The sequence below is a fragment of the Mesoplodon mirus genome, assembly GCF_964341445.2.
Source record: "Mesoplodon mirus genome assembly, chromosome: 5".
Taxonomy (NCBI): Eukaryota; Metazoa; Chordata; class Mammalia; order Artiodactyla; family Ziphiidae; genus Mesoplodon; species Mesoplodon mirus.
In genome coordinates this window covers 78,549,494-78,671,389 of record NC_138980.1, presented here as the reverse complement: position 1 = coordinate 78,671,389, position 121,896 = coordinate 78,549,494, and the positions used below count along the sequence as shown (strand labels likewise).

General features: G+C 40.0%; 1 protein-coding gene and 1 long non-coding RNA gene across 6 annotated transcripts; one reads left to right on the top strand and one right to left on the bottom strand.

The window, feature by feature from the left end:
- The first annotated feature begins 4,948 nt into the window (after positions 1–4,948).
- PRRC1 (proline rich coiled-coil 1) lies at positions 4,949–52,546 on the top strand. Of its 5 annotated transcripts, none has more exons than XM_082623765.1 (9): positions 4,949–5,006; positions 12,526–12,661; positions 13,763–14,152; positions 16,419–16,579; positions 19,144–19,246; positions 21,748–21,911; positions 28,756–28,859; positions 35,973–36,075; positions 48,985–52,546. In XM_082623765.1, exons 2-9 carry the CDS (start codon positions 12,547–12,549, stop codon positions 49,192–49,194), a joined length of 1,350 nt encoding a protein of 449 aa, XP_082479891.1. In that variant the 5' UTR covers positions 4,949–5,006; positions 12,526–12,546; the 3' UTR covers positions 49,195–52,546. The 5 variants fall into 5 exon arrangements, with proteins under 5 accessions (XP_082479891.1, XP_082479893.1, XP_082479890.1 ...); XM_082623767.1 differs by having other exon boundaries at positions 4,969–4,988; XM_082623764.1 differs by lacking the exon at positions 4,949–5,006 and adding an exon at positions 5,234–5,299.
- LOC309805662 lies at positions 36,196–42,183 on the bottom strand. Its single transcript, XR_014294280.1, has 3 exons — positions 41,441–42,183; positions 40,181–40,220; positions 36,196–36,492 (listed from the first exon to the last, which is right to left on the bottom strand). It is a non-coding gene; the product is annotated as an uncharacterized lncRNA (long non-coding RNA).
- Positions 52,547–121,896: the final 69,350 nt, after the last annotated feature.

Sequence of the window (121,896 nt, the reverse complement as noted above, 5' to 3'; positions counted from 1 at the left end):
AGAAAAAGTTTTTGACAAACTTTAACAACCATTTATGATAAAAACTCTCCAGAAAGTGGACATAGAGGGAACATACCTCAACATAGTAAAGGCCATATATGACAAACCCACAGCAAACATTATTTTCAATGGTGAAAAACTGAAAGCATTTCCTCTAAGGTCAGGAACAAGATAAGGATGTCCAGTCTCTCCACTTTTATTCAACATAGTTTTGGAAGTCCTAGCCATGGCAATCAGAGAAGAAAAAGAAATAAAAGGAATCCAGAAGAAGTAAAATGTCACTGTGTGCAGATAACATGTCACTCTATGTAAACATTTGAATATATTGGGATTTTTTTTTTTTGAGGTACGCGGGCCTCTCACTGTTGTGGCCTCTCCCGTTGCGGAGCACAGGCTCCGGACGCGCAGGCTCAGCAGCCATGGCTCACGGGCCCAGCCGCTCCACGGCATGTGGGATCTTCCCGGACTGGGGCACGAACCTGTGTCCCCTGCATCGGCAGGCGGATCTCAACCACTGTGCCACCAGGGAAGCCCAATATATTGGGATTTTAAAGACAAAGTTGTTGCCATCAAGGAGCTTATAAATGAACAGTGAATATAGACAAAATCAACAAAAATGCAATGCACGAAGGTTTATAATGGAAGAAAACTTTGAGCTGGTCCTTGAAAAATGAGGATTCCTCATTTGGTGGAAAGGGAAAAGGCATTTCAGGCAGAGGGACTGATCAGAGCAAAGGCACATGGTTTCAGGAGGGGGCATATCCTTGAGGCTGGTGCCTGGAGAATATGGAGGAAGATGCAGGAAGAGGAGAAGAGTCTAGAAAATAAGGATAAGTTGAGTTTTTAAGATTTTACCATGCAGGCAATGAGGAGTCAGAGTGTTTTTATAAATGCATATTTTAGAAAGATAAGTTAGTTTTTTGAAGCAAACTGCAGTGGACTCTGGTAATGATGATTACGTGTGTTCAGGTAAGGAGCAGGTACTGACATTTCCACACTATAACTCACATGTGCAAAGAGAGTAACTTCTTAATATCTCTGTAACTAGGATTAGCACAGCGTTTATTGTCCAAATTGGAACACTTTTGAGAGTAAAAGGTGGGTGCTTTTAATAATTATGCTGAGAATATGGCAGTAAATTGGGAGTGTCCTGGGCAAATCAAGAGGTTGAGTCACTCCGTTTAAAACTAAACTAAATTTTCTGTCGTTGAAAACAAACAAAGAAGCATATAAAAACTTTATTTGGAAATTGCAACTCAGACTCACCTAAATAAAAATCTTTTTGGTTTAAAACAGTCATTGTCAGGTGAATATTTAGGCAATTTAAAAGTCAAAGAATATATAGAGACTATTACCTCTAACACTTATCTAGAGAATACTGTGATTTAGGCACTGTTCTAAGCACTCCCCACATATTAAGTTATTCAGTCCACAAGTAAAAAAACTATGAGGTAAGGGGCTTCCCTAGTGGTGCAGTGGTTAAGAATCCGCCTGCCAATACAGGAGACATGGGTTCGATCTCTGGTCTGGGAAGATCCCACATGCCGCAGAGCAACTAAGCCCGTGTGCCACAACTACTGAGCCTGCGCTCTACAGCCCGCAAGCCACAACTACAGAGACCACATGCCACAACTACTGAAGCCCAGGCACCTAGAGCCCGTGCTCCACAACAAGAGAAGCCACCACAATAAGAAGCTCACACACCACAACGAAGAGTAGCCCTGCGCGCCACAACTAGAGAAAGCCCGTGTGCAGCAACGAAGACCTACACAGCCAACAATAAAATAAATTTTAAAAAACCAAAAACCAATAACAACAAAACTATGAGGTAAGTATTAGTATAATTCTCATTCTATAGGTGAAAAAATCAAGACACAGTGAGTTTAAGTGACATGCCCAAGGCTAGCTGTTGACTTAGCAGGTGTAGAGTCAGGATTCAAATCCAGGGCATCTGGTACCAATATTTGTGTCCTAATCTACACTACATTGCCTCTCAGACTCTCAGTCATGGCTTGCTTTCCTCCTAAAGTTGAATTCCAGATAAACAATGAATAATTTCTTAGTACAAGTATGTCCCATGCAGTGTTTGGGACAACCATCCTCCTCCTTCCTAGGTGCCAAAGGAACTTACATCTCCTCTTTGCAGGAGTTGGATGTGGGTATGAGCCCCTGATCTCTATGCATGAGCCGGTACCCTTGACACATCTGCTGATGTGTCCTTCCTGGTTGTATAACTCACTGACTGTTCTCTCAGCAGAGCCCACGGTCTCTCAAACAGATTCAGCTCTGCCTCTAGTCCCGGTTATGCTGCAGATGCTCAGAGCCTCAGCCTGGTCTCCTCTCCACCTGGAGGTAAACACATCAATATTCTTATGAATAGTACAAACTTTATGGACTGTTTTAAGACTATTTAAGAATAGATCTATTAACTACAAATTGAGCTGAAAAAAGCCTCAAGTGGGAAATAATTTTGTTTGCCTCTGGTTTTGAGCAATAAAAGCAAAATTCCACTATAGCACTGTAGCTCAGAAATGAACTCTATTATGTGTTAGAAACTTCCTGTACAAAAAAATTTGATGAGTTCTGCTAGCTAAAACCAAAAAACCTAAGTAGGTCTGTCATTAAGCTATAATCTTCCATTGACTCCCCTCAGTGCCCTCCATCTAAGAACATATCTTCTTACCCCACCACCCCAAAAGCAGGCAAGAATCTGGGGTATAGCTGAAGAATTCTGGGTTCTAATTCCAGGCCTACACACAATTCTCAGACCCTTAGTTTTCTTATTTCTTATATTGGAATAATAATAATACCTGCCACACAAAGTTGTTTTGAAGTTTAAATGAGACATGATGCGTAAAACAATTTATAAATGCAATTCAGGGTTAACTTCAAAACCTATTTTATAATCCTGCTTATTTGGTTGACTCCTGTTTCTCATGACCCATGTAAGTGGGTAGAACAGCGTTCTTCACAAAAAAGATGTGTCCACCTGGAACTTGTGAATAGGACCTTATTTAGAAATAAGGTCTAGATCCTCAGGGATCTTGAGATGAGATTATTGTGGATTTAGGGTGGGCCCTAAATGCAGTGACAGGCATGTTTATAAAAGAAAGGCAGAGGGAGATTTGAGACACAGAGACACAGGAGAGGAGGCCATGTGGAAATAAAGGCAGAAATTGGAGTTAGGCTGGCACAAGCCAAAGAACATCTGGCTCCCCTGAAGCTAGAAGAGGCAAGGAAGGATGCTGTCCTAGAGCCTTTAGAGAGGCCCTGCTGACCCTTGAGTTTGGACTTCTGGTGTCTAGAACTGTGTGAGAATAAATTTCTGTTGCTTTTAGCCAATCATTTGTGGTAATTTTTTTTGGCAGTCTTAGGAAACTAATACAGCCACATCCAATAGATCAGTAAATCATGACAGCTTAACCTTCAAAATATGTCCACACCATGTACCCGCTCTGCCCTCATCCCATTAGTTCCTCTAAGGCACCATCACCTCATTATGATCACTCTGCTTTAGTCTTTGCACCTGCCTACAGTCCACACAGCAATCAGAATATGATTTAAAACTGAAGTCAAGTCTTGTCTCTCCTTTGCTCAATACCTTCCACCTGCTTCTCATTTCTCTCAGAATATAACCCAAAGGCCTTAAGATGGCCTACAAGGCTGGCTATGATTTGGCCCGTCTATCTCTCTGACCTCATTTCTTACCACCCTCTCAGTCCCGATTTCCTTCTTGTTCTGCAAATTTGCCAGTCACCCTCCCTCAGAGCCTTTGCATGCTCTTCCTTCTGTTCAGAGAACCACGGGGCTGCTTCCTTATGATCTGTACTCAAATCGCACCTCCTCAGAGAAGCCTTGCACGTCTGTCCTATCCAAAGTGGCCTACCCCAATTACGGTCAATAATAATTACCTTATTGACTTTCCTCAAAGTGCCCATCACAAACAGTACTTAGTTCTTTTATTTTCCTGCTCATAGCCTGCCTCTCCCTTGGTGTAAGGATCTTGTCTGTCTTGTTCATTGCTACATTTCCAGTACTGATGCTCAGAACATTGCAGCCACTAATAAATATTTGTTGAATGAATGAAGAAAGGAACAGTTCTTATGGCTATTAAGGGTGTAGACCAAAGAGGATAGAGATGGTAACTATTTTCAAAACCAACCCAAACAGCACTTTCTGGAGAATAACCTAGATAGCCATCTACACACATTCTCAGTGGGTGGGATAAGAGTCACTGCCAAAGGGAACAACCCACTGCAGCTGCAAATCATTTTGTCTGAAGTTAGGGCATAGTTAAATAGTATTAACAGTTCAGTGAGGTATTGGTATTTTTAAATGCTTTCAGCTGTCAAGTCCGGGATATTATATTAATGCTAAATCTACAAATGAGTTCCTGAAGGAATTTGGGAATAACAAAAACAAGTTTTTCATGTGTTTACCGCTCAGTTTAAAAAGTGCTTTCCTATGTCTTATTTTAACTCTGTTACCTGCTTGATTAGAGATGGCAAACAATATTATTCCTATCTTACAGATGGAATATGGAGACTTAGGGAGAATAAGTGACCTATACAAGGTCCCATGACTGCTCAAGTGGCATTAGGGCACTCCTGGACCTAAACAGGACTTCTGATTGCAAATTCTTTATATTCCTCCATTGCACTCTATTCATTGATTTATTTAGTGTACATTATTGAGCACCGACTTTCAGGAACTGTTTTAAGTGCAGCACGTAAGGTTAAGAAAGTGGATAATCTTTGGTTTTCCATTTAAAAAAAAAGAATGTGTAATACATGAACTTTGGGGGGGAAATCAGTATGGTAGCTGCCACCCTGCTCTCTTTCTTGATGCAACCGCTATTATCTGGAAATCTTTGAAAATACATAGGATAAGTCTCCTGTTTCCGGAGCGAGGTCCTTCCTGGAGGCGGGGACTGGACTGGAAGACCCGGGCTGGTTCATCGTCATCCCCGCGGGCGGCCACGGGACAGAGTGAGCGAGCTACACCCGGTAACAAGGGTTCCGTTCTCGCGTACGGAGGTTGCGGCGTGAAAAGTTGGGCAGTCCTGCTGGAGAATGCTCCTAGAGCTGGGCAGCACCCAGCCCTGCGGGCAGGAGGATCTTTAGCCCCACGTACTCCAGCAGGTTTAATTTGCGGCCACGGGTCGGGGCTCAGGGCAAGCGAGACGGGGCGGGGCGCAGGGCGGGGCGCAGGGCGGGGCGGGGCGGGGCGGCGCGCAGCATACGTGGCAGCGCAGGGACGTGCACCTACGGTGGCCATCTTGGAGGCGGGGGCGTGCGCGGTGAGTGCTTCTCTGCGTCTTGCTCGTTTTCTCGTAGTCGTAGTCCTTCAGCTCAGCTTCCCTAGTCCCCACTTTTCACTGCCACGCAGACACTCTCTCCGGCCCGCAGGTGAGCGTCAGTCTGGCAGTAACGCGGGTGCATGCGGGCGGCTGGGCTCCCAAACCGGCGCCCAGGGGCGCCGTAGTGCGAGGTGGGCGGGCCGGCAGGCGCCCCGAGAACGAGGGTAGTTTGGGAGTTCCGTCGTCGTGCAGTCCGGGCGCGGGCCGTGGGTGCATGCAGGGTTCAGGGTGCGCTTCGAGAGGCAAGCCGTTCCCGCCGCGGTTTACACGGTGGGTGCGGCCCGGGGGTCTTATCCAGCACTTTGCTCCAGTTCCGGGACCGACGCCGGCGCCCCGGGCTGTTTGGCTCCACCTTCCGCCGCGCTGGCCGGAGGGGAGATAACGAGGCAGGAGCCCATTGACCTTAGCTCGGCCCAGCCCGGCCTGGAGACGTGGCAGAGCTTGGGGGGAGGCTGCTACCGCCTGGGAGACTCCTAGGTCAACAAATGGGGGCGGGCAGTGGGATGTAGCTTCCTTTCCCGTGGGTTCCCCCATCGGTGCCTAGCGCCGCTCCAGAGGGCTTTTGCACTCTGCTGTCTCTTTGTTCGTTCCTGGGAACTGCTTCGGGCAAGTTTACCGGATAGCCTGTTCTCTAGATTGGCAGAATTTGTCCAATCCAAGAGAGTTTTTGTCATTCCAAGTAGTTATTTTAAGAGACAACATGTACATTTCTGCGAACGTGACACATTTTGGCATTCCAGTCTTTTCCCTGTACAGCTGCTATTTTGTCAGTGAACATTTATGGAAGTTATTTTGGGATAAGAAGTGGGAATGCAGAGACAAAACTCAGACCTTCCTGTAGCAGTGCTCACTAAAGGGTAGTAGAGGTTATCTTTTGAACCGGTAATCAACAATAATAACCGCTTTTAACGAGCTTTTACGTTTATCAAACCTTTCCTTGTATTTTTATAAGTAGCCACCTACTTTTTAACTGAAGAACCAAGACACAAGCAAATTGGAAGATCAGGGTCGGTCCAGAGACTGAGGACTCAATTTTCCAAGCCATTTCCATCACTTTTTCTTTAATGCTGATACATTAATATCCTTTTTGTGTCGAGAATGAGCACTAGAACCTTTACCAACTCTGACACTTTGCTGTTACTTTTATCACAGGAGCTTTTCTTTAGTAGAAGGTATTATGTTTATGCATCCAAAACTTACCCAATATTGTCATTAAGCCAATTCTCAAATAGTATGGCTTTTAAAGACAGAAAGAAATTGACCAATTATTCCATTTTACGGGTTGTATTCATTGTATAGGTTCTTTTGCAAATGCATTCATTAATATTTATCTTTAAATATGATTTCTACTAATTACTATGAGAATTGATAGCATCTGTAGGAGGAAGATGAATAACCAGTGGAAAAATGAGATGAAGAAAAGAGGTAGCTTTGTCAGGGAGTGATAAAGTCCCCAGAAGGCCATTCTGTCCCTGATTATCTTCGTCTGTAGGTATTGAATGAAAGGATTTTGCTTCCCTGGATACCTGTTTTCTACTTACTGCCATAGATCTTTCCTCTACATTCACAACAGAACTTTTTGAAAGTGTTGTACATATTTGCTTCACCTCACACCTCAGTCCGGTTGAAATTGGCTTCTATCCCCACTCCTTTTTTTTTTTTTTTTTTTTACATCTTTATTGGAGTATAATTGCTTAACTATGGTGTGTTAGTTTCTGCTTTATAACAAAGTGAATCAGTTATACATTGTTCCCATATCCCCTCCCTCTTGCGTCTCCCTCCCACCCTCCCTATCCCACCCCTCCAGGCGGTCACAAAGCACCGAGTTGATCTCCCTGTGCTATGCGGCTGCTTCCCTCTATCTATCTACCTTACGTTTGGTAGTGTATGTATGTCCATGCCTCTCTTGCGCTTTGTCACAGCTTACCCTTCCCCCCCCATATCCTCAAGTCCATTCTCTAGTAGGTCTGTGTCTTTATTCCTGTCTTACCCCTAGGTTCTTTTTTTTTTTTTTTTTACAGCAAGAAAAATGGGGGTTTTATCCAGATGAAAACATTAATTCATTCATCCAAGGTTCTTATTATCAGTTTCTCACCTTCCCAAACTCAAGACCTCTAAGCAAAGTTTCTAGAATTATACCAAATAATCAAATGCTCCTTCTAGATTCTGTAAGCATTTTTTTTTAAGAAAGAATTTGTATTTCACTTCTATGAAGTGGAAGGAACTCTATGTATTTTTTTTCTTTATTTTTTTTATTAGTTTCTGCTTTATAAGAAAGTGAATCAGTCATACATATATATCTGTTCCCCCATCCCTTCCCTCTTGCGTCTCCCTCCCTCCCACCCTCCCTATCCCACCCCTCCAGGCGGTCACAAAGCTCCGAGCTGATCTCCCTGTGCTATGGGGCTGCTTCCCACTACCTATCTACCTTACGTTTGGTAGTGTATATATGTCCATGCCTCTCTTTCGCTTTGTCACAGCTTACCCTTCTCCCTCCCCATATCCTCAAGTCCATTCTCAAGTAGGTCTGTGTCTTTATTCCTGTTTTACCCCTAGGTTCTTCATGACATTTTTTTCTTCTTAAATTCCATACATACGTGTTAGCATACGGTATTTGTCTTTCTCTTTCTGACTTACTTCACTCTGTATGACAGACTCTAGGTGTATCCACCTCATTACAAATAGCTCAATTTCGTTTCTTTTTATGGCTGAGTAATATTCCATTGTATATATGTGCCACATCTTCTTTATCCATTCATCCGATGATGGACACTTCGGTTGTTTCCATCTCTGGGCTATTGTAAATAGGGCTTCAATGAACATTTTGGTACGTGACTCTTTTTTTTAATGTATTTATTTATTTATTTTTGGGTGTGTTGGATCTTTGTTTCTGTGCGAGGGCTTTCTCTAGTTGCAGGGAGCGGGGGCTACTCTTCATCGCAGTGCGCGGGCCTCTCACTGTCGCGGCCTCTCGTTGCGGAGCACAGGCTCCAGATGCGCAGGCTCAGTAGTTGTGACTCACGGGCCTAGTCGCTCCGCGGCATGTGGGGTCTTCCCAGACCAGGGCTCGAACCCATGTCCCCTGCACTGGCAGGCAGACTCTCAACCACTGCGCCACCAGGGAAGCCCGCATGACTCTTTGAATTATGGTTTTCTCAGGGTATAGCCCAGTAGTGGGATTGCTGGGTCATATGGTAGTTCTATTTGTAGTTTTTTAAGGAACCTCCATACTGTTCTCCATAGTGGCTGTACCAATTCACATTCCCACCAACAGTGCAAGAGTGTTCCCTTTTTTCCACACCCTCTCCAGCATTTATTGTTTCTAGATTTCTTGATGATGGCCATTCTGACTGGTGTGAGATGATATCTCATTGTAGTTTTGATTTGCATTTCTCTAATGATTAGTGATGTTGAGCATTCTTTCATGTGTTTGTTGGCAATATGTATATCTTCTTTGGAGAAGTGTCTATTTAGGTCTTCTGCCCATTTTTGGATTGGGTTGTTTGGTTTTTTGTTATTGAGCTGCACGAGCTGCTTATATATTTTGGAGATTAATCCTTTGTCAGTTGCTTCATTTGCAAATATTTTCTCCCATTCTGAGGCTTGTCTTTTGTTCTTGTTTATGGTTTCCTTTGCTGTGCAAAAGCTTTTAAGTTTCATTAGGTCCCATTTGTTTATTTTTGTCTTTATTTCCATTTCTCTAGGAGGTGGGTCAACAAGGATCTTGCTGTGATTTATGTCATAGAGTGTTCTGCCTATGTTTTCCTCTAAGAGTTTGATAGTTTCTGGCCTTACATTTAGGTCTTTAATCCATTTTGAGCTTATTTTTGTGTATGGTGTTAGGGAATGATCTGAGCTCATAATTTTACATGTCCCTGTCCAGTTTTCCCCGCACCACTTATTGAAGAGGCTGTCCTTTCTCCACTGTACATTCCTGCCTCCTTTATCAAAGATAAGGTGACCATATGTGCGTGGGTTTATCTCTGGGCTTTCTATCCTGTTCCATTGATCTATCTTTCTGTTTTTGTGCCAGTACCATATTGTCTTGATTACTGTAGCTTTATAGTATAGTCTGAAGTCAGGGAGCCTGATTCCTCCAGCTCCATTTTTCGTTCTCAAGATTGCTTTGGCTATTCGGGGTCTTTTGTGTTTCCATACAAATTGTGAAATTTTTTGTTCTAGTTCTGTGAAAAATGCCAGTGGTAGTTTGATAGGGATTGCATTGAATCTGTAGATTGCTTTGGGTAGTAGAGTCATTTTCACAATGTTGATTCTTCCAATCCAAGAACATGGTATATCTCTCCACCTATTTGTATCATCTCTAATTTCTTTCATCAGTGTCTTATTATCCCCACTCCTTCTATGGAAACGGCTCTCACTAAGTTTTATCTCCAGTTTGGCAAATCTATTGAGTTTTTCATATATCATCCTATTTGTCTTTTCTGTAGCATTTGATACTGTTGCCCATTCCTACTTTGAAACCCTCTTCTCTGGCTTTTGGACACCACAGCCTCCTGGTTTTCTTCCTGTCTTTCTGGTCTTTCATTCTTCTCTTCAGGCTTTTTTTTTTTCCTCCTGGGCTCTTCTTCAAGGGTTCGTTGGGCCATCTTCTTTTTTCTCTTGGTCTTCTCAGGTAATCTCTTTCCAGCACATGACTTTAGAGACTATCAGTAAGCTGATGAAGCCCACATTTATGTGGTTGCTGAGCTGCATACCAAGTCACCGGTACTTGGACGTTTCAAGGAGCTTGAACTTAGCATGTCCAGTATTAAATACTGCATAATCCCTCCTTTCCCAAGATGTCAGACATACACCTTGACCTCCTCCAGTGTTCCCTGTCTTACTGAATGGCACCACCATCTCTCCAGTTGTGCAAGTCATGCCTCTCCCCCTCCTGGACCCCATATCCAGTCTATCACTGAGTGTTAACCACCTAAACATTTCTTGAGCCTGTCCACTCTCTCCATCTCCACTATCATCACCTTAGTCTGGGGCCAGATAACTCTTTCTTGTGGGGGCCATCCTGTGCATTGTAGGATTTTTAGCAGTATCCCCAGCCTTTACCTACTAGATGCCAGTAATACCCCCTAGTTCTGACAACCAAATATGTCTCCAGACATTGCCAAATGACCCTTGCAGGGGAGAGGGGCAGAATCACCCTCCTCCACTCCCCATTTGAGAATCACTAACCTAGGATGTTATTTGAACTACTTCTATAGCCTTCTTAATGGTCTCTCTGCATCTACTCTGACTGCCCTATGGCACAAACTGCATACTGTGGTCAGAGGAATTTTTCCAGAACACAAATATGAATTGCTAAAAGCTGGAACCAGCCTAAATGTCCTTCAACAAATAAATGGATAAGCAAACAGTGGTACAACTATAAAATGGAATACTCTTCAGCAATAAAGAACCAACCATTGATATATCCAACAATTTGGATGGATCTTAAGAGCATTCTGTTGAGTGAAAAAAACCAATCTCAAAAAGTTGTGTGCTGTATGATTCTATTTACGTAACATTCATGAAATGAGAAAATGGTAGAGAACAGTTGGTTGCCAGAGCTTATGGTTGATGAGAGGGTGTGACCAAGGAGCAGCATGTGGGAGTTTCTTTGAGGGGGTGATGGAACAGTTCTGTGTCCTGATTGTGGTGGTAGCTACACGAGTCAGTGCATATGATGAAACTTCATAGAACTACACACACACACACACACATGTGAATGTAAAAACAGGTGAAATCCAAATAAGGTCTGTAGTTCAGTTACTTGCATTGTACCAATGTTAATTTCCTGGGTTTTATCACTGTAGTCTAGTTACGTAGGATGCCATCGTTGGCAGAAACTGGGTTTAAGGTACTCATGAAGTCGGCTCTATTTTGGCATCTTCTTGTGAATCTGAAATTTCTTCAAAAAAGTGAGAAGACCCAATATGTCATTCCCAGTTTGAATGCCCCACAGTGACTTTCTGTTCTCAAAAGAGCCATCTCTTTAATTTGGCTTATACGTGTCAGCATGGTCTGAGCTCCTCTCCATGTCTCCAGTCCTCATTATTCCTTTCTGCTGCATGCGTTTTCTTGAATGTGTCAATGTCCCTCAACCTTCCAGGGCCTTTATACCTTCTCTATATTCACTTTTTCTGGCATGTGCCCTCTTTAGCTCCTTTCCCTTGCCTAATTAAATTCTGATCGTCCCTCAGATCTCAGCTTATATGTGACTTCCTTGGGGAACCCTTTTCTGTTCACAAGTCAAAACCGTATTCCCAGCGAGCAGAATTGTTCTTGCTCTCAGAGCACATCATTCAGTCTGTGGTTCATTGTTATGTTGCTGTTATTGTTTGACTGTCTCCCGAACTGGACTTTAAGTATCCCATTTGTTTTGCTTACACTGTATTTCTAGAGGCACCAGTACAGTGCTTGGCAAGTGGTTGACCGTCACTGAATGTTTGTTAAATGAGTAAAAACTTCAAAAACTTATTTGGTAGGTTTAGAAGTTTTGATTTTATACTTGAGGCAGGCTTGAAAATTTATAATTTTTAAGGAAGTTTTCCCACATTTTGTAACCCATTTTTGACTGTTAGGTCGAAATGCTGTCTAGTGGCATTTTTGCTACAGCTAACTTTTCTAAAACCTGATACATATTATTTAGCCATTATGGGGCACATTTTAGAATGTAAACTAAGAAAACCTGGGAATCGAGCACAGTAAAAATTTTTTTTTTACTGTTAACAGGAGTAGCCCTCGTACACTGCTTAATGAGAGAGGAAGTGTTTCAAGAATACTTTAAATAATTTATTTTTATTTTAAAAGTAATAGTGACTGGAATCTAGATATAAATCTACCATGCATTCATGTGGCAGAAATTAAATTAGTAATTTACTATTTGAAATATATTGGGTAATTAATTACTTAGTTAATGTAAAATTATTTCTCAGTAATGGAGTAGGTGTATGAAAATGTCTCAGATTGTTTGCACATTAAATATTCTCACAGACTATTTTCTTAGGAATTTTGACAAACCCTTCACCTGGAGATAAGTGGCATTATAAACAGTAAAGACAGACATCTGTCTGTTGATTATTTTAAAAAACTATTCTCTAACTATACAAGGTTTAAAAATATACTTTTTATTACTGTGTAATATTTATTACATTTTAATATTTTTACAGTTTTACCGTAATTGAAGAAAAATGATGGAAGAGAGTGGAATCGAGACAACACCACCTGGGACTCCTCCACCAAGTTCAGCGGAACTGGCTGTCGCTGCCACAGCGGCACAGCCGTCTTCCCCCCCAGCCCCTTTAGGTACGTGCAGTTGTCTAGCATCAGTATGTTTTGAGGATAGTCAAGATACTGTTATCTTTTCTCAGAGTCATTTAAAAAAAGCATAGAGGCATACCTCAGAGATACTGAGAGTTCAGTTCTAGACCACTACAGTAAAGTGAATATTGCAATAAAGTGAGTCACATGAATTTTTTTGTTTCCCAGTGCATATAAAAATTATGGTTACACTATACTGTAGTCTGTTAAGTTTGCAATGTATTATGTCTAAAAAAAGAATGTACGTACCTTAAGTAAAAACTTTGCTAAAGTATTTCTTAAAAATGCTGATCATCATCTGAGCTTTTAGCGAGTTGTCATCTTTTTGCATTAGTAACATCAAAGATCACGGATCACCATAACAAATATAATAATAATGAAAAAGTTTGAAATGTTGTGAGAGTTACCAAAATGTCACACAGAGACACGAAGAACAAATGCTGTTGGGAAAAATGGTGCTGATAGACTTGCTTGACACAAGGGTTGCCACAACCCTTCAATTTGTAAAGCGGAGCAAAATAAAATGAGGTGTTCCTGTATATTAAAAATTCTGTAATCTTTGCCGGGATGAAGGGAGATAGCCTTTTTTAATTTAAGCCTGAAGACAGAAAACATCTATGTTTTGCTTTATCTTAACTTTCGTTCTTTATGTTCATACTGACTAGAAATCATCTTTGTTATGACAGAGATATCCTAAAAAGTATGTGTTAGCTTTGTCTAATGTTCTGTGACTGTGGTGATTAACGTTCTGACCTTCTGACTTTGAGCCTTAAATTGTGAGGTTTTATGCTCATATCAGCAGGGATGAAAAACGGCTTTATTTTATTAAAAGCACATCAAAACAAAAACACAAAGGTCGGCAATACCATAACTTAATTTTACATAGCTGCTGCTTTTACTGACGGGAGTTGAAAGTCATTTGCACTCAGTCATAGTCGTATAGTTCAAATCACACATTTAAAAATAACTCCTGGGATAGGGTCTGTTAAATTTTAAAATTTTCCAAGAAGACAGTAATGAGACACTTTGAAAACTAAGTGAAAAACATTTGACTGATGCATTTTTTTCGTGCCCTCCTTTTTCTAGCTGCAGCCAGCACTTTCTCTTCTCCAAGCGTGTCCTCTGTGCAGCCCCTGCCGCCACACACCTACTCCACCCCTCAGCAGTCCCTGCCTCCTGTGAGGCCTTCGCCACCCTTGCCCTTTGTGCCTCCTTCACCGGTTCCTTCTGGTCCTGCACTCATTACGTCTTTACCACCTCATGTTTCTCCACCAACTGCTGCTGCCTTCAGTAACCCTCCTTCATCCCACTTCCCACCTTCCACTTCTGCCCCAAACACTCTCTTATCTGCCCCTGCTTCGGGTCCTCCCACATCAGGATTCTCTGTCGGCTCAGCCTATGACATTACACGAGGACATGCAGGAAGAGCTCCCCAGACACCCCTGATGCCGTCTTTTTCTGCACCTCCGGTGACAGGTAATTCTGTCTCTCACTGATACTTTGAAACAAGTGGTTATGGTGAATGTTTTATTTATTTTTAAAGCAGCTTTATTGAGGTATAATTCACATACAATTCAACCCTTTCATGTGTACAGTTTAATAGTTATTACTGTATCAAGTTGTGCAGCCATCACCAAAATCAATTTTAGAACCTTTTAATCACCCCAAAAGAAACCCCATACCTATTAGCTGTCACTCCCTACTTCCTCCCAATCCTCATGGCCCTCAGAACCACTAATCTACTTTCTGTTTCTATGAATTTGCTTATTTTGAACAGTTCATATAAATGGACTCATAATATGTGTCTTCTGTGACTTAGTGTAATATTTTCAAGATTCATCCATGTTGTAGAATGCGTCAGAACTTCCTTTTTAAGACTGAATAATGTTCCATTGTATGGATATACCACGTTTTGTTTATTTATTTCATCAGTTGATAAACTGTTGGGTTGTTTGCACTTTTTGCCTATTGTGAATACTGATTTTATGAACCTTTGTGTGCAAGGTTTTATGTGAACATGTTTTCGTTTCTCTTGGGTTTATACCTAGGTGCAGAATTGCTGACTTTTTTTTTCCTGGAGGGTTTTTTTTTTTTAATTGAAGTATAGCTGCTTTATAATATTGTGTTAGTTTCAGGTGTACAGCGTAGTTATTCAGTTATACATATATCTATATCTATTCTTTTTCAGATTCTTTTCCATTATAGGTTATTACAAGATATTGAGTAGAGTTCATGTGCTATACAGTAGGTCCTTGTTGTTTATCTGTTTTATATATAGTAGTGTGTATCTGTTAATCCCAAACTCCTAATTTATCCCCTCCTTCTCCTTTGATAACCATAAGGTTTTTTTGTATGTCTGTGAGTCTATTTCTGTTTTGTAAATAAGTTCATTTGCACCATTTTTTAGATTCCACATATAAGTGATATCATATGATACTTGTCTTTGATTTACTTCACTTAGTATGATCATCTCTGGGTACATCCATGTTGCTGCAAATGGCATTATTTCATTCTTTTTTATGGCTGAGTAACGTTCCATTGTATATGTGTGTGTATATATATATATATATATCCATTCATTTGTCGATGGACATTTAGGTTGCTTCCATGTCTTTGCTGTTGTAAATAGTGCTGTGCTGTGAACACTGGGGTGCATGTCAGAATTGCTGACTTTTGAACAACTACCAGACTATTTTCCAAAGCAGCTGCACCATTTTACTTTCTCACCAGCAGTGTATGAGGGGTCCGGTTACTGTGCATGAATGTTTCATTCCCTTTTCCTTGATCTCCAGAGCTTCCTATTTTCATTTAAATTATTAAAATAAAGCTGATGTTACTTAATATATGATTTTTATATGATATAAAACTTAGTACATGATTAGTATGTGGAATGTCAGCCAGAATTAGAAAATTTTGTCCTAACATTTTGTGCAGTTATAGAGAAACATCAAGGTGAAGTCTGAGAGTTTTTTTTAAGGCTTTACTTAAAAAATTATCAGGACTGAATGGTCCAAGGAGTAGTTTTATTTAGCCAGGTAGAAGTTCAAAAACAAATAAGTGTATGTGCCATAAGATGGTGGAATTGGACTATTTTATTTTCTAGGTCAGTTACACCTACTTTTTCGACTTCCCTGGAATGGTTATTGGATATCAATATCAAAACTTCATCCTGTCATATTCTGCCTATTGTTTCTCATTTTAGGAAAAGAAACAATTTTGTTGTGATTTTATAATCCAACTTGGCTTGTCTACCTTAACAAATAAAATTTTTTCAAGAGTACAAGTATGACACCCATGTGTATGTATATGTGAATTTTTTTTTGAGTTAAAATAGGGTATATGGATATGTTTACTAATTTTTATATGTTTTTTGTATGATGGGCTTGAGTGCTCGTATCAGTTATTTTTATGCTTTAAAGAGATTCAAACTATAGCTGTCTGCATCCAAGTGCTCATAGGGCAAACATGAAGTACTTTTGGATGTATATTTTCTGTCCATTCTCAGGGCACTTGGTTGGTGTAAGCTTATGAAGAGGGAAAGAAATTTCTTCTTTGGAATTTTGTATATTTTATAAAGGTTTAGGTGATTCTTTGAGCTCATATCTCAGTGTTGAAATGCCTGAGTATATAGTTACATTATTAAAGCTGTTTTGAACTACTCATCTCATATGTTGTATCTTCTTTTTATAGGAAATAGTTTATGGAATAAATTACATATATTAACATTTTTGCCATTAACTAGGTATTTTGCCAACTCCCATTACTCAGCAAGCTGGTTTGACATCTCTGGCACAGGGAACTGGAACCACATCAGCCATAACTTTTCCAGAGGAGCAAGAAGATCCTAGAATTGTTAGAGGGCAGGATGAAGCATCTGCTGGTGGACTCTGGGGTTTTATTAAGGTAAGGGGTGTTTACTTTAAAAATCACGTTTAATTTTTTTAGTTATAAAACTAACAGATATTCATTAGAGAGAATTTTGAAAATAGAAAGAGGTGTAAGGAAAAATTAAAATACCTTTTATTCTTATTACACTTTTTCTATAGTTCCTCTGTCTTTTGGATGCACATATCTGTGTAAATGTATCTCTTTTTTAGTGAAAAGCAAACTGGAGTAGTGACACATGGGCACAATTTTGTGTCTTCTGTTTGTCTTTACCTAGCGTGTATCATGAACATCTTCCCAGCTATAATTCTTCAGGCTACTTTGCCCAACCTGTCATTGTATTTATTTCCCATGTTTTATTTCACTTACCTGTTATTGGCATTTTCTAATTGTAATTCTTATTAATTAAATTATTATGAGCACTCTTGTATGCCAATCTTTATGTGCATCTCTGTTTTATCAGAGTTAATTCTTGGTAAATGTCAGTGTGGACATTTTAAAAATTACTGATACATATTGCTCTCCAAGAAGGTTACATACCAAGATCACTGTCATAACATCATTCATTTGCCAGCAGTGATTTTATTAATTGAAATATAGTATTTTCTAATTTGATAGGCAAAAAAATAATACCTTGTTTAAATTTGCATTTCTTTGTTACTCAATTTGAACTTTTTTTAATGTGATTTTTGGCCATTTGTATTTTTATTTTGTTAAGTCTATATTCATGTTCTTTGCTCAGTTTTGAATTGGGATGATTTTCTTTTTTAATGAATTGATAAAAACTCTTAATGTAAGAAGAATATTATATGCTATCATATGCTGCAGTAGCCTCCATTTTTATCTTACATTTCAATTTTATTATGCTTTATTGACACAAAGCCTTCTAAATTTTGGGGAGTCATTTCTATCAATTTTTTTTTCAATTTTTTTAAATGTTAAAAATGACATTTACCTACTGTATTATATGATAATTTTTTTTTTTATGATTTCTTCTGATTTTCTTGTGGTTTCATTTTTTTTACTTCCCAAGTTGATATAGCTGATACTTACTTTACTATATTATATGAGGTAGAAGTCAAATTTAATTTTTTTCCAACCACTTAATCAACTGTTCCAAAATCATATCCCAGTGATTTGATATGTTACCTTTACCTTAGTTACTAAATTGTGTGTTAACCTCAGTTTCTGCGCTCTGTATTTTATTTCACTGCTTTGCCTGTCCTTGCAACAGTACCACACTATTTTAATTATTATAACTTTATTACACTAATATTTATTGAAAGCCTACTCTGTGCTGAGGTGCGGATGAAGAGTATTCATAGATGAGTCAGATAGAAAAGTCAGTTCTGAGTCTCTGCATTCATAAAGGCAGATCAGCATTTGGTTGTGTAAGTTTGCTGTTTTCTCTTCAAAATTTTTCTTTGCTGGTCTTTTCTATTTATTTTTCTTAATGAATTTTAGAATCGCTTTGTCAAGTTCCCCTCAATATTCTGAGGGTTTGGCTGCAATTTAATTACATATTAAATGCATTTTTAAATTGGTAGCTGGTTAAACTGATTTACAGCGTTTGAGTTTTATGTATCAGAAAGATGGCATTTTTCTAAGCCTGCTTCTTTATATCACTTTGTGCTGTTTAAAGGTCTTCTTTATGTAGAGACTCACTTCTTTTCCTCCTTAAGAGCATGTGTCAGCATGTCAGTTACCAGTTGTAATACTCAGTTCAACCCTACAGATCTTGTAAATAACTCTTCTAATATTCAGCATAAGATGGGTGGACAGTCTTAAATATCAGTGTTATGAACTCATCTGTTTTTCTGAATCACCTTAGTTTAATGGTAGGTTGGGACAGGTGGAATCATGGCCTGTTAGCCAGATGCCATCTCTAAGTTTCTTCGACTGTGGGAGAAGCATAGATGGAAGGAAATACTCAGATCTGGTTCCTTCTGTCTAATAGTGTGGTTTTAGGAATTCAGAGGACTAGGTCTGGCTTTATTACAAGGGAGAATTTGGGAACAAAACAAATAGGAAGTAGGAAAAAAGAAACTTTCATAGAACAGAGTATTATATATTAAGGTAATAAGTAACTGTTCTGGGAAATAAAGATAAAAATTTTTTAACTTTTTATTTTTAGGGAACAAAATGTGAGTCTTCAGAGTCATCCAATTACAGTCTTTATTTGGGACCTTGATGGACAAGTTTTGCCTAGTCTTTTTTATAGATAAATAAATAGTAATGAAATGAAATAAAAATATAGGTATACATAGAAATGAAATAAACATATATACATACACACATACATATATATACAATAAACATACTTCCCAGGCCAGTGTTGCTCGAAGTGGGGTCAGTAGATTGCTGTCAATCTATGATGAGATGAGAAGAGAAATTGAGAGGAAGCATTTTGAAATTTCATAGCAATTTGACATTGCCATAATCTTAGTTTTCTTATATTTTACAAGAGTATAGGTCTGCAATGCATTGGAAACTTAAAAACAATTTTTTTTTTCCTCACCATCCGGTAATCATGGTGTTCTTTGCTTAGAATGAGTATTTACATGTGAATTTGTTCTGTGCAGGGTGTGGCTGGGAACCCTATGGTGAAATCTGTGCTTGATAAAACAAAACATTCAGTAGAAAGCATGATTACAACGCTGGACCCTGGCATGGCTCCATATATCAGTATGTACTTAAAATAGAGCAGCATCTGCCATATAAAGTATGTGCTCGTGTCAGCCACTGAGTGTAATCCCACAGGTCTTGTAATTAGTGAAAATCCTCCTGTATTCTTACATTGATTGTCAGTCTTGGTTTTGATACTTTTAATTCATCTTTTTCTTAGTCACCATTAAATAAATTTTGAAAACTTCCCAGATTGAACTTTGGAGGAGTAAAAATGATTTGAATTATTAGTATACTTACTGATTTTAATTATGAATATGGTTAGTGTTGCTTTATATGAATTTTACCATTCATTGTTGACATTTGAAGTGTTGCTTTGTTCATATTTGATTTTGACATTTCTCCAGTTATCTATTTTAATTAAATGTGTTTATGTGTAACTCAGGAATAAAATTTTTTTTGGGGGGGGGGGCGCGTACGCGGGCCTCTCACTGTTTTAGCCTCTCCTGCTGCGGAGCACAGGCTCCGGACGTGCAGGCTCAGCGGCCATGGCTCACGGGCCCAGCCGCTCCGCGGCATGTGGGATCTTCCTGGACCGGGGCACGAACCCATGTCCCCTCCATCGGCAGGCGGACTCTCAACCACTGCGCCACCAGGGAAGCCCAGAAATAAAATTTTTATAGGCTGTTAATCTGTTTACTAATAATACATCATTACTAGATTTGTTGGGAAAGCTATTTTAATCACCTTTGAACCCTCATTACCAAGAATCCTCCAGACAGTTAACTGGAGGATTAATTTTTTATGTACATAGCCAGTAAGTGAAATAACATAATCTCTTAGCAGGATTTGTGACCAATTATTGGTAATTCTGTTAAAGATAACAATTTAGCGGCCATAGCTATGCACCAGGTACTTGAACAGATTTTCAGTAGCAATAAAAAGTCAGTAGCTTTCATAAGTCTTGAGTCTGTTGGTAATTGTCTAGTAAATGTCAAAGGGCAAGACCTAATAATGATAATAAGTACCATTTATTAAATGCTTGATCTGCCAGATACTAATTCCCATAAGAGCTCTGCAAGCTAGGTGTTATTTTCCTCAGGTTTTAGATGAGGAACTTGTGTTCAGAGAGCTTTATTATTATCCTAGGTTACACAACTTGATGGAGCTAACACTTAGCTACTTTGCTTCCCTTTAAGTGCAAAATTGAATCAAAGAATTAACTCAGCTGAATTGTTCTCTGTGTTTGTAATTGCCAGGGTTTAGAAATTGGGCCCTACCATATATACTGATTTCATATATTCATAATAATCAAGTTTGACATAATGAATGCAGTATATATGTTCTTCTCTTCACAAGCTCTTATTTTTAGTGAGAAAAAGAAAGGAATTAGTATTTTTGGAGCTGTTGTTGTTTTAATGGATACTGTGTTAGATGGTGAAATCAATTACCTTATTTAATCCTTAGAGCCAGCCCTGTGAGGTGGCAGGAATTTTTCTGTGAGGAAACAAGCTCAGTGACTTCCCCAAGGTAATGAAGCTAGTAAATGATAAAATCAGGATTCAAACCAAAGACTTGTCTCAGGCCAGTACTCTGCATGACATCCAGATAAAGGAAAATAAAACGGGGAGAGAAAGGTACAAAATGAAATTTCTATTATTAGAAGATATAATAACATATAATCTTAATCACCTATAAAAAGCAATAATAGTGTGAAAAAGCTATTGACAGGCAGCAAAAATGAGACCATTTGGATCTAACAAAACTCTAGTAAAACTTACCATGTTTTTATATAAATATTTTAGAAATCACCATAACAATTTCAAATGTATCAAGAAAGCACAAGAACTATTAGAAATGGACTTTAACACAGTTTCAACATTTTTTTGATTAGCTCTCCCTTTATAATCATTAAAAGTGGCCTGAGTCATCACAAAAAACTGAAAAGCTTTTTGAGCTGAAGCCTAATGGAACAGTACTTAGCTAGTTAGGGTTAAGAGATATGTCCCACATGGAGGAAAAAAAAAAAGAAAAACATATAGTCTTCCTCCTCTTTCCTATGGTAACCCTTGCTTTTAGGTTTTAATAATTTAAGAAATTCCAGTAAAGATGGGATCTGTGGAACATTGTTTCAATCAGGAAAAAAGAAATCCATAATAAAAAGCCTAAATATTTGGAAAATATTTTCAGCTGTTCCAAAAGATACTTAGGAAAAGCATTGTTTCTAGGGCAGAATATTTCACAGTACAAACAGCTCTCTTGAGAAATCTCAGAGTAAGATGCCATTAGATGACAGGGTGAAATGTGTCTGCTTGCATCAGGCAGTGTAGCGAAAAGATGCAGACCTAGATTTGAGTCCTGACATCATCGCTAAGTAGCTGTGTTACCTTGGGTGAGACCTTATCAGCCTCAGTTTCCTCAGCCAGTAAAAAGGTAATCTATAGCTTGCATTGTTTTGCCAGGTTAAGAGTAATTATGTAATAAAATGTTAGTGCATGGTAGTAATTATGATAATTTCATTATTTTAATTTGGAATTGAAATTTTCTTCTGGTCTTTGTAGAATCTGGAGGTGAACTGGACATTGTAGTGACGTCAAATAAAGAAGTAAAAGTTGCCGCTGTCCGAGATGCCTTCCAGGAGGTTTTTGGCTTAGCTGTGGTGATAGGGGAAGCTGGGCAGTCCAGCATTGCCCCACAACCAGTGGGCTATGCAGCTGGATTAAAAGTGAGTAATAGAGCATCTTTTTCAGGATATAGTAGCTGGCAGTTCATTTTTTTAAATTTCTGATGATAATCCTATGGTCTATATGGAGCTTTTGGGTTTTTACATACTGAAATATTGATTTGGTTTTTAATTAGACAATTCTGTAGTGTTAGGAAGATACAGTGGAGTTTTAATTTAAAGAAACCTAAAGTAGGTTTTGATTTTCGGGGGAAGGGAGGAACCACATGCCAAGAGCACAGAAAGAAAGCAGTTTTAGTCCTGAAAGAGATCTTCTTAACCCAGTATTAACGTTTAAATCCATTACTGAAATTATAATATCCCTTGAATCCTGTAAGCTTTTTATTACTATCACTATTAATAATACTTTACACTTTATGTATTTCTTCGTGGTTTATGGGATTCTCATATATTTGGAAGTTTCCAGAGTAGTAATGGGGTTCTAGTAAGCAGGTTGTAAACACACCTGGCAAAGTTCCCCTCTTCCCTTGTATTTTCCGTTACGGAAAAACCCGAACAAACTTTGGCTAACCCAGTACTTGGTGAGGGGACTTGGCACTCATCCAGAAAGTTTTCTTAACTTACTTTCTTTGAGTATTCCCTTTCCCTGTCCTTTTAACTACCTTGCCTTAGAGACCCGACTAGCTGGCATGTTATAGGCACAAAGCCTGTATATAACCAGAGTGTGCCAAGGTCTCATCAGCATATAGAGACCTATTAAATTACATTACCAGTAGTAATGCACTTACCAAAGGAAGACACTGCCATAGTTTTTGGTGGTGAGGGAAGAAGAATTTGTGATTAAGTCTATAGATACCTATATAATCCCTATGTAATAGTGGCAGATAATAGAATGGCTTATTTTGAAAACAAATTTCACACACTTGCATACTCACACCACCACTTGAATATCGTATACTTTGTCTTCTGGACTGTTACCGTTAAAAAATTTGTCACATACTCAAGCCAATCCCATTACCATAGTAGACCTGGCCCCCTCTTGCGTGCTAAGTGGTAAAGTTCCAAGAGTTCTGCCCTTCCTGTCATACACTTTTTACCATCAGTATACAAACACGCAAAAACAAATGAACAGTTCATCGGCGTGTAAACACTGCTCCCACCTTAAAAAACAAAAATAAACCAAAGAAAACCTTAACAAGTTTTTTTACCTTACTTTCCCCATCACCTCCAACCCTAGGTTTTCACTTCGTTTTGCAGCAAAACTTGCAAAGAGTTGCCAACACTTTTATCTCTAGTTCTTCTCTTCAGTCTCTTAAACCCACCCCAGCCAGGCTCTCACCCTCACCCCTCCACCGAGAATGCTTTCAAGGTCGCCAGTGTTGTGCATCTTGTTTGACCTACCACTGGCTTTGAGACTCCTCTGTAATGTCTTTTATGCTTGCCTTTGGGGATGCCACACTTGGTTTCTTCCCTGCCTCACTAATTCCTCTGTGCTTCCTTTGCTGGCTCCTCCTTTTCCCCCAACCTCCTGATGGTCTCCTTCCCTTCATCTAACCTTCACTCTCTTGGTGATCTCAACCAGTCCCACGGCTTTGAGTACCAGCTGTGTGCTGACAGTTCTAGTTTGTATTTTCAGCAGAGACCTCTCACGTAAACTAGGTTAATACAAAAGTTGCCTTTTTTTTTTTTTTTTTTTTTTTTTGGTGGTACGCGGGCCTCTCACTGTTGTGGCCTCTCCCGTCGCGGAGCATAGGCTCCGGACGCGCAGGCTCTGCGGCATGTGGGATCTTCCCGGACCGGGGCACGAACCCGCGTCCCCTGCATCGGCCGGTGGACTCTCAACCACTGCGCCACCAGGGAAGCCCTAAAAGTTGCCTTTTTAATACCTTTACTTGAATGTCTCAAACTTATCATGTCTAGTATTCAAGTGCTTTTCTTTCCTTCCAACCTGTCCCCCGCCGCAGCTTTCTCCATCTCAATTGATGACGGCTCTGTCCTTCCATTTTCTCAGATGAGAAACCTTGGAGTCATCCTTGACTTCTCTCGTTATCCATGTCCAGTTCATCAAGAAATCTTGCTCACTGTACCTTCAGAATACATCCAGCATCTGACTGCTTGTCACTGTCTCCATTGCTCCCACCCTGGGTGAAGCCACCACAAAGCCTTGCTGGAATCTTGGGTTCACCTCCTAATAGGTCATCTCATTTCTACCCTTGTGGCCCTATATGTTATCCTCAACAGAGTAGCCAGGGTAATTCTTTCAACATACAAGATCAAACCATTTCACTGTTCTTCTCAGAACTTTATATTTCACTGAGTGTAAAATCCAAATTCCTTACCAAGGCTTCCACAGCCCCACATGGCCTGGCTGAACTGGCCTTCTATTTTTTTTTTTTTTTTTAATTGGAGTATAGTTGATTTTCATTGTTTCAGGTATACAGCAGAGTGATTCAGTTATACCATATATATATACATATATGTGTATATATATATCCTTTCTCAGATTCTTTTGCTTTATAGGTTATTACAGGATACTGAGTGTAGTTCCTTGTGCTATACAGTATGTCCTTGTTGTTTATCTTTTATATGTAGTAGTGTGTATCTGTTAATCTCAGATTCCTAATTTATCCCCCCACCCTTTTTCCTTTGGTAACTATAAGTTTTCTATGTCTGTGAGTCTGTTTCTGTTTTGTAAATAAGTTCATTTGTACTATCTTTTTAGATCCCACATATAAGTAATATCATATAATATTTGTCTTTCTCTGATTTACTTCACTTAGTGTGATAATCTTTAGGTCCATCCATGTTGCTGCAAATGGCATGATTTCATTCTTTTTTATGGCTGAGTAATACTCCATCGTATATACACACCACATCTTCTTTACCCATTCATCTGTTGATGGACACTTAGGTTGCTTCCATGAGCTGACTATTGTAAATAGTGCTGCTGTGAACAGTGGGGTGCATGTATCTTTTCGGACTAGGGTTTTCATCTTTTCCAGGTATGTGCCCAGGAGTGGGACTGCTGGATCATATGGCAGCTCTATTTTTGGTTTTTAGGAAACCTCCATGCTGTTCTCAACAGTGGCTGCACCAGCGGCCTTCTGCTTTTCTCTGGTCTTCCCCCTTGCTCACTCCACGCCAGCCACATTGGCCTCCTTGCAGGTCTTTGCACTTGTCTGACAGGCTGCTCTCTTCTCACAGCCTTTTCACAGCTCTCTCTGAGCCACTCTTTCCTCAGATATCTACTTGGTTGACTCTCTGACCTCCTTCAAGTCTTCACTGAAATCTTCCCTCCACAGTGGGGCCTGTCCTGACCGCCCTGTTCAATACTGCAGTCTGCACCTACCTGCCCTGCACTCCTGATCCCTCTAGCCCTCCTCTGATCTTTCTCCTATAGCAGCCAGCATCTTTTGATTTACCATATAATTTACATTTATGTTATTTTTATTTTTTAATGCTTTTTTCCCACTAGAATTAAGTTCTACAAGAGCAGAGATCTTTGTTTCGTTTACAGATATAAACCTTTAGAATAGTGCTTCATGTTCTTTAAAATGAATATCTAGCAGTCCTATTGAGATATCATGGTATAAAACCCCAAACAATAGAATTTAAAGTGCTAGGGTAAACTTTTTAAATTAATAATTTATTTCCTCAAGTAAGCAGTCTAATTCAGAAGATGTTTTCACCCTGGGATCTGTTTTGAATTTTGGTTTAACAACATGTCAGCCATATGAGAATAGAGATTTTTCCCTTACCAGAGCTCTAGCTGCCCACCTGTTGCTATACTTTGATAGTACCTTTACCATCAAACAGTGGTCTTCAGACTTGTGTATAAGTACCTCTGGTGACATGCAAAGATTTTACAAGGTCCAGGTAGACCCAGATAGTTTTCAGGAACTCAGCTGCTTCTTCCTCAACTTCCATATGTATTCTTTCCTAAAATTTTCTGCCTGAATACATACTTGTAATGGAGGCAACGTGCCATCTCCTTTCTCATCTCCTCTTCATAAGCTCTGACCTCTCCCATTAGAAAATAAAGATATACTGCTCACCCACTGATTGCCTCGGAACCTAAAATCCTCCTGAGTGTCATATGAAGGGACAATTCAAAATAATGTTTTAGATGTTAAGAATGCAAATGATGTAATGACTTGGTAAAATCTTCTTGCAAGTCCTGTGGTTTCTAATTGTTCTCAAAAAAACTGATAAAAAAACTGATAGAGTTGTCATTCATAATTTCTGATGATAGATCACCACATTTTTGGAACATAACTCAGAATTTCATGGTTTTTAAAACATGAGTCTTAAATATTTTATGTTAAATATCATTGCATAAAAGATACTTCAGATCGGTATAAACTGAACTTGAAAGGCTGATGGAGATTTTTTTCTGTAAGAAAAATCTTATTTTCTGAATATTAATAGTTCAGCTTATATTGTGATTTTATTAGTATTTGACAGATTTGTTTTAGTATTGGTTTTTGCCCTTCAAATTTAGAAAAGTGTTCCTTTTCCACAATCTTTAATACAAGCTTAAAATTAAAATTCATTGAAATTGATATATATAGGAAAGTGATTTGTAATTTTCCCAGCTGTTTGTTTTTTTTTCAGAAACAGTAGAGGGAACTAACAAAAAGAAAATAATGTAGAATATTAAATTTTCAACCCAGATTTTTTTCTCCCCATCAGATTTTATTTGAAGTGAATGTCTTTTTTGACTAAACTTAAGTTTTCCTTTAAACATATAAAATTGTTTAAGGAAATAAATCAGCTGTAGTTAAAGTTAGGAAGCTTCTGAAACTTCTCCAATGCCAAGTATTAATTTTACTGAAAAGCCGATTATATTTATGACCATCGTTTTATAGCTTATAGTCAAGAAAAATGTAGTTAATAGCTGTAAGAATTTATGAAGAAGCATGGAATTTTGATTATCTGAACCAAGTTGCTTAGTATAAGCTCTCAGTACAGTATAAGCTCTAGAGGCATTTCTGCATCTTACTTCAGTTCTGAGACAGTTACTTCAGTGTGGCCTCTAAACTACCTAATTTTTGATCCCCTACACTGCTGAAAAATAAAGTTAAAATTCCCTTCTCAAAACATTGGTAGTGACTAATGTCAAAGTGTCTCTGTGACGCCAAAAGATGCCACATTTAAGTAATGTTGTGGTCAGAGGAGCAAAGAGGCTGATTTACCCCCTCTTCATTTTCTCTTCTGGATTCCATAAAAACAAGCATTACACTTGTCTACCTAACTCATTATCCTATCTTTTATAGGTGCTAATTAATTTCAGTTCAATATTTTGTGAACCCTATGAAGTATCAAGCCCTGTGCTGTAGGATAGTAAAAAATGAACCAACTTAGTTTCTGTTTCCTGGGAGCATAAAATCTAGGAATATTTTGTTGTAGTGTGTAGCTGAGATAGCACCTTTGAAGAGTTGCGGATGAATCTCTAAACATCCCACTAATCCCCTAATAGTTTTTTACTGAATTAACATTTATTTAAACTTCTTTATAGTAAAAATTAGACATAACTACCTTTTGGGAGGAGGGAATTTTACTCCTCCCAAATTTCAGAGCAGATTTACATTATCCAGTACAAAGAATTAAGTTCATCTTAGCTATTGTATTTTCTTTCAGATTCAACAGTGACCTCCTCATTCACTATTAGATTTGGTGATGCCATATTTACACTCTTTAGATTCCTAATATTAGCCATATAGGCCTTCAGAAGCCCTTAGTTTTTCCCTTGTTCACTTTTTCGTGTAGTAAGTTCTCACTGGCTGCCTATTAGGTTAGACACTACTCTAGGTACCAGAGATACAAGAGTAAGCAAAAATACAGCTTGATTTTATTGTAGTTTAACTCATATCTTCTTTCATCTTTCATGTTTCTAAGCTAATGACAAATTGGCCTACATGTTCTCATACAGTTGTCACTTCTTTATTTTACTTGTCTCTGAAATAAATTCAGTTGTCTCTAGAAGTATCCTAGCTTTCTTAATTTTCATTTGAAGAAGAATTGATCCCTTAATCTCATTCACTGCTTAGCTCTGCTGTTCGTAATAAAAATAGGGGTATTATCCATGACTAGTTTTATTCAGAAATAGTTTTATCTTGCTTTTTGAACACATTCTTATCATATCATTCATGATCACTTTTATGAAGTGATTCAAATAAAAGTAGTAAACAACAACCTTGTCCTCATTAATCCAGCTTTTAGTTTTCTGCCATAAGTATATATTTAATTCATGATTTTGAGTTATCTATATAGTGTTCTCAGCCCCTCAATTTTGTTTCATAAATGGTAAGCTTTGATGTAATGCATACATTTGAAGTTAAAATAATGTCATTTTGGTGTAAACTTTAAAGGCTATATATATAAAAGGAATCAGAAGAAAGAGAAAAAACATATTTGCTATTGATATGATTGCCTGCCTAGAAAAATTCGAGAGAATCAACTAAAAAACTACTAGAATTGATAAATGATTTTTATTTAGTAAGATGGCCTCTTGCCAGATCAACATTAAAAAGCACATAGTTTCCTTATATTAGTAATAACCAATTAGAACATGTAATATAAAAATTATCCATTTCATGATAGCAACCAAAATAATAATGCATATAGGAATAATTTGGAAGATGCACTGCAGACTCTTAATACTGAGGGGAATACAGTGGGGCTTTTTCACTTTTTACTCTCTGTGCTTCTGTATTGTTTTCATGTTTACAATGAGTATATATGTGTGCTTCTGTATTGTTTTCATGTTTACAGTGAGTATATATGTGTTTGTGTATAAATGTATATGCATATTACTTATACAGTCATAAGTTAGTATGTTTAAAACCGAATAATTTAAAATAGTTTATAATGTACACTGTTTCAGGGTGCCCAGGAACGGATAGATAGCTTACGTCGAACTGGAGTGATCCATGAAAAACAGACTGCTGTATCAGTAGAAAACTTCATTGCAGAATTGCTTCCTGACAAGTAAGAGGATTTTTTTTTAACATAGTTATAATTTTTTTAGAGAACTTACAAGACAAGATCTATTCTCTTAGCAACTTTTCAAATGTACAAAAAGTATTATTAACTATAGTCACCATGCTGTACCATTATATTCTCATGACTTACTTATTTTATAACTGGAAGTTTGTACCTTTTAATCCCCTTTATCCATTTTACTCCCCCTCCCACCCCTGCCTCTGCATCCACCAATCTGTCTTTTGTATCTGTGAGTTTGCTTTTCCCCCCACATGTGAGATCATACAGTATTTGTCTTTCTCTATTTGATGTACTTAGCTTAGCTTAATGACTTCAGTGTCCACACACGTTGCTGCAAATGGCAAGGTTTTCCTTCCTTTTCAATGGAATAATATTTCATTGTATATATACATACATATATATGTGTGAGTGTGTGTATAAATCACATTTTCTTTATCATCAGCAGACATTTAAGTTGCTTCCATGCCTCGGTTGTTGGAAATAATGCTGTAGTGAACAGGGGGATGCATATGTCTTGTTGAGTTAGTAGTTTCGTTTCCTTTGGATAAATACCCAGAAGTGAAATTTATGGATTATTTGGTAGTTCAGTTTGTGAGGAACCTCCATACTGTTTTCCATAGTGGTTGTACCAATTTACAGCCCCACCAACAGTGCACAAGGGTTCCCTTTTCTCCACCTCTTCGTCAACACTTGTTATTTCTTGTTTTTTGATAATAGCCGTTCTAACAGTGTGAGGTGCTATCTTATTGTGGTTTTGATTAGCATTTCCCTGGAGGATTAGTGATGTTGAGCACCTTTTCACATATGGCCATCTATATGTCATCTTTGGAAAAGGAGGCTAATCAGATCTTCTCCCCATTTTTTTATTGAATTGTTTGGTTTTTGCTGTTGATTAGTATGAGTTCTTTATATATTTTGGATATTAGCCCCATATCAGATATATGATTTGCAGGTATTGTCTGACATTTGGTAGGTTTCCTTTTCATTTTGTTGATAGTTTCCTTTGCTGTGCAGAAACTTTTTAGTTTGATGTAGTCCCACTTGTTTTTGATTTTGTTGCGTTTGCTTTCGGTGTCAAATCCAAAAAACATGATTGCCACAACAGATATCAAGGAGCTTACTGCTTATGTTTTCTTCTAGGAGTTTTTTATGGTTTCAGATGCTATGCTCAAGTATTTAATCCATTTTGATTAATTTTTATGTCTGGTGTAAAATTGTGGTCCAGTTTTCCCAACACCTTTTATTGAAGAGACTGTCCTTTCCCCATTGCATATTCCTGGCTGTTTTGTCATAAATTAATTGGCCATAAATGCATGGGTTTATTTCTGGGCTCTATTGCATTGATCTATATTTTTGTTTTTTATGCAAGTACCATACTGTTTTGATTACTGTTGCTGTGTATTATAATTTGACATCAGGGAGCATGTTGCCTCCAGCTTTGCTCTGCTTTCTCAAGATTGCTTTGGCTATTCAGGGTCTTGTGGTTGCATACAAATTTTAGGATTGTTTGTTCTATTTCTGTGGAAAATATCATTGGAATTTTGATAGGGATTGCATTGAGTCTGTAGCTTCCTTTGGGTAATAGGAACATTTTAACAATGTTCATTCTGCTCGTCCATGGGTATGGAATATATTTCCATTTATTTGTGTCTTCTTTAGTTTCTTTCATCAATGTCTTACAGTTTTCAGAGTAGACATCTTTCACCTGCTTGGTTAAATATATTCCTAACTATTTTATTCTTTTTGATGTAATTGTAAATGGTATTTAAAATTTTTTTCTTCTGATAGTTTGCTGTTAGTGTATAGAAATACAACAAATTTTGGGGTATTGAATTTGTATCTTGCAACTTCACTGAATTTACTAGTTTTAACAGTTTTTTGGTGGTAGCTTTAGGTTTTTCTATATATAATATGTCATGTGCAAATAGTGACAGTTTTACTTCTTCCTTTCTGATTTGGATGCATTTTTTTTCTTGCCTAATTACTCTGACTAGGACTTCCAATACCATGCTGAATAAAAGTGGGAAGAGTGGACATTCTTGTCTTGATCTTAGAGGTAAAGCTTTTTAGCTTTTCACTGTTGAGTATATTAGCTATGGGCTTGCCATATATGACTTTGATTATGTTGAGGTATGTTCCTTCTGTATCCACTCTGTTGAGAGTTTTTGTCATTAATGGGTGTTGAATTTTGTCCAATACTTTTTATAGCTCTGTTGACATGATCATATGATTTTATCTTTCATTTTGTTAATGTGGTGTATCACATTGATTGATTGGCACATTTTGAACCATCCTTGCATCCCTGGAGTAAATCCCACTTGATTATGGTATAGATCCTTTTAATGCATTGTAGAATTCGGTTTCCTAGTATTTCATTGAGGATTTTTACATCTCTGTTTTTCAGGGATATTGGGCCTTTAATTTTCTTCTGTGTAGTGTCCTTTTCTGGGCTTGGTATCAGGGTAATGCTGGCCTTGTAAAATGAGTTTGGAAGTGTGTCTCATCTTCTATTTTTTGGAAGTGTTTGAGAAAGATTGGTATTAATTCTTCTCTAAATCTTTGGTAGAATTCACCAGTGACACCATCTGGTTCTGGACTTCTGTGTGTTGGGAGGTTTTTGATTACTGAGTTGGTCTCCTTACAAGTAATCCATTTGTTTAGATTTTCTGTTTTTTTTGATTCAGTCTTAGTAGGTTGTATGTTGTTAGGAATTTATGCATTTCTTCTAGGTTGTCCCGTTTGTTGGCGTATAATGGTTCAGTAAGAGGCTTATTATGTTTCTCTTAGGAGCAAAATATGATTGCTTACACTGAATATCTAGTAAAAAAAATGTATCCTATTTTAGAACCAGAGAGAAAATTACGTTCTGGTCTAGCTCTGTCATCTAGCTATGTGACCTGTGTAGCTCAGCTCACATTTCTACTCTTATTTCTCCTTTTTAATTATAAAATGGACATTGTATTCCCTGCATGCTAAGATTGTATTAATAATCAATTACATATGATACAGTGGTTTAGTTATTGGCTTGGATATTGACCTCCAGTAACAATCATTTACACAGTCATTCAGAGTAATGGAAGGTATGGCAAGAGGGCCTGGAGGCAGTCACTAGGTTTGAGTTCTGTTGAACACTACCTCTCATCTATTTAGTTTGGAAAAAAGCTCCAGCAACATAATTCATCATTTTTTTAAAAATATCTTTTCACACTGATAGGTATCACCAAACACCTGTCAATAGAGGAACATATTTTTTTTTATTTTTTAAATTCTTGGCTGCATTGGGTCTTCGTTGCTGCACGTGGGCTGTACATAAAATGCTATGTGCATTTTCAGTGGAATTAACTTTATGTGGAGATAGTGTCAGATAAGAGTCGTGAATGATTGGGACTTGAGCTGAATTTTGAAGAGTAGGTAAAATTTGGTTAAGTAGAAAAGAATAGGTAGGACATTCTGCATGGAGGAAAAGTGTGAAGATGATTAAGATGTATTCTGGGGTCAGTGATTTTATCAGCTTGGCTGAACACTGTTGGATAGGAAATCAAAAAGTAGTTTGGGGACAGACTGAAGAGCTTTGATTGCTAGGTTGGGAAGTTTGAACTTTCTGTGTAAGTACCAAGCAACCATCCAGTGATGATGAATATTAAAAGGTTAACAGAGGGGAAAAATGAAATATTCATTTAAGGGCTACCTTAGAGATTCCATTGTGCCTTTTTCCATGTATTATGTTTTAATAAAAACTATGACTTTTGATAATACTGAACTACTTTCAATACCATTTACCACCATCTTTTGCAGTATTGTTAAGTATCTTAATTGTGTATATATTTTAAACTCCTAAGATATTAGTATAGTTCTGTACACTCCATTCACTTATATTTATTCTCTGAATTCTTTCCTGCATTTTTGGTTTTTCTGTCTGGGATCATTTTCATTCTGCCTAAAGAGCATCCTTTGGTACTATATACATTGTGATGGAAGACTTTAGCCAGGAGTTCTCTCAGCTTTTGTCTGAAAGTGCCTTGAAGCACCTTTATTTTCACAGGGTGTTTTTTTCTGGATGTAGAAGTCTGGATCGGCAGATCTTTTCTTTCAGTACTTTAAAGATGCTGTTGTACTGTTTTCTGGCTTCCATCATTTCTGTTACATCAGCTATCCAGCTTGTTTCTGTGAAGAGAATGTATTGTTTAGCTGCATTTAGGATTTTTTCTGTCATTTTATTTTTGCAGTTTTATGGTATGTACAGGGGTATGTGCTTGCTTAGGTATTGAATTTTTGTGGATTCCCTGAGCTTGATTCTTTCTTTCATTGGATTTATGTCTTTCATCAGTTTTGGAAAGTTCTTGGCCATTCTATCTTCAGAATTGGCTTCTGGCCCATTTTTTCTCTTTCTAGGACTATAATTACATGCTTGTTCACCTTCTGACTGTGCCTCAGAGTTCTCATTTGGTCAGTCCCCTCTTTCCCCTACCTTCCTCTGATTTTTCTCTCTGTTCTTTAGTTCGAGTATCTTCTGTTTACCTGTCTTCTGCTGTGTAGCCCATACATTGATTTTTTTTTAAAAAGTAGATTTAATTTACTATTGAATACCTATATTTTCTATTTCAACTATCTTTCTTTACCTCTCTCTTTCCTTGAATATGAGTCATATTTATTTTAAGATCTTTGTCTACTGAATCCAGTGTGTGGGCCTCTTTTAGCCTCCTTTTGGTGTGATGATAAGGTGCTGTCTTTGTGGATGCCTCATAATCTTTGAAAGCCAGGCATTGTTTATAAGAAACTCGAGAGTCTTGAGGTAATTTTGAGAAGGTTCACTCTTCCCTCTAATAAACAGAGTAGTGAGGTGTGTGGAAGGGGTAGTTTGGTGCACTTTAGATAGACTGACCTGAGTCCAGGTTGGGTTGTGCTCAGGGTCAGCTGAAAGTCTTCAGCATACCTTTGAAAGGTTGTCCCTGTCCAGAATGTTACTCCATTTTGTCTTCCTTGCTTCTACAGCTCTTGGATACCATTAGATATGACTTGTATACTCATCCAGCTTTTCATTGGGAGCATTGGTCTGCCATCAACTGCTCCATCATACCTAGATGTGGTATTTTTCCTACCTTTTTTTGAGCAGAAGACTAGCAAATAAGGAAGATTAGGAATAGTAAATGGTATTAGGAAAGTCTGTGGATGGTTTCCAGTACGGTTTGAGGAGAGAGGATGAAAAGGCTGTAATATTAAGATACAGAAGGGGATTAGAGGAAGGACATGAGAACAAATAGCAAACCCATGACCCAAAACACTTGATAGTTTGCTTTGGCTACTTCTCTCTGTGGTGTTCCCATGAGAAATGCACAGAAGATAAAGTCAGGGAAATACATGCTTATAACTGAGTCAAGAAAAGACCATTGGTGTTTGGCTCCTAATAGTAAAGCCAGACCTAGCTATTTGTGATAAACTTTGTATCAGTTCATGCTACATGAGGAAAATTAGCATGTTTTATACCAAAATGGAAAAATAACCTGTGTAAGCATGAACTGTCCTTATTCTGAGATTAACCTATCAAGTTCTAAAACCAAGGGTTATGTGTGAAATGGGTTAAAATGTCCTTCTGTGAAGGGACCTGGTGGTAGTGGATGGTCTTTCTTTGATAAAATACAAATTGGCATACCTGTGTCAGCTCCTCAGGTGCTATTTTGATTTTTTTCTGCTACATGAAATCTAAATGTCTTGGAACCACCATTCTTAAGCCTTTTTTAAGTCCAAGTAGCTTCCATATAGGATTGGTCAAGTCTATCTTATTTCACCAACTGCATGGAGAGGGTGAGGAGGAGAGCATTCCTTAGCAATTGTCCTTGAGTGTGAACAGTGGAGACCAACACTCTTCCTCCTGATGGGTGGGGAGTGAGAGTGGGGTGGAAGGACAGGAGGAAGGAGGGAGAAGACGTTTCCTCAGCCAATAGCACTAGTTAGGGAAATGGAGGAGGTCTCGGTGGGCATGACAGTGACAGCAGTTGAGATGTGAGTTGAGAAGAACGGGACGTCCAGGTTGACACGCTCGGGAGCGTGACAGTGGTTTGGAGAGGAAGGGGAGTTTTTCTCGTGTGTTCACCGGCAGTGTAGGGGAGACTGCTCGTACCTTCAGGGTTGCTGCTTTTCAGGACGTCCGTGCTGTGCCTGGAAGCTTAGTCACTACAAGTATTCTCTGCCGTCTGCATAATACACAAATCATGTAAAATAAAATACTGATTCATCATATACCAAATAAATTATTTAAAATAATGATTCATATAATAAATAAAATAAGGTTCTTAATTTAAAGCAAAGTTTTAGGATGTGCATACTACAGACATTATAAACTGCCATTTTAACACTCAAAGTTATTCTACATATTGTTTTGTTGTTTCTTTGAATATGTAAATAAGTTTCCTAATCATATAGTCATTGCACTTTAATCTGTATATTTTAAAATTTTATTGCTCTGCATCTTGTCATTTAAACTCATGATTTCCTGATTCTGGCTAGTTAAAATGCTAGTGATGTTACAGATGGCCTCACCTAAGTCAGTTTTTAACTGTATCACTTTTTACGTGTATCTTTAAATTGAAGAAAGTTTTCTTGATTTCATGAGGCTGTTTTCAAAGACTGATTCGTTGTGAACAATTCAGAAATATTTTTATAGTAACTTTGCAACTTGGCTATATATTAATTATAGAGTTGGTAATATAAAATTTCCCATATTTTAGCAAGTGACATTTTAAATTATGATGTTATTTGCATTTTCAAATGAGTAGATTTATCTGTTGCATATTTGAACACCCTTACTTGCCATTCTTTTCTCCAAATCTTAGCAAGAAAAGGAACTTTCCATGATGAGAAATTTTCAATTATTTTTTCTTTGTTGTTGTTTTTCCTTCTCTGAATTAAGCCAACAGGGTAATTTTATATGTTGTTTTATAGATTATCCTGTTGAAAATTTCAAGGAAATATTTTTGTAATCAATCTGGTAATGTTTTATCTGAATGTTAGTACTTTATCTATTCTATCTATCTATTTATCTATGAGTACCATAACTCATTTAGCACATACACAACGTGAAACTCATACATTCTGTTGCAGATGGTTTGATATTGGCTGTCTGATAGTTGAAGACCCTGTGCATGGTATTCATCTAGAAGCATTTACACAAGCCACACCAGTACCCTTGGAATTTGTACAACAGGTTAGTTTTATCCTTTTCTTTTTCATTATGCTTCAGAGAAACCTGAAATACTGTTTTCAAAATAAGATTTTTCATTGGAAATATGGTATATTCTTGATTTTGCTTCACTCTTTTTCCTTTTAGCCTTTTCTCTTTGCCTTTCAATTTTCTATTCCTTCCATGTTGTTTCAGTACCTCCCTACTTTTGTTTTCCAGTGGTCTTTGTCAAGGTAAGCCATTACATGGTTAATGCTCTTTTTCTCATTGTTTCTCATTGCTCTTTTTATGATTGTGTTCACTACCTTGGGATCAGAAAAAAATTTACCTATTTTATGTTCACCTTTCATTAACTGTCTCCTTTATCTCACATTTTATTTTCCGCTGTTACTCTAGTTCTTTTTTCTTTGTCCTCATCTTCCTCTTTAGTTGTTTGTTCATCTGTAAAAACATGTAGAAACACATTTAGAAGTTTACAAACCTTGGATGAAAGTCACATGTCTTTTCGGTTTGTTGAAAAATGTTTACCTAGCCACATAGTTAGCAGAAGAATGTTAGCATTAATATAAAATGGTTTTCATTCCTTCTATATTTTTATGTACTTTTAATTCTTTCTTAAATGAAATAGAATGTAAGTTTATTTACCTTGGAATCTTTGTACTCTGAAATGGTATTTTTCCTGTCTTCCATTTAATAGAATTTCCATCACATTTTTATGTATGTACCTTGTTAAATGTCATTTCAAAACTCTCTAAAGTTATTTGGGACTTTAGGTATTTGAGAATTTGCTAAAGCTACTGGGTTCTCCCCCAAGAGCATGCATGTATGCTGTATGCACTCGCATATAAATTTGGCTCACATGTTTACAGAGCCCCTGAAAGCAACCTGTGGCCTTCTTAGGGGTTTACAGGTTAGATGGGGAATAAGAATTTATGCTTGGAATTTTTAAGTTTATTGAACCTTTACTTACTTATACCATAATTTTACCAAAATTTCTCTTCAGAAGTTGAAGAAAACAATTTTATACATGGTACTGTTAAACTCACTCCAATGTGAAGGTGATTAGAAGATTGTACGCTGTTATACAATAATTTAGAAAAATTACAGAAAACGGTTGATTTTCTAGGAAAATATTCTTGAATCAACAATGGCAGTTTATAACCATTAGGTTGAACCATACAGAATTGCTCATTGAAGTCAAAACCAGTCAAATTTTGGCAGTTTCATAAGATTTAACCTAATTATCTTAGTGAAGCCTTTTGATGCAAGAGTTTCATCTAGCTCCAAAAACATCACTGTTTTAATGGTGGTATGAGGTCTACAAGGTATTCAAAGAATACATGATTCTCATGCATAGAGGTAGAAAGTTTTCCATTTTATTCTGTGAGACTAGCTTGTAACCTAACCAAAAAATAAATTATAATACAGTCAGTATCACTTAAGAAGTAAATGGTAAAACTAATAAAAGTTTGAAATGTATTTATTAGAACATTAAAAAGGGTTCTGAAATGAATTCCAGTGTGTGTGTGGATAGTTTCCCCCATGCCACCTAGCAGTTCTCCTATCAACTCAATTCTGACACCTTTCTGCCTAGAAATAGTGTCAGATCCCACAGGTTAAGGGCTCAGTCCTACAAGACTGCCTGCACCCCTCCTTTCCAGACACCTATCAATCACAAGTCCAGGTTGTTACCTGAACTTCTGACTGACTGGCTGTATATATCAGAGGAAATCAGAGATTCTCATAACCTGCTCTTTGGGTTTGATTAATTTGCTAGAGTAGCTCACAGAATGCAGGAAACCCACTTCACCCTAGATCACAGGTTTATTATAAAAGGATATAAGTCCACAGCAGCCAGATGGAAGAGATGCATAGGGCAAGCTATGGAGAAAGGAGGTGGAGCTTCCATACCCTCTCCTAGTGCTCCACTCTCTCCAAATCTCCACACCTTCACCAACCAAGAAACTGTCTAAACCCTATCCTTTTTAGGTTTTTATGGAGGCCTCATTAGATGGGCATGATGATTAAATCATTGGCTATTGGTGATTGATTCAAACCTCCAGTCCCCTCTTCAGAGGTGCAGGGGGCCTGCGGGGGAGGAATAAATAGGACTGAAATTTCCAACCCTCTTCCCTTGGCAACCAGCCAAGTTCCTAGGAGCTCTGTGCCAGAAACCAATGTTGAAGACCAGATAAATATTTTATAAATCAAAATATCACAATCCACTCCCTGGTCTTTGAACATGGATCCCTTATAGTAAAACATTCATAAATGATAAATGATACTGGCACATTACTGGCATCCCAGTTTCTCATTAACTATTTAGTACATTGTCATATCATGAGAATGTCTCCGAGCATGAGGGCACATGGGTTTGCAGATTTCAAAAGCAGGAGTGGAAATTGTTTTCTTAAGTTCTCAGAAAGAGAAATTAAGGAAGAAATTAATGAAACAATCCCATTTACCATTCACATCAAAATGAATAAGATACCTAGGGATCAACCTATGTAAGGAGGCATAAGACCTGTACTCCAAAAACTGTTTTAAGACTGATGAAAGAAATTGAAGATGACACAAACAAATGGAAAGATACCATGTAGAAGAATCAATATTGTTAAAATGACCATACTACCTAAGGCAATCTACAGATTCAGTGCAATCCCTATCAAATTAGCAATTGTATTTTTCACAGAACTACAACAAATAGTTTTAAAATTTGGCTGGAAACACAAAAGACCCCTAATAGCCAAAACAATCTTAAGAAGAATGAAGCTGGAGGAATCACACTCCCTGACTTCAGACTATGCCACAAAGCTAGTCATCAAAACATAGATTTAATGTAACAGGATAGAAAGTCTGGAAATTAATTGACCACAGGTGTGTCAGTTTATCTACAGCAAAGGAGGTAAGGATATACAATGGAGAAAAGATAGTGTCTTCAATAAGTGGTGCTGGAAAGAGTAGACAGCTACATGTAAAAGAACGAAATTCGAACATTCTCTAACACCATGTACAAAAATAAACTCAAAAGTGGATTAAAGATCTAAATGTAACACTGGATACTATAAAACTCTTAGAGGAACACATAGGCAGAATACTCTTTGACATAAATCACAGCAATATTTTTTTGGATCCGTCTCCCAGAGTAATGGAAATAAAACCAAAAATAAACAAATGGGACCTAATTAAACTTAAAAGCTTTTGCACAGCAAAGGAAACCATGAACAAAATGAAAAGACAACCTGCAGAGTGGGAGAAAATATTTGCAAAGGAAGCAACCAACAGGGATTAATCTCCAAAATATACAAACAGCTCATAAAACTCTACCACAAAAAAAAACCCAATCAAAAAATGGGCAGAAGACCCAAAGAGACATTTCTTCAAAGACGACATACAGATGACCAACAGGCACATGAAAAGATGCTCAACATCAATAATTATTAGAGAAATGCAAATCAAAACCACAATGAGGTTATCACCTCCCACCAGTCAGAATGCCCATCATCAAGAAGTATACAAATAATAAATGCTGGAGAGAGTGTAGAGAAAAGGGAACTCTCCTGCATTGTTGGTGGGAATGTAAATTGGTACAGCCATTATGGAGAACAGTATAGAGGGTCCATGAAAAACTAAAAATAGAGCTACCATATGATCCTGCAATCCAACTCCTGGGCATATACCTAGAAAAGACAAAAACTCTAATTTGAAAAGATACATGCACCCCTATGTTCACAGCAGCACTATTTACAATTGCCAAGACATGGAATCAACCTAAATGTTCATCAACAGATGACTGGATAAAGAAGATGTGGTGTACATATATACAATGGAATATTACTCAGCCATTAAAAAGAATGAAATAATGTCATTTTGAAGCAACATGGATGGATCTAGAGATTATCATACTAAGTGAAGTAAGTCAGAGAAAGACAAATACATATCACTTCTATGTAAAAAACAAATGGTACAAATGAACTTACTTAGAAAACAGAAATAGACTCAGAGACATAGAAAGCAAACTTTTGGTTACCAAAGGGGATAGTGGGGGGGGTGGGGCAAGGAGATAAATCAGGGGTTTAGGGTTAACAGATACACACTACTATATAAAAAGTAGATAACAAGGACTTACAGTTTCCTGTGCCATACAGTATTCAATATCTTGTAGTAGTCTATAATGAAAAAGAATCCGAAAAATAGATCTGTACATACATATGTATAAATGAATCATTTTGCTGTATACCTGAAACTAACCCAACATTGTAAACCAACTATACTTCAATTTAAAAAAACAGCAGGAGGGGTGTCAGAGATACAGTATATGGCTTCACCCTTTCAGGCATGTGGTATAATAGAGCTAAGAGACGGTATCATCTCTTGCTCTGAGCCTTTTTTTTTTTTTCCTTTTTTCCTTTTCTCCATTCATACCCAAACTTTTCCACCTTTGGAAGGGACATTAGGTTCAGCGACTGTGCTGGTCTAGATTACAGACAGCAGTATTAGTCTAGCAGGTGCCTCCCCCTCATCCACTTCTATTCAGATAAGTTAAGGTTACATAGGTGCAGAACAGGTGGGCTGTCTTTACCACCAGCCCATATAGCAGCAATCACTGTTAGCCCCATTTTTCCAGATGGAGTGAAGGCACATCTTGCCCTATAGGCCCTTAGGAATTGTAACAAAGATTTAAAACATGGTTAAAATAAAGGTGTTTAAAAAAAAAACAAAAAAAAAAACATAGTGTGCTGAACCAGAAACTGTAACTGAGCATTTGCCTCTATCACTGGGTAAGAAAAGCCCCGCCTAGAGTCACTGTCTCTACCTGTGAAGAACCGTTTGTAGTCCCCCGAGGCTACCAACTAACTTGCTAGCTATGTTCAGGGCCTTCCTAACAGGAAATCTGCCACATAGCCATCTGCAGTCTGTCTTTTTTGCTGGTCGACAGAACAGTTTTTATTGGCATTTTGTGCCTCAGAGTGTACAGGAAGAATGTGTCTAGATTCAGCCCATCTCTGCATTGCTGCACTAACCCCATATTTACTCACTTCATGGACCCAGGTGGCCGTCTTGAGAGCGAGCAGGGGGATATCTGCTTGTTGATTGCATTCACCTTCCAAGCCTAGAAAGGAGTTCTGATGGGCATCAACATGTTCTACTTTAATGCATCCCTCCAGTTCCCACAGTGATTTCCACAGGGTTGTGGGTCCCATATGGGCATCCTTTTAATAGGCCAGGTTTCCATTGCCCTCCTCCCTGACCATATGGCCAGGCCATTGACCATTGCCCATGACTCAGTAAAAACCAGAAGATAGGAGACTATATCACTGTTCAATTCTTTCATCACTGCCGGGAAAACAGTATGCAGTTCAGCCTTGCCCGTCTGATTTGTTATTACCTTCCTCAGTCAGAGCAGTGGACTTCCAAATAGTATGTTATCCATCCACCTTGGAACTGCTACCCATAAACCAAGCAGCTCTTGGTTGTTCAGTTAAGAGCTGTTCATAGGGCACTGTCTACATGGCAGTCGGTTCCGGCAGCTTCTCAGGTGACTCCAAAATCTGTCCTAGAGGAAAAGAGACACTGAGCTTGTTAGTCTCCTCCCTGTATTCTCCAGACAGCATGATCCTGTATAAACCGTTTCCATTATGGTGGAACTCGTCCGGACACTGCCATCCCTATTAGGGTGTTTCTCCATCATCCTAGACATTTCGGGTATTTCACATTTCAATATCATTTTATGTCCTTTAGTCATATGAGTAGCTTCAATTAATAATGTCCAGTGGCTAGGTAGTAAACACCCCTCAAATGGAAATTCTCTAGTTCAAAGTTCAGGTAGTCATTGCTGGGAGGCACTCACAGATTTTTGCCGTAAGCCTCAGTCTACGTTCCACATAGGGCTGTGGTGCAGAGCATTTTGTCCCTACCAGCACTCCAACTTCTATTCCACACTGCAGGACATTAACTGCATGTCCAGTTAATAATGCCTGAAGGGTGGCTTTCCATCTCTTCTGTTTTACAATACTAGATAAGGGAAACATTCTCCAGTGAGATACAGTGTCCATCCCCAAAATATAATCAGGTGAAAAAAAAAGTCACTTCACGTGAAACCAGTTCAAACACACCAAGTCTCCTACAAACTTATCATCACTTATGTTCCTCACTGTAGCCCCCATTGAGGCTTCATCAGTGGGTTTTGGTTTTGTAATACTAGGTAGGGGAAGTGTCCCCCAGCCAAATATCCATCCAGGTAAAGGAGACACACTTCTTTATGTTATACCTGCTTAAACATTCAACTTTCATAATCCTATCAACCATTACATTTTTACTTTCTTTCAGTCTAATTGTAGCACACATCAGGCCTTCACTAGTGGACTTTGGTAACACAGCTCAAGGGACTCCTGTTTCTACTCCTGGAAACTTCTCTTCTCCACTCCTGACCATTTTACTCACTTGTACAAAAGTCTCTGGGTGCCCAACTAGGGATTGAGCCAAGGGGTTTTGGCCCATTTGTCAGTCTTTATCTTGGTTAATCTGCCTAGTCACTGCCCCAATTGATTGCTGCTTAAATTTCTCATTGTCATTTCTACCTTCAGACTTTCAAAATTTCTCCTAACTAGGATAAATACAGCAGACTTATTTGGGGCCCTTCAATGTTGGGGAACCAGCAGGGAGTCCCACTCAACCTTTGGTAGTGCTGTGTTAAAACCTCTGTTTTAATCCCACCTATGTCTGTTTTATTCATCCTGTTTCTTAATGGTCATCTGAAGATTTCTACCCTGCTGGGATAAGTTTTGTGAATCTCCTGTTTCCTCTGTTTCATCCCAATCAAAATTTACTTTATTCACCTATGTCTTCATAACTTTTTAAAATTTCCACCTTGTTGGGCAACTAGAGAAAGAACAACAGCAGCAAAAAAAAAAAAACAAAAAAAAACCCTAAATTAGCAAAAGGAAATAAATCATAAAGATCAGAGCAAAAATAAATATTTGGTTGGCCAAAAAGTTCATTCAATTAGTAAATACATTGTTCAATAAAATTCTTGGTGAAAATGAAAAAATGTGTCTTTTATTTTTACTCAAAACTGAATGAACTTTTTGGCCAACCCAATAAAATAGAGATGAAGAAAAAATAGAAAAGATCAATGAAACTAAAAGCTGGTTCTTTGAAAAGATAAACAAAATTGATAAATCTTTAGGCAGACTCATCAAGAAAAAAAGGGAGAAGACTCAAGTCAATAGATTTAGAAATGAAAAAGGAGAAGTAACAACTGACACTGCAGAAATACAAAAGATCATGAGAGATTACTACAAGCAACTCTAGGCCAATAAAATGGACAACCTAGAAAAAATGGACAGATAAGAAAGGTATAACCTTCCAAGACTGAACCAGGAAGAAACAGAAAATATGACTCACAAGTACTGAAATTGAAACTGTGATTAAAAATCTAACAGCAAACAAAAGGCCAGGACCAGATGGCTTCACAGGTGAATTCTATCAAACATTCAGAGAAGAGTTGACATCTACCCTCTGACCAGACAAAGTTATCACAAAAAAAGAAAATTACAGGTCAATATCAGTGATGAACATAGATGCAAATATCCTAAACAAAATACTAGGAAACAGAATTGAACAACACATTAAAAGGATCATACACCATGATCAAGTGGGATTTATTCAGGGATGCAAGGTTTTTTCAATTTCCACAAATCAGTGTGATACACCACATTAACAAGCTGAAGAATAAAAAACATATGATCATCTCAATAGATGCAGAAAAAGCTTTTGACAAAATTTAACACCTGCTTATGATAAAAACTCCAGAAAGTAGGCATAGAGGGAACCTACCTCAACATAATAAAGGCCATATGCAACAAACCCACAGCAAACATCATTCTCAACGGTGAAAAACTGAAAGCATTTCCTCTACGATCAGGAACAAGACAAGGATGTCCATCCTCACGACTGTTATTCAACATAGTTTTGGAAGTCCTAGCCACAGCAATCAGAGAAGTAAAAGAAATAAAAGGAATCCAAATTGGAAAAGAAGAATTAAAACTGTCACTTTTTGCAGATGACGACATGATACTATATTCATACAAAATCCTAAAGATGCTACCAGAAAACTACTAGAGCTAGTTAATGAATTTGGTAAAGATGCAGGATACAAAATTAATACACAGAAATCTCTTGTATTCCTATACACTAACAATGAAAGGTCAGAAAGAGAAATTAAGGAAACAACCCCATTTATCATCACATCAAAAAGAATAAAATACCTAGGAATAAACCTACCTAATGACATAAAAGACCTGTACTCAGAAAACTATAAGATACTGATGAAAGAAATCAAAGATTACACAAACAGGTGGAGAGATATACCATGTTCTTGGATTGGAAGAATCAATATTGTGAAAATGACTCTACTACCCAAAGCAATCTACAGATTTAATATAATCCCTATCAAATTACCAATGGCATTTTTCACAGAATTAGAACAAAAAATTTTACAATTTGTGTGGAAACACGAAAGACCCCAAATAGCCAAAGCAATCTCGAGAAAGAAAAATGGAGGTGGAGGAATCAGGCTTTCTGACTTCAGACTATACTACAAAGGTACAGTAATCAAGACAGTATGGTACTGGCACAAAAACAGAAATATAGATCAATGGAACAGGATAGAAAGCCCAGAGATAAACCCATGCACCTGTGGTCAACTGATCTATGACAAAGGAGGCAAGGATGGAGAAAAGACAGTCTCTTTAATAAGTGGTGCTGGGAAAACTGGACAGCTACATGTCAAAGAATAAAGTTAGAACATTCTCTAACACCATACACAAAAATAAACTCAAAATGGATTAAAGACCTAAATATAAGACCGTATACTATAAAACTCTTAGAGGAAAACAGGCAGAACACTCTTTGACATAAATCACAACAAGATCTTTTTAAGTCCACCTCCTAGAGTAATGGAAATAAAATCAAAAATAAACAAATGGGACCTAATTAAACTTAAAAGCTTTTGCACAGCAAAGGAAACCATAAACAAATGAAAAGACAGCCCTCAGAATGGGAGAAGGTATTTGTAAATGAAGCAGCTGACAAGGGATTAATCTCCAAAATATACAGACAGCTCATGCAGCTCAATATAAAAAAAACAACCCAATCAAAAAAATGGGCAGAAGACCCAAATAGACATTTCTACAAAGAAGACGTACAGATGGCTAAAAAGCACATGAAAAGATGCTCAACATCATTAATCATTAGAGAGATGCAAATCAAAACTACAGTGAGGTTCCAACTCACACCGGTCAGAATGGCCATCATCAAAAAGTTTGCAAATAATAAATGCTGGAGCAGGTGTGGAGAAAAGGGAACCCTCCTACACTGTTGGTGGGAATGTAAATTATTACAGCCACATGGAGAATAGTGTGGAGGTTCCTTAAAAAACTAAAAATAGAGCTACTATATGATCCAGAAATCCACTCTTAGGCATACATCCAGAAGCAAACCATAATTTGAAAAGATACATGCACCTCAATGTTCATTGCAGCACCTTTTATAATAGCCAGGACATGGAAGCAACCTAAGTGTCCATCGATAGATGAATGGATAAAGAAGATATGGTGCATGTATACAATGGAATATTATGCAGCCATAAAAAATGACAAAATAATGCCATTTGCAGCAACATGGCTGGACCCAGAGATTGTCATACTAAGTAAGACAGAGAAAGAAAAATATCATATGATATAGCTTATATGTGGAATATACAAAAAGGGTACAAATGAACTTATTTACAACAGAAACAGAGTCACAGATGTAGAAAACAAACTTATGGTTACCAAGGTGGGGGTAGGGGGGAAGGGATAAATTGGGAGATTGGGATTGACATATAAACACTACTACATATGAAATAGATAACTAATAAGAACCTACTGTATACCACAGGGAACTCTATTCAGTACTCTCTAATGGCCTATAATGGAAAGGAATCTAAAAAAGAGTGGATACATGTATAACTGATTCACTTTGCTGTACACCTGAAACTAACAACATTGTAAATCAATTACACTCCAATAAAAATTAAAAAGAAAAAAAAGAAATTATAACTGTGAATAACTCTTAGCTAATTAGGATTAGAAGGGTATGTGTATACTGGAAAGTCAAAGCAAAAATCAGATCTAATGGTAAAACATTAGGAACCTTGTAAAATTGTAAGGCTGCTTCTATCACTGTCATTCTTACATTGCTTGAAATCAGGGACTAGCACAAAAAAAAAAAAAAAGAAAAGAAAAAAGTCTTACAGCCAAATCTGGCCTGACCCCTGTTTTTGTAAAGAAGTTTTTTTTTGTAAAGAACATACCTGGGCCCGTTTGTTTACATACTATTTACAGCTGCTTTTTTGCTACAGCAGGAGAATTGAGTAGTTGCTATAGAGACTCTCTGGCCCACAAAGCCTAAGATATTTACTATGTGGCCCTTTTCAGAAAATGTTGGTGACCCTTTTGCTAGATGTCTGATCACTGCAAGGACAATTTTTATTCTGTTTTTAAAAATATATATTGGAAAGAAACAGACATTATGCTCAAGGAACAAAGCATCAAAAGTATATATACTGTATATACTAATATTCAAATTTGTCTATGACATTGCTAAGTGAAAATAAACTACATGTAGTATCCATATATATACACACACATATACCCATATATACTTTAAAATGTATATAAATGAATAGGAAAAAAAGACCTGGAAAAGTACACACAGGCTCTTAATGTGGTTAACTGTGAACAGTGGTATTCAAAGAGTGTCGTTTGCTTTTTGTTTTGCCATTTTTGCTGTCATTTCATTTCTTTCACAAGGTACAAAGTTGAGATACAAAAGTATAGGTATTGAGATTCCTTCCTCTTATCCTTGCTCTTCAGTTCTACGCTGTTTCTTGTTTTATCCACTGCAAGATGTTCAATTCTGTGTTCCCTTGTAGTTGAAATTTTTTAAGAGAATTTAAGAGACTAGAAATCAGCCCTTAAGGGGATTATAATCAGCATGTATCAATATATTCGTGAAAATCAGGAAAAATTTTTATACAGTTTATGCTGGTTAAACAAATATAAATGATCCCTCCTCCCCCAATTAAAAACCCAGTTTCTGGATGTTTGCTGATAACGTCAAGTATTTTGATCCTCAAAAGTATGATCCTAGGTCTAGCATCATAATCATCACCTGGGAACTTGTTAAAAATGCACGCTTGAGGAAGGGTGGTAGGAGAAAGGTGGTCATAGGGTACAAACTTCCAGTTACGGGAGAAATAAGTACTGAGGATACAACGTATAGGATGGTGACTGTAGTTAACACTGTTGTATGATATATATGAAAGCTGTTAAGAGAGTAGATCCTAAGAGGTCTTGTCATAAAGAAAAAAGGTTTTCTTTTTTTGCTTCTTTTTATTGTATCTAAATATGGGGTGATTATCATGGTAATCATTTCACAATAAATGTAAGTGAAACCATTGTGGTGTACATCTTAAACTTAAATAGTGATATATGTCAATTTTATCTCAAAACTGGAAAAAAAGGATTTGTGCATTGCCCATTTAGTCTTAAAAAAAAAGTACTCTTGGGCCCTAACCTAAGGCTATGGAATTAGGATCTGCAACTTTAGAAGTTCCCCAGATGCTTCATGTGCACAGTGCATTTGAGAAACACAGTTCTGAGGACCATAGTGGTTTATCTACTGTCTCTCTTTGAAACATAGTAGAATACTGATAGTGCAGTGTACCCTGCGGAAGGGAAGACAGAGCAGGCTCCCCAGCTGCTGGGCTGTCCACAGCAAATTTTGTCGGAAACTATTTTATAAGTATTGTGCTCTTTCTCTTGGAACCATCTGTGAGTTTCCAATTCATTGGTCTTAGGTGGAGCATGAAAACTGGTTTTGTTAAAAAAAAAATGCATCTCAGGTGATTGTAATATATAGCACATTTGGGAATCACTGCATGGATCCTTTCTACATATGGATATACTCCTCTGGACTATACTTACCACCCTAAAGCCAAAAAACTATATCATTCTTGGATATCAGGCAGTGAGTTTATTTTTTCATTCCTATGTAGGTGAATAAATGATTTCCATGGAGCAGATATAGGCTGGGTCAAGTACAAGTGATGGAACAGTGGTTGATGCTCTCTCCTGGACTGGATGTTATTTGATATATATTGGTACTAACTTATTCACACATAAATGAAGTTTCCAGGAATACTCTTCTGCAAATTAATTTAACAATTTTTTTCTGATAGGGTTGAAGCCTTAATATACAGTATTATCTCTCTGATAGGAATTTTATTACTGTAAAAAGATAAAAGTAACATTTCTATTTTAGCACTAATCTTATTATTAACCTAAAGTGACACTGAATATAGAACTGACACTTAGGCCCTCTGACACCGAGCTCCGTTAGATAGAGTCATTAGCTTTAAGACTTAGATTGTAGGGCTTCCCTGGTGGCGCAGTGGTTGAGAGTCTGCCTGCCGGTGCAGGGGACACGGGTTCGTGCCCCGGTCCGGGAAGATCCCACATGCCGTGGAGCGGCTGGGCCTGTGAGCCATGGCCGCTGAGCCTGCGCGTCCGGAGCCTGTGCTGCACAACGGGAGAGGCCACAACAGTGAGAGGCCTGCGTACCGCAAAAAAAAAAAAGACTTAGATTGTATTTAAACAACAAAATGAGCTTAGTGTGGACATTGTAAATCAAGTCCATGTGTGCAATACTGTTTTTTTTTTTTGTAGCCTTGTAACTTCATACATTCGGCAGCATAGCTGTGTTTCTCAGGGTCTGTCATAATCTCTATGAGAAGTAACCTGAGAGACTTTGAAATGTCACTTATGACATAACTACTTCCAATGATGTTTTTTAATGTATTAAAATATCGATTTCTTTTTTCCTTAGGCTCAAAGTCTAACTCCCCAGGACTACAGTCTGAGGTGGTCGGGCCTTTTGGTGACAGTGGGCGAAGTCCTGGAGAAGAGCTTACTCAATGTCAGCCGGACTGATTGGCATGTGACTTTCACTGGCATGTCTCGTCGGCAGATGATCTACAGTGCAGCCAAAGCAGTAGCAGGCATGTATAAACAGCGCCTGTCCCCCAGGACCATGTGAGAAGGCTGGTCTGGGATACTGACACTTGCTAACTTTGAGCTGCTGGTGGAGAAGAGACAGTCCCTTCTTAAACTGGACAACTTCAGTCAGTCCAGCTGTTTTGATCATTTTCCTGTAGGCTGCAGTTTTTTTCTTAGAAAGGCATGGTGTCATTCCAGTAGATGAAAAGAAACAGATCCTTTTTTCTGATTATATAATTGCACGTACCATAGTTCTCAAAAAATATATAAATATTTTTATAGGACAGTTTGATACACCAAATTTATAAGGTGCAAATTCATGTGCTAAGATATTTAACTTAATGATATGTACTTGATTATTTTGTTTTTTAAGAAATAGTTGACTAAAGAACATGTTTACTGAACACTGTTTAAAAGCATTGTTTCTTTTAATTCATGATTAATCTCTTCCCTGTCCGTCTTGGAAGCTTTTCGTGTGTCCATGTGATCACAGGTCTGATGCTAAGCCATGTGCTCAACAAGAGACTCTAAGACACTTATTTGTAGGGAGATGGTGCACTTGTCTATGCATATTTTTAACATAGGCCGGAGTAACAGAATCGATCATTTTCTTTTTGGTTATGTTATGCGCATAACCTGAAAAAAAAATTTTTTTTTTTAATGTTTCAGCATTTCACATTCATACTGTACGATGAACACTGGGATAATGCATTTTATTTTTTTCATTGCTCTATGACAACTAAGTGGCAAATGAGTCAAGCATATTTAAATTAGAAGCATTTGGGTTTTTTTGCATAATGGTATTCAGTGCTTCCAAGTAAACTCTGACAACAGCCATTATTTTTGCTTTAATTCATTTCTCCAACTGTAATAGAGAAATTTTTGAGAGGAAGTTACATTGTTGTTTATGGGATCATATGACTTACTTTAAGGTTACTTATTTAGTTTGCCTTAAACACTGCTTTTCTAACTTCGTGCCATTCTGCCTTTACTTTTTATGAAAGTTTTCCAAGAAACTATTTTATAGTGAACCTGGTTTATTTAGTCAATTATGTTTGTATTTAATGAAAGCTTTTTTTTCCCCCAGATAATATATTTTACCATTTTGGGATTTATACAAATCAAAAATAAATAGTTCATCATATACTTTTGAACTCTGTATATGAAAGTTCAAATAACTTTTTGAAGATAGTTTCTTACATAAACGTAATTTAATTTTTATTTACTCTTCTATATAATTCTTTAGGTATAAAAGAATCAGCACAATCTTATAAAATCTTTTAAGGTATTGAAGCAGTTAGCCTGTGCTGTCATTACATGTAATGTTTGCTTTGTATTAATATCATTTCAAGTACTTGTTTGATTTCTGCTATTTTTTTTACCTGAGGATGAGAAGATTAAGTACTAATTTTCCATCTGTGTTATGTGTTAATTTCTATGCACTGTATAGTTGTCATTCAGTGCAATTCAGACTTCTGTGTCATTAAAAGTAATGAGAGAAAGAAGAGAGATGTAGCCAGTTGCTATAGCATAATAGGGACACAGGAATACTTATTTTCCCTTTTTATTGGTATTTATGGAACACTTCGTCTATGTTTTCTCCGTCTTTCGTGAATAAGAGAAGCCTTTCTCTACCATTTGTTTTTATCCTTTATTTTAAAAAGCTACCCTTTATCATAGCATTGGCCTGATGACACATCACTGTTAGGAATGAAGGAACATATGTCTGTAGTTCATATTTCTGCTTTTTTCCCTATTATAGGGAAATTTTACAGATCCTAAAGATAAAATTTTCTTTTTATTTTATGAAGTCTCAAATATCTTAGTTGATGTTTTTGAGGGTGGTTTTCATAGAATCATTAACATTGACATCCCATTAGAGGACAGTTTTCTTCGAAACCCCAAACAGCAATGGCAGAGTTATTCTGTGGTTTGGGTGCAGATGATTTCCCTGCACCTGGTAATTTGCACCCTCTGCTCTTTGCAAGTGGGTGAGGACTAGGGAAGGGCAGATGGAAAAGAAAAATACATGAGCTCGTTCTGGCCCCTTATTCCTTTTTTGGCCTAGAGTTATCTTTGAAAGCCATCAGTGCATGACTGACTCCACAGTCAACTTTCCCAGCCTCTTGTTTACTTTTTTATTCTTGGATTTCCCTCTTGTACAAGGGGCAAGAAAAGTAACTCATTACCTCTCACACACCAGGGCAGTGTGAGCCAGGAGGTCTTTTACTGTTGGTATTTTGGCATGAGATATGCTGGTCATCAACCTAAGGCCACAGCTCCCTTCACCAGTCATCCAGCTGCCCTGTTCTTTTCTTGCTTGTTTCCTTATAATTCTTGCACTAGCATTTTTTAGGGAGAGTTGAGCTGGGGACTTTTACCCTCAAGCATCTTGGGAAAACCTGTCTTTAACACAGTTCTTTGCCACTACTATTTTGGTCATATTTGTGTTATTTGTTTTTTCTTTTGAAGTGCTCCCAGAACTACTTACTGAATTTGATAAGTTTGTATACTTTTTTTTTTTTTTTTTTTTTTTTTTTGCGGTACGCGGGCCCCTCACCGCTGTGACCTCTCCCGTTGTGGAGCACAGGCTCCAGACGCGCAGGCTCAGTGGCCATGGCCCACGGACCCAGCTGCTCTGTGGCACGTGGGATCCTCCCAGACCGGGGCACGAACCCGTGTCCCCTGCATCGGCAGGCAGACTCTCAACCACTGCGCCACCAGGGAAGCCCAGTTTGTATACTTTTTAATTAAGTGTTGTGAAAGAGAATAGGAAGAAATGCAGGAAGAGTAATTTTACATCAGCCTCAATTGACAGAAGGCACTCAGATTACTCAGATGAATATCGTCTTGTTATTAAGTTTATCAGGTAACCCTGGACTTAGAGCTGGGCCCCAGACTTCTGGGTGGAAAAGTTTGAGCCAATACCTGTAGTTTTCTCCTCTGAATCTCTTATTATTACTTCCCCATTCTTTGTTCTTTCTCTCAAGGATTAATGAGGTAGAAAATTGAGGTGAATGGATATAGACAAAATGGTAGTATGATAAATATAAGTAGATAACAGTACAGATGAAAGTGTATTATATACATTAATTCAAATTATGCAAATTAGTAATATACTCAGGGTCAGCTAAATTAGTTTAAGATGTTGTTGAATTTGCTTTGTTCCTTGGCTAGAAAAAATTCTAAACAGGAATTTGTGTTCTGTGAAGCCAAATTGGTAATATTCTGTGTTCTAAAAGATGTTAGGTTATACATAAACTAAGAAACTTGGATTTTTACTCCCAGAATATGGTATTGTTTTTTAAGATACTATGCAGGATGATGTATTGGATAAAGCCAATTTTGTATATATGTAAATATGTCATAAATAAAAAATACCTCGACTTATATCCCAAGTGATTTTTTTTAATGCTAATCATATTCATATTATATTAGAAGGACCCATATTTCTTTTTGTCTGAACTGGCTACTGGCTGCCAAGAATTATGTAATAGCAGCTTCAAACACCATCTTTCAAGTGGAACTGTAACATTCAAATACAGTTGACCCTTGAACAATGAGGGTTTAGGGGAGCTGACCCTCTGTACAGTCTCAAGTCCATGTACAACTTTACAGTTAGCCCTCCATATCCATAATTCCACATCAGAGATCAACCAACCACTGATTATGTAATACTGTTCTGCTTATTTATTGAAAAAAAAATATGTGTATAAGTGGACCTGCACAGTGCAAACCCATGTTGTTCAAGGGTCAACTGTATACCAGAGTTTAACTTCAGGGTTAAAGAACTCAGAATATTTGGGGGAGAGGATACATTGGCAGTAATAGGCAGTTAAGGCCTGTGTTCATAAGGAAACCTCTCCAGTGGGGAGTTTAATTTACCCTTGACCTGCAGGAGTATCTTATTGTAAAAAAAAAAAAATTTACTCGTTACTCTTTGCTATTCTGAGCCTATGATCCGCGGATGAGGGATTTTTCTTTTGTTTTGGTGGGGGAAGGGATACATGCCAAAAGACAGTAGGGTATTGATTTGGGGATTTATTTGCCAAAAGACAAGCTATTGTTTTCAAGAGACAAGAAAAACGCAGTTTAGGGCCCAGGAAAAGCCCTGTTAAATTTATACTTTGTTTCAGAATTAACTGGAAGAGGGAAAAAAATGGCAACAGAAACAAAATTGGCAAAGGTCATTATCAAGGAAATTAAAAAATTTAAGGATGAAGGAAATCTTCGGAACTATCCATAAAGTGAACTCATTTTAAGGATTTAAAGCAGTAAGAAAGGGAAGAGAAGCTAACATTTATGTGATAAGTACCTATTGTTAGTTAGGCAATGGAGTAGGCACTTATTTTTATAGATGACATAACCAAATCAGATTAAGCTGCTTATCCAGGATCATCCTGGCAAACAAGTTACAGAGATAGAAGTCAAATGGAATATATAACTTGGTAAACCATTCTCTTCCAAAACGTCCTGAATATTTGCTTCAGGAAATTATGGGTAAATCACTTATAATTATTTTTTGAATTTAACTGAATTCAAATAGTGGCATGAGGACTTTGCCCTAGTATACTTCTAATTTTACAATATTATGTTTAAGGGAAACTATTTTATGCCTTGTTTTTCATTTTAGTTTGAGAGGGCTGCTTTGGCTTTGCTGCTGGTATGAAAATATATTTGTGATAACTGGTTATTCTAACTCCCAAAATTGAGAAAGCATAAACTAGGTTTACCTTCTAGTATTTTTAGGATAAAAGCCAGAGATGTCATTAGTGTTAAGCTAGTCTTCAAGCAAGGTACTGACCACATACGTTTTTAAATATTATAAAAGTACTTATGGCTGCTTCAGGGACCACACTTTGAAAACCACTGCTGTAATACAAATCCTGACTCATTCTGCATATACTAAGGTATTTTAGAGAGAGTGATGTCACCAAGATAGCAACATAGGTTGTTCCTGACTTTGCTCCGTCTCACAAGAAGACCAGCTAACAACTATTCATGGACAAGCCACCACTGAGGGAATTCCAGGCCATGGGGATGCGGCTTAAGCATCTCCCAGTGCCACAGAGACCAAGACAGACCACATTAGATGGTTAAGAGGAGCGGATACACACTGCACTGGCCCTCCCCCAGGTTGGAGTAGCACCTTGCTGTGAGCCTATCATGGAAAAAAGAGGCGGGTGACACCCAGCACTGTAGGTTGCTTTGTGGGAGCTGCTATTCTGGTCTCCAATGGAGGGTGCAGGAGAATCTTCAGGGCTTGACCACTGGGAATCTGACTGTGATGGAGAAGGGGGAGAGGCTTACGACTGTGATGGAGAAGGGGGAGAGGCTTACAATCACCAACATTCAGATCTTGAGAGATTGAGTTCATACCTGCAGTGCCCAAGTGCCAAGAGCAGCTTTGCTTATCTGCAGAAACAAGTCAGTGGAGCAATCTGACCAGGAACTTGGAAGGTACATGTCTATCTGATTCAGGCCCTCAGATGAAGAGCCTCAATAGTTGTGGAACCTGTTCTGCCCCAATCCAGGCAGGGGGGCTTAGCCACAGGCCAGCTGGCAGGTTGGGTGTAGCTCTTGGCCCTGCCTAACCAGAAAGGCTGGCATGAATGCCTGGAAGCTGCACAGCCCAGCAACACAAGTAGAGGATCAGTAGGCAGAGTTGACAGTCTGTAGAGCAATCCAGTGGCCCTGTTCAGCCAGAGAACTTGGGGCACAGGATGACTTGAGTCAAGACTGCAAAGAGCCTTACTGGCCTTGCGGTTGGGTCTCCTGCTCTGCCCCAACAGGGAAACATTTGCAGCCCCACCAATTCCTGAATACAGCCTTCAGCCTACCCAAAGGGAACCTAACTAGAGCACACGGAAGCTGTAGAGCCCATCCAACAGCCATGCTTGCCATGGAGCTTGACACAGAGAGCACAACCCATGGCTCTTGCAGAATAAAACCACTGGCCCCTCCTGACCAGGGAATTCAGTACATAGTCACCTGATTCGGGTCTCCAGAAAACAAGCTGTGCAGGCCCTTAGATCAGTCCTGCTATCCTGCCGGAGCAGGGAAGCTAATTCATAGGTCCACCTTTGCTGTGTATAGTACCCAATCCTGACTGCCTAGTAAGCCTGACCAGAGAACCCAGGTAACTGCAGAGCCTATCCTCTAGCCTCACTTGAGCAGAGAATCAAGCCAGCAGTTTTATGCAACTGTTTTCAGCCAGTGGCACCCGCCCCCCGAACCTCAGAGCTTGGCAGCGGCCACACCCAAAAATATACCAAGATAGCAAGCACCACCTGCCCAAGAATATCACCAGCAGACATGTCCAGCAGCCCAGAATGAGCTGACCAGAGATTAACTTTTCTCTGACAGTGGGAACCTGTAAAGTCTGGAAGAGAGGACCACTTACTCAAAGGCACAGATTCCAATGTAAGGAATCAAGGATCACATAAAAGGAGGTAAACATGACACCACCAAAGGAAACTAATACAGATCCAAAAGTTAACCCTAAAGAAATGAAGATCTAGGAACAATCAGACAAATAATTCAAATTAACCCTCAAAGAAGTTCAGTGAACTACAAAAACAGACAGCTAAACCAAGTTAGGAAAACAATGCATGAACAAATGAGAAGTTCAACAAAGACATGCAAACCATTAAAAACAATCCAGGACTTCCCTGGTGGCGCAGTGGTTAAGAATCCGCCTGCCAATGCAGGGGACATGGGTTTGAGCCCTGGTCTGGGAAGATCCCACATGCCGCGGAGCAACTAAGCCCACATGCCACAACTACTGAGCCTGCGCTCTAGAGCCCGCGAGCCACAATTACTGAAGCCTGTGCACGTAGAGGCCGTGCTCCACAACAAGAGAAGCCACTGTAATGAGAAGCCTGCACACCTCAACAAAGAGTAGCCCCCACTCAATGCAACTAAAGAAAGCCCACGTGCAGCAACAAAGACCCAAGGCAGCCAAACATAAATAAATAAAAATTTTTTAAAAATCCAGAAATCTTAGAGCAGGAAAATACTATAACTGAACTGAGCAATTAAATTGAGAGGTTCATAAGCAGACTTGACCAAGCAGAATAATCAGTGATCTAGAAGGCAAGACATTGAAATTATTGAGTTGGGAGGGGGGAAGGAATGAAAAAAACCTTCAGGAATTATGGGACACCATCAAAAGAAACAATATCTGCATGATGGCAGAAGGAAATTTCAGAAGGAAAAGAGAAAGGGACAGGAATTATATTTAAAGCAGTAATGGTCAAAAACTTCCCAAACTTGGGGAAAGAAATGGACATCCAGATCTGTGAGTCACAAAGGACCCCAAAGTGGTTGAACCTGAATAAGGCTACACTACAACACATTATCATTAAATTGGCAGAAGTTAAAGAAAATTTTGAGAATGGCAAGAGAAAGAGAGAAGTTACATACAAGGGAATCCCCATAAGGTAACAGGCAGATTTCTCAACAGAAAAATTTCAGGCCTAGAGACAATGGGATGGTATGTTCAAAATACTGAACTCAAAAACCTGATCAACTTAGAATCCTACACCTGATAAAACTGTCCTTCAGAAATGAAGAAGATAAAGACTTTCCCAAACAAACATAAGTGGAGGGAGTTTGTCACCACTAGACCTGCTTACAAGAAATGCTAAAGGGAGTTCCCTGAACAGAAGTAAAAGGTGGCCAATTAATGTCATAAAAAAATAAGAAGGTAGTGTAAAACTAACTGAAATGGTAAGTATATAGTCAAAGTTAGATTCTGTAACAATGAAAAAGAGCTGCTTAACGCACTTAAACTCTAGTTTAAAAGTTAAAATAGTGAAAATAACCATAACTCAATAATCACAACTCAAATAACAATTACTACAATAATTTGTTGTTATTAACAGAAAAGAAAAAATATGTAAACTGTAACATCAATGACCTAAAGTGTGGAGGGGAGGAGAAAGTGTAAAGTTTAGGAATGCTATTAAAGTTAAGTTGTTACCAGTTTAAAATAAGCTGTTATAATTTTAAGATATTTTATGTAAGACTCACTGTAACCAAAAGGGAGAAACCTATAGTAACTGCACAAAAGAACATGATAAAGAGGTCAAGCATACGGATTCCAAAAGACATCAGAAAAAAACAGTCAACAGGATAAGAAACCAGGAACGAGTCTACACAACAGCAATAAAAAATTAAGGAAATGGCAATAGTAAGTCCTTTCCAATCAATAATGACTTTAAATGTACATGGATTAAATTCTCCAATCAAAAGACATTAAGTAGCTGAATGGATAAAAAACTAGGTAAAATGATATGCTGCCAATAAGAGATTTATATTTTCTTTAAAGACATATGGAGACTGTGAGGGAAGAGATGGAAAAAGATATTTCAAGCAAATGGTAACCAAAAAAAAACAAAAACAAAAAGAATACAGCAGCAGGAATAGCTATACATCAGCAGCTATAACTAACATTTAAAGAAGACTCAATGCAAATTCTAACTGAACTCTTCCAAAAAATCTTACAATGAACACTACCAAACTCATATTGTGAAACCAGCATTACACTGATACCAAAGCCAGACAGGGATGCTACCAGAAATGTACAGGCCAACATCCCCGATGAATATAGCTGAAAATTGCTTACTTAAATATGAGCAAACTGAATTCAGCAGCACGTTAAAAGGGTCGTTCACCATGATCCATTGGGATTTATCCCTGGGATACAAGGACAGTTCTGCATACACAAAAATAAGCCAATATGCTATATTACATTAATAGAATGGAAGGGGAAAAAAAGCATATGATCTAAAAAAACTGACAAGATCCAACAACTGTTCATGATTTTTAAAAAACTCCAGAAAATTAAAAAAAAAAAAACTCTGGAAAATTCAGTATAGAAGGAACACACCTCAACATAAAGGCCCTATATGACAACTCCATATGTAATATCATACACAGTGGTGAAAGGATGAAAGCTTTTCTTCTAAAATCAAGCACAAGAAAAGGATGTTTCCTCACCACTTGTATTTAACACAGTATTGGAAGTCCTAGTCAGAGAAATAAGGCTATAGACAGAAATAAAAGGCCTTGGAATTGGAAAGAAGGACAGCTGTCTCTATTTGTAGATGACAGTATTTTACATATAGAAAATCCGAAAAATTCTTAGATCTAATCATCCAGCTGAGTTAAATGGCAGGACACAAAATTAACAAACAACATTCAGTAATGCGTCCATGCACTAACAATGATTATCTGAAGAAGAAATGAAGAAAATGATTCCGTTCACAACAGCACCCCCATGTTCACAGCAGCATTATTCGTAATAGCCAAGACAGGGAACAACTGAAGCATCCACGGATGGGTGAATGCATAAAGAAGATGTAGTGTATCTACCAATGGAATTTTACTCCATTTAAAAGGAAGAAAAATCTTGCCATTTCCAACAACATGGATGGACCTTGTGGGCATGATGCTAAATTATACAAGTCAGAGAAAGAGAAATACTGTATGATCTCACTTATACATGGAACCACAAAACAACAACAGCAACTGCCAAACTCCTCATAGAAAAGGAGATGAGATTTGTGGTAACCACAGACGGGGGTTAGGGGAAGGGGAAGCTTGATCAAAGTGGTCAAAAGGGACAAACTTCTGGTTATAAGATAAATATGTACTAAGGATACAATGTAAAGGAAGGAAACTATAGTTAACACATTTGGGTGATATATATAAAAGTTGTTAAGAAAAGTATATCCTAAAGAGTTATCATAAGAAAAAAAACAGTATATGTTTTTCTTTTTGCTTCCTCTTCTTAATTGTTTCTTTTCTTTTTTTTTTTGCGTTACGCAGGCCTCTCACTGTTGTGGTCTCTCCTGTTGCAGAGCACAGGCTCCGGACACGCAGGCTCAGCAGCCATGGCTCACGGGCCCAGCCGCTCTGCGGCATGTGGGATCTTCCAGGACAGGGGCATGAACCCGTGTCCCCTGCATCGGCAGGCAGACTCTCAACCACTGCGCCACCAGGGAAGCCCCTTAACTGTTTCTTAATGAGATGAGGGATGCTAACTAAATTTACTGTTGTGTTCATTTCACAATATAGGTAAGTCCAAATATTGTAATGGTGTATACCTTAAATGTACATAGTGGTGTATGTTAATTTTACCTCAATAAAACTGGAAAAAAATTAACAAGTGTTGGCCAGGAGGTGGAGAGAAGGAACACCTGTGCACTGTTGATGGGAATGCAAATTGCTGTAAGGCACTGTGGCAAACACTATCGAGGTTCCCCCCAAGTTTAAAAATAGAACTACCTCCTGATCATAAATGGGAGTTTAATACCCCATTCTCAACAATGCTTAGGTCATCCAGACAGTGAGTCAATAAGCAAAGAGAGCATCTGAACAACACTAGAGACCAAAGTTACCTAGGAGACATGTATAGAACATTCTATCCAACAGCATCAGAATACACATCCTTCTCAAGTGCTCATGAAACATTGTTTTGGGATAGATCATGTGTGAGACCACATTAGCAAATTTATGAAGAAATAAATCACACCAGCTATCTTCTCTGACTTCCATGGTATGAAACTAGAGATCAATAACTGGAAGAAAATGGGAAAATTCACAAATGCATGGATATGAACACTCTTCTGAGCAACCAATGGATCAAAGAAGAAATTAAAGGAGAAATAAATGTCTAGAGACAAATGGAAATAGAAACAGAACATACCGGCCCAGAAGGGAGCCCACGTTTCCACAGAGCTGGAACTCCTGGCTCGGGGTCTCTTCCCTCTGCTGCCAGGGAACTGCCCCGGAGCCCGAGGGGAGGGCAGTCTCACTGAGGCTGCCAGCTCTGGAGGGGCCCCAGAAGCCAAAGCCGCAACAGTTGTGCTGACGGCGGACCAGATATACCAGAAATACATCTACACGTGGAACAACTCCTACAGAACACCTACTGAATGCTGGTAGAGGACCTCAGACCTCCCAAAAGGCAAGAAACTCCCCCACGTACCTGGGTAGGGCAAAAGAAAAAGAATAAACAGAGACAAAAGAATAGGGATGGGACCTGCACCAGTGGCAGGGAGCTGTGAAGGAGGAAAGGTTTCCATACATTAGAAGCCCCTTCGTGGGTGGAGACTGCACGGGGTGGAGGGGGGGAGCTTCGGAGCCACGGAGGAGAGCGCAGCCACAGGGGTGCAGAGGGCAAAGCGGAGAGATTCCCACACAGAGGATCGGTGCCGACCGGCACTCACCAGCCCGAGAGGCTTGTCTGCTCACCCGCCGGGGCGGGCTGGGGCTGGGAGCTGAGGCTCGGGCTTCGGTTGGAGCGCAGGGAGAGGACTGGGGTTGGCGGCGTGAACACAGCCTGAAGGGGGTTAGTGTGCCACGGCTAGCTGGGAGGGAGTCCGGGGAAAAGTCTGGACCTGCTGAAGAGGCAAGAGACTTTTTCTTCCCTCTTTGTTTCCTGGTGCGCGAGGAGAGGGGATTAACAGCGCTGCTTAAAGGAGCTCCAGAGACGGGCGTGAGCCGTGGCTGAAAGCGCGGACCCCAGAGACGGGCGTGGGACGCTGGGGCTGCTGCTGCCGCCGCCAAGAGGCCTGTGTGCGAGCGCAGGTCACTGTCCACATCCTCCTTCCGGGGAGCCTGTGCAGCCCGCCACTGCCAGAGTCCTGTGATCCAGGGACAACTTCCCCGGGAGAACGCATGGCGTGCCTCAGGCTGGTGCAACGTCATGTCGGCCTCTGCTGCCGCAGGCTCGGCCCGCACTCCGTACCCCTCCCTCCCCAACGGCCTGAGTGAGCCAGAGTCCCCTAAGCGGCTGCTCCTTTAACCCCGTCCTGTCTGAGCGAACAACAGACTTCCTCTGGTGACCTACACACAGAGGCGGGGCCAAATCCAAAGCTGAGCCCCAGGAGCTGTGAGAACAAAGAAGAGAAAGGGAAATCTCTCCCAGCAGCCTCAGAAGCAGCAGATTAAAGCTCCACAATCAACTTGATGTACTCTGCATCTGTGGAATACCTGAATAGACAACGAATCATCCCAAATTGAGGAGGTGGACTTTGAGAGCAAGATTTATAATTTTTTCTCCTTTTCCTATTTTTGTGAGTGTGTATGTGTATGCTTCTGTGTGAGATTTTGTCTGTAGAGCTTTGCTGTCACCATTTGTCCTAGGGTTCTATCCGTCCGTTTTTTTGTTTGTTTGTTTTTGTTTTTTGGGGTTTTTTTGTGATATGTGGGCTTCTCACTGCTGTGGCCTCTCCCGTTGCGGATCACAGGCTCCGGACGCGCAGGCTCAGCGGCCATGGCTCACGGGCCCAGCCGCTCCACGGCATGTGGGATCTTCCCGGACCGGGGCACGAACCTGTGTCCCCTGCATCGGCAGGCGGACTCTCAACCACTGCGCCACCAGGGAAGCCCTGTTTTTTTCTTTGAAAAAAATTTTTTCTTAATAATTATTTTTTATTTTAATAACTTTATTTTATTTTACCTTACTTTATTTTATTTTTTCCACTTTCTTTCTTTTCTTCCTTCCTTCCTACTTTTTCTGCCTTTTATGCTGAGCCATGTGGATGAAAAGCTCTTGGTGCTCCAGCCAGGAGTCAGTGCTGTGCCTCTGAGGTGGGAGAGCCAACTTCAGGACACTGGTCCACAAGAGACCTCCCAGCTCCACATAATATCAAATGGCAAAAATCTCCCAGAGATCTCCATCTCAACACCAACACCCAGCTTCACGCAACAACCAGCAAGCTACAGTGCTGGACACCCTATGCCAAACAACTAGCAAGACAGGAACACAACCCCACCCATTAGCAGAGAGGCTGCCTAAAATCATAATAAGGCCACAGAAACCCCAAAACACACCACCAGACGTGGACCTGCCCACCAGAAAGACAAGATCCAGCCTCATCCACCAGAACACAGGCACTAGTCCCCTCCACCAGGAAGCCTACACAACCCACTGAAAGAACTTTAGCCACTGGGGACAGACACCAAGAACAACGGGAACTATGAACCTGCAGCCTGCAAAAAGGAGAACCGAAACACAGTAAGATAAGCAAAATGAGAAGACAGAAAAACACACAGCAGTTGAAGGAGCAAGACAGAAACCCACCAGACCTAATAAATGAAGAGGAAATAGGCAGACTACCTGAGAAAGAATTCAGAATAACGATAGTAAAGATGATCCAAAATCTTGGAAATAGAATAGAGAAAATGCAAGAAACATTTAACAAGGACATAGAAATACTAGAGATGAAACAAGCAATGATGAACAACACAATAAATGAAATTAAAAACACTCTAGATGGGATCAATAACAGAATAACTGAGGCAGAGGAACGGATAAGTGACCGGGAGGATAAAATAGTGGAAATAACTACTACAGAGCACAGTCTCAGAGGACAGTCTCAGAGACCTCTGTGACAACATTAAACGCACCAACATTCGAATTATAGGGGTTCCAGAAGAAGAAGAGAAAAAGAAAGGGACTGAGAAAATATTTGAAGAGATTATAGTTGAAAACTTCCCTAATATGGGAAAGGAAATAGTTAATCAAGTCCAGGAAGCAGAGAGAGTCCCATACAGGATAAATCCAAGAGAAACACACAGACACACGTTAATCAAACTGTCAAAAATTAAATGCAAAGAAAACATATTAAAAGCAGCAAGGGAAAAACAACAAATAACACACAAGGGAATCCCCATAAGGTTAACAGCTGAACTTTCAGCAGAAACTCTGCAAGCCAGAATGGACTGGCAGGACATAATTAAACTGATGAAGGAGAAAAACATACAAGCAAGGGCTTCCCTGGTGGCACGGTGGTTGGGAGTCCGCCTGCCGATGCGGGGGGCGTGGGTTCGTGCCCCGGTCCGGGAGGGTCCCGCGTGCCGCGGAGCGGCTGGGCCCGTGAGCCGCGGCCGCTGGGCCTGCGCGTCCGGAGCCTGTGCTCCGCGGCGGGAGAGGCCACGGCAGTGAGAGGCCCGCGTACCGCAAAAAACAAACAAACAAACAAAAAAAAAACATACAAGCAAGATTACTCTACCCAGCAAGGATCTCATTCAGATTTGATGGAGAAATTAAAACGTTTACAGACAAGCAAAAACTGAGAGTTCAGCACCACCAAACCAGCTTTACAACAAATGCTAAAGGACCTTCTCTAGGCAAGAAAAACAAGAGAAGAAAAAGACCTACAATAACAAACCCAAAATAATTAGAGAAAATGGGAATAGGAACATACATATCGATAATTACCTTAAATGTAAAAGGATTAAAGGCTCCAAGCAAATGACACAGACTGGCTCAATGGATATGAAAACAAGACCCATATATATGCTGTCTACAAGAGACCCACCTCAGACCTAGGGACACATACAGACTGAAAGTGAGGGGATGGAAAAAGATATTCCATGCAAATAGAAATCAAAAGAAAGTTGGAGTAACAATATTCATATCAGACAAAATAGACTTTAAAATAAAGACTCTTATAAGAGACAAGGAAGGACAGTACATAATGATCAAGGGATCAATCCAAGAAGAAGATATAACAACTGTAAATATTTATGCATCCAACTTAGGAGCACCTCAATACATAAGGCAAAGGCTAACAGCCATAAAAGGGGAAATCGATAGTAACACAATAATAGTAGGGGACTTCTACACCTCACTTAACCAATGGACAGATCATCCAAACAGACAATAAATAAGGAAACACAAGCTTTAAATGATACATTAAACAAGATGGACTTAATGACATTTATAGGGCTTTCCATCCAAAAACAACAGAATACACATTTTTCTCAAGTGCTCATGGAACATTCTCCAGGATAGATCATATCTTGGGTCACAAATCAAGCCCTGGTAAATTTAAGAAAATTGAAATTGTATCAAGTGTCTTTTCTGACCACAACACTATGAGACTAGATATCAATTACAGGAAAAGATCTGTAAAAAATAAAAACACATGGAGGCTAAACAATGCACTAGTTAATAACAAAGTAATCACTGAAGAAATCAAAGAGAAAATCAGAAAATACCTAGAAACAAATGACAATGGAGACACGATGACCCAAAACCTACAGGATGCAGCAAAAGCAGTTCTAAGAGGGAAGTTTACAGCAATACAATCCCACCTTAAGAAACAGGAAACATCTCGAGTAAACAACCTGACCTTGCACCTAAAGCAATTAGAGAAAAAAGAACAAAACCCCCAAAGTTAGCAGCAGGAAAGAAATTATAAAAAGCAGATCAGAAATAAATGAAAAAGAAATGAAAGAAATGATAGCAAAGAACAATAAAACTAAAAGCTGGTTCTTTGAGAAGATAAACAAACTTTATAAACCATTAGCCAGACTCATCAAGAAAAAAAGGGAGAAGATTCAAATCAATAGAATTAGAAATGAAAAAGGAGAAGCAACAACTGACACTGCAGAAATACAAAAGATCATGAGAGATTACTACAAACAACCCTATGCCAATAAAATGGACAACCTGGAAGAAATGGACAAATTCTTAGAAAAGCACAACCTGCCAAGACTGAATCAGGAAGAAATAGAAAATATGAATAGACCAATCACAAGCACTGAAATTGAAACTGTGATTAAAAATCTTCCAACAAACAAAAGCCCAGGACCAAACGGCTTCATAGGCAAATTCTATCAAAAATTTAGAGAAGAGCTAACAGCTATCCTTCTCAAACTCTTCCAAAATATAGCAGAGGGAGGAACACTCCCAAACTTATTCTATGAGGCCACCATCACCTTGATACCAAAACCAGACAAGGATGTCACAAAGAAAGAAAACTACAGGCCAATATCACTGATGAACATAGATGCAAAAATCCTCAACAAAATACTAGCAAACAGAACCTAACAGCACATTAAAAGGATCATACACCATGATCAACTGGGGTTTATTCCAGGAATGCAAGGATCCTTCAATATATGCAAATCAATCAACGTGATACACCATATTAACAAATTGAAGGAGAAAAACCATACGATCTCAATAGATGCAGAGAAAGCTTTCAACAAAATTCAACACCAATTTATGATAAAAACACTATAAAAAGTAGGCATAGAGGGAACTTTTCTCAACATAATAAAGACCATATATGACAAATCCACAGCCAACATCGTCCTCAATGATGAAAAACTGAAACCATTTCCACTAAGATCAGGAACAAGACAAGCTTGCCCACTCTCACCACTCTTATTCAACATAGTTTTGGAAGTTTTAGCCACAGCAATCAGAGAAGAAAAGGAAATAAAAGGAATCTAAATCGGAAAAGAAGTAAAGCTGTCACTGTTTGCAGATGACATGATACTATACACAGAGAATCCTAAAGATGCTACCAGAAATCTACTAGAGCTAATCAATAAATTTGGTAAAGGAGCTGGATAAAAAAATTAATGCACAGAAATCTCTGGCACTCCTATAAACTAATAATGAAAAATCTGAAAGTGAAATCAAGAAAACACTCCCATTTACCACTGCAACAAAAAGAATAAAATATCTAGGAATACACCTACTTAAGGAGAGAAAAGCCCTGTATGCAGAAAATTATAAGACACTGATAAAAGAAATTAAAGATGATACAAATAGATGGAGAGACATACCATTTTCTTGGATTGGAAGAATCAACATTGTGAAAATGACTCAACTACCCAAAGCAATCTACAGATTCAATGCAATCCCTATCAAACTACCACTGGCATTTTTCACAGAACTAGAACAAAAAATTTCACAATTTGTATGGAAACACAAAAGACCCCGAATAGACAAGCAATCTTGAGAATGAAAAACGGAGCTGGAAGAATCAGGCTCCCTGACTTCAGACTATACTACAAAGCTACAGTAATCAAGACAGTATGGTACTGGCACAAAAACAGAAATATAGATCCATGGAACAGGATAGAAGGCCCAGAGATAAACCCACGCACATATGGTCACCTTATCTTTGATAAAGGAGGCAGGAATGTACAGTGGAGAAAGGATAGCCTCTTCAATAAGTGGTGCTGGGAAAACTAGACAGCTCCATGTAAAAGTATGAGATTAGATCACTCCCTAACACCATACACAAAAATAAGCTCAAAATGGATTAAAGACCTAAATGTAAGGCCAGAAACTATCAAACTCTTAGAGGAAAACATAGGCAGAACACTCTATGACATAAATCACAGCAAGATCCTTTTGGACCCACCTCCTAGAAAATGGAAATAAAGACAAAAATAAACAAATGGGACCTAATTAAACTTAAAAGCTTTTGCACAGCAAAGGAAACCATAAACAAGAACAAAAGACAAGCCTCAGAATGGGAGAAAATATTTGCAAATGAAGCAACTGACAACGGATTAATCTCCAAAATTTATAAGCGCTCATGCAGCTCAATAACAAAAAAACAAACAACCCAATCCAAAAATGGGCAGAAGACCTAAATAGACATTTCTCCACAGAAGATATACAGACTGCCAACAAAAACATGAAAGAATGTTCAACATCTTTAATCATTAGAGAAATACAAATCAAAACTACAATGAGATATCATCTCACACCAGTCTGAATGGCCATCATCAAAAAATCTACAAAAAATAAATGCTGGAGAGGGTGTGGAAAAAAGGGAACACTCTTGCACTGCTGGTGGGAATGTGAATTGGTACAGCCAGTATGGAGAACAGTATGGAGGTTCCTTAAAAAACTACAAATAGAACTACCATATGACCCAGAAATCCCACTACTGGGCATATACCCTGAGAAATCCATAATTCAAAAAGAGTCATGTACCAAAATGTTCATAGCAGCCCTATTTACAATAGCCAGGAGATGGAAACAACCTAAGTGTCCATCATCGGATGAATGGATAAAGAAGATGTGGCACATATATACAATGGAATATTACTCAGCCATAAAAAGAAATGAAATTGAGCTATTTGTAATGAGGTGGATAGACCTAGAGTCTGCCATACAGAGTGAAGTAAGTCAGAAAGAGAAAGGCAAATACCGTATGCTAACACATATATATGGAATTTAAGAAAAAAAAATGTCATGAAGAACCTAGAGGTAAGAGAGAAATAAAGACACAGATCTACTAGAGGATGGACCTGAGGATATGGGGAGGGGGAAGGGTAAGCTGTGACAAAGCGAAAGAGAGGCATGTACATATATACACTACCAAACGTAAGGTAGACAGCTAGTGGGAAGCAGCCTCATAACACAGGGAGATCAGCTCAGTGCTTTGTGCCTGCCTGGAGGGGTGGGATAGGGAGGGTGGGAGGGAGATGCAAGAGGGAGGGGATATGGGAACATATGTATATGTATAACTGATTAATTTTGTTATAACACAGAAAGTAACACACCATTGTTAAGCAATTATACTCCCATAAAGATATATAAAAAAAACAGTATGGTACTGGCACAAAAACAGAAAGATAGATCAATGGAACAGGATAGGAAGCTCAGAGATAAACCCACGCACATATGGTCACCTTATCTTTGATAAATGAGGCAGGAATGTACAGTGGAGAAAGGATAGCCTCTTCAATAAGTGGTGCGGGGAAAACTAGACAGCTCCATGTAAAAGTATGAGATTAGATCACTCCCTAACACCATACACAAAAATAAGCTCAAAATGGATTAAAGACCTAAATGTAAGGCCAGAAACTATCAAACTCTTAGAGGAAAACATAGGCAGAACACTCTATGACATAAATCACAGCAAGATCCTTTTTGACCCACCTCCTAGAAAAATGGAAATAAAAACAAAGATTAACAAATGGGACCTAATGAAACTTAAAAGCTTTTGCACAGCAAAGGAAACCATAAACAAGGCAAAAGACAACCCTCAGAATGGGAGAAAATATTTGCAAATGAAGCAACTGACAACGGATTAATCTCCAAAATTTATAAGCGCTCATGCAGCTCAATAACAAAAAAACAAACAACCCAATCCAAAAATGGGCAGAAGACCTAAATAGACATTTCTCCACAGAAGATATACAGACTGCCAACAAACACATGAAAGAATGCTCAACATCATTAATCATTAGAGAAATACAAATCAAAACTACAATAAGATATCATCTCACACCAGTCAGAATGGCCATCATCAAGAAATCTAGAAACAATAAATGCTGGAGAGGGTGTGGAGAAAAGGGAACACTCTTGCACTGCTGGTGGGAATGTGAATTGGTGCAGCCACTATGGAGAACAATATGGAGGTTCCTTAAGAAACTACAAATAGAACTACCATATGACCAAGCAATCCCACTACTGGGCATATACCCTGAGAAAACCATAATTCAGAAAGAGTCATGTACCAAAATGTTCATTGCAGCTCTATTTACAATAGCCAGGAGATGGAAACAACCTAAGTGTCCATCATCGGATGAATGGATAAAGAAGATGTGGCACATATATACAATGGAATATTACTCAGCCATAAAAAGAAACGAAATTGAGCTATTTGTAATGAGGTGGATAGACCTAGAGTCTGTCATACAGAGTGAAGTAAGTCAGAAAGAGAAAGACAAATACCGTATGCTAACACATATATATATGGAATTTAAGAAAAAACAATGTCATGAAGAACCTAGGTGTAAGACAGGAATAAAGACCCAGACCCACTAGAGAATGGAGTTGAGGATATGGGGAGGGAGAAGGGTAAGATGTGACAAAGTGAGAGAGTGGCATGGACAAATATACATTACCAAACGTAAAATAGATAGCTAGTGGGAAGCAGCTGCATAGCACAGGGAGATCAGCTCGGTGCTTTGTGACTGCCTAGAGGTGTGGGATAGGGAGGGTGAGAGGGAGGGAGACACAAGAGGGAAGAGATATGGGAACATATGTATATGTATAACTGATTCACTTTGATATAAAGCAGAAACTAGCACACCATTGTAAAGCAATTATCCTCCAATAAAGATGGAAAAAAACAAAAAACAAAAGAAACAGAACATACCAAAATTTACGAAATAATGCAGAAGCAGATCGAATAGAGAATTTTAGAGAAATAAATGCCTACTTTAAGAACAAAAGATCTCAAAAAAACACCCTAACTCCTGCCTTAAGGAAGTAGAAAAAGTAGTATAAACTGAGCCCAAAATTAGCACAAGGAAGGACATAATGAATATTACAGCAGAAATAAGTGAAATAGAGAACGAGAAAACAATAGAAAGAATAAAGAAAACTAAGAGTTCACTCTTCGAGAAGATAAGCAAAATTGACAAACTATTAGCTAGACTAACCAAGGAAAAAAGAGGATCCAAATCAACAAAATTAGAAATGAAAAATGAGACATTACAACTGATACCACAAAAATACAAAGAAACCTAACAGGCTACTATGAGCCACTGTATACCAACAAACTGGCCATCTGGAAGAAAAGAAGATATTCATAGAAGGATAGAACCTACCAAGACAGAATCATGAAGAAACAGAACATCTAAACAGACCAGGAAGCAGATCGAATCAGCAATGAAGAACATCTGAATGAAGAAAAGCCCAGGACCAGATGTCTTTACTGGCGAATGTTACCTAACATTGAAAGACGATGCAATGCCAATTCTTCTCAAACTGTTCCAAAAGATCTTAGAAGGAACACTACCAAACTCATGCTTTTAGGCCAGCATTGCCCCGATACCAAAGCCAGACAGGGATGCTACCAGAAATGTACAGGCCAATATCCCCAATGAATATAGGTACAAAAATGCTTACTTAAATACTAGCAAACTGAATTCATCAGCACATTAAAAGGATCATTCTCCATGATCCATTGGGATTTATCCCTGGGATGCTAGGATGGTTCAGCATACACAAAAATCAATCAATGTGCTACAATACATTAATAAAATGGAAGGGAAAAAAAGCACATGATCATCTAAAAAATTGACAAAAGTCAACATCTCTTCATGATAAAAAAAAAAAAAACCTCTGGAAAATTCAATATAGAAGGAACACACATCAACATAAAGGCCATATATGACAAGTCCATATGTAATATCATACTCAGTAGTGAACATCTGAAAGCTTTTCCTCTAAAACCAGGCACAAGAAAACGATGCTCCCTCACCACTTGTATTTAACATAGTGTTGGGAGTCCTAGCCAGAGAAAAAAGGGTACAGAAAGAAATAAAAGTCCTTGGAATTGGAAAGGAAGGACAAGTGTCTCTATTTGCAGGTGACAGTATTTTACATATAGAAAATTCAAAAAATTCTTAGATCATCCACCTGAATTAAGTGGCAAGACCCAAAATTAACATACAAAATTGAATAATGTGTCCATGCACTAACAATGATTATCTGAAAAAGAAATGAAAAATATTATTCTGTTTACAACAGCACCTCCGTGTTCATAGAAGTATTATTCATAACAGCCAAGACATGGAACAACTGAAGCATCCATGGATGAATGAATGGATAAAGAAGATGTGGTGTATATACGCAAATGGAAAATTATTCCATTGAAATAGAAGGAAACTCTTCCCATTTGCAGCAACATACATGGACCTTGAGGATATTAGGCTAAATAATACAAGTCAGAGAAATAGAAATACTGTATGATCTCACTTATATATGGAACCACAAAACTACCACCACCACCATCACAACAGCAATAGTAACCACCAAACTCCTCATAGATAAAGAGATGTGATTTGTGGTTACCAAAGAAAGGGGGTTGGGTGAAGGGGGAACTGGATCTAAGTGGTCAAAAGTGACAAAATTCCATTATAAGGTAAATATATGTACTAGGGATATGATGTACAGGAATGTGACTATAGTTAACACTGTATATATATACTGTGTGTGTGTGTGTGTATATATATATATATATATAAAACTTGTTCAGAAATTATATCCTAAAGAGTTACAATAAGGAAAAAGAAACAGTTTTTTTTTTCTTTTTTGCTTCCTCTTTTTATTGTTTCTTAATGAGATGAGGGATGCTAACTAAATTTACTGCAGTGTTTATTTCACAATATAGGTAAGTCAAACCACTGTAGTAGTGTACACCTTAAATGTATATAGTGGTGTATGTCAATTATACCTCAACAAAACTGGAAAAAAATTAACAAGTGTTGGCAAGGATGTAGAGAGAAGGGAATCCTTGTGCCCTTTAGATGGATTGCAAATTGCTGTAGGCATTGTGGCAAACAGTATGGAGGTTCCCCCCCAAATTTAAAAATAGAACTATTTCATGGATACATCTGTTCCACTTCTGAGTATTTATCCAAAGGAAACAAATACACTAACGCAAAATGCTGTCTGCACCCTCACATTCTTCACATCATTATTTACAATTGCCAAGACATGGAAGCAACCTAAGTGCCCACTGATAAAGAGGAAGTGGTGTATATATATATATACACACACACACACACACACACACACACATATACAGTGGAGTATTATTCAGTCATAAAAATGAAATATTTTCATTTGCAACAATACAGATGGACCTCGAGGGTATTATGCTAAGTGAAAGTCAAATACAGGGAAATACAAATACTTTATGATCTCATTTACATGTGGAATCTGAAAAAAAGTACCCCAAGAAGTCAAACTCATAGATGAAGAGAACTTAATGGTGGTTTCCAGTGTTGGGATGTGGGAAGCAGGTGAAATGCGTGAAGTAAAAGGTTAAAACTTCCAGTTATAATATGTAAGGACTTGGGACCTAATATACAGCATGATGACTATAGTCCATAATACTGTATTTTACATGTGCAAATTACTAAGAAAATAGATCTTTGTTCTCACCACAAGAAGAAAATTTAGCTCTGTGGTAATGGATATTAGCTAGACTTATTGTGGTAATCATTTCACAATATACACAAGTTTTTAATCATTATGTGGTACACCTGAAATCATATGATGTTTATTAAGTGTCAATTATATATAATATATATATGTCAATTATATCTTAATTTAAAAATGGTGGCGGTAGCTTGATGGAAAGAGAGGGGACTAATAAAGGGTTGAGGAGGCTGAGTTCTGGAAAAAGGACAAAATACAGAATGGTCAGGGAGAACAATGCAATGAGCTCTTCCAAATCAGAGCAAGGGTCTCATCTAAGCCAAAGAGAAAAACATTTGCTTAAGTGGAAACCAGTGTAGTACACTCCAGAGATTCCTTTTTTCACCTCTGTTTGTGATTTTACATTTAGGTGCTATTGCTTATTTCCATGAACCAATAAGACTTCTAGTTTACACAGACAACATGGACCCATTTACCAATTTTGTTTACGCTAATTGTTACAGAAATGTGGATGGTAGCAGAATAGACTGAACTTAATATTTGCTTTGTTATCTTCAGAAGTTTTAGGGGCTGAATTGTGCCCCTCCAAAATCTTATGTTCTTAGAACCTGGAGGCAGAGTTAAGATGGCAGAGGAGGAGGAGGACGTGGAGTTCATCTCTCTCCACGGATGCATCAGGAATACATCTACAGCTGCAACAATTCTCACAGAACACCAGCTGAACACTAGAAGAAGACCTTGGACATTGGAAAGGATTATAAAGATCCCTGGGTAACTGAGTAGGCTGAAAAAAGAAGGGAGAAGGAGGAGGAGAGGAAGCGGGACAGGACGTGCACCCCAGGGCAGGGGAGCCGAAGCAAAGGAGAGATTCCCGAATTCGGGGAAACCCCCTCTCTGATGGGGAAATCGACTGGGACAGAAGGGAAGCATTTGATACTGTTGGAAGTGGGTGAAGTGGCCGATCTGTGGCAGACGGGACAGAGTGAGAACTACACAGACAGTCCATACCATGGCCCTATATGCCCCGGACTGGGAAGTGTGTTCACAGGTGTGCAAGGGGGCTGGGAACTGGAGCATGGGGATTAGAGAACAGACCTAGGGTGAGAACTGCTATTGGCTGTGGGGACATGGACTGAGGGGATGGGAGGGAGGAAATCTGCAGCAGGGAAGCAGGGCACTGCTGCTTAGTCACACACAGGGGGAGGAGCCACTATTGTAGCCTCTCTCTCCCCACATGCCGGCGCCTGCTGACAGGCAATAAAAGAAGCCCTCTCAGGTCTGGCTCTCATGCGCTGGCTGCAGAGCAATAGAAGAAGCCCCCTCAGGGCTGGCCCTCATGCGTCTGCTGCTGGGCAGCAGAAAAGCCCAGCCAGTGCTGGCCCTCACATGCCTTATGCTGGGCACCAGAAAAGGACCTTACTAGGGCCATATCTCTTATGCCCGTGACCGCTGGCTTCCCTGTGCATTTGACGTTGCCAGGGCTCCTGTGATCCAAGCAGTCGTACCACCTCTGTGCTTTGTCCTCAGTGGGGCAGACCCAAGAGCTCCAAGGCCACCTCAGGACCAGATTCCTGTGGGTGGACCACATGCAGAGGTGGGGATAAAACCAAAGCTGAACCCCGGGGAAGAGTGACTAAGGAAGAGGATCAAAAATCTTTCTATCAGCCCCACAAGCTGCAGATTAAATCCCTGCAATCAGCTAGGTAGACCCTGTGTCTATGGAATATCTGAGTAGACAGTGAGTGTTCCCACAAATGAAAATGGTCTAGCTCTGGCAGCTGTGGACTTTGGGGGCAACACACGCAGGAACTGGGCAAGATCAGAATCTGAGTGGTCCCCACAGGACTCACAGGAGGTCCAAAGACCAGCCCAGAGGCAGAGGAGGGCCTCGTGGGGAGGTGGAGGTGGGCTGTGTCTCACAGTGTGTGCAAGGACACTTACAGCTGAGACCCCAGGGAAACAAAATTATTACTAATATTTTTATTATGTTTTGATTCATTCTGTTGTTGGTTCTGGCTTTTTGTTTTTGTTTGTCTGTTGTTGTTTGTTGTTTTTTTTTAATTTGGTCTTTTGGGATCTTCATGTTTTATAACATTTTAAATTTTTATTATTTTATATATTTCTATTTTTACTATGCTTTTCTGTTGTTCTGTGTTCTTTTCCCTTATTTGTTTCTTCTTTTTTCTTTAATATATATATATATATATATATATATATTTTTTTTTTTTTTTCGGTATGTGGGCCTCGCGCTGTTGTGGCCTCTCCCGTTGCGGAGCACAGGCTCCGGACGCGCAGGCTCAAACGGCCATGGCTCACGGGCCCAGCCGCTCCACGGCATGTGGGATCTTCCTGGACCGGGGCACGAACCCGTGTCCCCTGCATCGGCAGGCGGGCTCTCAACCACTGCGCCACCAGGGAAGCCCTCTTTAATATATTTTTAATTTTTGTATATTTCCATTTATACTTTGCCTTTCAGTTGTTCTGTGTTTTTTCCCCTTTTTAAAAAAATCATGTTTATTTGTTTGCTTTGTCTCTTTGCTTTATTTTTCAGTTGGCACAATGCTTTGGTTTTGTTTTTAGGTTTTGTGTTTTTGTTAGTTTTGATTCTAATTGTTTGATTTTGTTTTGGGGTACTTCTGTTTGTCTGGTTGTTCTTGTGCTTTTTGTTTTACTTGGTTCTGTTTTTATTTCCTTTGTGTGTGTGTGTGTGTGTGTGTTTCCTCATTTCTGTCTTTGTTTGTTTGATTTTCCTTTTTACCATTTGTCCGGGGTTTTGTTAGTCTTTTCTTTTTTCTTTTTTTTTTTTTTTAATCCCCTTCATTGCTGGGACAAGCAACTTGCGAGGTCTCAGTTCCCTGACTGGAAGTAGGCCTGAGGCTCTGGGGTGGCAGCATTGAGGCCAGGACACTGGACCACTAGAGAATTCCCAGCCCCAGGGAAGATTAATCGCCAAGATGTCTCACAGAGGCCTCTATCTGAATCCAAGACCCAGCTCCACCCAACTGCCTGCAGCTCCCAGCACTAGATGCCTCACAGCAAACAACAAACAAGAGAGGAACACAAAACCACCTATCAGCACACAGACTACCTAAAGTCATACTAAGCTCACAGACACCCCAAAACAAATCACCTTACATGGCCCTGCTCACCAGAGGTAAAAGACTCAGCTCCATCCACCAAAACGCAGGAGCCAGTCCCTCCTATCAGGAAGCCTACACAAGCCACTGGATGAACCTCACCACCAGGGGCAGAGAACAGAAGCAAGAAGAATTACGACCCTGCAGCCTAGGGAAAGGAGACCTCAAATACTGTACATTAGACAAAATGAGAAGACAGAAAAATATCTTACAGAAAAAGGAGCAAGATAAAAGCCAACAGGAACAAATAAATAAGGAGGGTATAGGCAAACTACCTGAAAAAGAATTCAGAGTAATGATAGTAAGGATGATCCATAATCTCAGAAATGGAGAAAATAAATGTTTAACAAGGACTAGAAGAACTAAAGAGCAATCAAACAGTAATGAACAACACAAAAAGTGAAATTAAAAATACCCTAGAAGGAATCAATAGCAGAATAACTGAGGCAGAAGAACGGATAAGTGAGCTGGAAGATGGAATGGTGGAAATAACTGCCACAGAGCAAAATAAAGAAAAAAGAATGAAAAGAATTGAGGACAGTTTCAGAGACCTCTGGGACAACATTAAACACAACATTTGAATTATAGGGGAGGGGTCCCAGAAGAAGAAGAAAAAAAGAAAGGGTCTGAGAAAATATTTGAAAAGATTATAGTCGAAAACTTCCTCAACATGGGAAAGGAAATAGTCAATCAAGTCCAGGAAGTGCAGAGAGTTCCATACAGGATAAACCCAAGGAGAAACACAACAAGACACATAATAATCAAACTAACAAAAATTAAACACAAAGAAAAAAATATTAAAAGCAGCAAGGGAAAAACCACAAATAACATACAAGGGAATCCCCATAAAGTTAACAGCTGACCTTTCAGCAGAAACTCTGCAGGCCAGAAGGGAGTGGCAGGATATATTTAAAGTGATGAAAGGGAAAAACCTACAACCAAGATTACTCTACCCAGCAAGGATCTCATTCAGATTTGACAGAGAAATCACAAGCTTTACAGATAAGCAAAAGTTAAGAGAATTCAGCACCACCAAACCATCTTTACAACAAATGCTAAAGGAACTTCTCTAGGCAGGAAATACAAAAGAAGGAAAAGACCCACAAAAGCAAACCCAAAACAATTAAGAAAATGGTAATAGGAACATACATACTGATAATTACCTTAAATGTAAATGGATTTAAGGCTTCAACCAAAAGACACAGACTGGCTGGATGGATACAAAAACAAAACCCATATATATGCTGTCTACAAGAGACCCACCTCAGACCTAGGGACACATACAGACTGAAAGTGAGGGGATGGAAAAAGATATTCCATGCAAATGGAAATCAAAAGAAAGTTGGAGTAGTAATACTCATATCAGACAAAACAGACTTTAAAATAAAGACTATTATAAGAGACAAGGAAGGACACTACATAATGATCAAGGGATCAATCCAAGAAGAAGATATAACAATTGTAAATATTTATGCATCCAACTTAGGAGCACCTCAATACATAAGGCAAAGGCTAACAGCCATAAAAGGGGAAATCGATAGTAACACAACAATAGTAGGCGACTTCTACACCCTACTTACACCAATAGACAAATCATCCAAACAGAAAATAAATATGGAAACACAAGCTGTAAATAACACATTAGACTAGATGGACTTAATTGATATTTACAGGACATTCCACCCAAATACAACAGAATACATGTTCTTCTCATGCACATGGAACATTCTGCAGGATAGATCACATCTTGGGTCACAAATCACGCCTCAGTAAATTTAAGAAAATTGAAATCGTATCATGCATCCTTTCTAACTACAACGCTATGAAACTGGACATCAATTACAGGAAAAATACTGTAAAAAATACAAACACATGGAGGCTAAACAATATGCTACTAAATAACCAAGAGATCATTGAAGACATCAAAGAGGAAATCAAAAAACAGAAACAAATGACAATGAAAACACCATGACGCAAAACCTATGGGATGCAGCAAAAACAATTCTAAGAGGGAAGTTTGTAGCAATAAAATCCTACCTCAAGAAACAAGAAACATCTCAAATAAACAACCTAAACTTACACCTAAAACAATTAGAAAAAGAAGAAGAACAACAATAAAAAACCCAAAGGTAGCAGAAGGAAAGAAATCATAAAGATCAGATCAGAAATAAATGAAAAACAAATAAAGGAAACAATAGCAAAGATCAATAAAACTAAAAGCTCGTTCTTTGAGAAGATAAACAAAATTGATAAACCATTAGCCAGACTCATCAGGAAAAAGGGAGAAGACTCAAATCAACAGAATTAGAAATGATAAAGAAGTAACAACTGACACAGCAGAAATACAAAGGATCATGAGAGACTACTACAAGCAACTATATGCCAATAAAATGGATACCCTGGAAGAAATGGACAAATCATAGAAAAGTACAAGCTTCCAAGACTGAAGCAGGAATAAATAGAAAATATGAACAGACAAATCACAAGCACTGAAATTGAAACTGTGATCAAAAATCTTGCAACAAATAAAAGCCCAGGGCTAGATGGCTTCACAGGTGAATTCTATCAAACATTTAGAGAAGAGCTAACACCTATCCTTATGAAACTCTTCCAAAACATAGCAGAGGGAGGAACAATCCCAAACTCATTTTATGAGGTCACCATCACCCTGATACCAAAACCAGACAAAGATGTCACAAAAAAAGAAAACTACAAGCCCATATCACTGATGAAAATAGATGCAAAAATCCTCAACAAAATAGTAGCAAACAGAATCCAGCAGCACATTAAAAGGATCATACACCATGATCAAGTGGGGTTCATCCCAGGAATGCAAGGATTCTTCAATATATGCAAATCAATCAATGTGATACACCATATTAACATATTGAAGGATAAACACCATATAATAATCTCAATAGATGCAGAAAACACTTTTGACAAAATTCAACACCTACTTATGATAAAAACTTCCCAGAAAGTGGGCATAGAGGGAACCTACCTCAACATAATAACAGCCATATATGACAAAACCACAGCCAACATCATTCTCAATGGTGAAAAACAAAAAGCATTTCCTCTAAGATCAGGAACAAGACAAGAGTGACCACTCTCACCACTCTTATTCAACATAGTTTTGGAAGTTTTAGCCACAGCAATAGGAGAAGAAAAAGAAATAAAAGGAACTGAAATCAGAAAAGAAGAAGTAAAGCTGTCACTGTTTTCAGATGACATGATTCTACACTAGAAAATCCTAAAGATGCCACCAGAAAACTACTAGAGCTAATCAATGAATTTGGTAAAGTAGCAGGATACAAAATTAATGCACAGAAATCTCTTGCATTCCTATACACTAACAACAAAAAAGCAGAAAGAGAAATTAAGGAAGCACTCCCGTTTACCATTGCAACAAAAAGAATAATACCTAAATCTAAACCTACTTGTGGAGACAAAAGACCTGTACTCAGAAAACTGTAAGACACTGATGAAAGAAATCAAAAACGATACAAACAGATGTAGAGACATACCATGTTCTTGGGTTGGAAGAATCAATATTGTGAAAATGACTCTACTACCCAAAGCAACCTACAGATTCAGTGCAATCCCTATCAAACTACCAATGGCATTTTTTCACAGAATTAGAACAAAAAATTTTACAATTTGTGTGGAAACACAGAAGACTCCAAATAGCCAAAGCAATCTTGCGAAAGAAAACCGGACAGGAGGAATCAGGCTCCCTGACTTCTGACTATACTACAAAGCTACAGTAAACAAGACAGTAACGTACTGGCACAAAAACACAAATATAGATCAATGAAATGGGATAGAAAGCCCAGAGATAAACCCACGCACATATGGTCACCTTATTTTTGATAAAGGAGGCAAGAATATACAATGGAGAAAAGAGAGCCTCTTCAATATGTTCTGCTGGGAAAACTGGACAGTTACATGTAAAAGAATGAATTTAGAACACTCCCTAACACCATACACAAAAATAAACTCAAAATGGATTAAAGACCTAAATGTAAGGCCAGACACGATAAAACTCTTAGAGGAAAACATAGGCAGAACACTCAATGACATAAATCACAGCAAGACGCTTTTGACCCACCTCCTAGAGTAATGGAAATAACAAAAATACACAAATGGGACCTTATGAAACTTCAAAGCTTTTGCACAGCAAAGGAAACCATAAGCAAGATGAAAAGACAACCCTCAGAATGGGACAAAATATTTGCAGATGAAGCAACTGACAGAGCATTAATCTCCAAAGTATGCAAGCAGCTCATGCAGCTCAATAACAAAAAAATAAACAACGCAATACAAAGAAGACATACAGATTGCCAACAAACACATGAAAAAATGCTTATCATCATTAATCATTAGAGAAATGCAAATCAAAACCACAATGAGGTATCACCTCACACCAGTCAGAAAGGCCATCATCAAAAAATTAGAAACAATAAATGCTGGAGAAGGTGTGGAGAAAAGGGAACCCTCCTGCACTGTTGGTGGGAATGTAAATTGATACAGCCACTATGGAGAACAGTATGGAGGTCCCTTAAAAAACTAAAAATAGAACTACCATATGACGCAGCAATCTCACTAGCGGGTATACACCTGAGAAAACCATAATTCAGAAAGAGTCATGTACCACAATGTTCACTGCAGCTCTATTTACAATAGCCAGGGCCTGGATGCAATCTAAATGTCCATCAACAGATGAATGATAAAGAAGATGTGGCACATACATACAATGGAAAATTACTCAGCCATAAAAGGAAACGAAATTGAGTTATTTGTAGTGAGGTGGATGGACCTAGGGTCTGTCATACAGAGTGAAGTAGGTCAGAAAGAGTAAAACAAATATTGTATGCTAATGCATACATATGGAATCCAAAAAAATGGTACTGATGACTCTCATGGCAGCGTAGGAATAAAGATGCAGATGTAGAGAATGGACTTGAGGACACAGTGGGGGAAGGATAAGCTGGGACGAAGTGAGAGAGTGGCGTAGACATATATACACTACCAAATGTAAACTAGATAGCTAGTGGGAAGCTGCTGTATAGCACATGGAGATCAGCTAGATGCTTTGCGGTGACCTAGAGGGGTGGGATAGGGAGGGTGGGAGGGAGGCTCAAGAGGGAGAAGTTATGGGGATATAAGTATACATATAGATGATTTACTTTGTTGTACAGCAGAAAGTAACAACATTGTAAAGCAATTATACTCCAAAAAAGATGAGGAAAAAAAAAAGAATGTCGAGGTACTTGGAAATAAGATCTTTAAAGGTAATTAAGTTAAAACTAGGTCATTAGCGTGGATCCTAAGCCAGTATGACTGGTGACCTTATAAGAAGGGATTAGGACACAGATGAGTAGAGGAAAGACCATGTGAAGACACAGGGAGAAAAAAGCCATCTCCAAGCCAAGGAGAGAGGCTTCAGAAGAAGGCAACCCTGCCGACACCTTGAACTTCTAGCCCAAAGAACTGTGAGAAACTAGTTACCACTACATTAATAAGCACTTGAAAAACCATGTTAGGATTTCCCTGCTGGTCCAGTGGTTAGGACTCTGGGCTTCCACTGCAGGGGGTGCAGGTTTGATCCCTGGTACGGGAACTAAGATCTTGTGTGCTGTGTGGCACAGTCCAAAACATAAGAAAAAGAAAAGAAAGAAAAAGAGAAAAATGATCTTAGGTATAGTCAAAAGCTGTAGGCTCAGGGAACCAATAGAAGTGGGAAAGGTGGATGGGCTGCCTTGGCAAACACATAACCCACCCACGAGGGACAGGTGTTCTTAGTTTCATCTAATTGTTGCCCTGGGGGATTGTGGGCCTTTGTGTGCCAAGATCTGAGTTTTTCCCCCCCAGAGTATCCAGATGTCTGGATTTTTATAAAAATTTGCCCAATTCTTAAAACTCTGACCAAAGAAATTATTACAAAGAGGTTGGATCCAGTCTCTGGGCTCCCAGTTGTGACCTGTTATAATCTAACAGACTGTAGAAATCTATGTGTCAATTCCCCTGAGAGTTTTAAAATGGGGAGAGTTCTGTGACTGCTGTGTGTGGTGGGATCCCAAAGTGTGGGTTTATATCACCTGAGCTCAAGGTCTGGTTATTGCTGGAGCTGCATGGGATGCTACATAACGTGTATTATAGATATTGAGATCGGAGTGAAATTCAATTGTCTGTCACTTAGATTACCTGTTCTATTTTATTTCCCTATCACTGGGCTGTTTCATCCATGCTTTCCTCCAAATAGTGTCAAGGTGAGTTTCCTTCTTTTCTGCCTTTGTAGAGTTGCTGTATCCAGGATAAATCCCAACACTTTGTGAAAAATTATGACCTAATGCATTAGCCTAAAACTCTTCCTACATTTTTCTTTTCACTACTTTATTTAACATGGGAAGAACAGGTAGAAAAAAAATCAAGTGTATCTAACAAACATACCTAATTAGATTCTGAGGTCTCTTCTGTAATATAAAAACTGAAATACTTTTGAAGCTGAAGCACCAATTAGCAGGGCTTGTCATGGAAATAACACTTATAAAGAAAAAGTAGTACCAAATTTTTAGGTTTGCGTAATGGTTTTTTGGCAAGCCAGTTTCTTTGCCTATTTTGCCTGTTACTTTGCCTATTTCTTTGCCTATGTTTAATACTTTTTCACCTGTTTCTTTGCCTATGTTTAATACTTTAAAAGGGTGTAGTCAAGTATCCTTGTCAGCAGGGACTTGGCATTAATATCTCCTTCCTGGACCCCCTGTGACTTGCTTCAGCCTCCTGACAGTGAGATAGCCAGCCATCCAGGCGATGTTTTAGGAATCTGATGCTAATAAAAGGAGGGCAGTAAATCAGGGAGCTGCAGTCTGTTTCTTTCAGAACACCCCACTTTGGGTATGTGAAATGTGTGTTGTCAGCAGGAGTTTCTGAGACAAGATGATGAAGTAGAGGTCTGCTTATATGATTTTGTTTTTTCAGCTGACTTGGCCCTAGTGGATATATAGGAGGTGAGAGAGAGAGAAAAAAAAAAGGTTAAATTACCTAGTAGTAAAAACATATCTTCCCCTTGCTTCTTAGTGTGAAACTAAGGAATGGTAGATAAATATTTCCATGAAGTAATAATTGCCCCTTGAATAAGCTTCCATTAGTTAAAAAAAAAAAATCAGTCTATGCCAAATTCAAGTTCGAGTGAAAATGTGCATGGAATCATGGTGGAAAGAATAGAAATATTCAGCATGAGATCAGAGAGACAATTAAGTAGATATTCTGAGTTTCAGCTGTTGCAACAGGAAGAAAAAATCTACTTAATCATATACCATGTATATTACATAACAGATGGAGTGATTACATTTCGTTCAATGAGTGCCTAGTTCCAGGTGTTCCTAGGCACTTCACATGCATTACCTAATTTAGCCTTCACTTTGCACGGAAGGTACTATTATCTCCATTCTATAAGGGAGGTTCATCACTTGCCTAAGGTCACACAGCTAGTAAGAGGCGGCAGATGGACTCCAACCCTGTCCTGTCAGGGCTGAATTTCATGCTCCTTCCATTTTGACTGGTGAGATATAGATAAAATGAAGCTGACCTTCAAAATTGTATAAAATTATATCTGTCTCGTGTGTGTGCTGCTAGATGCCAGGCAACTCCGGGCCATATGAAATAAATAAGCCTGATTAAGCTAAGTGAAATAAGTCAGAGAAAGACAAATACCATATAAATTCACCTGTATGAGGAATCTTAAGAAAAAAAAAGTATTCATAGATACAGAGAACAGATTGGTGGCTGCCAGAGGTGGCGGGTGGGGAAGTAGATGAAATGGGTCAAGGTTATCAAAAGGTACAAACTTCCGGTTATAAAATAAATAAGTCATGAGAATATAATGTACAGCAGGTCGCTATAGTTCTTCATTGTATACTCATGTATATGTAATATAATAACAATATACATAATTGTATATGTGAAAGTTGCTTACAGAAGTTTAGCTAGATTTATTTTGATTATTTTGCAATATATACAAATACCAAATCATTATGTTATACATTGGAAACTAGCATTATGTCCATTATATCTCAATAAAAATATAAACAAGCATGTTCAGTTTTCCCTTTAGTTTTAGCAAATTTTGTGTGCAGTATTTGTGTATAGTATTTTATAGTATAAAAGAACATAAAATATTTTAAAAAATGAAATAAAAGAATAAGGCTTGAGTTTTGTTCTGGAGGAGGTCAAAGTGGAGACAAAGGCATAAGCAAGTGATACCAAGACTCCAGGAGCAACAGCTGCTGTCAAAGCAGCTGTGGGATCACGGGTGGGAGACATTAGGATGTGGAGGATGCTTCCTAGAGGAGATGACACTTGCAGGTCAGGAAGGATGGCCAATGGGGAGGGGTCAGAAGTTCTGCATAGAGGGCAAAGCAGGAAGATGAACATGTGGTATGTTCAGTGAAGGACAGCATGTTCCGTGTCTGGGGAAAGGGGAGAAGGAGCGGAAGAAGCGGGTTGGGGTCATTCCATGTTACTGTAGTTTCCCATAAGATCACAAGATACTTTTAAAAAAAAAATAGAAACAGCTAGTGGCAGTGTAAAGGATGCATTCATTAGCGAGGGAGAGAGAAGCCAACTTGGAAGATATAAAAAAAGTCTCAGTTGAAAACGAGCAAGGCCTGGATTACGGCAGCAGTGTCCAGGACAGATGAAAGCAAGAGGTCCCATAGCCAGGTGATGATGCCAGCTCAGAGCAAGTGTTGTCTCTGCCCCCAGACAATGTCGGTACCATCCGTGAAGATGGTCTTCCAGGCCAAGGATCTGTTTCCATAGCAAGAAACGCTTTGGACAGTGGATACATACGTAGGATACATCTTTGGTCCTCTGCTGGCTCTAAAGGATTTCAGCTCATGAGAGGTCCATGTTCTGTTCTGGCTACGGATTGTGGAACATTTGAGTTCTGCCTCATTATTCCAGTGTCTCAAGCCAAGAGGAATTGTGTAATTTTTGGAGTGTATCTGAATTATCTGAGGCAGGCTGGAAAAACTCAGGTCCCATACTAGGCGGGCTCTCAGAGATCCCTCTCTGAAGAATGGCCTCATCTCTGGAATGTCCTCATGCTCTCTCCAGGCATGTAAGACCCCTATTGTGTAAACTGCAGATGGCTGGTGGGATTTGCCTTCTGAGTTACAAACTACTCCAAAGCACCTTCTTGCCTCCCAGCTTCTCCTCTCTCCCTTCCTTGTAAATTTGGCTAAGGATACTTTACTCAGAGTGGAATTCTTTGGCTTTCAAATGAGACAACACACGGCCAGAGCCTGCTCCCCTGTCGCTAGAGGGCACCAGTTGAACGTAAAATGTCTAGACATGACCGCCCATGAACTTCAAACACAGCAAAATCTCACAGAAGTGGTTTGCAATAACGTCCGCACTACCCTGTCCTTATTAACTCCATTTCTGCTATTGAGTAAAACATGCTAACGTTGACTTTTTAATGTTTTCAGAATTCTCTTTTAATTCATAGATCTAGTAAGTTGGAGACATGGAGAACATGGGGGGGTTTTTGTTTGTTTTTTTTGCGGTACGCGGGCCTCTCACTGTTGCAGCCTCTCCCGTTGCGGAGCACAGGCTCCGGACGCGCAGGCTCAGCGGCCATGGCTCATGGGCCCAGCCGCTCCGCGGCACGTGGGATCTTCCCGGACCGGGGCACGAACCCGTGTCCCCTGCACCGGCAGGTGGACTCTCAGCCACTGTGCCACCAGGGAAGCCCGAGAACATGTTTTTAACAAAACTACATGGCTACATAGTCTTTGCTGCCGGTTTTCTGGCTCTTACCATGCGTTGGTTCACATGTAAAACCTTATATGAACTTTGCACACGGTTTAATTTCTGATTCTGCAACAAATGAAAACGGTTGGTGTGGGCAGAATGTCTTGCAAAACTGCAAGATAAAATTCGCCAAGTCTCTACCCTGTAGTGTATAGTTGTTTCCATAGACCTAGTCGTGATGTTCCATTGAAAGTTAAGAAAAACTGCTCAGATGCTGTTTTATGCAACCCGGCATGGGACTGCACAGAAACAAAGCTGTAAGGAAACTGCCAACCATTCAGTTTCCACTGCTTTGCCTCAGGGTCCCAACCCCCTGTGCTAAGACCTTGCTGAAGTTCATACAAGCAAAGCTGGGCTGATTCTCTCGCATCTGCTATGATTTCCCTAATCCATAATCTTGTGCTTTGAAAGAAAAACAAGAAAAGGAAAGTGGGTATTCACCACGGAACTATTTGATTCTGTGGAGTGCTGACAGGTACTCTGTACTGAGTGGAATGACAGGGACTCTGCCTACCCCAGGCAGACCCAGTATCAAGTGAGCTATAATTGGCACCTGGTGAGGGGACACGGAACACAGGCTGTAGAAGCAAGTGCATTAGGGGCTCTATGACAGCAGCTGCCGTGCATTTCTGAGTGCTGCCAGGCAGGATCTCAATCACAGTGCTTTGTGCTGTGCACTCTAAAATGGAAATTAAACCACCAGCTCCTCATCACGTTGTGATGCTTGATGGATGAGCTTAATGAACCCAGGATAAAGGAATTAGCCTAAGTAGAAGGCCAAAAAGGGTTAAGCAGTGAGTGAGAGGTTTTCATGCCCTTGGAATCTCCATCTTCTCCAGGACTGAGGCAAGCGGGGTGAAGGGGGAGCTCCCTGTGCAAGGGCACGGCCAGCCGGAGGACAAGTTCACATCACATATTGAGAAGCCACTGACTACCTGGCTCCAGGCTAGGTTTTTGTTTGTTTGTTTTAAGTAGTATCAATTTTTTTTTTTTTTTTTCTATTTGTTTATTTTTGGGGGCTGCGTTGGGTCTTCGTTGCTGCGCGGGGCCTTTCTCTACTTGCGGTGAGTGGGGGCTACTCTTTTTTTGTGTGTGTGTGTGTGGTACGCGGGCCTCTCACTGTTGTGGCCTCTCCCGTTGCGGAGCACAGGCTCAGCGGCCATGGCTCAGGGGCCCAGCCGCTCCACGGCATGTGGGATCTCCCTGGACCAGGGCTCGAACCCGTGTCCCCTGCATTGGCAGGCGGATTCTTAACCACTGTGCCACCAGGGAAGCCCCAGGCTAGGTTTTATATCAGTTCAACTGTCTTAGGAACATTTATCCCTGTTTTATGGAGGAAGAAATGGGGCTTACACTTATTTTAAAAACTCGCTCGTGATGACACTGCTCATTGTAAGAGGTAACAGAAGAGTAAATAACAGGCCCCACTGACCATACACATACCCTGTACCAACAGCCATTCTTTGCTTTGATCCTCACAACACTTCAAGGAAGGTATCATCACCCCCACTTTGTGAAACCTGAGGCCACGAGCGGTTAAATCACTTACCTGTATGCACCCCCTTCACCTCCTCCCGACTCTCGGCCCTGTTGCCACCCTTCAAGTATCCTCAGCCACACCATGTCCGCAGATTAACTGCTTCATTCTAGAATTAAAAAACAAAAAAGCCTGGTAAATGAATTTATATGCATACCCGGGAAAAATTGTTAAAATCTGGTCACCAAGACCAGCATCTCCCAGGCATCTTACATAACAATGGCCCTGTACTTCTGGCCACACCAGGGGTCCCGGGGCCAAACACAATTTAGGACATTGAAGATGCTTTTTATCTTCCTCTCAGAGACTCCTAAACTTACCACATGACATCTGGGAAAACAGAAGAAACTTTCTTGATAAAGGACAGCCCGTTTCATTTGCACGAAGCGCCTCTGCCTCTGCTACGTGACCTCGAAACTCAGCCTCCTCCCTGGGAAATGAGCACATAGAGAGCACCTAGAGCAGGTTCTTTATAAGCAGGGAGATTATTGCTACCATCATCTCCACCTGAAGACAAGGCTCCTGGAGCATGCGGGGGGCACACCTGCGGCCTCATCCAAGGGTGCGGGCCGGTCTTCCAGAACCGCCTTGACACAAGCAAAAGGGTAGTTGGGGGGCTTCCCTGGTGGCGCAGTGGCTGAGAGTCCGCCTGCCGACGCAGGGAACACAGGCTCGTGCCCTGCTCCGGGAGGATCCCACATGCCGTGGAGCGGCTGGGCCCGTGAGCCATGGCCGCTGAGCCTGCACGTCTGGAGCCTGTGCTCCAAAACGGGAGAGGCCACAACAGTGAGAGGCCCGCGTACCGCAAAAAAAAAAAAAAAAAAAAAAAAAGGTAGTTGGGGAAAACGTTGGGATTTTCAATCAGACAGTCACAGGCCACACTCTGCTTAACCTTTCTGTGTCTGTTTCCTCATCATAGGATGAGGAATAAATAGTCCCTTCATGCTACTTTTTGTGGAGATTAAGAAAGCAAAGAGCTCAACAGGTGTGGGTTGTTATCATTAGAAAGTCAAGGGGCCACACCTGTCAAACATGAAGCTCTGATGCAACCCAGGAGAAACTTAACTTCCCCAAATGCATCTTAGAAGCCATTGTGGGAACAATGGCTTAACATTTATTTGGTCCAAAGCATATTTGAAGGTTAATCTTCTCATTCCTTCTTGGGAGAAAATCTGATGAACCGGCAGTAAAGGAAGGAACTGACTGGATGGAAAAACATTTAAGAGTGAACGAAATCCCCGAAAAAGGCTGCAGACCACTCTCTCCCCTTTGCCAGAGTGAGTCTGAGAAGGGACCTTGGACCCCATCTGCTGGGAGGCAGCCTGGGAAGGTGTGCAGGGGCCCAGCCAAGTGAGGGCAGGGGTGGCAAGGTGGAAATGCATGCCCATAAGGGACACTGTCTATTCATTTCTCAAGATTCCTCATAACCCTTTAAATAAACTCAACCTGTTTCCATCCGAGTAACTGTCTCATTCCATTGATGTCTAACCTGAAGGAAGAATAGATATTTCTCTGGGAAAATACTGAGCAATTCGAGGTCCTTCCTCTCTCGCTTGGCTCCCATCCCGTGTAAGATGGAGCACGTGGCCTTGTAGACTCCGAGAGCCAGAGGATACTGACAGTGGGTGAGGCAAGGTGCGGGCAGAGGAAGCAAAGGTTGGGGAAAGTCAGAGAGTTATTCGGAAGGACAGAGAGACTCCTTTCCTCAAGACTGCTTATGTTACACCTTCTTCCCAGAGGCTAATGAAGTCCCACAGGGGCAGAGAGAACCAACAGCCAAGAAAACTTAGCACGCAAGTTACCAATACAGAAGAAGAAAGAACATGTTTGTGCATATGTGTGTATATTTGTGTGTATGTTTCTATATCAAAAACAGAAAATGTATACTCTGCCAATCACATGGGAGGGCAGCAGTTTAGGTATGATTAGACATATTAAGTCATTCAAAGGACTCTGACATCTTAAAACAGTGTACTTAATAAGCTGTCTTTGTTACTTAAAAAAATAAATCTCTACTAAAGTGAATTCACTGGAAGCACAACTGGCTTTTTCAGATTAAGCCAGGGGATGCATGCTTATGGTTGCTGAATACACATGGAAACACTTGTATCAAAGTAGCTGCTCAATAAATGTTACTGTCTTTCTCCTTTCCTGTTCTTTCATCAAAAAGGGATGATAGGGGCTTCCCTGGTGGCGCAGTGGTTGAGAGTCCGCCTGCCGATGCAGTGGACACGGGTTCGTGTCCCGGTCTGGGAAGATCCCACATGCCGTGGAGCGGCTAGGCCCGTGAGCCATGGTCGCTGAGCCTGTGCGTCTGGAGCCTGTGCTCCGCAACGGGAGAGGCCACAACAGTGAGAGGACCGCATACCGCAAAAAAAAAAAAAAAAAAAAAAAAGAGATGATAAAAACAAAGGGAGGTAGGAGGGAGGAGAAATAGGGAAAGAGGAAAGAAAGAAAGAAAGAAGGAAGGAAGCTGAAGAAAGAAAAAAATTTCCCCAAAGACTCTACCTGCCAAGACGTGGAAGAAATTTGTGCGTTTAAATAATGATATTTGTAGATATTTTAGGCAGTTTTCCACAGTATGTGAGTAAATCCCATAGTATGGGAGGCTTTTTAAAAATTAGACTTTACAGCCAATTCACTCTATAACACCGACTGCATATCTTAAAGAGACATGACCACAGGGCAGATTGCACAGTTCCTCTTATGCTTGTTTCTTATCTCTGAGTGTTTGTCTAAAAGAAAAAAAGGGTTTTTTTTCTTAGCAGCTGTAGTGAACTGTACCTTTAAAAACTAACCTTTGAAATCAGGCTGTGACCATTTTGTTGACCTTCGCTGGACCATATGATTCTCTTGAAGTCCAAAGGCATGAATAGATCTCTTTGTGTGCTCAGCCCTCATCCAAGCCAGGCTGGCCTGGGTTTTGTTTTGGCGTGTCCACGAGAATGCCACAGACAAGTAGGTTTTGATTTCCAGATACACATAAGTAGACGTGATTTCCTTTCCAGGAAAAGGGCACGATGGCTAATATGCTTTAATTTATACAGACGGCACTCTTTTAGAAGCCTGTCCTGCAGTTGGGGCTTGGTCAAAGTGGGTCCTTCAGCAAGAAGCATTGCTCCCAAATTCTCACTGGTAGACTGTCAGTCTGGAAAGCCACAGAGGCAAGGAGGTGGGAGGGGAAGACGGATGGAGGAAGAATTTGGTGGGCAGGAGCCCAAACAGGTCACTGTAAAGGTTTCCTAGATTTCACATGCATCCAAATTTTATTTCTCTGGATCTGGTTTTCTTTGTTTTAGTTATTTCCTGTTTTTCAGGCACAGGTGATCCTTTTATCTGGAAACACCGACTGCTATATTTTTTTCTGATGTATAGTTTTCTGCTGGATAAGATTTCTATAAAAATTAGGTTGATTTGGTCCAGTCAGCTTGGTGTCAATTTTCCAGTTGTGTACAAGGTTCCTTGGTGTCACAAGCGAAAGCTGCAACTTAACCACCCCCAAAGCTCAACAACATTTACAGACGCCCCAGAACAATGACTTTTTGGCTCAGTGAACTTTGGTAACTTTAAGCAGAGGAAAATAAGTAGTGCCTTTTTGAGCATCAGGACTCGTCTCTGCTAGGTGGCCACTCGGCCGGTTTGACCACAGTGCTGGGAAGGTCAAGTGAGGCTGCCTCAGTTTCCAGGCTGGCTAGCTTTGCATAGCTGCCAATTTTCACTTGACCACGGGCTGAACCCCTAAGCCTGGGGACATGTCTGTATTGCTTAGTGGGGACTTTAAAGAAAAGTGTCCATTGCAGCTTTTCCAGCCCCATACCGCACATTTGTCCTTTGTTCCCTGACAACCCAGAGAGACAAAGGCACCTCTGTCCTTTGGTTGGTTGGCTTCCCCTCTGTGGAGCTTTCTGCTCCCTCTCTTATTCTAACTCCATTAAGACTCCTCCTGTGACCGGAAGGTGATAAAAGAAACACATTTCAAAGAGTAAAAACAAGTGGCCAGGAAGGATCTTGTCATTAGGTTGAGACAAATGAAAAACCAGGCCTCTTTCTCCAACTGGGTCTGGAGCAGCTGAGGGGGAAACATCACTGAGGCTCTGAGCGGCCATCTGTAGAGCAGGCGCAGGCGCTGGGCTCCGCCCCTGTGTGCGTATGACAGAGGCAGGACCCTGGGGGCCAGGGCGCCTCCCAGCAGCTGCCCTGTCTGCAGTTCGGATGGCTCTTGCTTCCCTTTGTCCCATGTCAGTTTTTTCTCCTCCCCCATCTAACACTCTCACCATCCCCCTTTCCTTTCTTTACTTGTCAGTGTTTACCCTCTGCTCAAAACACTTGACTGCAATCACCTCCCATCCACCTAGCAGATCCCCTCAAGTCCCAACTCTATAGTGTGGCCCCCTCTCTGTAGCATGTAATGCAGTAATGGCTATCAGCTATTGAGGGCTTATCATGTGCTTTTTATCTTGCTTAGGTGTTCCAGCCACCTTTGAGGTGCCGTGCTAATCAGGACAGGCTGAAGCTTGCAATAAGCAGTCACAGAATTCAGCGAGACTGTTTGTTTCCCGCTCTTGTGCAGAATCTGGAGCACAAATTCCTGGCTGGCAGCACCTCCTGTGGCACTTACTTTTAAGCTGTGAGCACTGGGTTCCATGCCCGTCCTGGAGTTTTGGTGTAGAAGGCAGAGAGGATGTGGAGGATCGCAAGGATGTTTTAGGGAGACCTCTGAGTGGTACCCTCCCTACTTCCCCCATCTTCTCTGGGCCACCAGTCTGACATATGGTCCTTCTTAGCTGCAGGGGAACCAAGAAATGCAGGATGAAGACAAAACTGCATGGTGGATGCATCATGGTCGCTTCGACAGGTGGGTGTTTTCATCCCCTCCACATAGGGAAATTGAGGCTCAAAGATTCTGAATCATCAGCTAATACATGGGGAACCCCAATTCCAACCCTATAAATCTGACTCCAGAACTACACTCTTCACCTTGTGTTATGATTTCTGTGACCCTCTCCTAATAAAAAGCTAGTCCCTCTTTTGTGCTAACACCTTACCTCTTACAAATCTTTACTTCCCCGATTACCACATGGCCGCACCTGTTGTACCAGACTACGCATGCCCCAGGGAGAAGGAAAACTCTTTTTCATAACAGTATCGTCAGCAGAGAGCACTGGGCCTGGGACCCAGTGGGGCTCAATAAAAGCTTCATGAATGAGGAATAGCTTTGCTTCATGTGTGCGTCCTCGAATGGGCCTCTGAGGCACTTCATAGTGACTGGATTGCTTCACTCTACAACTTCACTACATGATTGTCAAGGAGTCTGGATTATTGTAGCAATCACCCCCATGTAGCTATTTTGAACCCAGCCATAAGACTGATCCTTTAAAAACATGTCACAGGTATCTTTCTGCTGCCCCAATCTCTCCAATGACAAACTGTACCCAGATCTCTGTTTCTTAAAGCATACGCTAATAAAAGAAACCAGGGCTCCTTAGAGAAATGGCTGATTTGAGGGTTGGGACAGGAAAAATATAAGATGAGCCTGGAGCATCTTAGAGTAAGTATCGGGAGATGAAGATATGCTAAAAACAAAACAAAATAAAAAGCAGGGCATGTCAAATGGACACAGGAGCCAATGTGAAAGACTTCCCAATGTCCAAAGACAGAACTATCGGAGGAACAAAATAAATAACAATAGTATCAGATTACCATCCAAAGAACAAAATGATTGTCCGTGAGTTTATACTCATATAAATAAATGAATAAGGGAGAAGGCACAGAAGAATTCCTTACAGAAGAATTCCAAATATTAAACATAGAAGGAATTAAGGAAATAGAAAATCACCATTAAAGCAACACTTGTTACAGTCAAGATCCACTGACAGATGCTAATATTAGTGGGCAAAACTTTGAGAGAAGCAGGATTTTTTTTTTTTTTTTTGCGGTACGCGGGCCTCTCACTGTTGTGGCTTCTCCCATTGTGGAGCACAGGCTCCAGACGCGCAGGCTCAGCGGCCATGGCTCACGGGCCCAGCCGCTCCGCAGCAGGTGGGATCTTCCTAGACTGGGGCACAAACCCACATCCCCTGCATCGGCAGGCGGACTCCCAACCACTGCGCCACCAGGGAAGCCCCAAAGCAGGATGTTTTCATTGCTTCAAAGTACCTCCTCCAAAATACTCATTGCAGGAATACCAGGAAGTTATCTGGGTTTGGTTCCAAACCACTGCAAAATACAGCAAATATTGCAATAAAGCAAGGCACACGAATGTTTTGGTTTCCCAGTGCATAGGAAATTTAGTGTACACTATGCTGTAGTATATTAAGTGTGCAATAGTATTATGTCTAAAAACTGTACATTCATTAATTAAAAAAATACTTTATTGCTAAAAAATGCTAACCATCATCTGAGCCTTCAGCTAGTCATAATCTTTTATGCTGGTGGAGGCTCTTGCCTCAATATTGATGGCTACTAACTGATCAGGGTGCTGGTTGCTGAAGGCTGGGGTGCCTGCAGCAATTTCTTAAAATAATACAACAATAAGGTTTGCTGTATCAATGGACTCTTGCTTTCACTTGAACACTTAGAGGCCGTTGTATGGTTATTAATTGGCCTAATTTCAATATTGTTGTGTCTCAAGGAATAGGAAGGACCAAGGAGAGGAAGAGATATGGGGAATGGCTGGTCAATGGAGCAGTCAGAAGTCACACAACATTTACCAATTAATTTTGCCATCTTATATGGGTGGAGTTCCTGGGGCCCCCAAACAATTACAATAGTAACATCAAAGGTCGTTAATCATAGATCACCATAATAAATATAATAATAATAAACATATTTGACAGGTTGTCAAAATTACCAAAATGTGACAGAGATATGAAGTGAGCAAATGTTGTTGGAAAAATGGTGCGCATAGACTTGCCAAATGCAGGGTTGCACAAATCTTTGATTTGTAAAAAACACAATATCTGTGAAGCGCAATAAAACGAGGTATGCCTGTAATTACTGAGGCGGTTTTAAGATACATCCACAAATTCTCTGATGCTCCTCACTCCAGGATGTGGAAGTTATTTCTCCTCTTCCTGAGAGTGGACTAGACTTTTGATTCATTTCTAATGAATATAATATGAAAAGGGGAAAATACTAAATTTGCAGCAGAGAAACCTGGCAGACATCACTCAGATCAAGTGATCAAAGTTAACAACCCCAGTAGTAAACCATGGTGACATCGTGCTCCCCATGATATATGATGAGAAGGTCACTTCATTTTTGTCGTCTTTCTCCCCAAAACCCATAACCCGAATTGTGAGAAAACATCAGACAAATCCAGATTAAGAGACATTTTACAAATACCTGACTAGTACTCTTCAAAACCACCAAGGTCACAAAAAACAAGAATGAGAAGCCGTCACCGATTGGAGGAGAGTAAGGAGAGATGATCACTAAGCCCAGCATGGAGTCCCGAGACAGGAAAAGGACATTAGTGGGAAAACCGTGAAATATGAATAAAGTCTGAAGTTTAAGTATAGTTTTTTTTTTTTTTTTTTTTTTTTTTTGCAGTACGCTGGCCTCTCACTGTTGTGGCTTCTCCCGTTGCGGAGCACAGGCTCCAGACGCGCAGGCTCAGCGGCCATGGCTCACGGGCCCAGCCACTCTGCAGCATGTGGAATCCTCCCGGACCAGGGCACGAACCCGTGTCCCCTGCATTGGCAGGTGGACTCTCAACCACTGCGCCACCAGGGATGCCCTAGGTATAGTTTTAAACCAACGCCGATTACTTAGTTTTGGTAAATGTGCCGTGGTTCTATAAGATGTTCACATGAACGGAGACTGAGTGAAAAGTATTTGGGAACTTTCTGGATTATCATGGCAATTATTCTATAAATCAAAAATTATTTTAAAATAAAAGGTTTCTAAAAACACTGAAGAAAAAAAACCTCTCCATTTTACACTGAGTCAAATCTAAAGTCCTTTTCAATAGCCTAAAAAGTCTGACATGATGCTCACCATCCCCCCTCTGTCCTTCTCTCCTCTCGTTCCCTCCCCACCTCAGGCAGCTTCAGCTGCGCAGCTTTCCCTCTTGTTCCTCAGACACTCCCAGCCTGCTCCCACCTCTGGGCCTTGGCGCTTATTGTTCCCTTTGGCGGGAAAGCTTCCCCTGAAGTATCTTCATGGCTAGTTCCCTAATCTCTTGGAGATCTTTACTCGGATGTCTCCTAATCATGAGACGTTCTCTGATCCGTCTGTGTAAAAGGCCACACATGTCCGGCATACCCCATACCCTCTCCTGCTTTGCTTTTCTCCGTTGCTCTTAGCATCATCTGCCACTTTAATATATTTTGTTTATTTTTCCTTATTCTCCCTTGTGGTAGGCAGAATAATGGCCCCCAAAGATGTCCAGGTTCTAATCCCTGCAACCTATGACTATGTTGTCACACAGCAAAGGGGAAATTAAGGTTGTAGATGGAACTAAGGTTGTTAATCATCGGGCCTTGAGATGGTGAGGTTATCCTGGATTATCTGGGTGGCCCAATATAATCACAAGGGTCTTTACAAGAGGAAGAGGGAGGCAGAATGTAAATTGGAGGGATTTGCTATAAGAATGACTCAATCCTCCATTGCTGGTTTTGGACAATGAAGGGAGCTGTGAGTCAAGGCCTGTGGCAGCCTCTAGATGCTGAAAAAGATGAGAAAACTCTTTCTTAGGGCCTTTAGAAAATTGTAGCCCTGCTGACACTTTGTTTTTAGCCCATTGGGACCCACGTTAGATTTCTGCTTTAAAGAACTATAAGAGGAGTATTAAAAAACTCTTAGAGGAAAACATAGGTAAGACACTCTTTGGCATAAAGCACAGCAATATCTTTTTGGATCTGTCTCCTAGAGTAAAGACAATAAAAACAAAAATAAACAAATGGGACCTAATTAAACTTGAAAGCTTTTGCACAGCAAAGGAAACCATAAACAAAATGCAAAGACAACCTATAGAATGGGAGAAAATATTTGCAAATGATGCGATCGACAAGGCCTTCAGGTCCAAAATATGCGAACAGCTCATGCAGCTCAATATCAAAATGGGTAGAAGACCTAAACAGAAATTTCTCGAAAGAAGACATACAAATGGCCAAAAGGCAAATGAAAATATGCTCAACATTGCTAATTATTAGGGAAATGCAAATCACAACTACAATGAGTTATCACCTGACACCAGTCAGAATGGCCATCATCAAAAAAATCTACAAACAATAAATGCTGGAGAGGGTGTGGAGAAAAGGGAACTCACCTACACTATTGGTAGAAATGTAAACTGGTACAGCCACTATGGAGAACAGTATGGAGGTTCCTTAAAAAACTAAAAATAGAGCTACCATATGATCCTGCAATCCCACTCCTGGGCATATATCCAGAGAAAACCATAATTCAAAAAGATACATGCACCCTGATGTTCATTGCAGCACTGTTTACAATTGCCAAGACATGGAAGCAACTTAAATGTCCATCAGCAGAGGAATGGATACAGAAGATGTGATACATATATACAATGGAATATTACTCAGCCATAAAAAAAGAGTGAAATAATGCTATTTGCAGCAACATGGATGGACCTAGAGATGATCATACTAAGTGAAGCAAGCCAGAGAGAGAAAGACAAGTATCATAAGATATCACTTATATGTGGAATCTAAAAAAAAAAAAAAAAGAAAAGACACAAATGGACTTATTTCCAAAATAAGAAGAGACTCACAGACACAGCTGTGGAGAGGGATAAATTAGGAGGCTGGAATTAACATATACACACAATTATGTAAAAAATAGATAACCAGCAAGGACCTACTGTATAGCACAGAGAACTATACTTATTATTTTGTAATAACCTGTAAGGGAAAAGAATATGAGATAGTGTATATATATATATATATATATATATATATATATATATATATATATTCACTGTGCTGTACAGCTGAAACTTAATACAATATTGTAAATCAACTATACATCAATAAAAACATTTAAAAATAAATACGAATGATAAGGTTAAAAATATGTTTTGTTTTAGGCTACTAAGTTTCTGGTAATTTGTTACAGCAGCATAGGAGACTGACTCATAGCATGAACGAAATCAATGACCCACTGTTAATGGCCATATGGCATCCTGGGCCTGACGAGTGCTGACATTTGGCCAATGTGGGAACTGCTGTACAAGGTGAGGACTTTTATCACACAATCTCCAGAGGTGATCAGCAAGTCAGTCAAGTTCTGGGAGCACAGGGTGTGTCTGAGGGTGTGCTGAGTGGGGCCGAGTGAGGAGGGACAGTACTATTGTGTTGAGTTCCTGCCATTCACTCAGAGATGTCACAGGAATGATCCATATCTTTGGGGTAAATGCTGTGAGTCAGGCCTTTACCATTTCTTGTGTTCAAGATTCCAGGTTTCTAGGTGGACTTGGACAACATTTGCAGGCACTTTGCCTGAGTGCCTGGCACCACCCTGTCTGCTATAGAGAGAAAACAGTCATCAGAGCATCCTGCAGGTTTAGGTTTAAGGCTGACTCTGAGGCATTAAAGAAATCTTACAAGAAGTTGATTTATGAAAGCAGTGCAAGCACGTCTCTTATTTTTACTTAGAGTCCTTCTCAACTAGAGTCAGGACTTTGAGGGGTTATAGATTGATGGGTGAATTTGCTTGTTTTTATTATGTAGAATAACAGAAGAGCCAGAAGCAATATAACCAAAATACAAGAGCTTTATAAATAAAATATGAATAATAGATACTTGAAAGATAATGTCCCCAAGCACTTTAGAAATGATGAAAGTGCCCTAGAAATTTTTAGATGAATGGCTGTAAATTCATTTTGGAATGGGCTTTGGTTGTTAAATTTCCTCTTCTGAGTTAGTCAGCAAAAGTTCTAACTAGATATAAAACACAAATTGAGCACCAGGCGCATCCACCATAAAGTGTTCATTGATGTATTTAATGTAGCTATAATCATGGTGTAGCAGTAGAAGACTTTGGTTAGCATGTGACAAGAAAACCCAACTCAGCTTGGTTAAAATGGTAATAGGAATTTACTGGCTTATATAACCATAAAGTCCCGAGGTAAGGCAGGCTTCAGCAAAGTTGATCCAGAAGTTTACAATGTCACCAGGACTGTGCTTTTGTTCCTTGTAGTTCTTTCAATGCTACTCTCCAAGTTTGTTGGCTTTTTCTTGGACTGGCTTCTCTCACCACTACTGGTTCCCAGAGGGGTCAGCATCCCTACTCACATACGGTGGCAGAGCCATCCTGAAAAAAATCCCATCCCTGGGAAATTGAGTTGATGACAGCAGAGCAGAGGTCCCCAAACCAGGCCTGCAGGCAAAATCCAGCCAGCTTCCTGATTTTATAAATAAAGTTTTACTGGATCACAGCCACGCCCATTCACTTATACATTGCTCATGGCTGCTCTCACACTACAAGGGTAGAGCTGCGTAGTTAGCACAGAGACCTCCTATCACGCAAAGCCTAAAATATTTACTATCTGGCCCTTGACAGAAGAAGTTTGCTGACCTCTGAAGCACAGTCATAGGGAATAACTCTTTGCGATAACACTCAGCCCAGAAGCTGTTCTCTTCTCACCAATAGCAGTTAATTCATTCTATTTCTCTTTTCTTGTTCCCACGGAGAACAAATGGAACATTTTTCTCAGGCAAATACAGTAAGCAGTTTTCAAGTCATGAGTCAGACTTCCTGAAGTTTTAAGATTTACATGGATCCTCATAATAGCTAATGGTTCCAGCAATAGCTATAGTTAGGAGAAATGGAATCATTGAGGACCGTCCTGTCAATTAATTCTAATAGCACCGCTAGAGACCAGCTTCTGTACAACACCCTCCCTATATTAACCTCTCACAAAATCTTGTGACGTGTGTCCTATAATCATGCCTGCAGATGAGGGACCGAGAGATCAAGAAGTGCCCCTGGTTTACACAGCTGGTAAGTGGCGTGGCTATAACTGAAAGCCAGCCTGTGGGACTCTGGAGTCCACAGTGCTGACTGGTCTTGAAGGCTGCCTCTCTGAACTGGAATTCACACTGAGCAAATGCAGACAGAGGCTAAGAATTACCTGTTAACACACAACATGAAAATTGTGAGATGTTAAAAGAGAGCAGGGCCCTTCACATGACCAGACCAGGAAACAAAACAGAGGAAGTCAGGGACAGAAAATAGACCTTTCCTTTAGCCGCCCCTCACTAAACGTTCAAGCAAGATCCTGATGAGGAGGGCTTTGGGAGGGAATGCCTCAACCACATCAGTGTCAGACAGAATGAGTTTCCTGGAATATGCCCCCCAGAAGTTGCTCCGTGGAAAAATGGTGCTGGGGTCAACTCATTTGTGGGAATACAGCATCCACTAACCCACTCAAGGAGATTCCCAGTGCAGACATTAGGAAACTTTCCGATAAGCTAGAGTAAGGAAACCTGTTTGCCATTTGCTTAACCCAGGACTTACTGAATTTATCTGACCACCAAACACTCTTTTGGGTATATATGAGGTCTATAAATATCCCAAAGAATAAACTTTTTTTAAATTGAAATATAGTTGATTTACAATATTGTGTTAGATTTGGGTGTGCAGCAACGTGATTTGGTTATACATATATATGTATATATCTATATTCTTTTTTCAACTCCTTTCCATTTATAGCTCGTTACAAGATATTGAATATAGACTAAACAGACTCACGGACATAGAAAACAAACTTATGGCTACCAAAGGGGAAGGGGGGAGGGATAAATTGGGAGTATGGGATTAGTAGAGGCACAGTACCAAAGAACAAACTTTTGATCCATTTTGTTCTATAATTTAAATGCATCATTTAAATGCTTAATAATATGAGTTATTCCATAGTCCATAATGTGAAACCATTGCTTCTCAAGTTATCTTTTTTGGTTGTCTTTTTATAATCTTAGTAAAAGGGCCCTCCCAAGGTAATTAAAATAGGAATCTGAAGCAGATGGATTTCTGGGGGCCAGATGGACTGACCCAGCCAACCAAGCGAGCTTCCTTGCCAAAGGGTGCTGTGTAAGACCAGCTCATGGGAACGCCTGCAATATTAGGTTCACCCATTACAATGGAGCCGTCATAAATAGTATTGTTATAATATACTGATATATGAAAGGGCTAAATTGTGCAGGATAACTAAGTAGGAAATCAGAATACAGGAAAAAAAACTGCAAATAGTACAAGCGATAAATTCAAAGGAATTTAAAGACTGAAGCTACTGGCATGGCAGGGACTATTGCTAACAGGGGAGTGTGCATGGGAGGACTGAACGGCTGAGCTGGAGCTTAAAGGGTCTAGTGGACATGGGCGGGGCAGGGCAGGGGGAGAAGTTCAGGTGGGGCTCAGACCAGCAGGAACAGAGGTAGCCTGGATGGACACAGGGCTGGAGGCTTGGAGTGGGTGGAGGGTGTTGGCTGTGGTTGGTGAGATCTAAGAGGTAAAGCAGCCCATTGCGTGGACGACCCTGAAAACCTGGCACAAGAGTGTGGCTTTAATTCAGCTGATAACATTGTAGGTTTCCAAACATGATCAAAGTATGTGTTGTTTGACATAGATCTTGGGGGCTGCAGCATAAAAATGGATTGGGAGCTAGGAAGGTGAAAGAGGAAGTAGCATTCCCTTATGACAGAGGAGAAAGAGACTGTTAAGGACTGTTTAATCTAGTTTCATGCTTCCAAGGGGGCAAATTTCTAAATTACCAAAGTTAAAGTCATTGATTTTATTTTTCATATATCTGTCCATAGGCACTGATTCTGTAAGCAACTGTAATGGACCCGACCCATTGTTTAATCACTGTCTTAATTCGGAAGATGATTTGCTTGCTGTCTTTGAAAATAACGTGTATGTCAAGGGACTATAACCATATACATTATTTGTTTATAACAACGTCAGAAACGACTGTACGTTTTGGGAGCATTTCCTCCTGGATGCAATGCGGTGGGGCCTGTGTGAGGTGGTGGCCGTGCTCAGCGGTCACTGCAAGGATGCCTGATGGAAGCCCTGGTGTCCCACTGAGGGGAAGAGCAGGAGAGGGGCAGGAGTGGAGCCTCATCTGTCTGGCTCATAAGCACGTGCAGGTTAGGGTTAATTGCTCTTGCCAGGCTTGGGCCATTTCAGTGACTTTTCCTTCTCAAGGGCAGAGTCTCAAACGCCATCATCTCATTTTGTGACCCTGTCTCATGCCACCCAAATCGTGGGCATCGAGTCCTGCTTTAAGGTCCGGTCCAAGTCAGTAACATATTTTAAAGAAACTTCTGCTTTCCACAGTTTTGAAACATAATGTGAGTCCTTACTGAAGTCTTTTGAGGGGGGATTGCATCTTATAATGCATAAATGAACTGCCTTGAAACCTCTCTGCCTGTTCAGCTCCGTGAAGCCCCACGTTGCCCAGCAGTGGTTTCCTCCAATTCTCTTCCCACCATCTCTATAAGTCTTCATGACCCTCTGGCTTTCTTTTCATTGCTTTTGATTCTTAGGCTTGTTTCCTCCTTTCTCTGTTGCTTCTGAAAGTTTTCCTTTTCAGAGAGCTCAAGCTTTTTCTTTCTTTCTTTTTTCTAAATTTACATTAAAAAATGTAGCATCTCTAAGTATTTTTCTTCAATTTTACCCACTACACCACCCAGGAGACAAAGGCTGGGAAGTTGAGAAATTCAACTGAAGGATCTTTCTTAGAAAGTGGAGGAGAGTAGAAGATGGTGAAAACTATGTTTGCATAATATTGTACCTGCCTCACAAACAGATGGGGGGTGACCCATATCACTAAGAGGCTGGAACTTTTTAATCCAGATTATCTACCGATTAACTCAGGCAAAGATGATCTCTGGAAAGTAGAAAGCTGATTACTGCTAGCAAATAAATGGGCTCTAAACCCTAGTAGATGCCTAAAGAAAACACTGGCTTCAAATGAGTTGGCTCCTTTGCTGAAGTTTTCTGCCACTTAGAAGCAAGTGTTTGGACACCCCGATTTATAAGATGAAAAGACTCGCGCACCAGGCCGGGGGCCCTGAATGTTGAGCGAGGCCACCTTGCTTCCCGTGGTTGTAGTTTTGTTTTGTTTTTGCGGTACGCAGGCCTCTCACTGTTGTGGCCTCTCCCGTTGCGGAGCACAGGCTCCGGACACGCAGGCTCAGCGGCCATGGCTCACGGGCCGAGCCGCTCCGCAGCATGTGGGATCCTCCTGGACCAGGGCACGAACCCGTGTCCCCTGCATCGGCAGGCGGACTCTCAACCACTGTGCCACCAGGGAAGCCCCGTGGTTGTAGTTTTATATAAACCATTTCAGAAATTTCTGGGTGTTATTTGAAGGCTGAAATGATGACTTGCCAGCCTCATGTTCTCTAGTGGTTATCATCAGCAAACCCAGAGTATTACTATATCAGGCATCCGGGTCAGGTCCTGTGTTAGTGTTATGACAGTTAGAGATGGCTGGGTGTGGTCTCACTTCTGGAAACATCTATGGGGTTTCCTTCGAGTTTCCAGGCATCTGTAGGGAAATCTTTCCTTCCTGTTCTTCCTTGCATCTGTGGATCTGTTTTCCTTTACACTTTCCTTGTCCTTCTATCTGTCTCACAGTTATACATACTCCTGGCTATATGTATGGGTATCTTCTCTATTATAGAGCTTTGCCCCAACTTGTCTTTGTGGTTTCTTCCAGAATTCCTTGAGCACAGAGTAGTACTCTTCCCTTTAGCCATAAGAGATGGGCTGTAAGGCTGGCCTTGCAAGTCTACAAAAAGGATTTCGGCAGTTTATGCTAACATATTTAAGGAACAAGAAACAACTAATGGGAAGGGATTAACTGTATATTAAAATTATTCCCCAGGCTTCCCTGGTGGCGCAGTGGTTTAGAGTCCACCTGCCGATGCAGGGGACACGGGTTCATGCCCCAGTCCGGGAAGATCCCACATGCCGCAGAGCAGCTGGGCCCGTGAGCCTGCGGGTCTGGAGACTGTGCTCTGCAATGGGAGAGGCCACAACAGTGAGTGGCCCGCGTGCCGCAAAAAAAAAAAAAAAAAAAAAAAAATTCCCAGATGCCAGAGAGATTAGATTGAGGACATATATTTTAATTGAAAGTCAATCATGATGACCAGCAAGGCTATGACTCTTTCCTACTCTAACCAATAATTTGAATTTATGAAAAAGGCAAATTTTATAAGGATATCAGTATCTTGAAGAGTGGTGTGCTTTTACAGTCAGAAGGAGCTTTAAAAATTACCTTGAGCAGCTCCCTGACTTTGAGGATAAAGACCCAAGGCCTACAGCAATGGAATAACTTGTTCAAGGTTCTTCTGGCCAGTGGCTAGAACTTCTTTTGTTGGGGATCTAACATGTGCCAGATGTTATTCTAGGTCCCAGATAAGCCAGAGACAAGGTCAAGGTCACTGCCTTCTTGGGGTTTAAACATCAGAGGGGGAGGCAGATCATAACAAAGGAGCAAGAGCATTTTAAACTGCGATGACTCCTTTGACATTATCAAAGGAGGGATACGATAGAGAGATGGAAAGAGGTTCTGAAGACAAGATACTGGTGCTGAGGCCTCAGTGGCGAGAAGCACCAGTTCAGTAAAGTGGTGTAAATCTAAACGTGTGGGACGCCACAGCACTCCAAATGCTTCCAAAGAAAACACCTTCATCAGTTCCATGGAGAGTCTGTCATCTCCTGACAATGCTCCCAGAAAGGTAAGTAAAAGCCATATTAAGGATATTCTATAAATAAGCATCATGTAACAAAACCTACCATATACAGCAACAGTCTTAGAGCCCTGAAAAATTTAATTTACATAGCATCCAGTCCCTGCCTTCGAGGAGTTTATAGCCTGCTCAACAGCTTCTCATTACAAAAGCAACCTCCTGGGCCTTGACAATTGCTCTGAAATCTATCCAGGCTGAAGGAAGGGAGACAGCTAATTTGACTTAAACAGGGTCTGGTCAAGATCCTGTCCTCTTCTAAAAAGAGCTCTTAGTCATTGTACCCAGGGCTTTGGTTTTATATTTTGTCTACCACACATATCGGTGTTTAATTATATTATTACACTTACACAGTATTTAAAAAGTCAACATATATATTCATAATATTGGCTGTAAGACTTATACTAATCATTGGAAATAAAAGAGGAGAGCCAGTGAAATTTCAATGAGCAACTGCCAATGTTGCAAAGCATTGTTTTCTTTTTTTAAAAATAAATTTATCTATTTATTATTTATTTATTTTTGGCTGCCTTGGGTCTTCATTGCTGCACGTGGGCTTTCTCTAGTTGTGGCGAGTGGGGGGTACTCTGTTGTGGTGCTTGGGCTTCTCATTGTGGTGGCTTCTCTTGTTGCAGAGCACAGGCTCTAGGCACACTTGCTTCAGTAGTTGTGGCATGCAGGCTCAGTAGTTGTGGCACATGGGCTTAGTTGCTCCACGGCACGTGGGATCTTCCCGGACCAGGGCTCAAACCCATGTCCCCTGCATTGGCAGGCGGATTCTTAACCACTGCACCACCAGGGAAGTCCCTGTTTTCTTTTCCAAAATAAAATTTAGCTAAATATATTGGGATTGAATGTGAAAATTCAAGCTTCAACTTGATCAGTATTCTTTAGCCTGTGATCACCTAAGGAGCCACTATATGATGGATTAATATATATTTAGTGCCGATAATAGAAAATACATTTTGTTGAAAATATTATCTCCATGCCTATTTTCAGAGACAATTTCTCCCAGACTATATGGGCTTCACATTATGATTGAAGAGAGAAAAATAGAAGCCTTAGATAGTGGTATTTAAAGTTTGGAGAAGAGGGCTAGTCTAAGACAGGGAATTTTTTTTTTAAAGCAGGTTTAACAGAGATGTTGGGATTCTTTAAGACATTTCCAGAGGATCTTTACAATGGTTATAAAATTGTTTTCAGTCTCATTGCAATAACATTCCATAAATTGTTGAAGGGGATGGGATGACTCTAAAGAATCTAGAAGAGTTTCATAGCCTCAAAAATGTGAAAAATCTATGTGGCCTATTCTTCCCCCAGGAAGTGCGGGCTTATGTCCAGTCACAATGCGAGAGCCAGAGTCGGGTGCACTGTTTGCTACTCAAGAACTTGACAATACAAGGCAATTTGATTGTCATAAAGCATAGAATTTCTCAGAAAGTGTGAGTGATGGAAGGGTGGGAAAGTGAATGTGCACCCTTCCTGGAGTATAATAGGACCTCAAAGGCTTCTCTGTGGTTTCCATTGAGCTTCCAATCCGGGAATAAAACATGAGGTGCCAAAGATGTTATTTCCCACGTGCAGGCGTGTTAAGGAGATGGCAGAAGCTCTGTGAAACTGATCAAGGGTTCACAGATGTTTTCTTTGGATGCAGTTTGCAGTGCTGTGGGATTCTCTACTCTCTTTCTCTCTCACCCCAAGTCTGGCTATGGAGAGAGGGAGAATGTCACCCTTGGGCCAAGGGAGAAGAGCTTCAAGGGGCCACTCAGACAGCTAACCTTTTGTCTGCCACACTCCATCCCCAGGCTTGAGTCCACAGCAGGGTCAGCCTGGAGTTAGCAGAGCAAAGGCAGGTGCACCTCTCTGGGGGCAAACAAGATGGCAGGGCAAAAGCGATTGTTTTCCATGGATCTGATGTGGGTCTCACATGGGAGAGCCAGCTTGTCCACGAGGGTAGTCTGGAGCGGGGAAAGGACCCCTCAGAGGCAGACACTCCTGAAGCTCAAAGGCTGAGGGGGTGTAAGCGGCTAGCCAGAACAGAGGCATTGCCTGTTCAAGGGCACTGTGGCCCGAGGCCGCAGCTGGGTTCTCTGAGGAACCTGCGCAAGTGCTTCACACAAATAAAAGCCAACCTCAGACACCCCCCATGCCCAAAGGGCACTGGCACCAATTTAATCTGTACCTTTTCTCCCTAAACACTATCCCTGGGCCTAGTCACAGGGAGGGTCAGAAATAGAAACTGGTGGGGGAGGAGAGATGACAGGAGGTTAGAGGCCAGTGGTTTGCTTTTCCCCTTCCTCATGGCAGAACTCCAGCGGGGAGCAGACCTGGATGGAGTGATGGGGAGAGGACATCTTTTAACTTTAAATGAGTTTGGAGTTTTGTTACTCTACCAGAACAGACTGAACTCTGTAATTGTCAACAGGAGTGGACGGGATAATGCTTAAAGGTGACCAGAGAAGTTTTCTCATCTGAGCATCATCAGAAACCAGAGACATCCCTAAGATTTCATTTCAGGGTCAGGAGAGAACAGATGAGGCCATTTACCAGGCAGAGAAAAATAAAATGAAACTGGTTTCTAAATCAATTAATTAGCTGCTTTCCTGACTTGAACACACATTGAGATTATGTGGCTTTTGGGTTCCAAGGAAAAGGTCAAATGCTGATGACCAGAGACGGTATTTGCTCTACTGGCATGCTCTCTGAGACAGTGTCTGCAAAGTGCTTAGAACAGCACAAGCCCTCCATAAACAGTAGCATTATTATGCTAGTTATCTTTAATTATTATTACAGGGATCTGATTTAAGACATATCCAACTAAACTCTCAGTACATCTCAACCAGCAGGTTAAGAAGCAGGGGCAGTTCCAGGCCTCAGTAGAGGGCGCTCTAAACCCATCTCTCTGCAGGCCAAGGGGTGGCAGGCGCTCTACTGCTGCAGCTTCCCTGGGAAAATGATTTAAGTGATGCATCGGATTCCGGGGAAGTACCATGGCAGAGGTATCAGGTCATCCTAACTCGGAATCTGGGCTCCAGAGTCAGTAAAGGGACAAATTATTAACTTCTCTGTACTTCAACTTTCTCAGGTTTAAAAATCCAAAAATAACATGTACCTACTATGGAGGGGATTAATACCTACTTAACTGGGCTGTTGTGTGCATAATGGATATTCCATTTGTTTGCCTCCTTCTTCCCAGTTCACCTGGCCATGTTGCTCTTTTTTAATTCTTAAAACCCCTCTATGGAAGCCCAGCTTCCTTAAACTTTCCTGCTCTGTGCCCTGTTTCCTCCACTTATGTGGGAAAGTAGCCTAATAAATGAATGTCTACTAAGGTAGAAATAAAAGATCATTGCTTAGACTGGAGATTACTTTCTAAAAGAGAAATTTGGAAGGCAGAAAGCAGAGAAGAAATCTCAGACCCTGAACTTTCACACTTGTGCCAACCTGATGGGAAAGGTTGAGGCTTGGAAGGACCACATGAGGCACCCCCCAGCAGGCTGGGGCTCCCCTGTGGCCTTTTTCCCAAGTGGGCATCCGACTCTTACAGCCACTGACTGGCGCCTGCTCTGCATGCCTCTGTGCCCAGCTCTAAGCTTGAAACTTTGCAACAGAATCACACTGGTCTTTGTTAATCCAAGAGAAAGGTATGTTACTCAAGAGAGGTGGCTTCTCAAACCCCAAGCCAGACAGACTTCAAAGTAGCCATTCATCTCAGACATACCCCCCTGAGAAGACAGTGATAAATACAAGCGTGGGTGAAAAAAAAGATGAAAACTTTGCAAAGAGGAGAAGAGGGCGCAAAAAGATGAAAAGTCCCCAAATTTAAATGCTCGAGGTTGTCCTTGAACTCTTTATCTTTCTTCCTTGTGAGTTAATACTCATTTCTGTCAGATCAGCACACAAGCTACTTTCCACAAATCTGCCAGGTACTCAACCAGCGTCAAGAGGTCACAGCCTAATTCCTGTCCACATCCTTTAATCTGGAGCTGGCAAGTGTTTGTGGGGACTTAACTTTAATTAATTGACTCCTTAGGAATAGAGCTGACAGTTTCCCTTTTATGGATTTTAGACAGTTGAATTATTTTCCTCAGAGAAACTCGCAGTGCTCTAAATCCCTGGGTCTGTGGAGGAAGCTACCACAAAACAGATGTCTTCTCTCAGAGGGTGGCTTTCTTCACCACCAAACACAAGGTTATTCATCCTTGCTAGACAACGTAGGTTTTTTTTTTTGCGGTACGCGGGCCTCTCACTGTTGTGGCCTCTCCTGTTGCAGAGCATAGGCTCCGGATGCGCAGGCTCAGCGGCCATGGCTCACGGGCCCAGCCGCTCCGCGGCATGTGGGATCTTCCTGGACCGGGGCACGAACCCATGTCCGCTGCATCGGCAGGCAGACTCTCAACCACTGTGCCACCAGGGAAGCCCGACAATGTAGGTTTTAAAGGATAGTCAAAGGGATATTCGGTGATGAAACCGAGGAGAAATAAAAATATTATAACCGAGCCATGCCCCCTGAACATTCCTCCTCCTCTTCTTCAGGCAACTTTCTGGTGACTCCCCAGCTCAACACATTGAGTTTTGGTGCGTGACTTAGTCCTGCTGAAGAAACCTCAGCGCCTTCCCTCACCCTGCCCCATCTCAAACTCTCCCCAGAGGTTCTGAGCCCACAGTCATCTCTAACCCAGAAAGTACCTGTGACCTCATGCTGCAGGCAGGAGCTACAGGGGGAGGCTGAGCCACATTCACCTTGAGGTCCAGGCGCATGCGAACATGTCTGCACAACAGCGGATGGACTGCCAGGCTCTGCTTCCGTGTCTGACCAGGGTACCCGCTAGGCAAGATGGTGCCCTGAAAGCAGTGAGTCATGCTGCAGGCATTGCACAAAGTGAGTTCTAGGGAAGCACAGAGTGGAACTGTAATTGCCCCCAGGGGTGTTGACCTGTGTCCAAGGGAGGGGGCTAAAGTGAGATGGGGCAAAAGCTAAAGACCTTGAGATGAGGTGCCAGCCATCCAGGCCTTCAGAGTTGGCATTGATGGAAGACAGCTCCTTTAGCGGGCACAGCGCCTGCCTTGATGTGGCTTTGCTGGCAACTGCCAGTGGCCTTGCCGTATCTTAGTGCCCTGGCCACGTAGGAGCCGCAGTGGCAGCACTCTGGTGCCTGCCCACAGTGCCGTGCTTCTCGTGAGCATGGTCAACAATGACGGACCACAAGTTGCAGTTGGAAGTCAGCCATGATAAGAGACAGCTCCCCGGTGAGCAGCACTGATAGCTGTGAAGACTGTGAGAAGTGAAATCTGTGAACACTGAAAGAAGTACTTCAGGCAGCGTGTGCAGGCTGCCTCTGAGGATTCCCAGAAATATCCAGCTGTACTCTGAGAGTTTCCTGAGACCTAGTGGAGCTGAATCAGAGAAATACTATGTAATTGTACTGTTTTAAGACTCTTGCTATCCCAGGTTGTTGTGTTATGGGAAATCAAGCATACGTGTATTAGGATAGTGGATCTATATTTTGATTGTTGATGGTGGGCCATGGGGATGAGACAGTCGGAATGCTGACTGAGAAGCATGCTAGGTAAGGAAATTACTGACGTTCCCTTCTCTTTGAGGTGGCTGGGCTATATCAGCAGCACCACTGGTCTGTGGATCCTGGCCTATCCCTATGTTTCTAGTAAAGCAGCACTGGGGACTCATTTTCCAAGGAGAGTGGACTAACTGAGCCATGGTAGTAAGTGGTGTTTGCATAGGGGGATACAATTCTGGGCAGAACATGTGTTAGATGACTGTATACCTCTGGTCCAGCTACTTGAGCATCATGGAATAGTAGTCTTGGGATGGTGACAGGTTTTTGTGTAGGGCAGGGACCTGTGTCTCTAGAGAGCTATAGGGCTGAGAGCAACCTTAGCTGAACAAGACACCAATGCTTCTCTCCCCTGAATGGGGAGAAACTCCTATGAGGTTAGCACTGGCAGATGTGCTGTGGTCTCTTCAGTAGGCAAGGACTGCATTGGCACATTAGCAATAAAAACCTCTGCAGCTGAAGATCACTAACTACGTGCTGGACTGCTATAGACTGAATACTTGTATCTCCCCCAAATTCATATGTTGAAATTCTAATACCCAATGTGATAGTATTTGGAGGTGGGGGTTTTTGGGAGGTGATTAGGTTATGAGGATGGGATTAGTGCCCTTATAAAAAAGATTCCAGGGACTTCCCTGGTGGTGCAGTGGTTAAGAATCCACCTGCCAATGCAGGGGACATGGGTTTGAACCCTGGTCCGGGAAGATCCCACATGCTGCAGAGCAACTAAGCCTGTGCATCACAACTACTAAGCTTGTGCTGTGAGCCCACAAACCACAACTACTGAAGCCCACGCACCCTAGAGCTTGCGCGCCACAACTATTGAGCCCGAGCATTCTAGGCCCTGCGTGCTGCAACTACTGAAGCCTGCACACCTAGAGCCTGTGCTCCACAACAAGAGAAGCCACTGCAATGAGAAGCCCGCGCACCGCAAAGAAGAGTAGGCCCTGCTCGCCGCAACTAGAGAAAGCCCGTGCCTAGCAACAAAGACTCAACGCAGCCAAAAAAATAAATAATTTTTAAAAAAGTATTAAAAAAAATTCCAGAGACCTCCTTCAACCCTTCCACCATATAAGAACACAGCAAGAAGAAGCCCCTCTATGAACCAGGAAGCAGGCTTTCACCAGACACCAAATATGCCAGAACCTTGATATTGGACTTCCCAGCTTCCTGAACCACGAGAAGTAAATGTTTGTTGTTTAAGCCCAACAGTCTATGGTATTTTTGTTACAGTAACCTGAAAGGACTAAGACTCTGACCAAAGTGGGTATTCCATTTACTCATCTGAATGAGTAAAATGGACCTATTGGACTGAATAAGCACCTCTGAGTCTTGGAACTTCTTTTAGGAAGGAGGGCCCCAGAGATGGAAGAGATGTTTTCCTCCATGGGTGGATTGAGGGATGAGAGTAACTTAGTTAGAATATTAAAAAGAATGGTACCTTACTACCTCACACCAGTCAGAATGGCCATCATTAAAATGTCTACAAATAACAAATGCTGGAGAGGGTGTGGAGAAAAGGGAACCCTCCTACACTATTGGTGGGAATGTAAATTGGTGTAGCCACTATGGAAAACAGTATGGAGGTTCCTCAAAAAACTAAAAATAGAGCTATCATATGATCCAGCAATCCCACTCCTGGGCATGTACTTAGACAAAACTATAATTCAGAAAGATGCATGCACCCCAATGTTCATTGCAGCACTATTTACAATAGCCAGGTCATGGAAGTAACCTAAATGTCCATCGACAGATGAATGGATAAAGAAGATGTGGTACATATATACAATGGAATACTATGCAGCCATAAAAGAGAGCAAAATAATGCCATTTGCAGCAATATGGATGGACCTAGAGATTAAGCGAAGTAAGTCGGAAAGAGAAAGACAAATGTTATATGATATCACTTATATGTGGAATCTAAAATATGCCACAAATGAACCTATCTACAAAACAGAAACAGACTCACAACCATAAGAGATCAGACTTGTGGTTGCCGTGGGGGAGGGAGTTGGGGGAGGGATAGAGTGGGAAGTTGAGGTTAATAGATGCCAACTATTACATTTTAGGATGGACAAACAAAAAGGTCCTACTGTATAGCACAGGGAACCATATCCAGTCTCCTGGGATAAACCATAATGGAAAAGAATGTATATATGTGTAAAACTGAGTCACTTTGCTGTACAGCAGAAATTAGCACAACATCATAAATCAACTATATTTCAAAAAAAGAGAGAAAAGAATGGTACCTTATTTTGTTTTGCTGCTGGTGAAGCAATACAGAACAATTCCATATGTCACTGCACAGATTATTGAGAAGACAATAAATGTGTGTGTCCATTCTGACTGTCTTCAGAGCTGATGTAACGGCCTCAAGAGAACTTTGAAAAATTGGAGAAATCAGTAGTTCCTGCTGGGAGCTGTGCTCATGTAAAGATAGGGAAGAACCTGCAAACACAAGATAGACAAGTGAGAAAACAAGTTTGAAGCTTGTCTTCATGAATTAATTATAAAATGCCTGAAGTAGAAGATCAGCTCTGGTTTGAAAAAGAAAAATGTCCTGTGGTTTAAATCACTGAGCTGTCCGCATGCCGTCAGCCTCTGGCAATGATCTCTGAACTCAGCCTTTCTTTTCACAGTCTTTGTGAAATAATGAATCACTTCTCAAAGATGACGGGTAGATAAAATAAGAGATGAAACAACAAAAAAGAAAATAAAACATTTTCTTCCAGGAAAAATGGAGCTAGGCCCCTTCAACTCTCATAGGCTTTGCTGTAAAAGGTTTTCTTTCTTAAATAGTTAAAGCATATATTTAATTAAGTTCTGCCACATGTCCAAGACCAAGATTTAAGAATGAGTTGTGGTCTTGTTTCAAGTGTTTCACTGCTAACGGAATGATTCATAATACAACGGCTTTATTTTTAACACACTCTCTTCCGAAACATTGTATAGTCAAAACTGCCAGAGGCCAAATTGATTTTGGTCAGGCAAATTATGTCCAGCAAGTGTCAGATGAACAAAGGATGCCTTAAAGACTATCAGGGAGACCATCTCAGTCTGCAGGTAATAATCAATTGATTAGAAACTTTTTTCATGTCATCATGAGGGTCAATGTATCTCTAATTATTATTGCTGTCTACTCGAAAACTAGGGAACTGTATACTGCAGAGCCTGACTTCACCTTCCTTTCCAATGGTAATTAACCTTTGAGGCCTGTTCAGGCTATCTTGAAACTGTCCTTCAAATGGAGATTTGTGTGTAGTAATTTATTGATGTAGACACTCAGGAATAATACCTATAAGGTAGTGAGGGAAGCGACTGACCAGAGGAAGAAGTTGAGCTGATACTGTTGCATCCAAGGCCTTAGCCTATCCCACAGGACTTCTGGAGCTGTAAGGATCCTTCTGTGTTGCCTGAATTTAGGCAAAGGAGGCAAGGTCTCAGTATCCCACATTAATCGCTATTAGATGTGGGCTGTCCTCGGGGAGGGGCATACCGTGGGTGAGTCAGCTTCCTTTGGCTGAGGGCAATGCCTGGAAAGGGACGCAGCTGTGAGCCCTCAGGGCCAACATTCCTCTCATCTGGGGGAATGAGTTCCTTGGTTCTGGGATGGAGAGAGATGGAGGGAGAGTCTGGACGATACATACAGATCCACTGCAAGGTCCTTTATTGAAGAGGTCCCTTAAGTAGAGAAGTTTTTTTCCTGTGATCTAATACCGTGTCTATAACACATTACTCCCAAACTTTCTGGCTTAAAACAACAGACGTAATTTAGTATTGCTGCTGGTTTCTGTGGGTCAGAAATTCCCAAGTGGCTGGGCTGGGAGTGGGTGTTCTGCTTGAGGTGTTTTGTGTGAATGCAGTCAGGTGGTGGCTGAAGCAGCGGGGCTGGCCGGGCACTTCTCTCTCTTCCTGCTATCCTGGGGCCTCCCCTTGTGGTCTCTTTGCCTGTTTTTGGCCTCGTTTGGCCTTCCTCACAGCATGGCCACCTGGCACTTCTCACTGACTTGGAGGCTTAGGGCTCCGCAAGTGAGCATTGCAAGAGAGTCTGGAAGACACTGCATGGCGTCTTCTAACTTAGCCTCAAAAATCATGTGGCATCGGATCTTCCCCACTGGATTTGTCAGGGGCCCACCTAGTCTCAAGGGGAAGAGACAGGGATCCCACCTCTTGATAGGGAATGACAAGATCTGTGAGAACACAGGATGGGACAGTTTTTGAAAATACAAAAGGCAGTAAAGCTAATATTTTCTGATGGTAATAAATCCAACGAAAAAAGTTTAAAAATAATGGTATAATTCAAATCCTTTGATTTCTAAAATTCTATATATATGCATATAAATTCAATTATTCAAGTATTATGGATCTGTATTAGCAATAAAACACTTGAAGTGTATAAGTTCAGCCCAGAATAGTCCATCACTTGTAAGGAACCAGACGTAGACAGATATCAAATCCATACTGTCTTCTGTTAAATACTATATATGAGCGTACAAGAGACACTAGCTAAACAAAGTTATTCCTGTGTCACAAAAGCCAGCTAAATGAATAAATGAATTCTACATTAGTTTTCATTCACTATCAACATAAATTTTACATTTTGTAATGCATACAGCTCAATAGTCAATTCCCATTTTTGCGGCGGTGTTAGGACATCACGAGATCAGCACTCATGTTTTCAACACTTGGAACCTCAATTTTAGACCAATATTAAGAAACACTATTGGCTCCCATATTTTTACTTGGCCAAAGAAATGTGGTCCCCACCATGGGAATTTGGACCTCAAATTCAGTTCCAAAACTGACATAAACTTTGATATCAGGAAAATTATGTTAGTTCTAATTAGGATAGACTTTTGGATTCGTTTGGTCAATGCTAATAGGTTTGTTGCTCTGACATTTATTTGATGTTTCCCAGGAGGAAAACACAAACACCTCTGTGTGATGTAATGTGAGAACCAAAACCCCGTCATCAGGCCTCAGAGTTTTGCTCTTTGGTGATGGGATTCAGACACTTTTCGCATCTCTGTCATTTCATCTGACCTCTCAGTGCCGTTCTAAGTGACTGGGATTATTACCGAACCCTGCTGGACAAACCTATTGAAGCAGTCACACAATCAGCGTTTGTCATGGGGGAACAATAAGATTTTTTTTAGGTTTGGAATCCACCAAATCATGCTTTTCAAAATGTCTCAATTGTTTTATTATAATATCTTTTGGTCTGGATAGGAAAGGCTGTTCAGTTTACAACATGTTGCTATCAAGTGTACAATTTGGATGATAATAAATGAGGTTCCAATCCTTTCATGATGCAGAGCACTTTTTAGCTGTGCTTGGCAGTGTAATCAATGTTGTTTTCACGCCTTATAAATAAAAGCACTTGGGCTTCCCTGGTGGCGCAGTGGTTGAGAGTCTGCCTGCCGATGCAGGGGACACGGGTTCATGCCCCGGTCCGGGAAGATCCCACATGCCGTGAAGCAGCTGGACCCGTGAGCCATGGCCGCTGAGCCTGCGCGTCCGGAGCCTGTGCTCCGCAACGGGAGAGGCCACAACAGTGAGAGGCCCGCGTACCGCAAAAAAAAAAAAAAAAAAAAAAAAAGCACTTGATGGAATACTGCTGTTGCAGAATGCTATTGTATTTTGGTGCTTCCACCAAAAATGAACATGTCTAAAAACAACTTTCAAAAGAAATGATTAAAGCCTCAAAGATATAAAGTTATCTTAAAGTAGTTAAAGGATGGATAACTGTATGTTTTAAACTATGTCCTAAATTTGGAGATATTAAAAGCAAAGAATTTTCATTGTTGGACACATATTACATATATTACTCTCTAGGGAGAAGCTTTTCAACTCTTTATCTCTCTGAAGCTAGAGGAACTGGTTAGGAGATAGGCTTGCATATTTGAAAACCTTCAGAAATATTCTCAGTTCAGTCTCTGTTTGGCCTCAAGTCAGGAGCTCTGACTGGTGTTGGTGTATTGTGTCTCAAAATGCGGAAACACAATAAAGGGTAAGGCTTGAGAACATTTTAAATTGCTGAATATTATCACAGGTGCAAAGAGTAGCATCGACACATATACACTACCAAATGTAAAGTAGATAGCTAGTGGGAAGCAGCTGCATAGCACAGGGAGATCAGCTCGATGCTTTGCGATGACCTAGAGGGTAGGGATAGGGAGGGTGGGAGGGAGGCTCAAGAGGGAGGGGATATAGGGATATATGTATGCATATGGCTGATTCACTTTGTTGTACAACAGAAACTAGCACAGCAGTGTGAAACAATTATCCTCCAATAAAGATGTCTTAAAAAAAAAAAAGAAATGCTTTGGATGTTCCTTCTACTACCTTTAAAACTAGCTGAAGGGAGAGAAAAAGTGGAAAGGGACAAAACAAAAGGATGGGAAAGAAAGGAGAAAAAGTGTTCCCTGCCAGTGGCCACCAACTGGGAAATGGCTTAAGAACTCAACACTGTGTGTGTGTGTGTGTTGAGTGTGTGAATTTGAGCTTGGTTGTTACTCAGGAGGTCATTATAAGGTAGGTTGGTATGACACTTCTATGCATTTTTATTTTTAATATTGAAGGGAAAAAGTCCTCAAGGAGCTTGGATAATAAAGCAGGGGCCATGGCTGTCAGCTCAGAGAACCCAGATCTCTGTCTTCTCAGGTACCTCTTCTGGTTAGCAGTGATGGGGGGCAAGGGTTTCACCATTTTTTTAAGGGAAAACCCCTAAGAGATTCTGGGGAAATGTCCTTGAATGGTCTCTCAAAGAAAGAAGGCAGGCAGTTCTACTCTATGTTCTTCAACATTTGTCCTTTGTTCTCCTCAGACTCTCTGAAATTTGTCACTTTTGTCATTTTCCTTTTCAGAAAGTGACATTTCCCCAGAAATTTTTTCACTCCTCATCATCTCTTGACCTTTCTCTGAGAGGTTGTTTCTCATTTCGCTGCCAGCTTGCTGCATGGCCCTTTTTTATTTGCAAGTTTTTCGGGTGAATTCTTTCTTGTGTGAACTTTCTGTACTTCAGGCTGTGTTTTACACTGGGGCCAACTCTTACTTGCTAAAGAGAAACTCATAGCCAGGATAAGATAAACTAATAACCTCCTAGGTTTTCCTGCAAGCTCTTGAATTCTACCATTCAGACTTTCATATTTCAAATCTTATGCAAATTTGACTTTGGAGGATTTCTCTTTATGCTTTGTAGGCACTTTTACTGAGAAGAAATATGGCCCCACTGAGATTATTACAGAAACATCAAACCCTAGAGACTTTGACATTCCCTTTTCTCCTTAATATGTTTTTGTGTGTGTGTGTGTGTGTGTGACGTGCAAGTTCAATATTAATAGATGATCAAAACCAGTGGCATTTATATTTTACCCTTCCTGGTTTGAAGAACCACTTATATAAGTGGATAAGATACTAAAAAGGAATCCTTTATTTAGTGATACCTTCTAAAATAAGAAGGAAGAAATAATTTGGAGAAAAGTGTCTTTGACAGCATGGAATTATTCCTGAAGTTTTAATGATGGAGAAAATATTTTACCAAGTGTTGATTTAAAATAGCTAAATTACCTTATTTGTTGAAATGTAGTCTATTTGGACTTCAAACAAATCACCTGATTCCATCCAAAGTAAATAGTAAAATATACATCCAATATGGAAAATAATCTGGTAATATTATAGAGATACAAGAGAAGGGAAATGAATCAATCTCTCTCTTTCTTGTTTTAGAAACGTCTGTATAAACCAAGGTAAGCAAAGATGAATCAGAGAAATCCTAGAAATTAATATAGTATTCATGGAAGACAGATTTATTTATAAAACTGCAGTAGTTTAAATATGTTCTAGTAAGTGTAATATCTCTACTTATCCAGTTTGTTATGTATTCTTACCTCACTAAAACTGTACTATTTCTGAGAGGTTACATCAAAAAATTTTTCCATCGTGGAATTTTTTCAGATTATTTGGGTGAGTAAGCAAATTTTTCATCCTCCATTTCCTGCTGTTAAATGAGCAGCAACTGATGAAAAGGTGCTCAGGCTAAGGCCTGTTTTGGGTGGGATGTGTGGGAGGACCCTGTATCTGTTGTAAGAATAAACACACTTACCCCAAAGTAAATGTGGTACAAGGGGCTCCCCCCATCTCTATTTTCTTTTATTATTTTTTTTGAGCTTGGTAAATGTATTCGTTTCCTGTTGCTGCTGTAAGAAGTTCCACAAGCCTGGTGACGAAAACAACACGTTTATTCTCTTACTCTTAGTAGGTCAGAAATCAGAAGTCAGTCCCACTGGGCTAAGCTCAAGGTGTTGGCCAGGCTGTTCCCCTGTGGAGGATTTAAAGGGAGAATCCATTTCCTCACCTTTTTCAGCTTTTAAAGGCTGCCAGCATTCTGTGGCTCATGGCCTCTTCCTCTGTCTTCAGAGCCAGCCGTGTAACATCTCTCTCCTCTGACTCCTGCTTTGGTCCTTACACCTTCTACCTCTGACTTTGACACTTTCTGCAACCCTTTTGTGAGGACACTTGTGATTATCTGGCTTACCCAGCTAGTCAGGATAATCTTCCCATCTCAAGGTCCTTAACTTAATCACACGTGAAAAGTCCATTTTTCTATGTAAGATTACATATTCACAGGTTCTGGAGATTAGGATGCAAAGAACATCTTTGGGGGGCCATGAGTCTGTACACCCTAGTAAACAAATGCTCTACAGCCCTCAACGTTGTTCTAGCCGAGCTATCTTTTAAACATTAGAACACCAGGATGCCTTAGAGTTAGCAGGCCCTATTCTCATATCTGAGGAGAAACTTAGGAAAGGGTAGTGTAAAAGTTTAAACGGCAACCACTGTTATAATTCTAATATTTATACCACCTTGTCTCACAGGGGTCTCTCTGGTAAAGATTTATTTATGAACTTTAGGCTTAGGAACTTAGCTTTTAAACTTATACCATTGTTAGCAAGAGAGAATGAGAGCAGGAATATGTAGATGCTGGGAAATAAATTTTAGGAGTGCTTTACTTTTTTGGAGTTCTTTTCAGCAAAAACAACATTTTCCATTTTCAATTTATAGTCTGGGCCATTTTGAAAATGACTTGTCAAGTTTTCTAGAGGCTGGTCAATGAGTTTCAAATATTCTTATCGATGGACTAGATTAATTTTGACACTAAGACTTTGTCCAAAAGCATTAAATCAAGATGCAGATACTTCTGTCAACTGTTCTGTTATTACCCAGGTACTACGTTCTGTGCTGATTTTCTATTCCAAAACAGGGGAGCTTTCAATAAAAGGGTACCTTGGAGTGAGATAGGGACAAATGGGCCCCAAAAATGGTGCTTTGTGACCGCCTGGAGGGGTGGGATAGGGAGGGTGGGAGGGAGGGAGACGCAAGAGGAAGGGATATAGGAACAGATGTACATGTATAACTGATTCACTTTGTTATAAAGCAGAAACTAATTAAAAAAAGGGGGGGGGGAAAGCAAATAGCAATTAGTGACAGACTGGTTGGCAGAGGGCAAAATGAGATGAATTGTCATGGTCCGTGCACTACATCCCAGACCGACTCCCAATACACAAGGTGGCTTCAGAAGTCTGAGGGTCATTTCAGTGGGTCTCAAGAAATACTGTCAGCAATCTCTGCCCCAAAATATCCCACGGGCAAATCTTTATGTGCAACTTCCTAGGTTTTTCATTCATTCCTGAAGCAGATGCCAAACTGGAATCTTATTCTACTGGTGTGGACCTTCACAGCCAGACTTTCTATGCATCACAACACAGGCAGCTGCTGCGAAGTTCCAGAGCAAGGGTAAAGACCAGAGCAGCATCTGTCAAGTGCCCATGTTTGACATCACCCATTAAGATGCCAAAGATGTCATTCCTCCCACTGAGGGTTTACCACAGTTTTTCTCATAATGAAATAAGTCCTATAAAAGCCTCTTTTAAGATTTTTAAATCCCAATAAATCTGTCTGCATTTCATTTTAATAAAAATTGTTCAAATTAGTCATCAAAATGCCAACAAAACCCAGTCATCATAAATCCTACTTTAAAGGTTATTTAAGGTGAATAAGATTTTTTTTTTTTACCCTTCAGCACATAAGGCAAGTTAGGGATTTGATTTTCAGGAAGTCATAAACCTATTTTCTTTTTACTAAGGTACCTGTTTTTCTAGAGAAACATGAATATTTTTGAATGTTTATCTATAAGTTAGTTCACATAGGTAGTAGTGTTTCTTTTTCAGTTAATTCATGAATTAGATTTTATTTGTTACTGTGAGTGTCTGTTAGTTGCTTATGAAAGTGAAAATATTAAATCCATGGCTTTCACATTTTTTTTTACTGTGATCCACAGTAAGAAGTGCATTTTATAGTGTAGCCTAAAACATATACATACTATAGATACACACTTACATATTCCTGAAACAAAAGTTTTACGAAAAATAATTTCCCTTCTTGTAGTGGCACTCTATTTTCTATTTTATTCTGTTTCATTAAGAGACTACTTGTTATGACCCTCTAAATTGGTTTCATACCCAGCAATATGAAAAACACTGTGTTACTAAATGATACAAAAACCTATTTTATTTTGAGTTAAAAAGAGAAAACATGATCACAGGCAATCCAAATTAATTGCCTGACATTTTCCATCATAAAAAGATTAAAAAGTTAAATTCTTGAATCATGAAGATTATGGTCCACATTTTTGTGAAACTTGTTTTTGTTAGATATATACTGACTTTTGGAACAAAGATATTGAGTATCCCAGATTATCAAGAAAAATAAGATTTTACAAAAAGCTGTGGAGGTGGTTCAGCCCTACCTTGTTGATACAATCGACAGTCTGTGCACCTCTTATACACCTGTGGTCACATTTCAGCACATAGAGAATCTCATCAAGGGTGTCAACACAAGCTAAATGCCTGTATCTAAGGGAATCAAATGCTAGCCCTTTTTCTTGATCATCTGTAACCCCCTTCCCCACAAAAATGGAGTTACAAGGGTTGAGTGTTTTTATTTTGGAATAATATCAAGATTATTTCCAGCTGGCAGAAGCTTCCAGATGCTCTAAAGGTGCTCTACTGGGTCAGAGGAGAAGGTATTACTAGGAAAGGTAAGGTCTTGCCTGGTGGAGGATGGAGTTCACTTTTTCAGATGAGCTGAATGGTCCTCTAGAAAAGGGCCAAATGACCACCTTGAGAAGTCAAAGCCAAGAAAAGATTAAGATGCTTCTCTACACCATAATTCAAACTTGAAACAAGACTAAACTGTAAAACAGAAATAATAAACCAATCAAATTCTTATTTTTCCATTGGGTCATCACTTTTATGTCTTGAACATATATAACTGTTTCCAGTTTTTCTCAGACCCTGTGGTGCTTCTGTTTTGGAAGTACCCTAGGCACATCCTCATCATCCTCCCTGTTGCCTGGCCTGGCCACTTCTGGGAAGAGGGAAGTTGTAACTCTAGTTGGTGGCTGGTGGTCCATGGGTATTTCTTTTCTTTTTTAAAAAAAAATGTTAAATTTATTTATTTATCTATTTATTTATTTTTGGCTGTGTTGGGTCTTTGTTGCTTTGCATGGGCTTTCTCTAGCTGTGGCGAGTGGGGGTTACTCTTTGTTGTGGTGCACAGGCTTCTCATTGCGGTGGCTTCTCTTGTTGCAGAGCGTGGGCTCTAGGCACGCTGGCTTCAGTAGTTGTGGCACGCGGGCTCAGTCGTTGTGGCTCATGGGCTCTAGAGCGCAGGCTCAGTAGTTGTGGTGCATGGGCTTAGTCACTCCGTGGCACGTGGGACTGTCTCAGACCAGGGTTCAAATCGGTGTCCCCTGCACTGGCAGGCGGATTCTCAACCACTGCGCCAACGACGGAAGTCCTCCAAGGGTATTTCTTAACCATGTATAAAGCACTTTTGCTGGATAGACACATTTTTCTTACTTTACTCCTCCAACACATTTTTACTGAATATAAATAACTTCAATTCATCTTCACTTTTATATTGCCTTAGTTGCTGCTTCTACATGCATTTTTCATCAACTGAAGAGTTTGTTAAGTGGGTGACCTTCACATCCTTTCATAGGAGAAAATACAAAATGAGACCTGGGATTACCATTTTAAATGGAAGGGCCATAGTTGGAAGAAAAATATCTCCTCAAGGTCCTTGAAGCAGAGTTGATTAGTCACAAAGAGCTAGAGGCAAAATACCTTTCCTCTCTGCACTGTTATTGTTGAATTTCTTGACTAGTTTTTAGGTTCTAGGTTTTAAAAGGAAACCCTTATATGCAAAGAAGGATGACTAAGAAATGGGAGATAACATTTGCTCAGTGTCAGGGGCTTCACATCTGTACTCATTCAACTGGCTCAATAATACCATTTATTTGATCATCAAATAGTCATGGAGCACTTCCTATGTGCCATGTTCTTACACACACACACACACACAACATATACTTTCTATAGGCATATATGTATCTTCCAGTAAGTGCTAGAGGAAACAACAATATATCAAAGTAAGAGACAAAAGGAGTGTGGTAGGCAGGCAAGATCTCTCAATTATAATTACCTCCGACCAGAATCCTAAATAAATGAGGGAAAAGAGCCCTGTACACGTGTGCAAAGCCCTGAAGTGGGAGCTGCTTGGCACGTCTAAGGGAAGGTCCACATGTCTGCTGCTGAGTAAGTGAGTAAAGCAAGAGGGAGTCATGGAGATAAGTAGGGGAAGGGGTGGTGGCTGGGGATGTAGTGCACAGAACATACTTATACTAAAAAACTATTTGCTGCTTATCTGAAATTCAAACTTAACTCGCTGTCCTGTACTTTTTCCTTGTTCTATCTGGCAACGCTTTTCCTTCTTCCCTGCTTTCCTTTCCTTCCATGTGGTTGTAGTATCCATTTGCCATACAGTTTGATTCATTTGTTTCAGTTTGCATTCAGTTTCAATTTTACTTTTCCGTCCTTATTGATTTAATTTTATTTTCAAATATGTAGAATATTAACACACTTTCAAAAATCAAAACTGTACAAAATTAGGTCCTCAGAGAAGCATCACTCCTTCCTCTGTCTCCTCCACCACCACTACCTGTTGGCCACCAACTTCATCACTCTTGGGGTTTATCATTTTTATATGTTTTGTTTTCTTTGTTTTGTAATGATAAGAAAACAGATGTATATTTTCTAATTTTCACTTCTTTATTATTCAAATTTTGACATTCTAAATATGTTCTTTTGTACTTT

Coding starts and splice junctions, on each gene's coding strand:
- PRRC1 (XM_082623765.1), top strand. CDS start 12,547: ATGATGGAAGAGAGTGGAATCGAGACAACACCACCTGGGACTCCTCCA. Junction 14,153..16,418: donor TTCTGCACCTCCGGTGACAG/GTAATTCTGTCT, acceptor GCCATTAACTAG/GTATTTTGCCAACTCCCATT. Junction 16,580..19,143: donor GACTCTGGGGTTTTATTAAG/GTAAGGGGTGTT, acceptor TGTTCTGTGCAG/GGTGTGGCTGGGAACCCTAT.